At 37.4% G+C, this 144179-nt stretch overlaps 1 protein-coding gene across 1 annotated transcript; it reads left to right on the forward strand.

Moving 5' to 3' along the window:
• The first annotated feature begins 18987 nt into the window (after window positions 1-18987).
• Window positions 18988-94996, forward strand: LOC133756637 (amine sulfotransferase-like). The gene is made up of 9 exons (XM_062187252.1): window positions 18988-19200; window positions 22493-22547; window positions 29201-29343; window positions 44267-44417; window positions 85129-85337; window positions 89105-89231; window positions 89673-89767; window positions 91911-92097; window positions 94878-94996. The coding sequence occupies exons 1-9, from the start codon at window positions 18988-18990 to the stop codon at window positions 94994-94996; spliced, it is 1299 nt and encodes a 432-aa protein (XP_062043236.1).
• Window positions 94997-144179: the final 49183 nt, after the last annotated feature.

Genomic DNA, 144179 nt, shown 5'->3' on the forward strand with positions numbered 1-144179 from the left:
CATAGAATGGCAGATGTCCTAAACAGCACTCTGGCCTCAGAATCAGCCCATAAGGCATTCAGATCCTGCTAAAAAGCCTATGAGAGTTTTGCAGGCATGGAAAGCCAAGACACTGTGGCAAAAAAATGTCCTAAATGAAAGATCTCTGCGAGTGAGATCCCAGCGGAAAGGACAGGCTATCAAAGAAGGAGGTACCTTTCTCTGAAGGGAAGAGAGAACTTCCACTTTGAATACAGCCTTGTCTAAATAAGATCGGAGTTTGTGAACTCAAGATGCTTCCATAGCCTTGGCATGACAATAGCCTCAGGCGATTACTGACATCATAAACAAGAGTATCAATTGTAAAATCAACAACAGGAGTCACTATGCACCTACTCCCCATGTAGGACCTCTGTCCTTAATGTGTTATACTATGCGAATTAATTGTGAAACTACTACTCAGACAGTACTTTATACTTTGTTTAATTGTGTGGGTGCAAACTGTTGAAATGTTTATTTAGTAAATACTAAGTTGATCTTCTGTATCTTAAAATAATTGAAAATGAATCTTGATGAAGAATAGGATGGGAGAGGGAGTTTGAGATGGGATAGTTGTGGGTGGGAAGGAGGTTATGGGGGAAAAGCCGCTATAATCCAAAAATTGCGTTTTAGAAATTTATATTTATTAAATAAAAGTTAAAAAAACTTTGAAATCTTCCATTGGCACAGTGAATCTTTCTTTAGAAGAAACAATCCAGATAAGTGTAGAAATCAGGATTGTACAAGTAATTACCTGATATGGGCACAATCTTCCCAACTTATATCTGCAGGCTCTCCATACCATGAAACGTGCAAGAAGTTATTTTTTATAGAATAAAATGCATACTGTTATCTTCTAATTGCCAAAATTTAGTAACTGTGATTGTTTATGTTTGGCATCTTAAATTTTTTTATATTTCTCCAACAACAAGATGTAGCTTTCCTAATGTCAACAAAATTTTACTCAAATTTTCAAAGCTGAGAAGCCAGTTCACGTTCTAGAACCTTACACATTGGCCAAAACAAACTCTTCAAGGAGTATTTATTTAATAGCAACATTTTAAGCTCTATCATCTCTAAAATTGTGTCAGAGGTGACTTACTTCATCAGCTGATCTACAACGGTGAGTCGGAAATAATAGACAAAAGTCTCTTTTTCAAATCCCACCTTTTATACTCTGAGTAACAGTGGTTTTTCTACTTACTACTTGTTGAATTCTTTATTTAGTGCAGGATTAAGCTTGTGATTATAAAGTGAATTGAACATATATCATTGTAGAAACTAAGGGAAAAATAAGAAAAGAAAGTAGAGGGAATGTGGGAGGGCCGGATAGGTTGTAGCATTATGTTCTTATACGGTTTTTTTTTGAAATATATGAACTATATTCCCTTAAATAAAATTATTTTTAAAAATGAGAATAAAAATATATCCTTCTTTCTGCATGCCATATGTATTTCCTTTTTTCTCCCCAATTTTCTATTTTTTCTTGTTTCCTTTCAGACCTCAGTTAAAGAATATGAGGGAGACTCAGACATTCTTTCCATTTATATAATTGCTTTCTCCTATACTTATTGAATAAATGCAAACAATGTATAAAGATCCCAAATGAATTCCCCTCAAACTCTGTCCCTACTCCATTATCTTTGTGACATAACAGCTCTTATAATTTTCTCTACTGAGACTATAAAAGACACATCAGCTAAGTGACTAACCCTATTAAATGACATAAACAAATAATGTTCATTAAGAAAGCATGTGGTGTCTTCCGGACACCCTTTCTTCTTTACTCAGCATATGTTGTTTTTTTTTTCCCCCCCTGGAGTTTAGCTGGTTTTTTTGGAGTGTGAGGGATTTGTGGGCTGCTAAGAAGGATGTGATAGTGACTGTCACTACATTTTTACATTACATTTCAACTATGGTTTCTACATATGTATTTCTACACTAGTCCATCTCCTACATTATAAATTGCCCCTTGCCACATTCCAAAGGCTGAGTTCTCAAAGGATTTTCCTCAGAAGTCTAGTATGTCAATGTTAAAATAGCTCAACTACCTCTATTGAAACTATTCTTGTAATCCTGATATTCTAACCCCAGTTTTCAAGAGTTCAAGTTGCATAGATTTCAGCATGTAGGGAGATAATTTGAAAGTACCTTAGTAGATAATAAATTGACTCAGCATTTTTAATAGTCTATATTCTCATGCATTAAGTAGGTGTTATCATATTTTTAAATAATTATATATTTAAGTTGATTCTGAAACCACAATTCTGTTAATATACTTACTGTTTATTTTGTCAAGACCATCACATTTTAAATTCTAAAAGATCTCCTGAACTCTCATAAATGAACTGGTTAGAATTTTATGTAGTGTTACTTTACAATTAATAATAACTTATTAATAATTAATATTATTAATAATTACTAATATTTTGACAACCATTATAAATATATTCTTGGATTTCAGAAATAACTTTATGCTGTTTCTCATTTATTTGTGATTTCTTTAAGATAATTTAACAAAGACTCGTGGTTTTTATGAAAGCTCTTTTCACTTCCTAAGTTTATTCCTAAATATTTATAGCTTTAGTAACTAAAGTGAGATGATATTTTAAAATATTTGCTTTCTTATTTATTTTATAGGCAGAAAGATGGGAGAAAGAGCGAGAAAGACACACACCCACCCCCCACCCCCACCCCCACACACAGACGAGACTCAAACCGGTGCTCACATGGGATGTTGGCACTGCAGGTGGCAATTTTACCTGCTATGCCATGGTGTCAGCCGCACATATTTGTTTTTTTATTGCCAGACTTGCTATGTTCTAACTTCAAGGATATTGTGAGGAAGATATTATGTTTTATTATAGGTATGGCATCCAATGTTTTGGTTGTCAAACTCTGGTAGTCTGAATTTGTCCATCATGACACTAAAAAGTTAGCCAAGAGAGTTTCCAAGATGGTGGTAGTTCAGGGACTTCCAGGTTCAGAATTCATGGATTTTATTACTCATGACACATGACGTAATAGAGACAGAGTGATACGTTTTCAGGGGTTTCCTTTGAAGAGCAGTTATCCAACAATGATAACCATCTTTAAGGATCTTCATGCTTTAAAAACGTCTCGTGTTATTTTCAGATATCACAATTTTTTTCATGCATTTATCTATTGAATGAATGATGAATAACTTAGCTGTTTCTGAACTTTGTAAATTATGTATAAAATTGTGTAGACCTCAAAAAAATTAGTCCAAGAAGACCTATAGTTTGCTTGGTGTGTGACCATACTAAGATTCCAACAATTACAGCACTATGTGTGGTCACTGCTTGTTTTCTGGAGATAAGAAATCAATTGTGTTTCTTGATGTATGTTCACCAATTCTGATTGCATAGCTATAGTCCATATTCCAGGTAATGATTTGGCAACGACAGGAGAGTGTACAGTGATTGTCTCCATGAAATTACTCAACTGGTATAGGCACCAATGGACTCAATAGTCAACAATAAATTGCCAGTTGCTCTTGGAGGGCCTGTGCCATGATTGAGTGGTTGATAAATGCTCATGATGCACTATAGAACTTATTGGCAACTCGTCATTACTGGTACTGGAGCCTGTGATCTTTGTTATCTTCATTAGAAACACCATTGTGTCATTTTGGAATAATGAAGCAAAATTTGACAAAGTACAATATTTGCAGCAAATCATACACATGGTCATTTCTGTCTTTTCAGGTTTTTGATTTTTCTTTAAATTTTAGCATGCTGAAATCCACATTTCAACTGATAAATAATTCAGACTAAACATTTTTTGTAACTATGGCCAAACCTTATTATTGTTCTATTTCATCACATCAAGTCCATTCTAACAGAAATGGATAATTTCTCATACTTATCCATGGCCAGTGACAAGATTTGACTGGTCAAGAAATAAAAAAATGAGCGAAAGCACTGAAATTTTTGGTCTCTTAATAACAAGGGGTCTTGCATGAAGTATAGGAAACGTAAAGAAGCAGTTCCTAAAGTGACCTGAATCACCTCTATTACAAAATCAGAACCACCACAGGTCTGGAAGTGAAAAAAAAAAAAAAACAGTAAGAATCTTTGATTATGCCATTACTAATTATAATATAAAATACAGAAAAAGGCAAACAAAAAAGTAGAAAATATCATGAATACATTTGGAATATTTAAAAGAAAAAAAACCTTCAACTGTAATGGTGTTGACATTTATAGATTGTACGTTGGAATTGAAAACAATCATTTCTATTTTTACAGGTGCCTTTTGGACTCAGCAGTTACTAGGCTTGATTTATTTTGAAGGACATCATAACAGAACTGAAAACTTGGACACAATGCATAGTCTCCTTTGAATACAGTTGTTACCTAATGGGCTATGACAAAAGACCATCCCCTTGCCTCTTCCCTTCCCACCTGCCATATTATTTGGTTCCCAAGGGTTTGAAGAACAAAAAAGCTATAGTGAGTCATAGAACTAGCTTGGGACTTTTGCACAGCCTCACACCTTTTCTATCACTTATTGTGCCCTAGCCATGCTCACGCATATTCTTCAAAATGTGATCATTTTATCTTTATGCTGTCATCTCGCATATCAAGATATATTTGGGATTTTAAGTATATACATGTACTCAATATCATGCATGTTTTTTGCAATATAGTTAAATAGCACATGGAAAAAGTTCTTGCACATCAGAACATAATTTTCTATTTTTTCATATTTTAATAGGATTTTGTTGTATGTCTATGCAATATTTATTATATTTTTCATGTACAGGTAGGTTGCTGCAATGCACTTATTATGTTTCAATAAACATTCCTGGAGATGTTTTCGCTTTTTTCTTCTAGTAAAAAATTTTTATAGTGTCCAAATACATTAAGTGTAAGTACATACTACTTGTCTCCTGTATTTATGTTAAGAATACTTCTTCCTCACTTGTTCACCGATTGTGGGACATATTGAAGTTATATTTATATTCATGCCAGTCTCTGATGTGATCAAACCAAAGACTTCCTAACATTGTGAGAGAAGTTAAGTTTCAAGATCAATTCATTTCTAACATTTGCAGCAAATCTATTGTAACATTTCTGTTATGGAATCTTCAGAAATAAAAATGAAACTCTTGCAGGTGGCCATCTATAACACCATTTTAAAATGATTGGTGCTTTGGGGAATATTTACATGATTTTCACAGAAATCTGCATCAGCAGTTGTACTGTATTTATGTATGAAAATATCACTGCAGAAATTAGTCCAGCCATCTGTGTTTGAAGATTTCTTTAGAGTAAGTCCCTTCATTGTCTACCATCTGCACTTGAAAATATACATCTCCATTCCTCCTCTTATTTTCTAAGGTCTCTGCTGAAAATATTTGTTGTCTACCTTGTGATTCAACATCTGACAATCTTCTTGTAAAAATGTATCCTAGTACTAGAATGAAATTGTCCTTAGTTGTCATATAAGGCCTATCACAGTTTCATGATGGAGCTACAAGTGAATATATGACTCTAGCTAGTGTGCATTGCAAAAACAATTGTGGCTCTTTAGTTATCTGGTCAAAACATCTTCTAAATAGAATATATTTGCAAACTTCATTATCCCCAAATAATCCTGGAAGGGACAGAAAATCCATTGGCTTGAAGACTGAATTACTATCCAATTGTATCACTTCCATGTATTCCACTCTCATTGCAAAGTTCCCTCTCTCTAAAATAAGTTCCTTAAATTCAAGAATGTTGGTAATGACAGCATCATCTCATATACATATTGTTTGATACATGATCATAATTACCTTTTCCACCTAGAAATTTTACCATAAAATGTTCTACAGTATCTATAGGTTCATGTATGCTTAAGCATTTACTTGAAAAATAAAAATATGAGACCAAAACTTTCTTAGAATTTCTGTAGCTGTAAATAATCTGCAGAGAGAATTATGAAATAATATAACAGTTCTTGGTTATACTTATGGACTTTATCTAACAGCCCCATAATATTTAGTTACATGAATTCATAATAATTGATTTTAGTCAATCTACTAGCAAAGGAAATTTATATATTTTTTTACTTTTATTTAATGAATATAAATTTCCAGTGTACAGCTTATGGATTACAATGGCTTCCCCCTCCCATAACTTCCCTCCCACCTGCAACCCTCCCCTCTCCTGCTCCCTCTCCCCTTCCATTTGCATCAAGATTCATTTTCAATTCTCTTTATATACAGAAGATCAATTTAGTATAAAGATTTCAACAGTTTGCATAGAAACACAAAGTGAAACATACTGTTTGAGTACTAGTTATAGCATTAAATCACAATGTACAGCACATTAAGGACAGAGATCCCACATGAGGAGCAAGTGCACAGTGGCTCCTGTTGTTGACCCAACAAATTGACACTCTAGTTTATGGCGCCAGTAACCATCCTAGGCTGTCGTCATGAGTTGCCAAGGCTATGGAAGCCTTCCAAGTTTGCCGACTCTGATCATATTTAGACAAGGTCATAAAAGACAGAGTGAGGATAGTAACCAATGATCCTAAGAGTGGCATTTACCAGGTCTGAACAATTATACAGCATTAAGTGGGGAAGAGGACCATCAGTACACACAGGTTGGGAGTAGAGCCATTGGTGGTAGAGTAGAGGTTATGATTACAAAGGAATGAGGCCCAAGTACGCTAGACTGGGTCTAGAACAAAGGACAGAGTCATTATTAGAGGAGCTAAGAAAGGTGCTGTCTAAGCTACAATTAAGTTTTCTGATTGAGAGGCAAATAGAACCTCACAGAAGGGGCTTGATAATAATCTGGTGGGCTTTAGGCCTTGTAAGTTAAGAGGCCCAGACCTATCTATCTCTTCATGTGGGGTACATCCTGAGGGAGGTGTGAACCTCCTAGGGGAAGGCACTCTGTTGACTTTCATTACTTGGCTGGCCTAGGAGGAGAGCTGGCCAGGTAAAGGCAGGTGGCATCTCTAACAAGAAATTTACAGTTCTGCCTGCAATGTTGCTGACCCTACTTGGCTGTCCACTCAGCTACAGTGGTCACTTTGGAAGTTGGGCTGAGTGAAGGGCTTTTCAGCTTAGAGCCAATAAGATCTGTGGCTCTGACCTGGGCATCCTTCAACTCCAGGGCAGGTCCACTTCCAGTGATCCAACTCTTGGCAGAGCTGCCAGGGCTCTTCACACGCTGACTTCTGCTGAAGCCCAGTCTTACCACATTGAAAGCCACTGCAGTGGACTGGCCTGTTGGGTCTCCTTGAGGGCAGATCACTGTACAGATCAGCCATTAATAGGCCTGCCACCCATTGCTTCTGATGCCGAGCTTTCTTTTCCTCCTGGTTTGTGTTAAAGCAGACCAGAGGATGCAAGTCAAGGGAGTGCCCAAGTCCCATCTCTAATCTTCGGTGGCCTGAACTACAAGTCTATAGTCACAGGCATGTTCTGTAGTAGTTTTTCTAAGGTAGACAATGCCCATGAGGAAAATTATATTCTCACTTGAAAACTTTCTTTCCCTTTGGTCTGAAAGGGAGGTTTTTTCTGCTTACTGTATACTTCGCTGATGCCGAAGTGAATCTAGCTATGAGATTATTATTTAAGTTCTTATTTTGGCTATGCTATTACAGAAAAATGTTAGCCATCTCTTTTATAAGGTCTAAAGATTAAATTGTGCATCCTACAGATTCCTTCATAATAGAATTAGTTTCCTACCTTGAAGAGCATAGAGAAATGAAAGAACAAGTTGGGCTTAGAATAGAGAAATGAGGGAGCAAGTCCTAGATTGCTTGCTGACATTAGCAATATCACATGAGTACTTAGCAAACCGTTTCAACCATTAGATAACAACTTAAGAAAACATTTACCAGAAGGTCCAATGCCTTCTATAAATTTTAAGAATCATGTATTTGAAAACACCTCTTAAATATCTAAGATGGTGTATTCTGTTTAACCAGTAAACTTAAGCACAACCATATAAAATGTTTTTAGTTTCTTTCTACCAACAAGTTTAAAACATATGATACACAGATTCAGGTCCCACAAATTAAAATGTATCTTTGATTGATTTTAGCAGCTTAAATTTATGGACAATCTTATCTATAAGCCATTTAAAATAAAACTCTTAATAAAATTTCCCCATGTGGACATACAATATGTACACACATATAACATAGCATAGTAGACCAATATAGCAATTTTAATAATAGCTTTTAAAATCTTTAACTCTTTTTCTAGATTGCCAATTGATTTGAATTAATTGCTTTTTGTTTTTAGTAACCTCAGTTAATCATACTTTCTCTCAGTTGGTACTGTTCATACATTATTGGCTTCATCTGTTTACAGAGCCATCCCAAAGTACTGAATACAATAGAAGTGGCTGGAAAAAGTCCATAGGAACCTATAGGAGGACAGCTAAACACAGAACCAACAACGTTTTAGTTTTATGAGCAGCAAATCATATATAACTGTGGATGACAAAAGACTTTAAGTCGCCATGTTTAAAATTATAAACTCATCAACCAACAAGAGGCATTTTCTTACTTCACAGTATTTTTGAAAGTACCTGTAGGATTTTACAATTATTTAACCCTTTAGGCCTCTGGGACTTTCTCATTAAGATAACTATCATGTCTAGTAACGCAAGATCATTAGACTTTTTAATTCTCAAACATTTGTATTAATAGCATTTTCCATTATAGAAACTTAAAGTTTGGTACCACATCACATCTTGACAGTCCTTCTAATATAATCCAAATAGCCTGATTAGTTGGTGTCTCTATAAGATGAGAGACATAGGTCTTCGATTTTTTCAGTTGGGCCCAAACTGGAAAAACCAAAGTCCAGGATTTACTGGAAATTTTAGAGACCAGATTGTTTGAAACTTTGATTTTTTGAATGCCTGTCAAGAATGCCAAGAAGGCTCAAAATCCAAAATATCTGGTTGAAATAAGATTCCTTAAAATCATGACATAACATAGACCAAATTTGATCCTTGTTACAGGTGATTCTTCAAATCTTTGAAAATAAGCACATATTTAAATAACCCATAACTCTTAATAAAAATGCAGCTGTTTTTGAACAATTAGAATTTAACAGACATCAAGAGAACATAATAGATTACTTTAACACATTGCTTTAACAGAGCATCAGAGTTTAATTCTATGTCAAAGAGAAATTGAGCTTCCTGTGATCTTTTGCTGTGAGGTTTCCTTCCTTTACCTTCTTTCATATTGGTGACCATGTTTCTGTGTATCTGTGTGTAACACATCTTTAAGCATCTTTTGCAGGGCAGGATGAGTGGCAACAAATTCTTTCAGTTTCTGTTTGCTATGAAAAGTCTTAATTTCACCTTCATTCACAAATGAGAGCTTTGCCGGATATAATATTCTGGGCTGGCAGTTTTTCTCTCTTAGTACCTGGGCTATGTCTCGCCATTCCCTTCTAGCTTGTCGGGTTTCTGATGAGAAGTGTGCTATGAGTCTAATTGGAGATCCTCTGAGAGTAATCTGACGTTTCTCTCTTGCACATTTTAGGATCTTTTCTTTCTGTTTCACTGTGGTGAGTTTGATTACAACATGTCGTGGTGAGGATCTCTTTTGGTCATGTTTATTAGGGGTTCTATAAGCTTCCTGTACTAGCATGCCTCTGTCCTTCTCCAAACCTGGGAAATTTTCTGCTAGTATGTCACTGAAAATGCCTTCTAATCCTTTCTCCCTCTCCATGCCTTCAGGAACTCCTAGAACCCGAATGTTGGGTTTTTTAATAGTATCCTGTAGATTCAAGACAATATTTTTTAGATTTCTGATTTCTTCTTCTTTTCTTTGGTTTGCCTGTTTCCTTTCCTGTTCTCTGTCTTCTAAGTCTAATATTCTCTCTTCTGCTTTGCCCATTCTGTTTTCAAGGCTCTCTAATGTGTTTGTCATTTGATCTATTGAATTCTTCATTTCATTATGATTTCTCGTCACTATCACAGTTTCTTGTTCTACTAGTTGTTTAATTTCATTTTGATTCCTCCTTAATATTTCATTTTCATGAAAGAGATTTTCTATCTTGTCCATTAAGGATTTCTGTAGTTCAGGAATTTGTTTTTGAGAACTTCTTAATGTTCTTATCAATTTTTTGAGATCCGCTTCTTGCATTTCTTCGATCTCATCATCTTCATAATCTTGAATTGGGGTGTCTTTTTCATTTGGGGGTGTCATAGTGTCTTCCTTGTTCTTGTTACCTCGGTTTTTGCGTTTGTTGTTTGGCATGTTGGAGATATTTGGTTTCTTCACTGTGGTGTTTTTTCTTGTTACACTATGGCTCTATATTAAGTGGACTGTCTGCTTTGGGTGGAGCCTTAGAGGCTTGAAATGAGTGTGGCCAGAGAGCTGTGTTTGGTTCCTCAGGGTTGAGGGTGTGTCAAAGATGACACTCCCAGGTTAGGTGTGGTAAATCTCTCTTTATTTCTTTCTCTTTTTGATTCAAAAGGGAAGTAATTCCGCACAGCTGAACGTAATTGGAGGTAGTTAGCAGGTGAATGATATACCCACAGGAGCCAGAGATTGGAAGCTCTTTCCCAAGGACCACACAGGGAATCTCTGCTGCCCTCAGTGTGGGCTCCAATTCTCCTGCAGTCTCCCACTGGGTTGCCAAGTTAGATGCTAATCTCCTGTTATTTCACCCCTCCCCCCAGAGTCAGGTTTTTCTGCTAGGCTCAGGGCTGGTGCAGACCTGAGGTCGACCTGCTTATGACGTATGTCCAAAATGGCGCCTGCTCTTTGTCTTGCTTGCCTTTGAGGGGTGAGCAGAGAGAGAGAAACTCGTGTCCGTATCAGTCACTTTTTTTTTTCCTCTCTCTCTTCTAGTTAGCCTGGTGAACTTTTCCCCACAGAGTTTCAAGCCTCATTCCCTCTAGTCTCCTCTTTTCACTTGCCCGCTGGTGTTTCGGGCTATTGAGGTTCGGCTCACCTCGCGTTCCAGTGCTGGTGTGTTGAGTCTGCCACTGGTGTCCCGAACTTGGGCTCCCACGCTCTCCACGCAGGTCCATAGTGAATCACTAGTTCCAGAAGAGTTTCCTCTGCTGTTTCTTCCCCTACTCTTCCTTGACCCTGCAGTATCTCCACTTTTATTAACCTGTCTCTCGCCCAGACTAATAGTGTGCTCCCTTCCTATTCCGCCATCTTGCCGCTCTCCCCTGGAGTTTTATATTTATATATATATCATTGAATATATTATATATACTGTAATATATATAGTACATTTCAGTATAGCTAATGAGTGGGTTTGGATGCCATGTTATAGATCTGTGTTAATCCAGTATGTCTCTGTGGACAATTTCATTCCATACCTTAGGAGGATACAATGACACAAGAAGCTTGTGGATTAAGTTTGGGTTTTGCCTTCTAATGAATAGCAAATATTGCTACCTAAATATTTGATAATAAGAGGAGAAATAGAGATATGTGTTTTTTCAGGCGGAAAAGACAGGAAATTAAAGGGACTTATCCTTCATTCTGTACACGTGGTATATTGTGTTGATTAATTTTCATATTTTGAGTCAATTCAACATTCAATGGAAAAATATATAAGAGCACAGTGTATGTTAGACTGCAACTCATGCAATCCTCATGAGCTAAATAATTTTTTCACATCCATTACAATTTCAGGATCTCAGAAGATCAGTGCTTAAAATCAGCAGATTTCTTTTTTTATTTTATTTTTATTTTTATTTTTTTATTATTTTTTGACAGGCAGAGTGGACAGTGAGAGAGAGACAGAGAAAGGTCTTCCTTTTGCCGTTGGTTCATCCTCCAATGGCCGCTGCGGTAACTCGCTGTGGCTGGCGCACCGCGCCTATCCGATGGCAGGATCCAGGTGCTTCTCCTGGTCTCCCATGGGGTGCAGGGCCCAAGCACTTGGGCCATCCTCCACTGCACTCCCTGGCCACAGCAGAGAGCTGGCCTGGAAGAGGGGCAACCGGGATAGGATCCGTGCTCCGACCGGGACTAGAACCCCGTGTTTCGGCGCCGCATGGCGGAGGATTAGCCCAGTGAGCCGCGGCGCCGGCCCAAAATCAGCAGATTTCTTAAGAAAGAACTGAGTGAAGAGGTTGTGGATACTGTTGTGAATAAGGCTACATTTGAGAACATGAAGTCTATTTCACAAGCAAGCTATACTAATGGTGTGGAAGGTCAACTCGGGCTCAGACACAAGGAAGGACTGTACATGTGCAAAGGTGATGTTCAGTTGTGTATAGTGGCAAAAATGCTGTGATTTGGTCCATGGGTGAACTCATCAGGTTTTCAATACATTTCTCCAGGTTATACGAACACTTAGGACTGAACAAGTATCAAAGCTCCAAACTAGAAGCAGCTTTATATAGTTTCTTAGGAAAACAAAAAATGTTCTAGTGCACACCATGACCATTGACCTTTGCTTTATAAATAGTATAATCCTTCCTTTTAGACCAAGTGTTTCTTCTTTTGAAAATAGCTTAGCATGGCTGGCGCCGCGGCTCACTAGGCTAATCCCCAACCTGCGGTGCCGGCACTCTGGGTTCTAGCCCTGGTCAAGGCGCCGGTTCTGTTCTGGTTGCTCCTTTTCCAGTCCAGCTCTCTGCTGTGGCCGAGGAATGCAGTGGAGGATGGCCCAAGTGCTTGGGCCCTGCACCTGCATGGGAGACCAGGAGGAAGCACCTGGCTCCTGGCTTCAGCTCGGTACAGTGCTGGTTGTAGTGCCATTGGGGGTTGAACCAACGGAAGGAAGACCTTTCTCTCTGTCTTTCTCTCTCACTGTCTAAATCTGCCTGTCAAAAAAAAAAATAGTTTAGCAAGCCCTGCCTGAAGGAGGCAGATAGTTTATATCAAGACAATTCTTTTTCTTGTTTTTCTTTATTTTTTACAGAATACTCTAGGATGGAAACTCAATATGTGTTTTTAAAATGTGGAAATAAGGATATTGATTAGTATTTCTTCATGTGTCAGATTTCTTCCTAAAAAAAAGAGTGATCTGCCATTAACTTAATTTTCTATAAAATTGATTATTCTAAAACTTTATTAGTTTTCTGTGATTGTTTTTTATACCAACAGTTATTGTTAAGATGAATATACTTTTCTACTCAACAATACCCCATAAGTTCAAAATTTTAATATATAAACATTCTGTATGATCAATCTAAAATATAGTTTGAAATTATCTGTAATATTTTATTCTATAATTGAATAATAACTTGCTATTATAAGGATGGACATTCATTTATAAATAATTGTGTAAAATTCTTACTGAAACTTCTCTTGGTATTCATATGTAAAATATTTCTATTCCTTATTTAGTGCCATTTGTTATCAACTCCTGCTTGTCATTCCTCAGCTGGATCAGTTTTAATGCAATTCTCACATCCATAATAGTTTGATATCTGTTACTAATGCTAGTACTAATGTTTATACAAGACCATGATAGTTGAAGGTATCAAATCATTATGGTTTCTTTTTCAAATTTTGTAATGATTATTCCAAAATTCTACCCAGTGGCAAAATCTATGGCAGTCTTGGAACGTTAACTTCATTAGTTGAAACTTTGGGAGTCTCATCTTTGCATTTAAAATGGAAGCTATGTAGGTATCATATGTAAGGTTGTACTGTGAACTACATTATATGATATAAGAAGTTTACTTAGTATTATGGTTTTCAATAGTAAATTAAATTGTTAAAATGCTCACATAGGAGCAGGCGTTTTACTCTAGTGCCAAGATGACCATGTTCTGCAATGGAGAACCTGGGTTCAATTCCAGGCACCAGCTGCAGATTCCCACTTGCTGTTAATGCAGACCTGACAGCAATGGTGGCTCAAGTAATTGAGCTTCTGTCAACCACATGGCAGACCTGGATTGTGTTCCTTTAACTAATGTTAATCCTCCTTTTCATAGTGAGCATTTGAGAGTGAAAGAGTAGTGGAAGCCTTTTCTCTCTCCATCTCTCCCTCTGTCCCCTTTATCTGTCTTTGTTAGCTTCTCAAATAATCTTTTAAATTTCACAGAAAATTGAATTTAATAATATACTTATTTTAGTGTAAATATTTTTGGAGCTCCCTGAATAGTTCTTTCATGAAATGTATTTTCCATTAACTTTTTAAAGATCCCTCCTAATTATTACTACTGCATTCCTATGAGCATTTCTTAGCTCATCTCAATATGTGGAAAGGTGACACATCAAAACCTTTGTAGACTTAGCAGATATTTAGTGTGGCTTACAGAAGAGGTTATAATGGATTGGGGTAACCTTTGCTGACAATATTACCTTTCTGTGCTTATCATTAGGTGCCATTAGAGATTGAAAACATCACTTGACTGTGGAGCAGAATGAGATTTGACAGGATATTCCAGAGAAAGATGAAAGATTTTCCATGGAAAATCATCTGGGATATAAATGAGTAAAATTTTAATGATACTGAAAATTTATCATAACCTGTCACTTTCATTTAATTTTAATTATAAAAATATATGAATTGGCCAGTGCCGCGGCTCACTAGACTAATCCTCCACCTGCGGCGCCGGCACCCCAGGTTCTAGTCCCGGTTGGGGTGCTGGATTCTGTCCCAGTTGCTCCTCTTCCAGTCCAGCTCTCTGCTGTGGCCTGGGAGTGCAGTGGTGGATGGCGCCTTGGGTCCTGCACCCACGTGGGAGACCAGGAGGAGGCACCTGGCTCCTGGCTTCAGATCGGCACGGTGTGCCAGCTACTTGGGGGGTGAACCAATGGAAAAAGGAAGACCTTTCTCTCTGTCTCTCTCTCTCTCTCTGTCTAACTCTGCCTGTCAAAAAAAATTATAAATGAATAAAATGAGTAACATATGTTTAAAATAGTTGCAATGGGTCCCATGAAAATACTTTTTGAAAAAAAAAAATTGATTCTTATTCAAGCAGCCAAACTGAAAGCTTAACCTTAGAAATAGCCAGTCATGAAAATTTTCAAAATTAAAATTAAATTGATTTCACATATAGAATTACTACTCTGCATGATAATGCGACACACAAAGCACAACTCAAGATTTATAAATGTTCTGTGGTGCATATTTTTTCTTTTTATCTACATTGAAAATTGGAATCAATAAAACATTTAAACTTCTTTTAATCTTATAATTAATCTCTGGTTTCAGAATAAATGAGGAAGTAGAAATATGTTGTAAATGGAATATATAGAAAAATATATAAATATATTGCTTCTTAATAATTTAACTTCACAATTTGCACTAGATATCAAATATCAAAGAAGGATTAATCATCTATTGTTCAATAGAATAGGAAGGATCATTATGCTCTCTAAACTGTATACATGAAAAACATGAAATTTTTCCCTTAATATAAATAAAATATAAAATAAATCTTAAAGTGTAATTAAATAAGGAATACAATAGTTCTCTGCACCATATATCACTCCTTAAAAAACTTTGCATATATATAATATCTAAATACTTAAAAGAAAAGCATTTTATAAACTAGGGAAACAGTATACATCTGTAATTGGGTCCTTATATATTTATTATAGGCACATCTTCCTGTTGAATTGATCCCTTAATCATTACATAGCATCCTTCTTCATCTCTTTTAACAGTTTTTGTGTTAAAGTCTATTTGGCCTGATATTAGGATAACTACTGCCCTTTTTTGCTTTCCATCAGCATGGTGTATCTTTTTTTTTATTTAGGAGTTCTATGTGTTTCTTCTACTTGGACATCCCTTTCTTTCTCTAAATTGGGGAAGTTTTATGTAATTATTTCACTAAATGAGCCTTCTATTCCATTTTCTTTTTCCACAACTTCAAGAACTCCTAAGACCTGTATGTTGGGTCATTTGATAGTTACCATAAATTTCCAACACTGTGTTTGAGTTTTCTAATTTCTTCTCTCCCTCTCTCTCTCTTTTTGGTTTGTCTGAAAAATTTCCAAAGATTTGTCTTCCAGCTCATAAATTCTTTCTTCTGCCTCATTCAGTCTATTGTTAAAACTTTCCACTGCATTTTTTACTTGATCTATTGAATTCTTCATTTCTAATATTTCATTTTGATTTCTCTTTAAACTCTCAATTTTGTTGGAAAATTTTTCATTCATGTATGGATTTCTTTAATTCATGGATTTGCTTCTGATTTCTTTTGAGTAATCCTATAATTAGTCTTTTTATTCTGTTTTCCACTTTTATGAAACTCTTCATCTTCATATTCTAATATTGCAACGTTGTTGTGTTCCTTTGTTTTTGTTGGAAACAGTTATGATGTCTTCTTTATGCTTGTTTCTTGGATATCTGCTTTTATTTTTAGGCGCTTGTGAAGATATTTGTTGTTGTTTTCCTCTGATGGCTTTTATCTTTGCAGTATGCCTTTGTGGCTTGTGGAATATCTGCACTTTCAGTGAATATCAAGAGATGTGTGCTAGGTGTGGACAAGGAGCTCTGGTCAGCACTCCAGGCTGTGGACAGTATGGAGTGCAATGCCCACATTGGGCATGGTACATTTCTTGTTGTTAACATAAAGTAGAGAATGGCCACTTCTGTTGGTGTGGTCATATCCTCACCTCCTCTCTCCACCAAGGTAATCAATGCCTGGGTGTTAGCCCCCAGTGGGTTCAACACTCATCCACATCACCATATGAACCATAAAAATGGTCTGTGCAGCCCTCACTCCAAGAACAGATCCCATGGCAGTGACTCACCACAGCAAACAGGGAGCTCTGAGTGTGTGGAGCTGCATACAGTGATTGCCCAGAGACTCAGTTACACCTGCACCCTCTTGTTGCAGTTACTGATTCCCCACAGTCTCAGCACACAATGCTCTCATAGCCACTGGGTTCAAAAGTTCCTTTTTGCCCTGTCAGCCTTTTTAGTCCATAGTGAAGTAGACATTCCCTGAGGCTTTGTCTGTGGGTGCTCCATGTAGACTCCTTGAGTCCCAGAGGTTGTGGAATGTTGGGAGACTGGGGGTGCCTCAGAGTCTTGCTTGGGTATCTAGCCCTCTGTCAGTCCCCCCAGCAGGGTTAAAAGTCAGTGGGCCCATGGATTTTTCCCTCCACTAGAATCTCTGGATCTCACAAGTACATAAGTACATATTGCCCTCTCACTTCCACTATAGCCATTACTGCCAATAAGATGGCACTCTGTCTCCTATAACAAATCTTGAAACACAGACTATGCCTCAAGTTCATAAAACGTAGGGATGGGGAGAAAACCTAGAGGTCTCCATATCATTCTCTTAGGGAGCAGGAATCCTCTGTGCAACAGCCTAAATGAAGACCATGCTACTTCTAAGTTCAAGTATGCCAAGGGGCACATCACTCACACAAGGCAGTCAATCCAGTTCAACTTCCAGAAAAGTGGTCATCTAATAAGTCAAAATTAAGGAGTGAAATGTTTTGAAGTCTCTAAACAAATAGTCCTTTTTGATCATGATAGGACAAGAGCTATGTAGAGTGTACCATATGTGGAGGGCAGTCTGTACATATCATTCAATAAACATTCACATGATATGAATATATACCAGATATAGGTATATGCATTTTACAGAAGGAATGTGGCTCCTAGACTTGCATTTTGATGAAGTTTATACATTTAACAAGTGGCAGAATTGAGATTTTGCCATAGCTTGATTCCAAAATTCAGAATTTCTTCTCCTATGAATTGGCCACTTCACATTAACAAGGCACACACTTACCTACTGATTAGTTGCGTGTGCTGCTAAATGAGAGGAAGAGAAGAAAATCCATGGAGAAATAGCTATCATACAATTTAATGAAACAAATGTACTCCATCTAAAACAGTTTCAGTGATAGAGGAATCTAAGTGTTTAATGCAAGTGACCTAAGAAAAAATAGTAGAGACAAATAAAATAAGAGCTAATATAACATCAGGTTTCTACCAAAAAATCACAACACTGCTTGGTTGAAAAAAAGAAGGTGACAGGGACCGAAATACTTGTGAAATCACCTGCTGCCTCACTGAACATATCTTAGCAGGAAGTAGGATCCTAGCACTCTCGCATGAGATGTGGGTGTCCCAAGTAGTGACTTAACCATTTTGTCACACTGCTCCCAAAAATCAGTTATTTTTTTAAAAAGTGATATCCTTTATCCTAGAAAACACTACAAATTTATCAGTTTTTACCTTTCATCTATACTCTATGTACAGTGACACTTTTAACTTCAGACATCAAATATTCAATCCTGTTTCCATAGCTTGCATTTATTTATTTATTTTTATTTACATTTATTTTACCAGGTGCATGCTTCCAATGAAGCTAATGCTTCAGGGCCTTGCCCTTGATATATAGTCATAATTTTGCATATTATCTTAAGAGATATTTCTTAATTTTATGAGACCCATTCACTACAAATCCGGGATATGCCCTCCTCCAATGCAAATCAAAGCAGTGCAATTTCCTGATTTAAACTGCCATTGGACATTCTAAATATTAGTGGCATAATTCTCTTAGGTGGCCAAATTTCCTAGGTTGGGATGAAGGGAATATTACAGTTAATTTTATATACAGTCTTCCCTACAGGTCCAAAATACAGTGAGGAATAACACTTTTGTGAACACCTATGTGACATGTTGTTGAAGTCAAGGACTTTATTTGACCCTTACTGAGTTCCTAAAGAGTGGGGATTATGTTATCCTAATAATAATGCAACCCTCTAAGAGTATTAGTCATGTGTTTAAGGTCATATGACCTTATGTGCTATGCAAATCAATTTTGCCTCCACACAATAACCTGTAGTTCTTCCTCTGCTCACAGACATTGATGTTTGATTTTACTAAGATCATCTTTGTATACCTGGGGCTTAGAGCCCATGAAAAGTAGATCCACATTCTGACAGGTCAGGAAAAAACCTGTAGCTGTTTGTGGGTTTATATCTTCTTCCTCACAGTGGTGGTGAGGAAAGCACAAGGAATAGCCACATGCCCCCAGTGGTGGTGGGGTTGCAGGAAATACCATCTTTGTGCCCATGGCGACAATTGGACACACACAGACATCTACACATATCCATCCATCGGCAGCTCATCTACATGTGCCTCAGTTGCTTTTATGTGTTTACAGACAAAACTGGTCCAGAGCCAAATGGTTACATAACAGACTTGTGGGTAGCTATTCAACAGGTGTACCTGCTAGTTACCATGACAGCAGTTACCACATAGAGACAGAGATTAGGAACACAGAGGTAAAAGTGCACATAATCCTCACTCTTTAGGACTCTAATATTGAGGATGGGAACAGCCTGTTCAGCCCCCACATGTCTAAGGTGGCTTGCCCAGTAAGCAGTCCATGATAACTAGAAAGTACTTGGTGGCGCTGTCAGATGGCCTTCCGAAGAATCTTGATGGGACTTTGTTAAACTTCAGTAAGTGAGGTTTCACAATACCCAGATATCTTTTTGAGTCAAAGCTAATTTCAGCAGGTAAGTGTGTGTCCCAGATTCAGCTCTGGGATTCTGGGTTTGTTCTGCCCTTGTCCTGGCTAATGCAGTCATTCAGGAATGAGTCAGCAGATGGAAGATTTCTCTCTCTCTCTCCCTCTCTCATTTGAAAAATAATAAGTAAAAAGAGCAACACAACTTTAATATCAATAATAAAAACTGTAAGGACCTTAGATATGTACCCTTTTGGAGGCAAATTCAAATGTGAAATGTTAATTAAGGAATGTCAATTGAGGAATCAACAATGCAAATAACATCAATGTGTAAATGTTAAGCCACAGTAAACCTTGTAATAATGAGTAAATAATGATAAGAGTGTGAGAGAATGGTCATGCTAGTCAGATGACTGCAAATACTGACATTAGGGGTGGATGTTAAGCATAACATTTAAGCCTTACTTGAGTCACCTACATCTACATCAGAGTACCTAATTTAAGTCCACTTCTAATCCAATTTCCTGCTAATGCATACCCTTGAAGGCAGCAGATGATGTGTCACTTCCATTCAGGTTAGTGACTCAGACTGAGTTCTAGGCTCCTGATGTTGGTCTGCCCAAACTCTGGCTGTCGTGCCCCTTCAGAGATATCCAGTGGAAGCCAGGTCTCTCTGCTTGCTGTGTGTCTCAAAGCACTTCAAATAAAATAAAAATAAATAAACTAAAAATTTTTTTAAGAAATATTAGCATTGTTAATTATAGAGAAAGTTAGCTAACTCATATGGTGACTTCAGAATTTTAACCATGGCACCAATCTGATAATTCTTATGAATTATAAATTATAAATGTATGTATTTCTTTTATTTAATTTTTTTGACAACAGCTTTTGAAGCAATTAAATTTCCAAGCACTGGCTGAAAGCTGTTCAATCACAGTTAATTAATTCACCAAGGAAATACATCAGGCACAAGAGTGAAAGAAAACTTTAGCAAATCCCATCTACCTGACTGAAAAAATGTAACAAGAATCTTGATAGTGCACCTTATCCCTTATTTTGGCAAAAATATTAGTATCTTATTATCATCTTTTTTGTAGGAAGTGTTTTTTTTTTTTTCTCTGTGCTTCCAAGGATGTGGGCCAGAGAGTTGTAATTTGCTCTGAGATCCTTTTTTATGCTTTTAAAAGTAGTCTGTTTCACTAGAGATTCTTTACCTTTCTTGGTCAGCTGTTTTTCAAGATTTTTGCTGATTTTTACAGAATGTCTCTGAGGTCTTCAAATGGGATAACATGATCACACATCAGTTCCATGTGAAACAATGTGTATACCAGAATAAAGATCCACAATCAAACTTTATGTGTGAATAAGGATTCTTTAGGTAGATAGAGCTTGAAGATATACAAAGGGAATTTCAAAGTTTATGGGAAAATGCAACTAAGGATGTTTATTGGGTGGAAAAAATGAAATCCATGCAAGTTTTTGACACTACATATTTCCCATGAAATATTTGAAGGTTCACTGTAAGAATGTTTTTACCATAAATTAAAATTTATGAAGAAAACATTCAAAATTGATTATGTCTCTGAGGCCAACCTTGAGTGCTCTATCTGACAACGCTAATATCCCAAATCCTCCACCATGCCTTTCTGTGCACCAGTTCTCTACAGTCTATTTTTTTTATACCCGAATGTTTATCTCTTTACCCTCTATTAAAAAAGCTGCTTATTCGCTATGTTTGCTTTATAGCATTTTAGCTGCAGAAAAAGAAATATAATCTGTTTTGTTCAGTGCTTTGAACAATGCCCTGTAGGTGGCAGTCATTGGATAAATTTGATGGATGTAAGAATAAATCACTATTGCCTAACTGAGGGAATTAAAACAAGACAGTTTGGAATCTTGGCACATGAGTTAGCCAATAGAGTGCTGAATGACTGATCTGCTTGTACAGTTGCATTTAATTTCCAGCTTTAAATGACTCATTAGATGCAAAGGCACTCTATACAAGCAATAAATGACAAGAAAATTAAGGAAAAAATTGACAACAAATTAAGCAACAGGTTGTTGTTTTTGTTTGTTTGTTTTTTACAAGCAGAGTGGGCAGTGAAAGAGAGAGACAGAGAGAAAGGTCTTCCTTTACCGTTGGTTCACCCTCCAATGGCCACTGCAGCTGGCACACCACACTGACCCGAAGCCAGGAGCCAGGTGCTTCTCCTGGTCTTCCATGCAGGAGCAGGGCCCAAGCACTTGGGCCAACCTCCACTGCACTCCTGGGCCACAGCAGAGAGCTGGACTGGAAGAGGGGCAACCGAGACAGAATCTGGTGCCCCAACTGGGACTAGAACCCAGTGTGCTGGCGCCGCTAGGCAGAGGATTAGCCTGTTGAGCCGAGACACCAGCCTAAGCAACAGTTTTAAAGACAAAATCCTGAAATACGGTATTGTATTTTCCTCACATTTTCTTTATCATATAAAGGTAATTTAGACATAACTTTCTCAATATGCTTTGTAATGTATTTTGAATTTGTTAGTTTGCTACATGAAAATTTCACTGGAAAATGAGGCATTCATAAATATAATTTAACTGAAACCACTGTAAAATATTAAAATATTTCAGGCAAAATATTACTAAGCCAACAACCTTAACTGAAATCTTTAATTAATAGATATGCATTTAAAATAACGCAATTATATATGTATTTGTCCTGGTCTAGTTTTTCTTTTTTACTTGATAAAAGGGAGTATAGGTACTTTGAATACAGTTTTTCATAAAAAAGGGCTCATATTAGCTACTGTTCTACAACATAATTTTTCTGCACATAAAAATTATTAAGCATCTACTTTAACTTTGTATACATATTTAAATCTGTATTAAGTCAATAAATCTAAGAATTACCATTAAGAAGATATCCCTATTTATTTAACCTTAATGACTGTTGCTTGGGACTTAGACTTCAATTTCTTAATTTTAGAATTATGTAACACTAAACAACATAGCACATTTTTGTTTGCATAGGTCTTAGTTTTCTTAACATGTGTATATATTTATATATAGATATAGATATGCAGATACTTTACTCATTTTGAAATGTTACTTTATATTAACAGATATCTGCAATGGTGATTGTATTTTGGAATATCTGTAACATCAGAACCGTGCCAGGTAAGGAGTCTTTAAGAAAATTATCACTGCTTATATAATTAGTAGGTGGAACTACACAATGGAATCCATGACTCCACATCTCCAGATCCTCTCAGTGGATACTGATGGGTTGGAACATATTCAGCAAGGAAAAGAAAACTCTGAATGGTGGCCAAGATCACCAGATGGCCAAGATCACCAGATATGTGCCAGAAAATTAAACAGAAGAGTAAACAACTTCTTGAACTTTTAGGGCTAGGTAACCTTTTCAGTTCACAGATTGGATTGATCCTGTGATTATATAAGTCCTCAAGACAATTTTATCTTGTGTACCAACACAAACTTTCCTGTTGCTCTTAATCTTTAGCATTGTAGGGATGCTCTAAAATAATATTGATGACATGAGTAGACAAGAAAGAACAAGTAAAAATCCTCAAAATAATGTATAATATCATTGATAAAAAGTATTTGTTCTGAAATCCCCCCCAAAATTAGGCATCACATAAGAAGTGGTTGGAAAGGATGACTACAAACATGTTGATGTTACTTATGCAAAAATCTATAACAGAACACATTCAAAACTCTTTGAAATATAAACTGGTATAGGTAAATGAGGTAAATATTTCTAAATGTAAACTTAAGTAGTCTTAGAATCTCAAATTATACAAAAAGTTCTGGGTTTGTTAACAAATATTTTCACAAAGTGTCTATATATGACAAATAACTTAAGATTGCTTGAAAATAACCAAAGTTAAAATTCGATGTGCTCTTTTATTTAGGAAATGTTGTCTTAATTTGGGGATTTTTTTAAAGGCTATTTCAATGTAAATCAAGGAAATCAGCAGATGGGAAAAAAAAAAAAGCTCGCAAGCATGAAAATGTGTTCTTGATGAGGAAGATTATGAAAGACAGAAATTTTTTGGATAAAGAAAGGGCATTGCTTGTGAAACATTTGTTGTCCTACAAGAGAATGGCTGCATTATATTAGCCTGAAAGGGAAAGATAGAATACTTGAGCATTTAAGTAAGTTGCAGAAAGTGTGAGGAAGTCACAGAAGTTTATTTATTTATTTATTTAAGATTTAATTATTTGAAATGCAGAGTTATAGAGAGGTAGAGGCAAGAGAGAGAGAGAGAGAGCGCGAGAGAGAAGGAGAGAGGAGAGAAGAAGTGCTCCATTGGTTGGTTCACTCCCCCGATGGTTGTAATGACCAGAACTTTGCTGATCTGAAGCCAGGAGCCAGGAGCTACTTCTGGGTCTCTCACGTGGGCGCAGGGGTCCAAGGACTTGGACTATCTTCCACTGCTTTCCCAGGCCGTAGCAAAGAGCTGAATCGTAAGTGGAGCAGCCAGAACTCAAACTGGCACCCATAAGGGATGCCGGTGCTGTAGACTGGGACTGTAACCCACTGAGCCACAGTGCTGACCCCCACAGAAGTTTTAACAGGAAAAAATCTCATAAGACTTTCATGTGAGAATAATTGACCATAATTCTTAAAATATTGCTTACAGTGCTTTTTAAGAATTTAACATTAATACCAAAGGTACATAGAATTAGAATCTGATCATCTGTTAATGCAACAAGGTTGTTGAAATGCATGTATATGTTAATAAATATTTTGAAATAATCTTGATATCTAATTTTGAAATCTTTTTAAAAACTGCAGCATCTCCTTCTAACTAGTTTCTGTTTAGTCAATTTTCTAGCCGACTCCAGTAAGCTCTCTTCTCTTTCCTAGTTCTGCCTCTATTAAATCATTCCAAGTTACAGGATTGTTGTGGGATATGTGAGGCCAACATTAATATCTCAGGCTCTTGCTTTTTACCTAGAGAAGGCTCAAACACAGCATTAGCATGGTAATGTCTAAGATTTATTTAGAAAGTGATAAGAATACGCAGGAACGTGAGGAATTTATTAAAGTCATCCAGAAGGTAAACAAGGACCTTCATAACAGTCTCCAGGGGCCCATCAAGAGGGAAAAAGGGAGCAAGCCAGAGCTGGACAAAAGGGAGTCCCTTCCCCTTCTGTTGTGTTCAGTATTTTGATACAGTGCTTTAAACAGATGGTGCTAACGTTTGACAATGGACTACAGGTTTCAACTGAGAAAAAGTATGATTAATTCAGGTTACTAAGAACAAAACTAATTCTAGTTGATTGATATTAATTTTTAAAAAGCAGTTAAAGATTTTAAGAAGCTGTTACCAAAACTGCTTTGTTGTTCTGGTCCTGAAATGTATATTACATGTTGTAATTGTATACATATTTTATGTCTACATAGGAAACTTTAAGAATTATGTTTTACTTGGTTTATAGATAAAAGAGTGCTCATAGAATTAAAACTACTAAATTGGCTTAAAATATCTTTTTGGTTCACGTGATTTAATAAATCTCTGATAGACAATTTACTTGAAGTTTGTTGGTAGAATGAAACTAAAAATTATTTTAAGTTGTTGGCATGTTTGTACTTGGTTTTTCTGGTCAAACAAGTTATATATGTGTTAGATGTTTACAGTCATAAAGGTACAATATTGACCTAAAAAGAAATAATATAGGTAAAGTTATGATGTAAGGCTCATTGCTACACATAAAGTCCAATTTAAGCTTTTAGAGACATGGAGCAAAAATCACAATTTGAGATAACAACCATGCTTATCTCAAATTTTAGTTTCTTAAGTAATTTAATTATAATTGTTGAAAAATAAAATGGTAAATGTAAAAGATAAAAGCTTCCAAATACATGTACTCTTGTTTTAAAATTTACAAAAGGCATTGGACATTTGGCCATTGTTTTTATAAGTTGCTGGTATTTGACAGTTAAAATTGTTTCATAACTTTTCACTTGATATCAAGTTACTGAGAGTAAGAGATCTGGGAGGACTACCTTGTTTTCTCATTTTTCTTATCATGTGCAAGATGGGAAACTGATTCTATTCTGAAGGACTGTCCATCCAGATGTATAATTTGATAAATCAGACCTTATCAAAGAGATAACTCACCTTTTTTTTTTTTCGGTAATAATCTGACCGCATATAGAAGACCGAATATCTTAGCCAAAAATAAGAGCTTAAATTATGATATGATCTCTGTGAGTGAGATCCCAGTAGAAAGAATGGGCCATCAAAGAAGGAGGTAACTTTCTCTGAAAGGAGAAGAAAACTTCCATTTTGACTATGACCTTGTCTAAATAAGATCGAAGTCGGCGAACTCAAAAGGCTTCCATAGCCTTGGAAACTCATGACTAGAGCCTAGGGAGATTTCTGACGCCATAAACAAGAGTGTCGAATTAAGTCAACAACAAGAGTCATTGTGTACTTACTCCTCATGTGGGATCTCTGTCCTTAATGTGCTGTGCAATGTGAAGTAATGTTTTGTATCTTGCAACTTTACTGAACTCTCTTATGAGTTCTAATGGTGTCATAATGGTGTCTTCTGCTTCTCCTATACATCAAACCAGTTCCATCTACAATAGCTACAAAAATTTAAATACCTTGTAGTAAATTTAGCAAAGGAGGTAAGGGTCTCTATAATGAAACATACAAATTTTTAAAGAAATATGAGACACAAAAAAATGGAAAAATCTTCCATGTTGGTAGATTAGAAGAATTAATATCAAAATGTCCATACCACTAAAGGCAATTATAGATTTAATGTATTCTCAACTAAATACCAGTCACATTATTCTCAGACCTAAAAATGATGCAAAAATTCATTGGAAACACCAGAGACTCCAAATAGCTAAAGCAATCCTAAACAAAAGCAAAGCCATAGACATCAAAAGACCAGACATACTGTAAGGCATTTATAATCACATATCTATAACCTACCAATCTTTGGCAAAAATGCTAAAATCAATCCCTATACCAAGGACGGTCTCTTTACAAATGGTGCTGGGAAAACTGGATCTCCTCATGGAGAAGATGGAGAAGTATGAAACAAAATCTCTTCCTCACACCTTATACGAAAAACAACTCAAAATGGATCAAGGAACTAAATCTATGAAGTGATACCATGAAATTACTAGAGAAGAACATTAGGGAAAATGTACAAAACATTGGAATAGGCAAAGATTTTGAAAAATGCTCAGGAGCATTTCTTCCTTTCTGCTCATGCTCCAATATTTCTTCCTCCTCCCTATTCCATTCTCACTCTTAATTTTTACTTAATGATCATAAGGTTAACCCTACACTAAGTAAAATTGATCAACAAATGATATGAAGAAAAGAACACTTCTGCCTCAACAGAAGAGATAAGGGCTGTAAACAATCATCAATTCTCAAAACGTCCTTTTCATTCCAATGCATTACATTTTTTACCAATGCATTACATTTTACATACTCTTTTAATTACTCCAGATCAGAGAAAACAAATGGTATCCATCTTTTTGGTAATGACTTATTTCACTAAGTATAATAGTTTCCAGTTGCATCCATTTTGTTGCAGAAGATAAGATTTCAGCTTTTTTAAATAACTGATTAGTATTCCATAGTACGTAAAATACCACGATTTCTTTATCTAGTCTTCAGTTGGTGGATTTCTTTTGGTTTGGGTAAATTCCCAGGACTGGGATGATTGGATATGGTAGATCTATATTCAGCTTTCTGAGGCATCACCATACTCTCTTCCACAGTGGTTGTACCAGTTTACATTCCCACCAAGAATAAATCATGGTAGCTTTTTTCCCAAATCCTCACCAACATTTGTTGTTTGTTGATTTCTATATGAGAGCTATTTTAATGGAGTGAGGTGAAACATCAATTTTCCTGCTGGCTAATGATCCTGAACACCTTTTCAAGTGTCTATTGGCTATCTGAATTTCCTCTCTTGAAAAATGAATGTTGAAGTCATTTGACCATTTCTTAACTGGATTGTTTGTTTTGTTGTGGTTGAATTTCTGGAAACCTAACAGATTTTGGATATTACCCCTTTATCAGTTGTATAGTTTGCAAATATTTTCTCCCATCAATCAATTTGCTGAGTGTTTCTTTGGCAATGCAGAAGCCTTTCAACCTGATGTAATCCTCATTTATATATTTTAATTCATGGGTTTATATAAATACATGTATTTTTAAATGGTAAATAAAAATCTATAGTATCCCATATTTATATAGGGTAAGATAGATGAGGAATGATAAAGTAAGCACTCATTCACAACTGTGTTTGAAGACATAATGCAGTCAGATGGCTGCCCTCACTATTAATAAATAATTTTGCAATTAAAATCATGCATTTTATTAGGCTTTTTTATTCACTCAATGGGAATAAGAGTGTAGAATGTGCTGACTTTATTTTTCAGTGATCAAGGAGCTCATTTTCAGGGAATGAGCAAATTTACCTTACCGTTGCTTGAAGATAGTAGAAAGTATAGAAAATAGATGATATTGGTGGAAAACATGTAACTAAAACTGAGGTGTTCTTACAGAGGAAGATGGCTCATATTCTGTGGTGGTAATATATAGGAAGGACAAAAACCCATCTTGAGAGAGAAAACAGCCACTGTGAGAAAGTTACAGAGGAAAGTATGATTTTCATAGTGAAGAGTGAAGTTTGTTTGATGAATAAGGTGAAGACCAGAATTATAGATTACAGAGTGCAGGCTTTACCTCTGAGACCCCTGCACTGCTGAGATGGTAGGGCAACAGTGTTCTTCAGCAAGAAGCACTGGAGACAAGTTTCAGCAAACATGTCCACTTCATGAATGACTATGAACACCTTTTACAGGGCAGACATATCTGTTCTGTTTTGGTATCAAAGTATATTGGAAAAACTTACTAATCTTTTTGTAAGGAATCTTCCCTGGATTTGAAGGATGGAAATCTGCAATGCCTCTAAGGAATCCTAGATCTTTTGGTATACCCATCAAGGTCATTGACAGAACAAGGACGTAGGTCTCAGAGTGATCTGGGTTCTGAACTGAGAGCAGGCATTGTCCTAACTCTTGTCAGCAGCCAGATTTCCACAACAGGAGGAAGGAATGAGGAAGCCCATGACTAGAAGCTGGGCAGACTAACTTCATCCCACAGGTCCTTGCCAGCATGTTCATGCTAAAAAAAGCAGGATTATTGTTTCTCTGCCATACCAGCAGGACATCTGAATTCCCACTGACTGCACAGGGACTTGTACTCTTGCTTTCCTGTTTCTCCCTTTGTACTATACTTTAGACCAATCTATATTTTGCATCCCTCTAATCCACCACATCAAGAGGGATTTTTGCCTCACCCCCTTGTCTCAGTGGGTGTCCTGGCAGGAAATGGGACAGGAGGGGCAAGACCAGCAATATCAGCAGACAAGGCAAATATGAAGATATAAACAACCTAGTGCAGCAACTGTCTCATGTCTTGGATGAAGAGGATGCCTTGGTGGATGTGATCCTTCAAAACTACTAAGACTAGATGTGTTCACTGTCAAAAAGGACTTTGCCTCTCTTTCTGAGTGAAGAATGCTGCTTTTACTCCCATACATCAGGTGTGGCAAGAGAAGGATTCGAACCCATAAAAAGCATACTAACAAAATAGTCCCCCAAAACAATCCAGCCATATTTTGACCATTTTTTCCACCATGGCAATGTCTTTGTTGTCTCCTTTTATCCTCATGATCATTGTACACCTACTGGCATGTATAAATGCTGTATTTCAAAAGTTCTTATAGGAACCAGTGACTATTATATCCCAACTTAGTGCATGAACATCACAAGACTGCTCTTCAATCATCCAATCAAGAGAATAGATATCTCACCCCGCATCAACATCTCATATCAGCAGCAAGTAGCCAGAGCAAAAAGGGTGCCTCATTTAATACTCAGAGAGTCTGGACTGATGGAGTAAGGACAGAGGTCTCAGAGCCACTTTGGCTCCTCACCTGAGAGCAGATCCTACCTCCCAGGGGACACTTTAGCCCCTCAATTCTTAGGCTGGCTTGGTTACGTGTCCTGTATTCTTCTATATCCCAGATTCTGGATTTTTTTTCCCAACTAACCTGCCTGCAGTGAGGAAGGCCCATTGAGTTTGAAAAGACTGAGAGCAGTTAATTCACTCTACCATCCCACTCCCCTCATGGCACTGACCTTGCTTATGCTATATAAAGTCAGCCTGTCCACATTTATGCATTCTGCAATGTTTTCACGCTGCATGTGTGCCTCTCTGAAAATATTTCCCTTGAATAAATTTGTTTTGGCATTCAATTTGTGTCTTGTGTCCTCTGTTTTGGTCCCTTTCCATTCATTTGGTGGTCTGTGGGGAAGCTGCAGATCAGCTTCTTGCCCACAGTGATCTCTTGGAAACTGGCTGCTCCTTCATGGTCTAGGTAAAAACTGTGACCCCCACCACCTCTGAATTTTCTTCTACTTACTGTGATAAACTGCCTTGTTCACTATCTCCTCAACCCCAGCTTGCACTTTATCATTTGCTGATGGAATCAGAGCTAGAGACCTTTGCCAGATCTCACCACTGCATGCAACACAGGACCTGATTAAAATCCCATTTGGATTGGCAAGAGAGGCCTCTGTCACCCCAGATGCACTGGGGTGGATGTTCCTGGCAGGTATGCCTTCCTTTGTAGTGCCTGTTGGTTTCCACTTTCATTACCTCTGGGAGGTACCTGTCAGGTCGCTATCAGGAGATCAGCCCCCAAGTGCATTTCTCATCTCCTCTCGTTCTTTGAACACTAAAATCCTAAAACCTAACATTCAACCCTCTGAAAGTCCCACTCCCCTCTTCCTTCACTATAGTCCATGAGAGAGGCAGTCTTTTTGGCTTTGTTTTATGGTATGTTAACACCAACCCTTTGCTGGGAGCAGGAAAGAGAAAAGCCGGTTGTCTCTCATCCCTGGGGCGGTGACACTCAGAAATATCCAGGATGTAAGCCAACAACATCCAGTGTGCTCATCACCCATGGCACACCAGCCCCTGGCAAAAGTCACTCTTGGAACATGTGGCGGCTACCTGAACATGAGTTTATTTTAGATAGAATCCCAAATAACTGACGGTTGACCCAGGGTTGTTGGCCTAAGGTGTTTGTTGAGTGAGAAAAAAAAAAAAGGCTCAGATATCTAAAGTCTAAAGAGGTAAATTTGATAAATATCAATCTCATGCATGAAAATGCCAGGGTAATGGCTCTCAGCCTACTTTGATTCAGCTGTACCTAGCCCTCTATGGTAGATTTTACAAAGTTCAAATTTTGGTTTAAAATCTTAAAAAAGAGAAAAGATGGTGTCTTACAGCAACACTGCTTGGTTTCAGTACTCTGTGAGACCGAATGACAAATGTCTGCTTCATAGAACTGTGGTTTATGTCACTGATTTCCAGCTAGAGTTGTTTCATTAAAAGGAATAAAATTTCAAATAAATGTAATTTTGACCTTGATTCAGATAATATCTCAGTGTCCTCCATCATCCAGGTGTAATTGCTAAATGTAAACTGGGTAAAGGTAAATGAGATAAATATTTCTAAATGTAAACTTAAGTATTCATAGCATCTTAAATTATATAAAAACTGGGTTTGCTAACAAATATTTTTATTCATTATCGGAATATGAGAATAATTAAAGACTGCCTGAAAGCAACTGACGTTGAATTTGATGTGTTCTTTTATATAGAAAATGCTGTGTTAATTTGGAGAATTTTAAAGGATTATTGAAGTAAGCCAAGGAAATCAGCAGACAGGCGAAAAAAGTCGCAAGCATGAAAATGTGTTCTTGGTGAGGAAGGTTATGAAAGACAGAGATTATTTTTAGATACAGGAAGGGCATTGCTTATGAAAATGTGTCTTCCTAAAGTAGAATGCCTGCATATTCTAGACTGGAAAGGGAAAGCTAGAACAGAATACTAAAACATTTAAGTAAGTTCTAAAAGGTATGAGAAAGCCACAGAGGTTTTGACGGAAATAAATCTCATAAGACTTGTGTGTGATAAAAATTGATCATAATTATTAAAATACTGCTTTTAAAAATTTGTTCTTCAAAAATTTGACATTAATACCAAAGGCATAGTGATATAGAATTAAAATCTGATCCTGTGCTAAAGCAACAAAGTTGTTAAAATGCATATATGTTAGTAAATATTTTGAAATAATCTTGATCTGTAATTTTGAAATCTGTATAAAAACTGTATCATCTCCTTCTAAATAGTTTTTTTAGTCAATTTTATAGCCAGCTCCAGTAAGCTCTCTTCTCTTTCCTAATTCTGACTTGCTTAAATTGTTCCAAGTTATGAGATAATTCCATGTGCTGACACTTATAGTCGTTTTTGTGACAGACAAAAGAGACATAGATATTGCATCCTGTTGAGGTAAGTTTTGAATTCTGTGTTTCTAAGTTCAGATTGTTTAAAAAAAGACAGCTGAGTTTTAATGTTATGGTTTGTTTAAATGTGTACTAATTTAAAAGTATTTGAGTACTACTTTATGATATTGATTAAATCTGCTCTATATTATGTCATGATGTTAAGGGATCCTATTTTCAACAAGATATTTAAAGCCGTCTTGACATCTTTGACAGGTATTCAAAAAATCAAAGTTCCAAATTTTTTGGACTTTGTTATTTCCAATTGGACCCCTGGAAATGTCACAAGGATCTATCTCTCATCTTTCAGAGACACCAACTACTTATGCCACTTGGATTATAAGTACCGTCAAGATGTGAAGTGGTGCCAAACTTTAAGTCATGACACAAATGTCCTAAAGTTATGAGTCCAATGATCTTGTGTTGTTATCAGTCATGATTGTATTTTAATGAAAATGAACAGAGGCCTAAAAGGGAGAAGTGGTCATAAAATCCTACAGGTGCTTTCAAAAAATACTGTTTGGAGAAAACAGGAACCTCTAATTGTCAGCTAATGAGTTTTATAATTTAACAATGGCTGTTTAAAATCTTTTGTCATCCACAGTTTTATGTTCTCCTCTAAAAACACAATCAGATATATAAAAAAGAATCTAACAAATGTTCTTAAAGGCAGACTTTCTGTCAACTTTAAAATCAATGGACTAGGTAAGAGTTTCCATAATTCTAAAAATGAAAAATATGGGGGATGGCACTTTGGAACAGAGGGTTAAAGCCCCAGCCTGCAAGGCAGGCATATCATATGGGTGCTGGGTCAAGTCTCAGCTCTCTACTTTCATTCTAGATCCCTGCTATTGTACCTGGGAAAGCAGTGCAGGATGGCCCAGATCCTGGGCCCTTGCATTCACATGGGAGACGCAGAAGAAGCTCCTGGCTCCTGGTTTCAGATAGGCTCAACTCTAGCCTTTGAAACCATTTGGGGAATGAACCAACCAATGAAGACCTCTCTCTCTCTCTCTCTCTCTCTCTCTCTCTTTGTAACTCTACTTCTCAAATATATAAAATAAATCTTAAAAAACAAAAATACAAAAACAAAGTGTTCATAGAAATTAAAACACTGTTGGGTTTGTGTTTAAATGTTTCCTCTTCTAAGTTCCAAGGACTTTTTCCTTGATCTCTGTGGTATTCATTACTTTGGCACAGCCCTGTAAACAGATAAAGCTAAAGTTTAACAACGGACTACAGGTGCCAACTGAGAAAAACTAAGGTTAATTCTTATTACTAAGAACAAGAAGTAATTCTAGTTGATTTATGGTAATTTTTAAAAAGCAGTTAAAGATGATGACAATCTTTGTTATAATCTGCTTTGTTGTTCTGTCCTGTTATGCATTTATGTATTATATGTATGTAAAAATTTTATGCCTATGTTGGAATATATATTAAGACCTCTGTTTTACTTGGTTTACAGATCAGAGACTCCATAAAAATTAACCTGATAAATTAACCCAAAATATCTTTTTGGTTCATCTGACTTGAATAAATTTCTGATAGATAGGTTGTTTTAAGAAACTAAAAATGTTATTAAATCATTGGTATATTTGTGTCTGGTTTTTGCTGGTCAAACAAGTTACACTTGTGTTAGATATTTGCAATCATAAAGGTAAATATTGACATAAAAGGAAATAATATAAGCAAAGGCATGATGTAATGCTTATTGCTCCCCATAGACTCCAGTTTAAGCTTCTAGAGCTGCTTGGCAAAAATTGTGACTTAGATAATAATCATGTTTATCTCATATTTTATTTTCTTAGATAATTTAAATAAAATTGCTAAAAATAAAATTGATAAATGTAAAATATAAATGTTTCTAAATATATGTACTCTTTTTTTTCTTTTTTTTTAACTTTTATTTAATGAATATAAATTTTCAGTGTACAGCTTATGGATTACAATGGCTTATTTTATTTACTTATTTGAGAGGTATATTTACAGACAGTGAGAAAGAGAGACAGAAAAATCTTCCTTCCATGGGTTCACTCCCCAGACGGCCACAATGGCTGGAGCTGTGCTGATCCAAAGCCAAGATCCCGGCGCTTCTTTCTGGTCTCCCATGTGGGTGCAGGGTCTCATACACTTGAGCCATTTTCTACTGCTTTCCCAGGCCACAGAAGAGAGCAGGATTGGAAAAGGAGCAGCACCAGGGAATAAAACCATGCCCATATGGGATGCTGGCACCACAGGCGGAGGATTAACATACTGTACCATGGCGCCAGCCCCCAAATATATGTACTTTTGTCTTACAATTTACAGAAGGCATTGGGCCTTTAGGTAAATGTCTTTTATGATGCTGATATTTGACTGCTAAAATTGCTTGCTAATTTTCACATGATACTAAGTTACTGAGAGTAAGCAATCTTTCTCTTGTTATCTTCAAGATGGAAAACTGATTCTATTCAGAAGGACTATCCATCAGGATGTATAGTTTGATACCCCAGACCTTATAAAAGGTATAGCTAACCTTTTTTTCAGTAACAACCTGACCATATATAGAAGACTGAATAGTATATTCAAAAGTTAGAACTTAAATTATATGATTTCACAGCTAGATTTATTTTGCCATAGGCACAATAAACAGGCAATCCCTCCACCCTTTTCAAACCAAACTAAGGGAGAGACAAAATTATACTAATGACTTCAAATCTTGAAAGGAAAGGTGATCATTATGCTTTGAGCTCATCTAGAAAGGCAGACCTCTCCTTATGGGTATTATCTTATCTTACAGGAAATACACTGTCAGAACATGCATGTCACTACAGAAGTCAAACTCAGAACACAAAAGATTAGGGACTGGACTGAGCACTTGGCTGCATTAAAGGCTGCCCTTGTGGCTGTGGTCTACTTTAACAGAGACAAAGAGGAACAGGCGTGAGTGGGGCAGCAGGATCAATGTAAAGATTGATGGCAGGACAACTGATTGTTTCACAGGGTGCCCTGTCATCACCAAGACCCAATGAGACCAGTCCACTCCCAAAGATGACCTGTTTTTGTTGTTGTTGCTGTTGTGTTCCTTATGTGGGAAGCCAGGACATTGGGCAAACAGCTGTGTGACAGAAGCCAGCATCTGAAGAGTTCTGCCAGCTCTATCAACAGTTGGCCACTGGAAATGGCCTTGGGATCAAACAACTCCCGGTTCAGAGCTGCAAACTCTGTTGTCTCTCCATAAGATGAAAAAGCCCTTCATTTTGCTTGGCTTCAAAAAGTAACCAATGCTATTGAGAGCTAGAGTCAGTAAAATTGCAGGCACAAATGTAAATTTTCTTTTAGAGATTCCAACTGTTTCATACTAACCTCCTATTCAGGTCAGCTCTTTCTCTCAGGCCAGCGAGGTAATGGGAGATAACCAGGTGTCTTTTGTATGCCAGAGCCATTGAATAAGAAAAATAAACCAAAGGGATACAAATTGGGAAGGAGGAAATCAAAATATCCCTATTTAGAGATGATATGAATCTATATACATAGGGGATCCAAAAGACTCCCTTAAGAGACTATTGGAGCTCATAAAAGAGGTTGGTAAAGTTGCAGTATAAAATTATCACACAAAAAATCAATAGTCTTTGTATACAAGGGTAATGTCATGGCTTAGAAAGAATGTCTAAGAACAATCCTATTCACAGTAGCTAAAAAAAAAATTAAATACTTTGGAACAAATTTAACCAAGGACGTCAAAGATCTCTATGAGGAAAATTACAAAACACTAAAGAAAAAAAATAAAAAAAGACACCAAAAGGCAAAAATCTTACGTGTTCATGGGTTGCAAGATTCAGCAGCATCAAAATGTCCATACTAGTAAAAGCAATGTACAGATTCAATGCGATTACAATCAAAATACCAAGGACATTCTTCTTTGATCTAGAATGACAATGTTGAAATTCATATTAAGCACAGGAGACCCCAAATATCTAAAGAAACCTCATACAACAGAACAAATCTGGAGGCAGCACAATAGGGGATTTTAAGACATACTACAGGCCAGTTATAAACAAAACAGCCTGGTATTTGGAAAAAAAACAGATGTGTAGACCAATGGGACAGAATAGAAATCTGATTTCTTCAGAAATCAATCCATGCATCTACAACAAACTTATCTTGACAGAGGAGCTCAAATGAATCCCTGGCGAAAAGACAGTCTCTTCAATAAATGATCCTGGGAAAACTGGATTTTTGTATGCATAAATATGAAGCAAGGCCCCAACCTAACATAAAAATGTTCTTATAATGGATTGAAGACCTAAATATAAATATCAGATTATTAGAAAGCATAGGGAAACATTATCAGGCATTGGCTTAGACAAAGACTTCTTGAAAGACCCCAGAAACACAAGCTATCAAAGCCATATTGACAACTGGGATTACATCAAGCTGAGAAGCTTCTACATTGCAAAAGAAACATCAAAGTGAAGGCAACCAATGGAATGGGACCACATGGTGCTCTCTCGGGCAATATCACCAGCAACATTGGCTTCTGCAGTCTCCTATCATTTATCTTTGTGAAGATGGCTTATCCTCCTGATGCTGATTCTGATATTGGCAGGAATGGAACAGAGAAGCACTGCCTGACTTTTCACTTCTGAGTGTGGTGCTCCATATGACTAGGGGAGGGAAGAAGTAGGTTGAATTCCCTGCTCCAAACCTGGCAGTTCCTCAGATCCCAGTCAGCTCCCCATGCTGAAGCAAGAGTCAGTGGATGACTGGAATTCCTTCTAAGCTAAAATTCAGTCAACTGATTTTTGGCAAAGATGCCATGAACATACACTGGAAGAAGGATAGTATTTTCAGTAAATGATGCTAACAAAGCTGGATGTATTTATACAATGGCAGAATGACATTAAATCCTTACCTCCCACATTATACAAAAATAGGGTGGAGACCTCCCTGTAATACCTGAAACTATCAAATGACTAGAAGAAAACATGGGAAAATGCTTCGAGACATTGCAGCAGGCAAAAATTTAGTGATAATACCCAAAAGTTCATGAAACAAAGGCAAAACTAGACAAATGGGGTTATAACAAACTGAGAAGATTCTGTACAGCAAAAGAAACAATCAACAGAATGACAGATCTGAAATATTGAGTAAGAATATTTGCAAACTACTTATATTTCTTTTTCTTTCTTTCTTTCTTTCTTTCTTTCTTTCTTTCTTTCTTTTTTTTTTTTTTTTTTTTGACAGGCAGAGTGGACGGTGAAAGAGAGAGACAGAGAGAAAGGTCTTCCTTTTGCCATTGGTTCACCCTCCAATGGCCGCCGCGGCTGGCGCGCTGCAGCAGGCACACCAGGCTGATCCGAAGGCAGGAGCCAGGTGCTTATCCTGGTCTCCCATGCGGGTGAAGGGCCCAAGGACTTGGGCCATCCTCCACTGCACTCCCGGGCCATAGCAGAGAGCTGGCCTGGAAGAGGGGCAACCGGGACAGAATCCGGTGCCCCGACCGGGAATAGAACCCAGTGTGCTGGCGCCGCAGCCAGAGGATTAGCCTATTGAGCCGCGGCACTGGCCACAAACTACTTATATTTCAAAGGATAATATTCCTGAATATATAAGAAAGTCACTCAACAACAGAAAAGCAAGCCATTTAAGAAATAGAAAAAGTTCATACATTTCATAAATATGAATTAAGAAATATAGTATACCTTAAATAAGAGGATTCTAGGTAAAAAAAAAAAAATTGACAAAGGACCTGAGTAGACAGTTCTCAAAGGAATAATTATGTAAGACCAACAAATATAAGAAAAAATGCTGAGTATCATACATTTCAGGAAAGTCACATGAAATCTGCAGTGAGATATCACCTCAGCCCTTAAATGCCCTTAAAATAGAATTAGAGTTGCTTTACCATCCAGCAATGCCACTATAGGGTATATATCCAAAATTCACAAAATCCACCTAGCTAAGAGATAGCTGTATTCGAGCTCTATTCAAAATAGCCAAACTATGAAATCAATCAGTATGTCCATCACTGGATAAATTTACACAGGTATAGAAATTGATATAATGTAATATTATTCAGACATAAAAATGAAATCCTGTCATTTTCATCTAAACAGATAGAATAGAGAACATTATATTAAATGAAATAGCCACACATAGAAAAATCAACAACACACATCTCGCTCATATGTGGAAGCTAAGAAAAACCAAAATACAAAATATTGAGAAACAATAATCTATGGAAGAGTGTTATGTTCTTCTTATATAAGAGAAATAAAATTAAAATATGGTAACATTCTTTATATATTTATAAATACACAAAAACAATTCCAATCCCAAAAAGCTTTAAAAAACTAAATTTAAAGTAAATGTAAAAATGGGACTGGTGTTGTGACACAGTAGGTTAATACTTTGCCTGTGGTACCAGCAACCCATATGGGCTCTGATAGTCTGGAATTATGTACTGAAAGTTAATACAAATTTTGTTCTATGTATAAAGGAAAGGAAATCTAGAGATGAGGATTTGAAAACTAAAATTGAAAATAGATAAATCTGTTGTGATAGTTCTTCTAGAAGTACATGATAGTAGTACTTTTAGAGGAGCACAATTCAGATTACAGCTTCTGAAATTAGCAAGTTTCAGTGTTAAACCAGCTCTATGTGATACTTGTGTAAAACTAGGTTAATTATTTAATTTCTCTTGAAACTTCTGTGTTAATGATGATACTGGCAACATCTAACCAACTGTTTTTTGGGGGGCTTAGTATCCTAATGAGTCTTAGCTTTTTTTTTTTTTTTATCACTGCACAACAAATTACTATACAATTAGCAGTCAAAATCACACCTGCTTCTTATCTCAAAGTTCAGAAGATCTGTGGCCATTGCTCATTAGTTGTTGAGGATCTCACATGGTCAAAATCCTGATTTTGGCAGTAATGTGATCCTTTATGAGAGCTGTGGGAAAGATGTACTTGTAAGTACACTCAGGTTGTTAGAAGATTTTAGTTCTTTGTTGCTGCTATGACTGAGGTCTTCATTTTCCTTTTGTGCGGCATCCTTTCATCATTGAGCTGGTGATGGCCTGTTGAACCCTTTTTGTGTTTCACTTCGTTCTGCCAGTAGTTTCTGCCTCCTTTCCAGGGCCAACATGCACAAAAGATTACACTAGACTTGGGATAATGTTCAGCATTATCCCAACACTAACAAATGGTTGGTAACCTTAACTACATCTCTACATAGTTGCATAGGGTATGGGAGCTTCTTAAGGGAACTGATAATCTACCTCTAACATAATTCACTTTTAAGCCATGTGTCTAACAAATGTCCTGTATTTATCACTTTATGTGAGGCACTAATCTAGTCTTTCCTTGGCTTTTGTCCATCTCTTCTGAAGTTTAAAAATCTCCCATAGAAAAATTTTCTATTTAATAGAAATCTGAAAATCACTATCAAGAGCAAAACATTTGAACAACAGAAGAGTAAAGGACAGGATATAAGTCTAAGAGTGATATTTAGATAGAACTGAGGCAAGTATAAATTATTTTAGAATATAAAAAGTCAATCTTAGTCATTGATAATAGCAGCCTTTAAAAAATTACAGAACTGAAAGAGCATCACTTAAAAAGAACAACACTGGAAAATGAATTTATATAATATATGGGTATATAAGGATCTAGAATCTTTTATCGGTGCAATTTTTCAATACTTGAAATGAATCAGATGAGAGTAAGAGTACTAAAGCAAGTGGAATAGTATAAAGAAAGTCCTGAGTTGGATACCAACCTCCTGTCTTATGTCTACAGCAATAATTTTACCATAAAACATGTGCAAAGAAGTTGTTCTTCTAAAATGCAAGACATAGTGTTTGTTTCATATCTGCCAAAACTTAGTGGTGATGATTTGTGTTTAAGCATGGTTCTCTTTAGTATCTCTTAAGGTTTGGGTCTTTTATTGTTTCAATACGATGTCATTTGCCTAACGTCAACAAAATCTTCGTTAACTTTTCCAAGCTGAGCTGCTTGCTCATTTTCTACAACTTCAATCATTGGCCAAAACAAACTCTTCAGGGAATATTTATTTCTGAGCAATGCATCAGTCCCTATCATCCCTAAAATCCTACCAGAGGTGATTTTACTTGTTCAGTTGATCTACAACGGTGAGTAGGAAAGTATAGACTTAAAGCACCTTGCAAATCTCATCTTCCTTCTGCATAACATGCATATTTACTATTTTTCTCCTTGATTTTCTATTTTTCCTCTTTTCTTGATGACCACATTGAAAGAGGGAATATCAGATATTCCTTATATTTAAGTAATCAGTTCAAACAATATATACCTTGAGAATGTTGAGAACCTACATGATTTCCCTGCGTACTCCATTCCTATTCCACTATATCTGAGATACAACAGTTCCTATAACTTTCTCTCCTGAGACTGTGTGTGACAGATCAGTTGAATGACTAACCTTAATAAATGACAGAAAGAATTATACTCATTCAGAAAGCCTGTGCAGTCTGACAGTCTTTCCTCCACTGATAGCATCCAGAGTGTTAGGGTTGTAGATAATAAAAGGAGTCAACTTCATTTGTTTAAATAGTACATTTTCTTACTTTTAAACATCTTCAGATACTTACCTGTATGTAAGTTGATTCTTATACCTATTGTTTATTTTGTCAGATGACAATATTTTAATTTCTAAAATACAGACTCAATCTCTCTTAATATAACTTAGAATTTTGTTTAGTATTGCTATACATTAAAAAAAAACAATTGACAACTGGCATAATTGTGAATAGATGCTTTCCCTTCAGAAATATTTATATGGTAAACTCCATATCTACTTGTGTTTTTTTAAGGTAACTTAACAAAGACACATATTTCTTATAAAAATGTTTCTTAAATCCTAAGCTTATTTTCAAGCACATATAGAATTAGTAGGTAATGTAGAATGATACTTAAAATATTTTTATTTATTACTTTAGAGGCAGAGAGTCAGAGAGTGGGGGAAGGGAGAGTTAGGAAGACAGGAGGGGAGGGGAGAAGAAGGAGAAGGAGAGGAAGAGGAGGAGAAGGAGGAAGAAGGAGAGGGAGAGGGAGGGGAAGGGGAAGAGGAAGAGGTAGAGGAAGGGGGAGAGGGAGAAGAAGAGGAAGAAGGAGAGGGAAGGGAAGGATAAGGGGCTAACGGAAGGGGGAAGGGAGGGGAGGGGAGAGGGAGCAGAAGAATAAGGAGGAGGAGGAGAAGGAGAAAGAGAGGGAGAGAGCAAGAGCAAGAGAGAGAGAGAGAGAGACGGATCTCATAATGTGTTCAATTTTCAAATGGTCATATACAGGGAGTTTAGAGTCGGAAATTCAATCCAGGTATCCTATTTGGGTAGCAGGGACTCAGCTATCCCCTGCTCCTTCTCAGGGTGCTCATTAGCAGCAACCTGGAATTGGGAGCAGAAATGGGACTCAAACCCAGGCACTTCAATATAAGATGTTGGCATCTTAACTTGGTGACAATGCTAAGCCTCCAGGTATTTAGTTGATGAAATGTTAGCTCCCAGTGAGTTTGAATAGACACAATCTTTCTGTAAGGCAATACTGAAATGTCATCAGTGTTTGCATTGGCTTTAACTCAAAGCTTCTGCTTTCAGGAAAAAAATATTGGAATTGGAATATTTAAAGATACATGGCCATCAGTGCTTTTCTTGATTCTGTTTGTAATGATAAATGAAATGGTATTGTCTAAGAATAGTGGGTTGATTAAATACCAGATGATACATTCAAACAGTTGAAAAATAAATGGAATAAAATAAAACAAAATATCAAATTCCAAACCCTCAGAAGCTTCTTTCATAGATAAGTTATTCAATTTTAGGAGAAATAAAGCAGAAATAAAAATATATTCATTAAAAACTTTCTTATTTCTATAACAATAAGAAAAGTAAGAAATAAATACATAAAATTCTAAGAATCTCTAGAATAGAATCTTGCACTCTTTGACAAAATTGTTTGATATGAAATCTTCCCAGCTCTACTCAAACTAGCAGGGTAATCATGAGTAATGTACTTGACTTGACTTCTCTGTGCCTCAACGTCTTCATCTGTCACATTGGAATCATGATAATCATCCCGTGTAATATTTTTTTTTAACTTTTATTTAATGAATATAAATTTCCAGTATACAGCTTATGGATTACAATGGCTTCCCCTTCCCATAATTTCCCTCCCACCCGCAACCCTCCCCTCTCCCGCTCCCTCTCCCTTTCCATTCACATCAAGATTCATTTTCAATTCTATTTATATACAGAAGATCAATTTAGTATAAATACTTCAACAGTTTGCACCCACATAGAAACACAAAGTGAAACATACTGTTTGAGTACTAGTTATAGCATTAAATCAGAATGTACAGTACATTAAGGACAGAGATCCCACATCAGGAGCAAGCGCACAGTGGCTCCTGTTGTTGACCCAACAAATTGACACTCTAGTTTATGGCGCCAGTAACCACCCTAGGCTGTCGTCATGAGTTGCCAAGGCTATGGAAGCCTTCCAAGTTCGCCGACTCTGATCATATTTAGACAAGGTCATAAAAGACAGAGTGAGGATAGTAACCAATGATCCTAAGAGTGGCCTTAACCAGGTCTGAACAATTATACAGCATTAAGTGGGGAAGAGGACCATCAGTACACACAGGTTGGGAGTAGAGCCATTGGTGGTAGAGTAGAGGTTATGATTACAAAGGAATGAGGCCCAAGTGGACTAGACAGGGTCTAGAACAAAGGACAGAGTCATTATTAGAGGAGCTAAGAAAGGTGCTGTCTAAGCTACAAGTAATTTTTCTGATTGAGAGGCAAATAGAACCTGATAGAAGGGGCTTGATAATAATCTGTTGGGCTTTAGGCCTTGTAAGTTAAGAGGCCCAGACCTATCTATCTCTTCACATGGGGTATATCCTAAGGGAGGTGTGAACCTCCTAGGGGAAGGCACTCTGTTGACTTTCATTACTTGGCTGGCCTGGGAGGAGAGCTGGCCAGGTAAAGGCAGGGGGCATCTCTAACAAGAAATTTACAGTTCTGCCTGCAATGTTGCTGACCCTACTTGGCTGTCCCCTCAACTGCAGTGGTCACTTTGGAAGTTGGGCTGAGTGAAGGGCTTTTCAGCTTAGAGCCAATAAGATCTGTGGCTCTGACCTGGGCATCCTTCGATTCCAGGGCAGGTCCATTTCCAGTGATCCAACTCTTGGCAGAGCTGCCAGGGCTCTTCACACGCTGACTTCTGCTGAAGCCCAGGCTTACCACATTGAAAGCCACTGCAGTGGACTGGCCTGTTGGGTCTCCTTGAGGGCAGATCACTGTGCAGATCAGCCATTAATAGGCCTGCCACCCATATTGGTCTATTATGCTATGTTATATGTGCGTACATATTGTATGTCCACATGGGGAAATTTTATTAAGAGTTTTATTTTAAATGGCTTTTAGATAAGATTGTCCATAAATTTAAGCTGCTAAAATCAATCAAAGATACATTTTAATTTGTATGACCTGAATCTGTGTATCATATATTTTAAACTTGTTGGTAGAAAGAAACTAAAAACATTTTATATGGTTGTGCTTAAGTTTACTGGTTAAACAAACTACACCATGTTAGATATTTAAGACGTGTTTTCAAATACATGATTCTTAAAATGTATAGAAGGCATTGGACCTTCCGGTAAATGTTTTATTAAGTTCTTATCTAAGGGTTGAAACGGTTTGCTAAGTATTCATGTAATATTGCTATTGTCAGCAAGTGATCTAGGACTTGCTCCCTCATTTCTCTATTCTAAGCCCAACTTGTTCTTTCACTTCTCTATTCTCTTCAAGGTAGGGAACTAATTCTATTATGAAGGAATCTGTAGGATGCACAATTTAATCTTTAGACCTTATAAGAGATGGCTAACATTTTTCTGTAATAGCATAGCCAAAATAAGAACTTAACTAATAATCTCATAGCTAGATTCACATCGCCATCAGCGAAGTATACAGTAAGTAAAAAAAAAAAACCTACCTTTCAGACCAAAGGGAAAGAAAGTTTTAAAGTGAGAATATAATTTTCCTCATGGGCATTGTCTACCTTAGAAAAACTACTACAGAACATGCCTGTGACTATAGACTTGTAGTTCAGGCCACCGAAGATTAGAGATGGGACACGGGCACTCCCTTGACTTGCATCGTCTGGTCTGCTTTAACACAAACCCGTGTAATATTTTAAAGAAAACTGTTTAAATCACAGAATCTTAGTTTGCTCATCCCTAAAATAGTGATAAAAACAGTAAAGCAACATTGGATAACTGTGAAGCTTAAATGATGTAATATATTTAATATTAATATTATTTGGCAAATGAGTTGGTGCAATAAGACATTTTAATGGTACTTGGCATATACTGAACACTCACGTAGCATTAGTCACTGTTATTAAATGTTCAGAATTTTTAGAGACACTTATCTATTTTACTTCTAGGTAAAACAAAATATGGACAATCCAGGTACAAATGTAGTCCATTTTAAAGGCTTTAATTTTGAATCTACTCTGGATATGGACCTACTAGAAAATGTAGACAACTTTGAAATTAGAGATGATGATGTTTTCATAATCACATATCCTAAATCAGGTATGTTGAAGGTGTGGCTCATCTGATACCAGTCTACACTTAGATTTGGTAGAACATGTGTACTAATATGCATTTTTCCAATATCAACAGCAGCAAAACTCACATTTAAACCACTACTTACGATCAGAAACAAAATTGCATGAAGTCTCAATGGTCTAAAGCCATTTGCGATGCAAATATTGTCTTTTCCTGGGAAATATGAAGAAATCAAAATTTGGGCCAAGAGAGGTACTACATAATAATCAACCTGTTCATGTTGTCTGAAATAAATTATAAATAATTTAATAAAATTGTATATGTTATGCATATAATTTTATATAGTGTTGATGAAATTATATCTATTAAGTAAATATATAAAGACCCAGCATCAATGATGTGATAAAGGAAAACAAATAATCAAGTAGTGTCATTACACCTGGAAATTTTACTCTTAAGGGCCATATAAATAGATGAGGGATAGACTCAAGAGTAAGTGTTCTCAGTAGGGGAACAACAGCTATTATGAATGTAAGAAACACATTTTGTTGCTGTCATATCCTTTCTGTTGCTGGTGGATTTTTTCCAGGCAATTATGTGTTCTTTATGAGATGATTCTTTACCTGAAGCAGCCTATGAACTTGGTGTGACTGCTGGGGTGGAGTTGTTCAGAATTTGGGGTTGTCATCCATGAATCTATTTCTTCAGTGCTTTACCATGTATAATTGGAACTGGTTGATTCTATAGCAAACATGGGTGGACCCTGTATGTAAATATATCAACTTCAACCAATTATTGAGATCAATAAACAGAGAAGGAGGATAGAATGTTGTGTTCTGATACTACAGAGATACATGTGTCTTAAAGCACATTTTTCAACTGTCAGTATATTTCAGTTAAAAATCAATGATTGTTTCACTATTTGAACTGTAATTCTTTGATGAGTATGTAGGTGATCTGAAGTAATGAGAAAAACAAGTAACTTTGTTATATGTTTGGCCAAATCTAGGTGAATTATGAACACACAGACACACACAAATAAAATACATTAGCCTACTTTGCCTTCAAAGATGACAAACAGTTTCCATACAATATCTACAGTAAAGTAGAAGAATATGCTGCAATTTGCTAATAGAAGTTATGTTTGAGAGTAGATTCAGTTTAAGATTCAGATGAGATATTTCTGTTGTCTAAATAATGTTAAATAACTTTTTTTCTCAAGAAAAAATTTGTTACACTTTTGTGTCTTGTTTTTAATATTTATTTGGAAGAAGTAATACCCATTCATGTTTCAAAATATAAATAATTTTTAATATTTATTTAATGTTTTGATTAACATATGATACTTGTACATTTTCATGGAGCCCAGGGGTACACTTCAATACACACATAGCATAAACCAATGAAACCAGGCAACTAGGTTTTCACTCTCTTTTATTTTTCTCTGTTTGGAGAATATTTTACAAATTCTTAAAATTTCTTTATGAGACAACATGTTATTTATAACTTAAAAAATAATAATAGAAATATATTTTAGATAGGTTGTAAGAAATACCAGGAGATTGTATCATCGTAATGGAAACATTGAAGTAGGGACAGCTGGTACCTCTGCAGAGTTTGTATGTGTGAGACTTTATGATTAGTTTGAACAAACATGTAATGGGCAGGAAGAAAAAGGAGGATAGCCCTCTTGTGATAGGAGACAACATGGAGTTTCATCACTGCTATGGAATCATGTGGCTCTAGGTTATTATCCATAGAGAATTTCTTGCTGATGGTATCATTTTTGGTTCCTTTATGATTTTGAAATGTGACAGGTCCATAACAAATTTTGTGAAAATAAACCACTATAGGCATTTATTAAATTTGAAAACAAGTTTTTCTCCGAGAAACATATTGTTAACAGGTCATAGACAACATAAAATCTTTCATCTCAAAATTGTCAATGCCTTTCTATTTAGAGACTTAACCTTCCAAAATGGTTAATTTTCCAACAAGTTTTGTTTTCTTCATAAGTATTTCATGACAACTAGATTCTGCTTTAGTTTTCCCAAAGGCCTTGACCTTTGGGTTTCCTGGAAAGATTCTGTCTGTCTGTCTATCTAGCTATCTATCAATCTATCAATCATTTGTCATCTATTAGCTATCTGTCATCTATTAACTCCATACACATTTCTCTATCTGAAGACATTTAGTATGATAAAGTGGAGAAATAAAGTCCTTTTGGACACAGTAGTCCTTAAAATACTGCTTTTGTCAAAAAAGTAATTTTTTTAACATATTTGAGATTCAGTGAGATGAAAGCAAGAAAGCAAGAAAGCAAGAAAAAGGAAGGAAGGAAGGAAGGAAGGAAAGAAGGAAGGAGAAATATGGGAAGGAAAAAAAGGGGGAAGGAGGAAGGAAGGAAATGGAAAGAAAGGAGGAAGAAAATGAGTTCAGAATGGAGGAAGTGAGAGAGGAAGAAAAGAAAAAACTCATCCACGGGTTCACTCTAACAACGCAAATATCAACCAGTTGGGCATAGACCCGATCCAAAAGCAGAAAAAAATAGTCTTGGTCTCCCGTTTGGATGTCTGGAGACATATGAGTGCTGGTGGTTAGATTCTAGATGCTCCACTTCTGATCCAGCTCCCTGCTAATTTTCCTGCAAAAACAGCAGACGATGGTCCAAGTACTTGAGTCCCTGCACCAATGTAGGAGACCAGGAATATGCTCCTGGCTTTGGCCTGGCCTAGGCCTGGCCATTGTGGCAATTTCAGGAGTGAACCAGTGGATGAAAGATCACTCTCTCTGTGTCTCTCTCGCTCTTTCTCTGTAAATCTGCCTTTCAAATAAAGAAAATAAATCTTTTTAAAAAAGAAATAAAAAGAAATCAAGACACAACAAAACACTGAAGTTGCTCCTTTTTCCTCCTTTTGCTCAACTGCAAAGCCTTGCAGTTAGGCAGAAAAATATTTCATAATTTGGAGACCTTAAAACTGAACACGCTCCAATTTCATTTTGAGGACACATCTATGCCATAAGGTCTTAATTTGTCAATTCTATTAAAAAATAAAATATCAAGGAAGGAGTTTATGGATGGAGAAATAAAAGTATGCACAAAAGATAGTAATAAGCAACCCTATATAATGTGCATGAAACACAGAGAGGGAGCTTCTGCAATAATATGAATCACCTCAGTCATAAAGCCAGAACAAACCAAGTCTTGAAATGAAGAGTCTTTGATTTTATCTTTACTAATTTTAATGTAAAATACAGAAAAAAAACAAAAACAGAAAAATATGTGATTTCAAAAGTGTATTTGGAATGTTTAAAAGAAAGCTCAAAATCAATTTATTTTACATTATTAAAAACTATGACAGAGTTAAAAACATGATTATCTATTTTGACAGGTACCATCTGGGCTCAGCAGATACTAAGCTTGCTTTATTTTGAGGGGCATCGTAATGGAAACAGCTTACAGAGTCCCTTTCTTTGAATACAGAAATCGTCCAATAGACATTGAAAACAGACCATCCCCACGCCTCTTTACTTCCCACATTCTATATTATTTAGCACCTGAGGGTCTGAAGAACAAAAAGGCTAAAGTAAGTCATAAAAATATCTTATGTGGGCCGGCGCCGTGGTCCAACAGGCTAATCCTCCGCCTAGCGGCGCCAGCGCACCAGGTTCTAGTCCCGGTCAGGGCGCCGGATTCTGTCCCGGTTGCCCCTCTTCCAGGCCAGCTCTCTGTTGTGGCCAGGGAGTGCAGTGGAGGATGGCCCAAGTCCTTGGGCCCTGCATCCGCATGGGAGACCAGGAGAAGCAACTGGCTCTTGCCTTTGGAACAGCGCAGTGTGCCGGCCACAGCGCGCCAGCCTCGACGGCCATTGGAGGGTGAACCAACGGCAAAAGGAAGACCTTTCTCTCTGTCTCTCTCTCTCTCACTGTCCACTCTGCCTGTCAAAAAGTTAAAAAAAAAAAAAATCTTATGGACATTTTGCACAGGCAGTACACCTTTTCTAACTATTTTCCCCAGCCTAGTCATTCTTATTCTTCCAAACGTTTCTATTGCATCTTTAGGATATTATTTTTGCACACTAATAATATATATGAAATTATATATGTGCATGTCCACAGCCATCTTCCTCGTTACTTATAATGCAATTATATAGCACATAGAAAAATTTCTTGCACATCAGTACACAAAATTCAGCCAGATCAAGAAGATTTAAGGGTTCATTCTGAGGTCAGAGTGTTATTTAAAGTGAATGTCTAGGAGTCTGCTGTGTGGACTGCTTCCCATATTGGGTATTCCCTTCTTTTTAATTTTGTCTATTATTATTACAAGGCACTTGATGTTATTTATGTGATCACTTATACACTTAAACCTATCTAAATGCTGTCTTTAACATTTAATATGATCACCTAAGCAATTAAGATGGCATTTATACCACTGATTTTAATGGGCTTGGATTCCCATGGCATGTTTTTAGGCTGTACCCTTAGAAGTAAGTCTGTAGGACTGTATGCAGAACTATACAGCTTTACAGTTATAGACTACATCCTACCTCTCTTAATATCCCTCTTATTTTTTTATTGGGATCTTCTTTCAATTGACTTTATATACATATGATTAGTTATGTTATTTAAAGAGTTCAACATATAATATGAATAAGAGAAAAGAAAAAATAAATGCAAAATAAAAGGTAACAATAAAAAAAATCACTCCATAGTCAGGACAAGGGCTATTCAAGTAATTGTTTCTAGAAGGGTCAATTTTGCTTCTATAGCTTTCATTTTAGGAGCACTATTAATTCTCAGATCAGGGAGAACATATTGTATTTGTCTCTTTGGGACTGGATTATTTCACTAAGTAAGAAGTTTTACAGCTTGATCCATTTTGTTGCAAATGACCAGATTTCATCATTTTTTACTGATGTGTAGTATTCCATAGTGTACATATCCCATAATTTCTTTATTCAGTCTTGGGTTGATGGGCATTTAGGTTGATTGCATGTCTTAGTTATTGTGAATCGAGCTGCAATAAACATGGACATGCAGACAGCTCTTTTGATTACTGATTTCATTGCCCTTGGATAAATTCCCCAGTGTGGGATAGCTGGGTTGTATAGTAGGTCTATATTCTGTGGTATGTGTGGGTAAGAAAAAAGTGTCAAAAATGAGCATATATGTATAATAAGAATATGTAATATCTGAAGTAGATATGATGTAGTCAAGTGACATTGTCATCATTTTCTTAAAAATACCCTAGGGGCAGCAAGGAATAAATAATAATTAATAAAATAAGAATTGGAAAAGAATGTGCATAATGTCAGAAACAATAAAGTGTGTGACACCATTTACAACTGAAGGAAGAATGTAAAGACCAAGGGTTTGTAAGTGTCAGACTATACAATATCAGTAGAGTGTGTTAATGGCAGTGACATCTTTAATCCTTAAAAAAATAAGGAGTCATTTCAGAGTTATAACAAGGTTAGCAGTGGTATAGAATCAGTGTTTTCAGAATACCCTTCCTATTAGTGCATTATAAAGTAAAAACAGTGCTTATAAGCAGGCCAGGTGACTTAGAGATGAATGTTATCAATTCATTGAATATCAATCATGTCTTAGATAAACTGGAATCATTGGGAAAGGAAAGCATGTATCACTTCAAGACAGATTTAGGATGGAAAAATGAAATAGACTAGAGAGAAAATGAGAGATGTGTCTAAAATGTTTCCTATAACCCTAATCCATATACCTGTTTGGATATTTATGCCATTCACATAAATGTTTAGAGTAAGAACACAAAGTTTATATTTACTTAATGATATTAAAATGATTAGACTGAGAAAGAAGGGGAAATACAAATTTAAAACTCAGAAACAGATTGGGATGAAAATATCAATGATATTAATTTGGACATCATCACTTAAGAATGTAAGAGAAATAATGAGAGTGGTTAAAACAGAGAGCAGCATGAGATGAAGGGAGGAATTCTAAGGGATTAAGGCAGAAAGGAAAGAAGCAGCAAGAAATGATAGGCAGTATGGAAGAAGAATGGAAGATATAGAGGAGAATAAAGGGGAAGCTAAAACCAATTATAAATGACATTACCACGGAAGTTTGGGTAGTAAGAATGAGCACTCCACGGAAACAGAACAGGAGAGGTCAAAGGGAAAGAGAATATATGGACTGTCTAATGACACAGAAGCTAAGCATCCGTGTCAACAAAGATCTTTATGATCTTTAAAAAAAAAACTTTAAGATTGTCAATAAATCAAGGAAAAAAATAAGAGCTTAAAACATCAATACCACAAAATCAGGTACATACATGTTGTTCTACATACTTATTTATATCACAGTTATATCATATTACTGGAATTCATGTAAATCATGTTCAAAGTAGAATTTATCTCCTCTCCCGCATAAGCTGACTCTTCTATGAATTGCTGTATAATTCAAGTGTCCAAAATCAGAAACAAGACTATGTATTTATGTGCTTCACTCTCAACGTCTTTGTGTAACTAATTAATCAGTGCCATCTGTCTTTGTATTCTCCGTGGAGGACACAAACATTTCTCAACCTATGTTGCCTTTGCTGTGGAACAGTCACCAATATCTCTAGCTTAGTCTCTATACCATCCATCCTAAATTGAAAAGCAAGACAATTTTGACAGAAAAATTTTCAGGTTTCTCCTGATTGGAGGTGACAGCCTCAGGATGATAGAGACTGTACAGAGTTGTTTTCTACTTCTCTGTCTTAAGTGTCCAGGAGTTAATAATTGGCATATAGTCATGATAAAAGAGACATTCAAATTGTCATATTTAGGTGGTTAAATTTTAAAAAGTATTTGTTAAGATAAAAAGAAAATATGGCTACCTTTTGAGAGTAATGACAACATTTATAAGAACAAAACTCTGTGATGTGATTGTGGAATAAATATATTGTTCAGGTTTTTGAAGTGTATGTTGAAATCATGAAAGTTCATTTCATAGTTCAACAATTTGCATATTTGTCTATGTCTCTTCTAAAGGTAAGATATTTCAAAATGTAACAAAAGTTGAAAAAATTTGTTCTTAAAATGAGCCAGAATATGGCAACGTACCTTGGGGATAATCTAATGGAGATATTTCATTCTTCCTATGCTATGCTATTTCTTCTCATATGGCTGAAGTTTTCACAGAAGAAATTCATAATGCTTGTATGCTTAGACACAGTAGACTTAGAGACAGAAGTTGTTAAAAGACGTGTTCACTGTGCTCCACCAAAATACAAAAAATATAAACAGCTCAGTAGTTTGTAGAATATTACTCATATTTATGGACCATGTTATCTCAAAGAATTAGAAAAGAATTAACATAAGAGAAGAAATTTAAGGAGTTGCAAGAAAGAAGTTTAAGAGTTGTCTTACAAGCAATAATTCTGTATGCAGGTAACCAACTTTTTTTTTTAATATCCGCATGATGCATCAATATCAATTTTTCTTTCTTCCCCTTGCTCCAAGTTCAATCTTGGCTGTATTCATTTGTGTTTCATCTGCTATAAAATTTGCTCAGCTTGATTTTCTTTTCTGTTCAGTAAGGGAATCTATATTTAATCATCTATGCCACTTACAATACTAGTTTGGTGCCCTTTTTTATACTGTCTTTCAGCTTCCTGAGTATAATAGCAGTAGTTATTTTAAAAAACATTCTTGGAGGCGGGCATTGTGGTATAGCAGGTTAAACTCATGCTTGCAATGCCAGCATCCCATAGGTGGGCTGGTTTGAGTATAGGCTATTCCACTTCTGATCCAAGTTTCTAACATTTTTTTTTTCACTTGGACTGACTTAAGTCATTCAACATGAAATTTTTGATGTGTGTCACTGTTGCAACATATATCTGAATTACTTTCCTTTAAAGTCTGAATAATATTCCATATATGTATACAAAATAATATTCCATATATATACAAAATTCACTTTATATTCATTATATACACTTGGTTGCCTCCATATTTTAGTGACTGTGAATAATATTATGAACATAAATGTACAAATATGAAGGCACAACCATAAGCTTGTGAAAAGTTGAATTAATAGATCTTGTTTCAGTCAACCTGTTTTTGAAATCCATGCACAATTTTTTCACTGAATATAATTTCCATGTTCCTTTGAAATCTCATTTTTAAGACACTGATGTGAACAATTTGGTGTATATTCCCAGAAGCAGATATACTGAATCATATGGTAACTCTATTTTTAATGTTTCTGAAGAAGCACCATACCATTTTAAATTACAATTGTATCCATTTACATTTCTGCAAATAATTTAAAAGGATTCCAATTTTTCATATGATTACCACGTCTTCTTTTCTGGTCTTTTTATTAAATAATAGCTATCTTAAAGGTATGCTGCATCTCTTTGTGATTTGTTCAAATTTCCCTAATATTTATGTTGTTGATCATGTTTTCTTGTGATTTACAGATATTTTAATATCTTCTTTGAAGAAATGTAAATTCCTTTAACAATTATTTAATTGGCTAGTGTTGTTCTTATGTTTTGAATTATTTATGTATTCTAATTATCAGTCCTTTCTCAGATATATGATTTGCACACATTTTTCTCATTGTAAGTGACTTTTTCACTCTATTGATTGGTGACATAGAGAAGCATTAAATTTTAGCGTGACTCCTTTGATCTATGTTTTCTGTCATCATCGGTGTCTTCTGGGCCTATTATTGTCAAATTCAATGTTGTAAAATATTTCCCCCATGTCTATTGAAGTTCAGAGATTTAATGTACATATTTATTTCACATATTTTAAAAATAGTTTTTATATGTGATGTAGGCTAAGGGTATAATTTTATTATTTACATGTAGACATACAATTTTCCCAATAATATTTTGGTCTTCCCCATTGAATGTTTTTGTACTAGTGAAATATTATTTATAAACATATGTGACAGTTGATTTCTGTGATCTCTGTTCCTTTCAATTGGTCTGTGTTTCTCTTCCATTGCTGCATAAGTCACTTTTTAAGCCAATAATGTTGCATTAATAAAAGAGAACAGAGGGGGCCCATGCAGTAGTGCAGTGGGCTAAGCTTCTGCCTGCGGTGCCAGAATCCCATATGGGTGCCCATTTGAGTCCTGGATGCTCCTGTTCACATCCAGCTCTCTGCTATGGCCTGGGAAAACAGTAGAAGATGGCCCAAGTCTTGGGCCCCTGCACCCGTGTGGGAGACCCAGAAGAAACTCCTGGCTCCTGGCTTCTGATCGACCCAGCTATGGCCAGTGCAGCTATTTGGAGAGTGAACCAGTGGATGGAAGACCTCTCTCTCTCTCACTTCCTCCCACTCTGCCTTTCAAATAAATAAATAAGTCTTTAAAAATAAAGAAGATAGAACAGATTTCATTCATTCCATTTGTACAGTTTCAACAAAAAACTGCACTTTTCTCCTCTCACTAAACCTCCCTCCTCTTTTCCTTTCTGCAGGTTTTGCAATAACATAATTTTAATCCACTCTGTATTCACAGGGTTAATTCACCACTAACCATAATATTCAACATCTAAAATGTAGGTAGATCACAGTTGCACTGCAGAATAAACAATGACTAAAATAGAAAACATACCACAAAGTGTCCATTTCATTCCTATACCCTTTTTTGTATCTGATGTTACTGATACATATCAGAAAAAACATATGATATTTTTCTTTCTGAGACTGACTTATTTCACTAAGCATAATGGTTTCCAGTTGCATCCATTTTGTTGCAAAAAAACCCTAGGATTTCATTCTTTTTTTGTGGCTGAGTAGTATTCCATAGTGTATCTATACCACATTTTCTTTATGCACTCATCAGTTGCTGGACATCTGGGTTGATTTCATATCTTATATATTATAAATAAACCCAGAGTAAATGTGGGGGTACAAATAGCTCTTTCATATAATGATTTCATGTCTTTTGGGAAATTGGCAGTAATGGAATTACTGGATCATATGGTAGATTTTTGAGGACTCTCCATACTTTCTTCCAAAATGGTTGTACTAGTTTATATTTCCACCATGAGGGGATTAGGGTCCTTTTTCCTCACATTCTCACCTGAATTTATTGTTTATTGATTTCTGTATGATCGTCATTCTAACTGGGGTAAGGTAAAACTTCATATTGGTTTAGATTTGCATTTCCCTGATGGCTAGTGATTCTGAGCATTTTTTCATGTGTTGTTGACAATTTGAATTCTGTCCTTTGAGAAATGCCTTTTCATGTCCTTTGCCTATTTCTTAACTGGATTCCTTGTTTTGTTGCAGTTGAGTTCCTGAATTTATAGAATCTGGATATTAATACCTTATCAGTTGCATATATTACAAATACCATGTCATTGTTTTGTTTGTGGTGACACTGCAGCAATTTATCAAACCTTGAATTTATGATTCCTTCTCAAACTTGTTTGTGTATTCAGATTCCATGGGACTCCACATAAATTTTAAGATGGATTTTTTTTATCTCCACAGAATATATCATTTTTACATTAGTTAGAGCTGCTTTGAATCTGTGGCTCACCGGTGAAGTTTTGGGATCCTAAAATTATGTTTTTCAATTCATGAACTTATATATTGCTTCAGTTGTTTCTGTTATATTTAATTTCCTTCAACAATGATTTGTAGTGTTCAATAGATAAGTCATTTACTTTTGTGCTAAATTTTATTACTAAAAATCTTAATTATTGTAGTTTAAATTGTTTTCTTTCTTTCTTTCTTCTTTTTTTTTTTTTTTTTTTTTTTGACAGGCAGAGTGGACAGTGAGAGAGAGAGAGACAGAGAGAAAGGTCTTCCTTTGCCGTTGGTTCACCCTCCAATGGCCGCACCGCGCTGATCCGATGGCAGGAGCCAGGGGCTTCTCCTGGTCTCCCATGGGGTGCACGGCCCAAGAACTTGGGCCATCCTCCACTGCACTCCTGGGCCACAGCAGAGAGCTGGCCTGGAAGAGGAGCAACCGGGACAGAATCCGGCGCCCCGACTGGGACTAGAACCTGGTGTGCCGGCACCGCAAGGCGGAGGATTAGCCTAGTGAGCTGCGGCGCTGGCTAAATTGTTTTCTTAATACCATTTTATGCTTGATACTTATTAGTCTTTAGAAATTATTCAGATTTTCTACTGATTTAGTATCTTGCAATGTTGCTATTTTTTTGTAGGGAGTATCACTAGCTTTTTTTGTATATAATCTTGATGTCTATTAACGGAGATAATTTTACTTCTTTCTTTCCAATGTTGATGCCTTTTTCCTAATTTCCAATTGCTAGGACTGTTATTTCAACTATCATAATAAGTAGAAGATATAAAGTTTTGATTGTTTCACAAGTTACATTAAAATATTCCAAGATTTCTTCTATGAATGCAATGTGAATTATAGGTGTTTTTATGTTGATTTAGATTAAATTTATTCCTGATTTTTGAATGCTTTTATCATAATATATAATTAGATTCCATGAAATGCTTTTCCTGCATCAGATGAGATAATCATGTTTTTCTTCTTTCCATACATGTGGTATATTGCAATGATTAATTTTCATGTTTTGAATCAAATTAGCATTCACTGAAAAAATATATTCGATCACAGTGTATGTTGGGCTGTAACTCATGTATTCTTCATGAGCTCAGTAATTTTTTCACCACCATTACTGTTTCAGGATCTCAGAAGCTCAGTGCTTAAAATCAGCAGATTTCTTGAGAAAGAACTGAGTGAAGAAGATATGGATGCTATTGTGAATCAGGCTGCATTTGAGAACATGAAGTCTATTCCACAAGCAAACTATACTAATATTATAAAAAGTCGGGTTGGGATGAGGCACCAGGAAGGACAGTTCATGCGCAAAGGTGAGGTTAAGTTGTGTACCAATGAAAAAGTGTTGTGATTTGATCCCTGGGTGAGCTTATTAGTGTTTCCAATATATCTCCAAGTTATACTGATACTTACGGGTGAACAGGTAGCAAATCTCCTAACTGAAAGCAAATCTGAACAGTTTCTGAGGCAAACAGAAAGTGTTTTAGTACACACCATGACCACTGACCTTTGCTTAATAAATAGTATAATCCTTCCTTCTTGACCACGTGCTCTTTCTCTTGAAAATAGCTTAACAATCTCTGCCTGAAGGAGGCAGATTTTTTTTTATTAGGACAATTTCTTTTCCTGTCTTTCTTTATTTTTCATAGAATACCCTAGCACGGAAACTCAATATTTATTTTTAAACTGTGGAAAAAGACATTGATTAGTATTTCTCCAGGTGTCAGATTTCTTCCTCATAAATGTAAGAGTGATATGTCATTAATTAATTTTCTTTGAATTCAATTATTCTAAAACTTTATTATCAGTGCTTCTGTTACGTATCATCATTTATTGTTAGAATGAATATACTTTTCCACTGAGCAATAACCCATAAGTTCAAAATTTTAGTATTTAAGAGGGCAATATATATAATATCTAAAATATAAATAATATCTAAAATATAATATTTAACAAAAATTAATAATGCTTTGCCATTATGATGATGGATGTTTATTTACAGATAATTGTATAAACTTCTTACTAAAATTTCTCTTGATATTCATACAGAAAGCATTTCTATTCCTTCTTTAGTGCCATTTATTATCAACTCCTGCTAATCATTCCTCAACTAGATCAGGTGTAATATAATTCTCACATCCATAATAGCTTGATTTATGTTCTGAATGTAATGCTAATGTTTACACAAGATTATGATAGCTGAACATGTCAAATTATTATGGTTTCCTTTCTAAACTTCATAATGATGATGTCAAAGTTATACCCAATAAATAAATCTATGGCACCTTTGGCACTCTAATTTAATTTGTTGAAACTTTGGGAGTCTCATCTTTCCATTTAAAATTGAGAAACACTCACATGTAAAGTTGTATTCTGAACTATACTATGTGATATAAGTAGTTTACTTAGTATGATGCCTTTCACGTAGTAAAATAAATTCTTAAAATGCTCGCATAAGAGGAATAGGCATTTACTATAGTGGCCAAGATGACCATGTTCTACAGTGGAGAAACTGAGTTCAATTCCAAGTACCAGCTTCCGATTCCCATTTGTTGTTAATGCAGACCTGGTAGCAATGGTAGTTCAACCAACTGACAGTCCAGGATTGTGTTTCTTTCTCTAGCATTAGACCTCCTTGTGATAGAGAGCATTTGGGAGTGAGAGAGTAGATGGAAGCCTTTTCTCTCCCCAACTCTCTCTCTCTCTCTTTCTCTCTCTCTCCTGTTTTTTGGCTCTCAAATAAACTCCTAAAATTCACAGAAAATTGAATTCAATAATATTTTTATTGTGGCAAATATTTTTGGAGTTTCCTGAATAATTCTTCTATTAATGTATTTTCCAAGACCCCCCCCTAATTACTGTTGCTGCATTCCTATGATCCTTTCTTAGCTCAGCTCATTATGTGGGAAGGTGATACATCAAAACCTCGGTAGACCTATCAGATATTTAGTGTGGTTCAGAGAAGGGAGGGTTGGGGTAGCCTTTATTCTGACAATGTTACCTCTTTCTGTGCTTTTCCCATTAGGCACAATTGGAGACTGGAAACATCATTTGACTGTGGAGCAGAATGAAAGATTTGACAGAATATTCCAGAGTAAGATGAAAGATTTTCCCTTGAAATTCATCTGGGATCTAAATGAGTAGAATTGTAATTACATTAAAAATTAATCATAATTTGTCACTTTGATTCAGTTCTTAATTATACAAATATATTAATAAATAAAATGAATAAAATCTTTTTAGTAGTAGTAGTTGTCATCAGTTCCATGGGAAAATTTTTGAAAAAAAATGTGACTCACATTCAAATATTCAAACTGAGGATTTAAACTCAGAATCAGTCAGTCATGGACATTTTCAAAATTAAAAAATTAAATTGATTTCACAGATAGCATTACCACTCTGCATAATATTCATAGAAAAAAACATAATGGCATTGTTACTCTTCATAATAATGCAAAAAACACAAAGCATTATTCAAGAATTGTAAATGTCTGCAAAAAGTGTTCTATGTTGTATATTTTTCTTTTTAATCCATATTAAAATAAGAATCAAAAACAAAAATTTCCGTTATTCTTGTAATTCAACTTTAATCTCTGGTTTCAGAATAAATGTGAAAGTAGAAGTATGATATAAGTGGAATAAATAATGTATAAACATACACCTTTAATAATTTAATTTACAGTTTTCACTAATATAAGATATCAAAGAAGAAATAATTACCTAGGTTATAAGGGGGGATTTCATTATGCTCTTAAAACTGTATATGTGAATACATAAAAATAGTTCACTTCATATAAATAAAAGCAAAATAAATCTTTAAAATAATTAAATAATTTTAATAAAAACAGTTTTTCCCATCATATATCACCAATTAAATTAATTTTGCATACATTTAATATTTAAATATTTAGTCATTTTAATTAACTAGGAAAATACAGGTGAAATTGTATATAATTCTCAAATGGAAGAAAAACTGCTGCATGAAAGCAATGGAAGGAACTTACAAAGTTTAATGAATTGAGGCTAGCATTTTGGTGTAGTAATTAAGTCAGCACTTATGATGCCAGCATCCATATTGAGTGCCAGTTCAAGTCCGAGTTGCTCTGCTTCCAACCCCGATCCTTGCTATTGTGCCTGGGAAAGGAGTGGGTGATAAAACAAATGGGAGAATAGTTTGGAATTCTTGGCTCCTTGTTTTAATCTGGGCCATTTCCAGCTGTTGTAGCCATTTGGGGAGTGAAATAAAGGAGGGGTTATCTCTCTCTAATAGTATAATTTATAATAGTCTTCAAATGGAATAATCCAAATTTCAATGGCTATTGATGTAATTAAGTAACTTATGATATTAATATAATGGAACACTGAATAGCATAGTAAGGAATAGTAAAAATAAGAGTATAAGACCAGCACAGTGGTGTAGTAGGTTAAGCATCTGTATGCAGTGCTGGCATTGCATATAGGCACCGGTTTGAGTCCCGGCTACTCCACTTCTGATCCAACTTCCTGCTGATGGCCTGGGAACACAGTAAAAGAAAGTCCAAGTGCTTGGGCTCCTGCACCCTTGTGGGAGGTCTGGAAGAAGCTCCCGGCTCCTGGCTCAGAATAGGCACAGCTCTGAGCATTGCAGCCATTTAGGGATTGAATCAGTGGATGGAAGACCTCTCTCTGTCTCACGCTTTCTCTGTCTATAATCTGATTCTCAAGTAAACAAATAAATCTTTTAAAAGATCAATAATAAAATAAGAGTGAAATGTATAATGAAACAAGGATAAATTCTAATATTTAAGGACTTTGGAATTATTCTTAGGCATAATGTGCCTTATTGATCTTGGTATTAATTCACTATGGGCACACATTTTCTCTTTCTGTTGAAGGAATTAGACATTAAGCAAAAAGAAAAATTACTTTATCAATGCATTCAGTGGAAAGATGAATGTAATAGGTGATAAATTTCAAGATGAATATAAACTACTAAGAAAGTGCAGATTAGTAAGAAAAAGACTAGAACACAGAAGGGGAAAATAAATATCTTCAAAATGTGGAAAAGTGGAATTAAATATTCTTTTGTTGCACAATTTTTTACAATCTATGCACAGTTTCTTCATAATACAAAATTTATTTGAAATTGCTGAAGAACTCCTATAAATTTGTTTCATAACAAATCTTGAGGCAGAAGCTATGTCCCAAGTTCATAAAATCTAGGGGTTGAGAGAAAACTTAAAGGTCTCCATATTATTCACTCAGGAAGTAGAAATCCCTTCTGCAGTAGTCTAAGTAAAGAAGACCATGCTACTTCTGACTAAGCTCAAGCATGCCAAAGGGCATATCACTCACACAAGGCAGCCAGTCCAGATCAACTTCCAGAATAGTATTGACATATAAGTCAATACTAGTAAGTGAAATGCTTTGAAATCTTTAAACAAATAGTCCTTTGTGATCCTGTCAGGACCAGAGCTCTGCAGAGTGTACCATATGTGGAGGGCAGTAGGTACATATCATTCAGTAAATATACATGTGGTATGAATACATACCAGACATTGGTATGTGTATGCTACAGAAGGAACGTGCTTCTAGACATGAATGCTATGAATCTTACACAGTTAACAAGTTGCAGATTTGATCTTCCACACCGTGGTTCCAAAATTCACAATCTTATCCTGTGAATTGGCCACTCGATTAATTGTGTGTGCTGCATGTTAGATGAAAGGAAGAGAAGATAATCCATGGGAAAATGGATATCATATAATTTATTGAAATAAATTTGCTGCACCTAAACAGTTTCAGTGATAAAGGATTCTAAGGCTTTACTGCCAGTGGCCTAAGCAAAATAACAGAGACAGTGACTGGTGCAGTGCCGCAGTGGGTTAATGCCCTGGTCTGAAGTGCTGGCTTCCCACAAGGGCTCCAGTTCAAGACCTGGCTGCTCCACTTTAAATCCAGTTCTCTTCTATGGCCTGGGAAAGCAGTAGAAGGTGGCTCAAGTCCTTGGGTCCCTGCACATGTTTAGGAGACCTGGAAGAAGCTCCGGGCTTCTGATTGGCTCGGCTCTGGTCGGTGTGGCCACTTGGGGAGTGAACCAGCAGATGGAAGACCTCTCTTTCTCTCTCTTTCTCTGTGTGTGTGTGTAACTCTTTCAAATAAATAAATAAATCTTTTAAAAAAAGAAAAATAACAGAGACAAATAAAATACAAGGGTAATATAACAACATCAGGCTATGTATAAAAAAATCACAACTTTGCTTGATTAAAAAAGTTTGTTATATAAACAGTATAAATATTATATACAATTATAAATGTTGCCTTTACTGAATCAGAAATTTCTATAATGCATCCTCTCTTGTCACTTTATTATTGATGTCATGATTCTCATGCTATGTGACATTAATATCCTTGTTTTCAAGTATGTATGTATATAATATATACAAATGCATTGACTATAGCAAAATGCTGAAAATTATTGTCTTAAAAATAACTGATTTAAAAAGAGATGGAGGAAGAAAAGAAGGAGTAATGAGAAGGGGTGGAGAGAGGGAAGAAGAAAGGGAGGGGGATTAGGAGAAGAAGAAAGAAAAAGGAAAGGGAGAAAGGAAAGAAGGAAGGAAGACAGAGAGGAAGACAGGAAATGAGAAAGGAAAGGAAATACCGGTTTCTAGGAACAGTTAGTTACTTTAGGGTAGAAGGAAAAAGTGATTCCATGGCAAAATCTCATTCAGGGTGAGGATAGCCCCTTGGGTGAGTGTTCCAGCTGCCCATGAGACCTCTGACCACTGTGTGGCAGTAATAAAGACCCTTCCAACAAAGAAAAGCATAGGAGCAGATGACTTCACTGCTGAATTCTATCAGACATTTCAAGAAGAATTAATTCCAATACTTCTCAAGCTATTCAAAACAATAGAAAGGGAGGGAATCCTCCCAAATTCTTTCTATGAAGCCTTAATTCCTAAACCTGAAAAAGATGCACCAGAGAAAGAGAATTACAGTCCAATTTCCCTGATGAACATAGATGCAAAAATCCTCAAAATTCTAGCCAATTGAATCAAAAAACACATCAGAAAGATCACCACCCAGACAAAGTGGGATTTATTCTTCATATGCTGAGATGGTTCAATATTTGCAAATCAATCAATGTGATACATCACATTAACAAACTGCAGAACAAAAACCATATAATTATCTCAATAGATGCAGAGTAAGCATTTAATAAAATACAACACCCTTTCATGAAGAAAACTCTAAGCAAGTTGAGTATAGAAGGAACATTCCTCAACACAATAAAGGCAATTTATGAGAAACTCACAGCTGGCATCCTATTTTTTGTTTTTGAATTTTTATTTTAAGAAATACAAATTTCATAAGCAGAATTTTTGGAATATACTTATATGTCTCAACAATCAGCCCTTCCACCTGCATTTGCATCCCTTTCCCCTCTCCCTCTCCTCTTGCCATTCCCATTCTCCATTTAGATTCATTATCAATTAACTTTGTACACAAAAGACCAACTCTATACTAAGTACAGATTTCAGCCATTTGCACACACACACACATACACACAGTTTCAGAACTGGTTTTACTGTTAACTCTCAATACAACTCATTGAGGACAGACATCTTTCATGGAGAATACGTGCACGGTGACTCCTGTTGTTAATTTAGCAATTAATACTCAAGTATCACATCAGTGACCACCTGAGGCTCTTGAAATGAGCTGCGGAAGCCTCTTGAGTACACAAACTCCATCAGTATTTGGACAAGACCATAAACAAAGTGAAAGTTCTCTCTTCGTTTTTGAGAAAAGTACATCCTTCTCTGATGGGCACTTCTTTCCAATGGGTTCTCCTTCAGAGAGATCCTTCATGTAGAATATTTTTGCTATAGTGTCTCGTCTCTTCATGCCTGAAATGCTGGCACAGGCTTTTCAGCCAGACAAGGAAGCTCTAAGTCAGTCTCTTCAACAAATGGTGCTGGGAAAACTGGATTTCTACATGCAGAAGTATGAATCAAGATCCATATCTTACACCTTACACAAAAATCCACTCAAAATGGATAAAAATCTAAATCTAAGACACAACACCATCAAATTATTAGAGAACATTGAGGAAATCCTGCAAGGCATTGGCACAGGCAAAGAGTTCTTGGAAAAGACCCCAGAGGTACAGGCAGTCAATGTGGGAGGCTCCACATGATCAGGGCTTCCTGGTTACCTGGAGAAGGACATTGCTGGGAAATCTGAACTTACATTGAGGACTGCACAGATAACTTTGTGTGGTCCTTGTGGCAGAGCGGATAAATAATGGGCTGGCACCCAGGCACTGATCTTCTTTGAGGAGAGGAGCTCAGCTGAGTCTATGCCAATGGACAAGAGGAAACATTCCCTCTGCTTTAAAAAAGGAAAAGGAGATTTACCACACCAAACTTGGATGTGTCACCTCAGACATGCCCTCTACCCCGAGCACTGCACAGAGATCCTTTGCCACACCCACCACACACCTCTAGGCATTCCCCGAAAGCAGATCCTCCACTAATGTGCTTAGACATAGTCCAAAGATAGAAGCTGCCACAGTGAAAACACAAAGAAACCCATGAGTATCTCCACAAATGCCAAATAAGAAACACACCAATTCAAGAACCATGAATAAGGAAGACCACAAGACACCCCCAAAAGAACAAAACACCTCAATACTAGATTGTAAAGATGATGAGATTGAGGAAAAGACATAAATGCAATTCAAAAAATTGATCATAGGATTACATAGAAGTAATCAGAAGCAAATGCATAAAATAATGAACTCCGTACATGACAAGAAAGAAAACTTCTCCCACAAAATTGAGTTCTTAAAGAGAAATCAAAATGAAATATTGGAAATGAAAAATTCAATAGAACAAATTAAAAAAATACAATGGAAAGCCTTACCAACAGAAGATGTAACTATTATAAATATATATGCACATAATTACAGGGGACCTAGTTATCTAAAAGAAATGTTAAGGGATCTAAAGGGAGACATAGAATCAAATATAACAGCAATGGGAGATTTCAATACCCTTCTACCTAAAATTTGCAAGAGAGAAGTGTTGGGTGAGTTTTAAAGGAATTCCCATCAGATTGACAAAGCTTTCGCAACAAAAATGTAACAGGCCAGTGGAGGACAGTGGAGAGATAGAGACCAGATTATATAAGAAAAACTGCCATCTCAGAATACTTTACACAGTGAGTCCCTCAATTGTAAATGAGGTGAAATAAAAGCCTTCCAAGATAAGCAAATATATAATTTGTCAATACATGTCCACATTATAAATGGTATTTGAAGATGTATTACACATCTTTAAAATACAGACAATGAACTAGATGAAAAAATGTGAAAATGGAAAACTTTTTAGTAAAATAGTAGAGGAGATTCAAAACAAGCAAAAGAATATTATTGGAAAATGACCTGACTATATCGTTAATTATCAGTAGTAACCTTGAATGTAAATGATATATACTTTGTTTTTTTTTAAACTTTTATTTAATGAATATAAATTTCCAAAGTACAGCTTATGGATTACAATGGCTTCCCCCCTTCATAACTTCCCTCCCACCCGCAAACCTCCCCTTTTCCACTCCCTCTCCCCTTCCATTCACATCAAGATTCATTTTCAATTCTCTTTATATACATAAGATCAGTTTAGTATATATTAAGTAACAATTTCAACAGTTTGCCCTCACATAGCAACACCAAATGAAAAATACTGTTGGAGTACTAGTTATAACATTAAATCACAATGTACAGCACATTAAGGACAGAGATCCTACATGAAGAATTGATTAATTTTCTATGCAATGTACAATTTAAAACCAAGTTTTTTTTTCATTTTCAATTATCTTTATATACAGAAGATCAATTCAGTATATACTAAGTAAAGATTTCATCAGTTTGCACCTGCACAGAAACACAAGGTATAGAAATACTGTTTCAGTACTAGTTATAGCATTACTTCACATTGGACAACACATTAAGGACAGATCCCACATGAGACGTAAGTACACAGTGACTCCTGTTGTTGACTTAACAATTTGACACTCTTGTTTATGGCATCAGTAATCTCCCTAGGCTCTAGTCATGAGTTGCCAAGGCTATGGAAGCCTTTAGGGTTTGCCGACTTTGATCTTATTCCGACAGGGTCATAGTCAAAGTGGAAGTTCTCTCCTCCCTTCAGAGAAAGGTACCTCCTTCTTTGATGTCCCCGTTCTTTCCACTGGGATCTCACTCAAGGAGATCTTTCATTTAAGTCTTCTTTTTTTTTTCCAAAGTGTCTTGGCTTTCCATGCCTAAAATACTCTCATGGGCTCTTGAGCCAGATCGGAATGCCTTAAGGGCTGATTCTGAGGCCAGAGTGTTGTTTAGGACATCTGCCATTCTATGAGTCTGCTGTGTCTCCCACTTCTCATGTTGACTTGATCAGCTCTTGTCCTGACTGTTGATGTACAATGTAAATCTTTATCCATTTTAGTATTTTTTTTGTTCTAGTACTAGTGGTTGAACTCTGTAATTAACACACAATTATTCTTAGGTGTTTAAATTTTAACTTAAAAGTGATCCCTGTTAAATATAAGAGTGGGAAAAAGAGAGGGAGGAGATGCACAATTTGGGACATGCTCAATCGGACTTGCCCCAAGTGGTGGAGTTAGAAACGTGCCAGGGGATTCCAATACAATCCCATCAAATTGGCATGTACCAATGCCATCCCACTAGTCCAAGTGATCATCTCCAGTTCACAATTGATCACACTGATAGGTCTAAGAGGCAAAGGGATCACACAAACAAGACTAACTGATAGAACCAAAAAGGGGAGAGAGCGATCCAACATGAGAAGTGGGAGACACAGCAGACTCATAGAATGGCAGATGTCCTAAATAACACTCTGGCCTCAGAAATGATATATACTTTGAATGGACAAGAAGCACGACAAATAGATATGTTATTTACAAGAAACACACTTCATGAATAAAGATACACACAAACTAAAGATGAAAGTATGGGAAAAATATATTCCATGTAAATAAAAATCAAAAGCCAGTAGGAGTAACTATACTATATCAGACAAACTGGACTTTAAGACAGAATTTCTTCAAAGAGACAAAAATGTCATTATGTAATGACTAAGAGATCAACAGGCAAAAAGATATGACTACAGTAAATGATATGTGCCCAATCATAGGACATCAAATTTATTTCAGAATTTAATCAATCTAATATTTGACATAAACATTTTTATTCCTATTTGAACCTTCTTTAATTTTTGGTCTCAGAAATTCATATCAGTTCGGTTGAGATTATACATTCAATTGTCCCAAAGACATAAGAACATTCTCTTATTTTACTCTCTAGGAATAGAACATGGCCTTAAAAGTTTGGAATAAATATTTCTTTTTACAAAATATAATAAATACAAAATATAATCAAACTTATGTCTTTCCCCTCAGTTCTTTGGTAACCAAGCAATGAAACAGGCAGCTCCAAAAGACTTCCAGGAATAATGACTTCTAGTAATAATATGCACTGCATATATTGTGTCCAAACCAGAACTCACTGTTTCCTGAATTTTATGTTCTATTCTGCTGGCTTTCATATAAAATAAATTCCATACACACCAAGAACAAACAGTATCTTGAAAAGAAGCAGCAGAAAATATAATCTACAGAAACTGTCTTTATTTTTCAACTTTTTATTTTTTATTTTTTTAAAGATTTTATTTATTTCACTTGAGAGTTAGAGTTTCAGACAGTGAGAGTGAGAGACAGAGAGGAAGGTCTTCCTTCCGTTGGTTTACTCCCCTAATGGCTGCAACGGCCAGAGCTGTGCTGATCCAAAGCCAGGAGCCAGGTGCTTCTTCCTGGTCTCCCATATGGGTGCAGGGACCCAAGGACCTGGGCCATCCTCTACTGCTTTCCCAGGCCATAGCAGAGAGCTGGACTGGAAGAGGGGCAGCTGGGATTAGAACCAGTGCCCACATGGGATGCGGGCACCTCAGGCAGAGGATTAACCTGCTGCACCATGGCGCCAGCCCTCAACTCTTAATATTAGGATGAAGATGGGGCAGATATTTGGTGCAGGGATTAAGGTGCTGCCTAGCAAAACTGCATCCCTTATCAGAGAGTCTGGTTCCAGTATTGGCTACTCTGTCTCCAACCCAGCTTCCTGTTAAAGAACACCTTGATAGGCAACACATGATGGTTTTAATACTTGGAACACTGCCACACACAAGGAGACCTGGATTGAAATCTGGGCTCCTGGCTTCAGCTTGGCTAGTGAACCAATAGATGGAAAATATCTCTCCATCTCTCTCTCTCTGCTCTCTCCCCCCTTTCAAATAAAATGAATATAAATATAAATAATTTTTAAAAATGAAACAAGACTGAAGAATTAAATATGCCTCCACCTTCGAGTGCTGTGTAGAGTGAGTTTATTTGTATTGCAAGTAACGGAAAATAAATCTTGTTACCAATTTAAAGAAAAGAAAGATGTTACAAAATTCACGGGAAAGCCCAAACACTAGAAAAGAGAGGGAAAGGAGGGGAGAGAGAGAGAGAAAGAGTGAAAGATAGAGAGAGAGACAGAGACAGAGAAAGCGAGAGAGAGAGAGAGAACCACTCCACACCAGGAGTCGCCTAGAGTGAATAAAACAAGCTTTTCTCACTCTGTTGAATTTTTAAATTTGAAATCTTGTATCAATCAGTTATGAACCACAAGAGGGCAGAGGAAAAAACAGATATAGTCAGTGAAGACCATCATTTAATACAAGGAAACATCCCAATGCTTGCCTCAGATAAGCCCCTTTATAGCAACAGCAGAACTATAGTACAAGTTGGATTTGGAACTAGCATTCTGTACTTATTGCTAACTACTGAAAAGATCACGTTTAAATAGCGACAATAAAAGAAAGCATTGTACCTGTGTAAAATGAGATATGTAATGGAGAAACTAAAGGGAAATGGCTCTGTCTTGGACACTAGAAATATCCCAATACAAATTGTATTACCTGTGGGAGCCTCACAGATCTAGATCCATGATACACCATGAACAGCAGAGATGATGATGAGGAAACAGTATTCCACAGACCTGAATTCAAGGCAGCCAAAGAAGATATTTCCATCCCAGAGTAGATCTGGCCACAATGAAGATCTTTCAAGTTAATAATCAATGATTGGGAATTCTTAGGCTCCATCAACGCTAAGGAAGAACTGTGGTTTGTGCTTTTACAAATGGAGTTAGAAATTACTGACCAGGAGAGACACATTAAAATACTTCCAGAGGTCAGCACTGTGGTATAGCGGGTAAAGCCACTGCCTGAAGTGCTGGCATCCCATTTGGGTGCCGGTTTGAGTCCCAGCAGCTCCACTTCCAATCCAGCTCTCTGCTATGACCTGGGAAAGCAGTGGAAGATGGCCCAAGTGCTTGTGTCCTTGTACTGGCGTGGGAGACCTGGAGGAAGCTCCTGGTTCCTGACTTTGGATTGGAGTAGCTCCAGCCATTGTGGACAATGGGGGGATGAACCAACGGATGGAAGACCTCTCTCTCTCTCTCTCTCTCTCTCTCTCTCTCTGCCTCTCCTTCTCTCTGTGTAACTCTGGTTTTCAAATAAATAAAAAAAAATCCTTTAAAATATATTTCCAATCTAGGATTTCCTAGTGGAAATATTTTTATCATAGTGATTGTAAAACTACTAGATTTGGGGCCGGCGCTGCGGCTCAGTAGGCTAATCCTCTGCCTGCGGCACCAGCACACCGGGTTCTAGTCCCGGTAGGGGCACAAGATTCTGTCCCAGTTGCTCCTCTTCCAGTCCACCTCTCTGCTGTGGCCCGGGAGTGCAGTGGAGGATGGCCCAAGTGCTTGGGCCCTGCACCCGCATGGGAGACCAGGAGAAGCATCTGGCTCCTGGCTTCGGATCAGTGCTGTGTGCCGGTCGCAGCACACTGGCCACGGCGGCCACTGGGGGGTGAACCAACGGAAAAGGAAGACCTTTCTCTCTTTCTCTCTCACTGTCCACTCCACCTGTCAAAAAATAAAAATAAAAAATAAAATAAAAAAACTGCTAGATTTTGGATAAAATAATGAAGATATTTATCTTACGTTTCTAATTCTTCCATCACATTTAGGCAACTTGTATCAATAAACAAGCATGCAAAGTTATAGTTTTCAAAGTGTAGTAACTAACAATAAACTTCCTTTTATGTTCTGTCACTATTTGGTGATCTGCTATCAAATCATGACAGAATTCATTGTGCAAGATAGCACCAGACAGTATGGAATCTTGGCACAGTGATTAGCCAATAGTGTGCTGAATGTTTGATCTGCTTATACAGTTACATTTAATTTCCAGTTTTTAAGGACTCATCAGATATATAGGTACTCTATACAAGCACTAAATGATAAGAAGTAATCATATGGCATATATAAATTATGCAACAGTTTTAAAGACAAAATCCTGTAATATGGTCTCTGTATTTTCTTTGTGATATCAAGGTAATTTTGAGATATCTTCTCAATACAGTTTGCAATATATTTTGAATTTGTTGGTTTGCTGCTTTGTAATATAAAAATTTCATTGAAAAATGAAGCATTCATAAATGTAATTTAACTGAAACTGCGAAGTATTAAAATATTGCAGGCAAAATATCACTTAGCCAACAATCTTAAAAATATATTTAATTAATACCTGTGCATCTGAAATGATGCATTATAACACAAGTTCTGATGTTACAGACATCCCAAAAATATAATCACTGTTATAGATTATCTATTCATATAAAGCAAAATTTTAAAATGAGTAAATTATCTGTGTGCTTTAAGAATGGAAGACCTAAGAATCCATGATGGTAGAGTCTTAAGCACAATTTTTTTGGGGGGTGACAAAACAACCTCTAAAAAGTGGTCAGAGGATGGAGACAAAACCCAAAACAAGGCCAGAATTGTAATACTGTCTAGCTTGCTCATGATAAAATGAAAATGGCATCAGAAGGGTGTAATTAGTTACTTCATCTTTCTATTCTCAGGATAAACTAAGAAGTTAGAAGGGTGAAATCACTATATCCTTGCTAGTCTCATGATAAAACTGGGAAGTCAGAAGAGTGGATTGTCACTTTTATCTTGTGAAAGGAAGCTTCTGTGGAGAAGCATGCATTTTGTACCATCTTAAAGAGATTTTCCCTTTCCTCATTCCAACCTGGATGACCTAATTGCCTATTAGTCAGTCTACCTCCTCAGATCATTGCTACTAGAAAAGCTTACTAATCTTTTCGTAAGGAATCTTCCCTGGATTTGAAGGATGGATATCTGCAATGCCTCTAAGGAAACCCAGATCTTTTGGTATACCCATCATGGTCATTGACAGAGCAAGGACATAGGTCTCAGAGTGATTTGGGTTCTCAGCTGAGACCAGTCATTGCCTAACCCTTGTCAGAAGCCAGGTTTTCCACAATAGAAGAAAGGAATGAGGGAGCCCATGACTAGAAGCTGGGCAGACTAACTCCATCCCATTAGTCCTTGCCAGCATGTTCACACTAAACAAAACAGGAGTGTTCTTTCTCTGACACCACGGGAAGGAATCTGAATTCCCACTCACTGCATAGGGACTTGTACTCTTGCTTTCCTGCTTCCCATTTTGTGCTATACTTTACACCAATCTCTATTTTACACCCCTCTAACCCACTACATCAAGAGGGTTTTTGGACTCAACCCCTTCCTAATCTCATTGTGTGTGCTGGTAGGGACAGGAGTGGCCAGACCAGCAACTTCAGCAGACAAGGCATATAACATCAGACTTATCCCTCACTCGCAAAGAAGATATAAACCACCTAGTGCAACAATTGTCTCATGTCTTGGATATGGAGGATTCCTTGGGGGATGTGATCCTTCAAAACCACCAAGACTAAACATACCTACTGTCAAAAAAGAACCTTGCCTCTCTTTTCAAGTGAAAAATGCTGTTTTTACACTAATACGTTGGGTGTGGCAAGAGAAGAAATTGAATGCATAAAAACATACTAACAAAATAGTCCCCCAAAACAATCCAGCCATACTTTGACCATTTTTTCCACCATGACAAGGTCTCAGTTGTCTCCTTTTATCCTCATGATCATTTTATGTCTAATAGCATGTATAAATGCTGTACTTCAAAAGTTCTTACAGGAACCACTAACTGCTAGATCCCATATTCATGCACGAACATCATAAAACTGCTCTTCAATCAATCCAATCAGGAGAATAGATACCCCACCCCGCATCAACATCCCGTATCAGCAGGAAGTAGCCAGAGAAAAACTGGTGCTTCATTTAATACTCAGTCAGGATTGATGGAGTAAGGACATAGGACTCAGAGCCACTTTGGCTCCTTGCCTGAGAGCACATCCTGTATCCCAGGGGACACTTTAGCCCCTCTATTCTTAGGCTGGGTTGGTCCCATGCCCTGTATTTTTCTAGATCCCACAGTCTGCATTTTTTTCCAACTAACCTGCTTGCAGAGAGGAAGGCCCACTTAGTTTGAAAAGACTTAGCAAAGCTGGTTCATTCTGCCACCTGCTGCTCACCCTCCCCACACACCATGGCACTGACCTAGCTTATGCTATATAAAGCCAGCCTGTAACTATTTTCTTGCACTCTGTAGTGTAGTTCACTCTGTGTGCTTGCTGGCAGTTAGCAACCTCTGTGAACCTCCTCTCCCTTGAATTAATTTGTTTTGCCTTTGAGTTCATATCCTGTGTCCTCTGTTTTGCTCCCTTTCCATGCATTTGGTTGCCCATAGCTCAACCCCCTGCAAGTCCCAATCCCCTCTGCCTTAACTGCAGTCTAAGAGAAAGGCAATTTAAACCTTTTAGGTTGTTTTGGTTTGTGGTATGTTAACACCAACCCTTTGCTGGGAGCAGGGAAGAGAAAAGTCAGTTGTCTCTCATCCCTGGGGCAGTGACACTCAGAAGCCTCCTGGATGTAAGCTAACAATATCCAATGGGCTCATCACCCATGGCACAGCAGCCTTTGGCAAAAATCTTGGAATATCTGGTAGCTACGTGAACATGGGTTTGTTTTAGACAGAATCCCAAGTAACTGACGGTTGACCCAGGATTGTTGGTTTAAGGTGTTTGTTGAGTGAAAAAAAAAAAAAAGGCTCCATCTAAAATTTAAAGAGGTACGTTTGATAAATAGCAATCTCATGCATGAAAATGCCAGGGTAATGGCTCTCAGTATAATTTGATTCAGCTGTAGCTAGACATTGGGTTTAAAGGAACTTTATCTTTTGATTCTAGGAAGAACATTGCCTTGAGAAAATTGCTTTGTAACTTGCCAAGTTTGCTTTGTAACTTGGTTTAGTAGATCTGGCCAAAATAGCAATGAGTAATCAGCTGTATTTTATAGCCTTCTATGGCAGATTTCGCAAAGTTAGATATCTTGGCTTAAATTTAAAAAAAGAGAAAAGATGCTGTCTTACAGCAACATGGCTTGGTCAGTACTCCCTGAAACTGAATGACAAATGTTCACTTAATACATGGCTGTTTTATTTCCCTGATTTTCAGGTACAGTTGTTTCTCTAAAAGGAGTAAAATTGCAAATAAGTGTAATTTTGATCTTTATTCAGATATCTGTGTTTTATTATATCTCAGTGTCTTCAATCCTTCAATCATCCAGGTGTGATTGCTAACTGTAAACTGGGTAAAAGTAAATGAGATAAATGTTTCTAAATGTAAATTTAAGATTTCTTAGCATCTTAAATTATATAAAAAGATGCATTTGTTAACAAATATTTTCATAAAATGTCTATATATGAAAAATAATTCAAGACTTCTTGAAAGTAACTAAGATTGAAATTTAATGTGCTCTTTTATTTAGAAAATGCTATCTTAATTTGGAAATATTTAAAGGATTATTTCAATGAAAATCAAGAAAATCAACAAATGGAGAAAAAGTCACAAGCATGAAAATGTGTTCTTGGTGAGGAAGGTTATGAATGACAGAGAATTTTTCTGGATAAAGAAAGGCCATTGCTTGTGAAAATTTGTTGGCCTAAGGGAGGATGGCTGCATTATCCTAGACTAGAAAGGGAATGATAGAATGGAATACTAAAACATTTAAGTAAGTTACAACAGATGTGAGGAAGTCACAAAAGTTTGACAGGAATAAATCTTATAAGACTTGTGTGTGAAAAAATTGACTATATTATTAAAATATTGCTTACAGTGCTTTCTAAAAAATTGACATTAATACAAAAGGTAGAGTGATAGAGAATTAGAATCTGATTCTCTGTTAAAGCAACAATGTTGTTGAAATGCATAGAAATGCTAGTAAATATTTTAAAATATTCTTCATCTCTAATTTTGAAATCTGTTTAAAAACTGCAGAATAGGGGCTGGCACTATGGCATAGCAGATAAAGCCACTGCCTGCAGTGCCAATATCCTGCATGAGTGCCAGTTCGAGGCCCAGCTGCTCCACTTCCAATCCAGCATTCTGGTATGGCCTGGGGAAGCAGTAGAGATGGCCCAAGTCCTCGGACTCCTGCACCCAGGGGGGAGACCAGAAGAGGCTCCTGGCTCTCCTCCGAGGCCAGCCAGGTAAGGGGGATAACCGTGTGTCTTTCTGTACCCTGTGTGAAGAGATAGGAGGGTCTTGGCCTCATATATACCTGGCCAGGCCTTCACACATGCCAAATTATTATTAAATCCTTCCTGTCAGTTTCTATTTGCTTCTCAATGGTAAATTCCTTCCTGGTTTGAATAGCATCTTTGCTAGTTCCTCCAATAATGATCTGCCTATTGTTTTGGATCCCGTGTATTTAATCTGATTCATAGGTCTATTTTCAGCACACTTGAAATGGTGAAATTCTAGATGGCCATTCACATGCAACTTTGGATGGAAGCAGTTTCTGTGAGCTGGCACTGCAACCACCACAAGAGGCCACCTACTGTTGAAACACTGTCTTGATCACAGATCCCTACTTCTCCCCTATTCTGCTTGAACAAACAAAATCAGTCATTGCACCACACCTAACTCCTGTCAGCAGGCAGGGTTTCTGTAAGCAGAGGAAAGGAATGTGGGAGCCCAGGACCAGAAGCAAGCCACACTAACTCCATCCCACAGCTCCTTGCCAGCCTGCTGACATTAACAGGAATATTGTTTCTCTGTCAAAATCAGATATGCATCACAGTCCCTACTAAATGGACAAGGACATATACTCTTGCGTTCCTGTTTACCCCTCTGTGTTATATTTAGATCAATCTCTGTTTTGCATCCCTTTAACCCACCATGTCAGAGGGGTTTTGGACTCATGCCTTTGGTGATGTCATTGGCTGTCATGGCAAGAATTGGGACAGGAGTAGACAGACTGGCAACTGCCGCAGACAAGGCAAATAGTTTCAAAGATTCCTCCCTCGCTCTGAAAGAAGTTTAAATGGCATAGCTCAGCAACTGTCTCATCTCCAGGATCAGGTGTATTCCTTGGTGGAAGTGGTCCTTCAAAACCTATAAGGACTCTTTGTCCTCACCACTGAAAGGGGAGGATTTGCCTTCTCTTTTAGGGCGAAGAATGCTGCTTTTACACCAGTAAATTGGGTGTTGCAAGAGAAGGAATTCATAAAAAAAAAAAAAGCTAGCAAAATAGAAACTAAAAATAACTGCCTCACCTTTATCATTTTTTCCACCATGACAATGTCTTTTACCTTCTTTTTTTTCCTCATAATCATAGTGCTATTAATCATAGCATATGCAACTAATATATTTATATTGGAGCCGTTGCTGTGGTGCAGTAGGTTAATCCTGTGCCTGCAGTAACAGCATCCCATATGGGAGCTGGTTCTAGTCCTGGTTGTTCCTCTTCTGATCCAGCTCTCTGCTGTGGCCTGGGAAAGCAGTAGAGGATAGCCCAAGCACTTGGGCCCCTGCACCAGTGTGTGAGACTGGAAGAAGTTCCTGAACCCTGGCTAGGATTGGCCTAGCTCCAGCCATTGTGGCCATTTGGGGAGTGAACCAGCGGATGGAAGACCTTTCTCTCTATCTCTCCCTCTCACTGTCTGTAACTCTACCTCTCAAATAAATAAATAAAATCTTAAAATATTAATGTATTTATAAACTTCTTACAGGAAAAAGTGACTGCTATATCTCAAGCTGTCATTCAGGAACATCACAAGATTTCTTTTCTTCCATCAATCTGATCTAGAGTATAGATACCCCACCCTGCATCAACACTCCATAACAGCAGGAAGTATATTGTTCTCTTTCTTTTTTTGACAGGCAGAGTTAGACAGAGAGAGAGAGGGAGAGAGAAAGAGAGAAAGGTCTTCCTTTTACCATTGGTTTACTCCCAAAATGGCCGCTACGGCAGGCGCGCTGTGCCAATCCGAAGCCAGGAGCCAGGTGCTTCTCCTGGTCTTCCATGCAGGTGCAGGGCCCAAGCACTTGGGCCATCCTCCACTGCCTTCCCAGGACACAGCAGAGAGCTGGACTGGAAGGAGCAACCAGGACAGAATCTGGCGCCCCAACCGGGACTAGAACCCGGGGTGCCGGCGCCACAGTTGGAGGATTAGCCTAGTGAGCTAGGATGCCGGCCCAGTATATTCTTATACTAAGAATCAGGATCGATAGGGCAAGGACATAGATCTCAGATCCATTTTAGTGCCTTATCTGAGAGCACATCCAGTTTCCCTAGAGACTCCCTAGCCCTTGTATTCTTAAGTTGGTTTGGTTCAAAGCCCTGTATTCTTCTCCACCTCATTCTTTACATTTTTTTCCAACTAACCTGCCTGTAGAGAGAAAGTCACAAGGAATTTGAAAAGACTGAAAGTCTAGCTCAGCTTTCTGTGTCCTCTTCATCCCCACAGCCCTTACCATTTTTTTTTAAATAAAGCTTGTGCTGTATAAAACCAGCCTGTAATTACTTTCTTGCACTCTGCCATGTGCTCGCTCTGTGTGCATGCCAGCAGCTAGCCACCTCTCTGAACTTATTTTCCCCTTTATAAATTCATTTTAACTGTAGTTCTTATTCTGGGCCGGGGCCTGGAGCTGGCGCCCTTTGAGTGGCAGCCGGAGGGGACCTCTGCCGCTCCTGCCATGCCGGGGTGGGGCAGCCAGGCGCGCAGGGCTGGCATCTATAAGCGGGGCGGTGGGGGCTGCGGGCACGGGCTGGCGGTGCAGGATGGGCCGGGGCGCGCTGCCACTACTGCTGCTGCTCCTCCTGCTGCTGTGGCCGGTGCCGTGTTCAGGCCGAGTGGCCACCGCACCTGGTTTTCGTGCTGGCCGATGACCTGGGCTGGAACGACGTGAGCTTCCATGGCTCATCTATCCGCATGCCGCACCTCGGTGTGCTGGCGGCCGGTGGCCTGCTGCTGCAGAACTACCACACGCAGCCACTGTGCACGCTATGGTGGAGCCAGCTGCTCAGTGGCTGCTACCAGATCCGCACAGGGCCGCAGCACGAGATCATCTGGCCCTGCCAGCCCAGCTGCCTTCCTCTGGATGAGAAGCTCCTGCCCCAGGTGCTCAAGGACTCCATCTACGACAAGAAGATGGCACCGGGAGGAAGTTAGATGGGTGGAGTCCGAGTTGTTTACAAGGAAGTTTGATTGGGCACAGGCATCAGGAGAGATGATGTCAGCGCATGGACTCTGTGGAAACTGAGTGCATGATAGGGTAACCTTTGAAATGACTGGTTGGTTTCTCTTCCCCTCCCCTATATCTTTGTGGTTTTTTGCTTTAAAAGAGGCTAATTGCGCAATAATAAATGAGTTCCTGCTTGACTCCACTCCCCACTGCATCTGATTGTCTCCGGGATCAAGGGAGGCTGGGGAACGGTCGAGTGGCACACTTACCTTTCCTCGGACCCAGTCCATCCTCATTCGGGTGGATTAAGACCCTGCGCCCTTCCCCTACTCCAACTCCCTATCTCTGTGCCCTTTAAAGTACATGGTAGTTATCAGAAAATACTTTGTAATCTCAACCTCATCTACAAATCTGGCTTTCAACTTACTATTCTAGCAAACCTGTGTCTTCCCTGTGAAAATAATCTTTGCTCTGCAACTTTCTTATAGAGGGTGTGTTCTCTCAAATGTTGGGTTTGGTTTTACTTTCTTCTTATTTTTACCATCAGGTTATAAGTCCATCCATCCTCCTGAAAAAAAACAAAAAACAAAAAACAAAACAAAACAAAAAAACAGTTTTCCACTTCATGTTATCAATGTCATACATTATCCATCTTTATTATCCTTCTAAACCAAATTTTAGGGCAATCTTATTATTTGAAAATTTGAGCTCCTTGATCACTGAAAGATAATGTCGCATGTTCTACATGATTATTTCCATTCAGTACTTCTAAAAACTATGTAAAGATACAAAAGAAGGACAACTGGTCAGAAACACAAGACTTCAAGGATGTTCTAATCATGATTTCTCTTTTTGACTCCCTCAGATAAATGTAAAACTGGGTTCTAGAACAGTCTACACTTAGAAATTTCAATGAGTGTTGTTTTCCACAATGTCTATAAAAGTTCACATTCCCATCAACACTGTATTAGAGTATCTCTTTCCCCAAATCATTACCAGGATTTTTTATTCCTTGATTTCTCTATGACAGTCACTCTAACTGGGTCAGGTGAACCTCATTGTGGTTTTGATTTGATTTCCCTGATGTCTACTGTTCCTGAGCATTTTTTCATGTGTCTGTTGTACATTTGCATTTCAGCTTTTGTTTGTTTGACTGTATATTTTCCTCAACTCTTTATAGATCCTGGATATGAACCCTTTATCTGTTGCAAAGTTGACAAATATTTTCTCCTATTCTGTTGGTTGCCTTTTCATTTTGTTGAATATATCCTTTGCAGTGCAAAAGTGTCTTAACTTGATGTAATCCCATTTATCTTTTGGGTTTGATTGCCTGTGGTTCTGGGGTCTTTTCAAAGAAGTCTTTGCCTATACCAAAGTCCACCATTTGGGGCAAGACCAATTGAGCATGTCCCAAATTGTACATCTCCTCCCTCTCTTTTTCCCACTCTTATATTTAACAGAGATCACTTTTAAGTTAAATTTAAACACCTAAGAATAATTGTGTGTTAATTACAGAGTTCAACCATTAGTACTAAAACAAAAAAAAATACTAAAAGGGATAAAGTATTACATTGTACATCAACAATCAGCACAAGAACTGATCAAGTCACTGTTTCTTATAGTGTTCATTTCACTTCAACTGGTTTCCCCTTTGGTGCTTAGTTAGTTGTCACTGATCAGGGAAAACAAATGAAATTTGTCTCTTTGGGACTGGCTTATTTCACTCAGTATGATGTTTTCCAGATTGCTCCATCTTGTTGCCAATGACTAGGTTTCATTGTTTTTGACTGCTGCATAGTATTCTATAGAGTACATGTCCCATAATTTCTTTATCCAGTCTACTGTTGATAGGCATTTGGGTTGGTTCCAGGTCTTAGCTATTGTGAATTGAGCTGCAATAAACATTAATGTGCAGATGGCTTTTTTATTTGCCAGTTTAATTTCCTTTGGGTAAATTCCAAGGAGTAGGATGGCTGGGTTGAATGGTAGGGTTATATTCAGGTTTCTGAGGAATCTCCAGACTGACTTCCATAGTGGCTTAACCAGTTTGCATTCCCACCAACAGTGAGTTAGTGTCCCTTTTCCCCCACATCCTCTCCAGCATCTGTTGTTGGTAGATTTCTGAATGTGAGCCATTCTCCTGGGGGTGAGGTGAAACCTTATTGTGGTTTTGATTTGCATTTCTCTGATGGCTAGTGATCTTGAACATTTTTTCATGTGTCTTTGGCCATTTGGATTTCCTCTTTTGAAAAATGTCTGTTGAGGACCTTGGCCCATCTCTTAAGTGGGTTGTTTCTTTTGATGTTGTGGAGTTTCTTGATTTCTTTGTAGATTCCGGTTATCAACCCTTTATCTGTTGCATAGTTTGCAAATATGTTTTCCCATTCTATCGGTTGCCTCTTCACTTTCCTGACTGTTTCTTTTGCAGTACAGAAACTTCTCAATTTGATGCAATCCCAAATGTTAATTTTGGCTTTGACTGCCTGTGCCTCCAGGGTCTTTTCTAGGAAGTCTTTGCCAGTACCTATCTTGCAGGGTTTCTCCAATGCTCTCTAATAATTTGATGATGTCAGGTCATAGATTTAAGTCTTTAATCCATGTTGAGTGAATTTTTATATAAGGTGAAAGTTAGGGGTCTTGCTTCAGGCTTCTACACGTGGAAATCCAATTTTCCCAGCACCATTTATTGAATAGACTGTCCTTACTCCAGGGATTGGTTTTGGATCTTTGATCAAATATAAGTTGGCTGTAGATGTTTGGGTTGATTTCTGGTGTTTCCATTCTGTTCCATTGGTCTATCCATCTGTTTCTATACCAGCACCATGCTGTTTTGATAACAACTCCCCTGTAGTATGTCCTGAAATCTGGTATTGTGATGCTTATGGCTTTGTTTTTGTTTTACAAGATTGCTTTAGCTATTCGAGGTCTTCTGTGTCTCCATATGAATTTCAGCATCATTTTTTCTAGATCTGAGAAGAATGTCTTCAGTATCTTGATTGGTAATGCATTGAATCTATAAATTTCTTTTGGGAGAATGGACATTTTGATGATATTGAATCTTCCAATCCATGAGCATGGAATGTTTTTCCATTGTTTGGTATCCTCTTCTATTTTTTTCTTAAAGCTTTTTAAATTTTCAACATACATTTTTAACATCCTTGATTAAGTTTATTCCAAGGTATTTGATTGTTTTTGTAGCCATTGTGAATGGGATTGATCTTAGAAGTTCTTCCTCAGCCGTGGCATTGCCTGTATATACAAAGGCTGTTGATTTTTGTGCATTGATTTTATATCCTGCTACTTTGCCAAACTCTTTGATGAGTTCCAATAGTCTCTTAGTAGAGTTCTTTGGGTACTCTAAATAAAGAATCATATCATCTGCAAAGAGGGATAGTTTGAGTTCTTCCTTCCCAATTTGTATCCCTTTAATTTCTTTTTCTTGCCTAATAGCTCTGACTAAAATTTCCAGAACTATATTGAAGAGCAGTGGTGAGAGTGGGCCTCCCTGTCTGGTACCAGATCTCAGTGGAACTACTTCCAACGTTTCCCCCATTCAATAGGATGTTGGCCATGGGTTTTTCATGAATTGCTTCGATTGTATTGAGGAATGTTCCTTGCATACCCTGTCCTGTTGATCTGTCTATCTCTGAGAGTGGAGTATTGAAATCCTCCAATACTATTGTATTGGAGTCTAAGTCTCCCTTTAATTCCCTTAACATATCATTTAAATAAACCGGTGCCCTGTAATTAGGTGCATATACATTGATATTCATTATATCTTCCTGTTGAATTGATCCCTTAATCATTATATAGTGCCCCTCTTTGTCTCTTTTAACAGTTTTTGTGTTAAAGTTTATTTTGTCTGATATTAAGATGGCTACGCCTGCTCTTTTTTCATTTCTGTTGGCATTGTATATCTTTTGCTAGCCTTTCACTTTCTGTCTGTATGCATCTTTGTTGGAAAGATGTGTTTCTTGTAAGCAGCAAATAGATGGGTTTTGTTCCTTAATCCAGCAGTCACTGTGAAACAGTTTATAGAGTCCCTTTCTTTGAATACTCTAGACGTCTAATGGACATTGAAAACAGATGATCCATATATCTCTTTGCTTCCATTGTTCCATATCATTAACCACCCAATGGTCTGAAGAACAAAAAAGCTAAATAAAGTCATAAAAATATCTAATGGACTTTTTGCACAGGCAGTACACCTTCTCTAACTATTGTCCCCTCCCTATTCATCGATATTCTTCTAAATGTTGTGGTTATTAAATTTTACCATATTATTTTGCATGCTAATAATATATATGGAATTATAGTTATGTTACATGTACACAGCCATATGCCTAGCTGTTTACAATGTAATTATACAGAACTTAGAAAAAGTTCTTGCAGACCAGCACAGAAAATTTCATTCACTTATTGTTTAACAGGACTTTATTGTGTGAGTATGCAATAAGAATGTGTTTTCATGGACAAATTGGTTTCTGAAATGTACATATGTTATGATAAATATTCCATGAGATGTTTTTTTTTCTTTGGATAAATATTTCTCTAAAATGAATTTTTCAGATTAAAATGTCCATGTATTGTAACTATTGGAAAAGATTGTTTACTTGTCTTCTGTACTGTGTTAACCAAACCTTCATCAGATGTTGTACAAGAATGTGTCACGTGCACAGAAATGATGAGACATTTTTATGTTCACTAATATTCTGAATAAAAATATTCTCAATCTTAAGTAATTGGCAACCCTTTGACATTAATTAGATTGACCATCTTTCTATATTTTTGTAGACTTTTAATATATTCTTTCCATTCCTTGCCTATTTTTGAGTGTCTTTTATTTTGTCTTGAAGAGGCATTTATAAGGGGAAAATCTTTTCCTTACCCAAATTAATAAGAACTTTTAAAAACTATTCATTTATTTAATCCAATTTACTTGAAGGGCAGAAGGTCAGAGAGCAAGAGGAAAGAGAGAGAGAGAGGGAGGGAGGGAGAGAGGGAGAAAGAGATTTTTCATGCATCCACTGGCTCACTCCCTAAATGCCCATAACCAGTGCTCGGAGATGCCACAGCCAGGATCCTGGAATTCTATCCAGCTCTACCATATGTGTGGCAGAAGCCCAGTTATTTGAATCATCACTCACTGACTTCCCAGGAACCAGCAGGCAGCTGCATCAGAACCTTAGTAGCCAGGACTCAAACTGACATTCTGATACAGCTTTCAGACATCCCAATCAACAGCTTAACCCCCTTTTCTACAATACTCACTCCAAGAACAGTTAATTTAATGTAATCAATCTGTTAAAATTAAATGCTTCCAGCTCTGGTGACTTATTAAGTAATCATTCTTCCACCACAAAGATGAAGTAAATACTCTCCAGGTTTATGTCCACCTAATTTTAATACCTTTTTCACTTTTTCACTTTATTTTTTTCACGATAATGGGCTATTAATGCAAAGAGCATAAATTTAATATAGTTCATTGGTAAAATTCTAAGAATATAATGATATATTCTCTTCTTCCCTCCTCCCTCTTCCTCCCTCCCTCTGTGGTATGCAGGGATGGGTCAACATTCGTCAATCAATCAATGTGATACACCACATTAACAAACTGCTGAACAAAAACCATATGATTATCTAAATAGATGCAGAGAAAGCATTTGATAAAATACAACAGACTTTCATGATGAAAACTCTAAGCAAATTGGGTATAGAAGGAACATTCCTCAACACAGTCAAGGCAATTTACGACAAACACACGGCTGTGTCCTATTGAATGGGGAAAGATTGAAAGCATTTCTCTGGAGATCCAGAACCAGACAAGGATGTCTACACTCACTATTGTTATTCAATATAGTCCTGAAAGTTTTAGCCAGAGCCATTAGGGAGAAATAAATCAAAGGGATACAAATTGGGAAGGAGAAGTCAAACTATTCCTATTTGTAGATGACATGATTATATATATAAGGGACCCAAAAGACTCCACCAACAGACTACTGGAACTCATAAAATGTTCAGGATAACTAGCCATCAGGGAAATTCAATTCAAAATTACAATGAGGTTTCACCTCACCCTAGTTAGAATGGCTTTCATACAGATATCAACAAACACAAATGCCAGAGAAGATGTGGTGAAAATTGTATCCTGTTGGTGAGATTTTAGACTGGTAAAGCCACTATGGAGGACATTATTGAATTATCTCAGAAATCTGAATATAGACTTACCATATGACCCAGCCATCCCACTCCTGGGAATTTACCCAAGGAAAATGAAATCAGCAAATAAAAGAGTTATGTGAGGCTTCTCTCACACTCCCCTTGTTCCTCTCCCTCACTCCTTCTCTCTCTCTCTCTCTCTGCTCTCTCTCTCTTCCCTCCTCGCTAGTTCCTCTCCTCTCTGTCTCTCTCTCATTTACACTCTCCTTCTCCCTCTTTTTCCTTCCTCGCCCCTTCCCTCCAGTCTGCTGGTTTTGCCAATAAACCCTTTCTCTTAAAAAAAGTTATCTGCACCTCCATGTTTATTGCAGCTCAATTCACAATAGCTAAGACATGGAACCAACCTAAATGCCCATCAACCAAAGACTGGATAAACAAACTATGGGATATGTGCACTAGGAATAATACACAGTGATTAACAAATGAAATCTGGTCAGTTGCAACAAAATGGATGAATTTGGAAAACATCATACTTAGTTAAATTAGCCAGTCCCAAATGGACAAATACCATATGTTCTCCTTTACCTGTGAGATTGAATAGAGCACCTAAAACGAAACCTGCAGAAGTGAAATTGACACTTTGAAAAGAGATGACTTGGGGACTGGTGCTGTGGCTTAGTGGGTAAAACTGCCACCTCCAGTGCCAAAATCACATATGGGCGCTGACTTGAGTCCCAGCTGCTCCACTTCTGATCCAGCTCTCTGCTATGGCCTGGGAAAGCAGTAGAAGATGGCCCAATTCCTTGTGCCCCTGCACCCATGTGGGAGACCTGGAGGAACCTCCTGCCTCCTGGCTTTGGTTGGTGTACCTCCGGCCACTGTGGCCATCTGGAATGTGAACCAGCAAATGGAAGACCTCTCTCTCTCTCTCACTCTACCTCTGCCTCTCTGTGACTCTGCCTTTTAAATAAATAAATAAATATTTTAAAAAAAGAGAAAAGGGGTGACTTGAACAGTTTTATTGATTGTTGTGGAACAGTTTTGTTTTTTGTCTTTTTTTTGTCTTTTTCTCTTCACACTATTTGTTGATCTCTTAACATAGAGTCAATCATATGTTTATAAAGTTAATTGAGGATGGATCTTAAGAAATAAGAGTAGGAATAGGAGAGAAACAAGGAACTGTAAAGCTCTATAGATCTGCATACATTCCTAAGGGCTAACTTCTTCTTCTTTTTTTATTTTATTTTTATTTTTTAATATTTTTTAATCTTTTATTTAATGAATATAAATTTCCAAAGTACAGCTTATGGATTACAATGGCTTTCCCCCCCCATAACTTCCCTCCAATCCGCAACCCTCCCCTTTCCCACTCGCTCTCCCCTTCCATTCACATCAAGATTCATTTTCAATTCTCTTTATATACAGAAAATCAGTTTAGTATATATAAAGATTTCAACAGTTTGAAGGGTTAAGTTCTAAGAGTACAGTTTACAACTTGTCATGGGACCCACAAATCCCATTAAGCAGGGTGGTAAAAATGTCATCTTAAGTGTTAAAGTGATCATATTAAGTGTCAAAATGAACATATAGATAGAATTAAGTGTTAAAATGATTACAAAAATAGGATAAACTTCTGAGTAATTATAATAGATAGAATTTAAAAGGACAGAATATTCCAACATGGAAGCAGTCAACACAGAAGACTCATAGAATGACAACAGGTTTAAGTGACACTCTAACCTCAGAATCAGCCTTTAAGGTTTCCTTGTCTGGCAGAAAAGCCCATGAGAGCATTTCAGACATGGAAAGCCAAAATACTGTGATAAAAATATTCTACATGAAGAATCTCTTCCAGTGAATTCCAACGGAAAGAAATGGCCATCAAAGAAGGATGTACTTTTCTCTAAAGTGAAGAGAGAACTTCTACTTTGCTTATGGCCTTGTCCAAATACTGTTGGAGTTTGTGGATTCAGAAGGCTTTCATAGCCTATCCAGCTCATGTCAAGAGCCTCAGGTGGTCACTGATGGCATACATAATAGTGCTAATTGTTAAATTTACAACAGAAGTCACTGTACACTAGCTCCTGGTACAGAACCTCTGCCCTCATTGAGTTGTATTATGAGAATTAACTATGATACTTGTTCTCAGTTTTTTTGTGTGTGTGCATGTGTGTGCAAATTGTTGAAATCTTTACTTAGTATAGAGTTGGTCTTCTTTGTATGAAGTTAATTGAAGATGAATCTTAATGGACAATGGACTGGGAATGAGAGAGGAGGTAGGAGATGCTGTGAGAGTGGGGTTGGGAGGGCAGATATGGTGGGAAGAATCACCATATTCTAATAGTTGTGCTTATGAAATTTGTACTCATTAAATAAAATATTCTTTGGGAAAAAAGAAAAGTAGCTCAAAATCAATTTAATATAGCTGATAATACTTTTCCATAATAAAAACAGTTGAAAACGTGATTATCTATTTTGACAGGTACCATCTGGGCTCAGCAGATACTAAGTTTGATTTATTTTGAGGGACATCGTAACAGAATGGAAAACTTGGAAACAGCTTTTAGAGTCCCTTTCTTTGAATACTCTAGACGTCTAATGGACATTGAAAACAGACCATCTCCACGACTCTTCACTTCCCATCTTCCATATTATTTAGCACCCAAAGGTCTGAAGAACAAAAAAGCTAAAGTAAGTCATGAAAATATCTAATGGACTTTTTGCACAGGCAGTACACCTTCTCTAACTATTGTCCCCTCCCTATTCATCGATATTCTTCTAAATGTTGTGGTTATTAAATTTTACCATATTATTTTGCATGCTAATAATATATATGGAATTACAGTCATATGCCATCCACAGCCATATGCCTCAGTGTTAACCATGTAATTATACAGAACATAGAAAAAGTTCTTGCACATCAGCACAAAAAAATTATTTACTTATTTATTGTTTAAAAGGACTTTATTGTGTGAGTATGCAATAGGGATGTGTTTTTCATGGACAAGTTGGTTTCTGAAATGTACATAGAATTTTGCTTTTGACCTATTATGCTATGTTCTCCTATACAAGCAATTTCTATTCTATTGGTTATTACAAACTGATTATATTGTCCTGTCAGACCATTTGGATTTAAATTTATATACATATTGACAATTGTTTCTTGATGCTGGAATTTTCCCATGTATTTTTATTAGTGCTTCATTTTTTTTTTTGACAAACAGAGTTAGTGAGAAAGAGAGACAGAGAGAGAGAGAGAGTTATAGGCAGTGAGAGATAGAGAGAAAGGTCTTCCTTCCATTGGTTCACTTCCCTAATTGCCACTATGGCCGGCGCTGCACCAATCCAAAGCCAGGAGCTGGGTGCTTCTTTCTGGTCTCCCTTGTGGGTGCAGGGACCCAAGCACTTGGGCCATCCTTGGCTGCCTTCTTGGGCCACAGCAGAGAGCTGGACTGGAAGAGGAGCAACTGGGACCAGTGCCTGGTGCCCCAACCAGGACTAGAACCTGGAGTACTGGTGCCACAGGCAGAGGATTAGCCAAGTGAGCCACGGCGCCGGCCTAGTGATTCATTTTCAATACTATTTTCACTTCTGTGTAATTTTACAATTTTTGTAATTAATTATATTATATCTCTGCTTACCCTTCTTTGAATGTTTATTATTTCCTCTACTTTGCTGCTATAAGAAATATTGCTATGGACATTCATCAGGATGTTGTTTGGACACGTGCACACCACTTTCCTAGGACCTACTTCCAGGAATAGAATCATAATGTCACAAGTACAGGAATACTCAAATTTATAGGATGGTCAACATTTTCTCAACATCAGGTGTACCAGCTTAAAATAAAGCCAGTAATGCATCAGTTCTTAATTTTTCTCTAGAAAATTTTTCCCAGATAAATTTCCATAATGAACTTTTTCATATTTTTCAAAGTTGTACATGCAATAATGAATCAAACTGATCTTCATTTGAATACTCATAATCATCAATTTTATGTACTACTTCCTGCTATGCTCTTCAGCTATAATTGTTTTTTTTTCTGTGAGGTGACAGTGTTTTTGCCCAACTTTTGATACTTGTTAATGTTCTCCTAAATTTGTTTTATATATACATATTATATATATATATATATACACATAATATATTTATATTTTGGATACTCATACACTGTTTCTATTGTTTTTTCTCTAAAATTTTGAAACTCTATTTGTGTTTTGGTAAGAATCACAATTAATGTATGAAAATATTCTTTTTTTATTTTAAATGAGTGTTTTCTTCTTTAAGAAATTCTTTCAATTCAAAGACCACAAATTTTTTTGTTAGTGTGGATGCCAATGATTTAGTGCATATTTAAATCACTCATTTAGTAATTAATGTTTTGTATGATGTGAGTTTAAAAAGAAACTTGCTTTTCATATAGACAATTATTTGTTCCATTGTAAATAGTTCATTTTTTCAGTAATTTTGAATGTTACCTTCTCTATACATCAACTACAACATGATACTTATAAAAAGTAGTTAATACAGGTTTTATGCAATCTAAAATGTATTATTTATGAAGTCTACAATCCATACACTTGTAGATATTTATCTTAAAATTTTAAGCACATGTGCAAAGTCATGGGAATAATTTCCCTTTAAACTTTTATTTAATAAATATAAATTTCTGAAGTATGGCTTAGGATTACAGTGGCTTCCCCCCCATAACTTCCCTCCTACCTGCAACCTCCCCATATCCCGCTCCCTCTCCCATTCCATTCACATCAAGATTCATTTTCAATTATCTTCAAATATAGAAGATCAATTTAGTATATATTAAAGATTTCAACAGTTTGCACCCACACAGAAACACAAAGTGTAAAGTGCTGTTTGAGTACTAGTTATAACATTAATTCACATTGTATAACACATTAAGTACAGAGATCCTACATGAGGAGTAAGTGCACAGTGACGCCTGTTGTTGACTTAATAATTTGACACTCTTGTTTATGGCATCAGTAATCTTCCTAGGCTCTAGTCATGAGTTGCCAAGGCTATGGAAGCCTTTTGAGTTCACTGACTCTGATCTTATTTAGACAAGGTCATAGTCAAAGTGGAAGTTCTCTCCTCCCTTCAGAGAAAGGTACCTCCTTCTTTGATGGCCAGTTCTTTCCACTGGGATCTCACTCACAGAGATCTTTCATTTAGGTCTTTTTTTTTTTTTTCCAGAGTGTCTTGGCTTTCCATGCCTAAAATACTTTCATGGGCTCTTGAGCCAGATCCGAATGACTTAAGGGCTGATTCTGAGGCCAGAGTGCTATTTAGGACATCTGTCATTCTATGAGTCTGCTGTGTATCCCGCTTCCCATGTTGTATTGTTCTCTCCTTTTAGTTAGTATTAGCAGGTGCTAGTCTTGTTTATGTGATCCCTTTGACTCTTAGACCTGTCATTATGATCAATTGTGAACAGAAATTGATCATTTGGACTAGTGAGATGGCATTGGTACATGCCACCTTGATGGGATTGAATTGTAATCCCCTGGCATGTTTCTAACTCTACCGTTTGGGGCAAGGGCAATTGAGCATACCCTCAGTTGTACTTCCCCTCCCTCCCTTATTCCCACTCTTATATTTAACCAGGATCACTTTTCAGTTAAATTTAAACACCTAAGAATAATTGTGTGTTAATTACAGAATTCAACCAATAGTATTAAGTAGAGCAAAAAGGTTACTAAAAGTGATAAAATATTAAGTTGTTTATCAACATTCAGGACAAGGGCTGATCAAGTCATTGTTTCTCATAGTGTCCATTTCACTTAACAGGTTTCCCCTTTGGTGCTCAGTCAGTTGTCACCGATCAGGGAGAACATATGATATTTGTCTCTTTGGGACTGGCTTAATTCACTCATCATGATGTTTTCCAGATTCCTCCATCTTGTTGCAAATGACCGGGTTTCGTTGTTTCTTACTGCTGTATAGTATTCTATAGAGTACATGTCCCATAATTTCTTTATCCAGTCTACTGTTGATGGGCATTTGGGTTGATTCCAGGTCTTAGCTATTGTGAATTGAGCTGCAATAAACATTAAAGTGCAGATGGCTTTTTTATTTGCCAAATTAATTTCCTTTGGGTAAATTCCAAGGAGTAGGATGGCTGGGTTGAATGGTAGGGTTATATTCAAGTTTCTGAGGAATCTCCAGACTGACTTCCATAGTGGCTTTACCAGTTTATATTCCCACCAACAGTGGGTTAGTGTCCCTTTTTCCCCCACATCCTCGCCAGCATGTATTGTTTCATTTATTTGAACACTCTTTGTAATGGCAAACTAAATTGATAATAGCATAACTTTCCATCACTAATATATGAATGAAATAAATTACTATGCATTCATGTGATGAGTAATGATGCAATTATTAGGTAAAGTCTAAAAGAATAAGTAAGAACTCTTAAAATTTTTTCTTAATTCTATCGGCAGGTTATTTATGTCTACAGAAATCCAAAGGATGTATTGGTCTCTTATTTTTATTTTTCAAATTGGTTAGAGACACACGAACCTACAGACACCATAGGACATTTCATGGAAAAGTTTCTAGTTGGAGAAGGTAATTGATCATTTATCAAGCAATATGTTTAGGAGATAAAACTATCATTTGGCAAAATTCTACAGCAAAAGGTTTATCTTCATATTCATAGCAAATATTGTAATCCTAGATCTCAGAAAATAATAGAAAAAAATAGAGACATGTGTTTGCAGCTTGAGAATGTGAGAAAATAAAGGAACTTGCCAGAAATGTATATTCAAAATCAGATGTTTAACTAATTTCTTGTGATTATTTGCTACATATATGGAGTAGCAATGTTGAGGGAGGTTAGTATGAAAATCATGGAAATGTTCCCCCAGAGCACTAACCATTTTATAGATTTAGATGAGCAGTAACAGGAGCATAGTTTTGATTTCTGAAGTTCCAAAGGAGTAAATAAATAATAGAGTGTTCTAAAAATGAGTGCAATATAATGACTTTGTAAATCAATCTTTCTCATAGTGGTTGGAAGCCTTTGGTTTGATCATATCAGAGGCTGGTATGAACACAAACATGATTTCAATATTCTGTTCATGATGTATGAAGATATGAAGAAGGTAAGGTGAGAAGGTTATTTTCTGAAATCAGTTCACTCAAATATTTGTTTTCTTTTAGTTTCAGAAAGCTACATTCTTGGAGACATTCTCACACCTAATCTTGCTTAGCCTTCTTTCTAGGTTTCTAATGTCTTCCCCCTCCCTTGATTACTGGTCCTCTATAGATCCCTCTTCCACTGAGCAGTCACCTTTGTGATCCCTTCCTATGTAATCACCTACAGCAAGAAAGGCAACTTCCTGACCTGTATAAGTTAATAAAGTTTAAAGGAACACTGGGCAAGAAATGACTATCAACATATAGTTAATTATTGCCATATATAAGTGTACCCTCTGATGCAAGTTCTCTTGTGTTTTAAACAAATTGTGAACCACAGCTTTCATGTGAAATCACAGAAAGACTAAATGCTGGCAGACAACTCAAAATGCTCTCAAAAAAACACTGTGTAAGTCAAATTAAACTCAGTTGAAGGTCACTGCATTGTAATCAAAGAGGATGTATTGATTGACTCATTACATAATAAATTCATTGATTGACTCAGAAATAGTCAATGTAATGGACACTGAATAAAGAGGAAAAAAGGGGATTGAGTTTTTTATTCATGAAGCTCATAATCTTTCAGAAAAGACAGGTAATCACCAACCAAGGATAAATATATTCAAATTGTGGTATGTGTGGATAAGAGAAAAGATCTGACATAGCAAACACAATACTAACTAGGTAAATCCTCTTGAATATCTCCATGTTCTACCTTTAATACCTTGTCATCTGATATGATTTTCCTCTCAACTTCCATAGTGCAGCCTGTTTTGAAAGTATATTTGATCGATGTGTTTGGCTAGCCTGACAAAAGAAAAACACTGTATAATAGAATGAGAATCTTAAGATAGAGCTTGTTCAATTCAAGTTTTTCAGTTTTTAAATCTCTTTCTATAACATGCTCCCAATTTTCTCAAGCAATTAGATGGCCATAATAGTTGGAATAGCTTTTGATCTTCCCTTTTCTGTTGCTTCCATTGTAAATATCTTGGTAATTTTGCTAATACTGTCTTTACCTCCTTCTCCAAAGATAAAGTCATCATGGCACTGAAATTCAAGGCAATTTTGGCAGAGAAGTTTCCAGGTTTCTCCTGATTGGAGGTGATAGCGTGAGGACCACAGAGATTGTACAGAGTTGTTTTCTACTTCTCGGTCTCAAATGTCCAGGAGTCAGTAATTGTAATGGAGTCATTGATAAGTGCAACATTCAAATTTTCATATTTATATGGTTTTATGATAAAAAGGTAATTTTTAATGTAAGTGAAGATAGGGCTAATGTTAGGAAAACACTTGCAAATTGGTGCCTCCTTACACAGGGCACCAAAATGTTAGGAAAAGAGGCACAGAATGGAGAGGAGGCAATGTGCAATTTTACAGTTAGACCGAATTTATTCAGAGAAAATAAATTCGTAGAGGTGGGTGACCAACTTCCCACATGCACATTGATAGAACACTTGGCAGAAGTCCTTGAACCCCAGGGGCTGGACCTTTTTATATTCAGTTTAATGTGATGTTTTCTTAATTTTTTCTGCTTGATCACTATTAGTTTATAGAAAATAATCTGATTTTGGTGCAGATTTAAAATCCTGCAATGTTTCTGTTTCTTTCAGGGGATATCATTAACTTCTATTTACACATAAGATTGTTACCTATTACACAGATACTTTTACCTCTTTCTTTACAATTTAAGTGCCTTTCTAATTCCCAATTGCTAGGACTAGTATTTCCAGTATTATGTTAAATAGAAGTGATAAAATTGTGCTAGTTCCAGAATTTAGATAAAAATATTCCATAACCTTTCTATTGAGTATAATGTTAGCTGTAGAAATTTTTACATTGATGAAGATTACTTCTGTCTCTAATTTATTGAGTTTCTTGTTCATAATATATAATTAGAAACTGTGATATGCTTTTCCTGCATCATTTCAGATAATCACATTTCTCCTTCATTCTGTACATGTGGAATATTAACTTGATTAGGCTTTTCATATTTTGAATCAATTTAGCACTCAGTGGAAAAAATACATTAGAGCACAGGGCATGTTAGGCTGTAACTCATGCTTTCTTCATAACCTAAATAATTTTTCACACCCATTACTGTTTCAGGATTTCAGAAGCTCTGTGCTTGAAATCAGCAAATTCCTTTCGAAAAATCTGAGTGAACAGGATGTGGATGCTATGGTTAATCAGGCTACATTTGAAAACATGAAGTCTCTTCCACAAGCAAACTATACTAATACTATAGAAAGATATGCTGGGATGAGATTCCAGGAAGGACAGTTCATGCGCAAAGGTGATGTTCAGTTGTGTATCAATATAAATCTGTGATTTGTCCTCTAGGAGAACTCATCAGGGTTTCCCATATGTCTGTCCAAGTTATGCTGACACTTAAGACTGAACAAGTAGCAAATCTCCTAATCAAAAGCGGCTCAGAGGAGTTTCTCAGGAAAACTAAATGTTTTAGTACACACCATGACCATTGACCCTTGCTCAATAAATAGTATATTCTTTCTTTCTTGGCCACATACATGTTCCTTCTCTTGAAAATTACTTAGCAAATGCTGTCTAAAGGAGGTAGACATTTTGCACTAGGATAATTCCTTTTCCTGTTTTTATTTATTTTTAATGGAATACTCCAGGATGAAAACTCACTATGTTATTTTACGTTGGAGAAAAATCTTGAATAGTAATTCTTTTTTTATTTTTTTTATTTTTTATTTATTTTTTTGACAGGCAGAGTGGACAGTGAGAGAGAGAGAGACAGAGAGAAAGGTCTTCCTTTGCCGTTGGTTCACCCTCCAATGGCCGCCGCGGCCGGCGCACCACGCTGATCCGAAGGCAGGAGCCAGGTGCTTCTCCTGGTCTCCCATGGGGTGCAGGGCCCAAGCACTTGGGCCATCCTCCACTGCCTTCCCGGGCCATAGCAGGGAGCTGGCCTAGAAGAGGGGCAACCGGGACAGAATCTGGCGCCCCGACCAGGACTAGAACCCTGTGTGCCGGCACCGCAAGGCGGAGGATTAGCCTATTGAGCCACGGCACTGGCCGTAATTCTTTTTTATTTATTTATTTATTTTTTATTTGACAGGTAGAGTTATAGACAGTGAGAGCGAGACAGAAAGAAAGGTCTTCCTTCCATTGGTTCATCTCCCAAATGGTGCTATGGCTGGCGCTGCACCGATCTGAAGCCAGGAGCCAGGTGCTTCCTCCCAGACTCCCTTGTGGGTGCAGGGACCTAAGCACCTGGGCCATCCTCTGCTGCCCTCCTGGTCCATAGTAGAGAGCTGGACTGGAAGAGGAGCAACTGGGACTAGTTCCCGGTGCCCCAACTGGGACTAGAACCTGGGTGCTGGCGCCGCTGGCAGAGGATTAGCCAAGTGAGCCACCTCGCCAGCCCAAATAGTAATTCTTTAGGTGTCAGATTTCTCCCCCATAAAATTTGGAATGATATTCAATTAACTTAATTCTTTGAATTCTATTATTTCAAAAATGTGTTTTTCTGTGCTCCTGTTATGTGCCAGTAGTTATTGTTAAGGAGAATAGACTTCTAGTGGCCGGCACTGTGGCATAGTGGGTAAAGTCACCACCTGTAGTGCCAGCATCCCATATGGGCACTGGTTCAAATCTCAGCTGCTTCACTTCCCATCCAGCTCTCTGCTATGGCCTGAGAAATCAGTAGAACATGGCCCAAGTCCTTGGGCCCCTGCACTCATGTGGGAAGACCTGGAGGAAGCTCCTGGATCCTGGCTTCAAATTGGCACTGCTCCAGCCATTCTAGCCAATTGAGGAGTGAACCAGAGGATAGAAGACCTCTCTCTCTCTCTGTCTCTCCTTTTCTCTCTCTCACTTTCAAATAAATACATAAATCTTTAAAAAAAGATGAATAGACTTCTTTACACAGCAATATCCCAGAAGTTTAAAATTTTAATATTTAAGAATTTAATGTATAGCAATTTAAATATAATTTGAAATTGTTATATTATATTCTTTAATTAAATAAGAACTTGCCATTATCATGATTTATATTACTTTATAAGTAACTATGCAAATTTCCTAATGAAACTTTCCTTGATATTCATACTTAAAATATTTCTACTCCTTCTTCAGTGCCATTTATTATCAACTTCTCCCTATCATTCCCCAGCTCGATCAGAGGTAATGCATTTCTCATACCCATAATAGCTTGATATCTGTCCATAATGTAAATGCTAATATTAACACAAGAATATGAGAATTGATTGTGTCTAGTTGTTATGATTTCCTTTTTAAATTTCATAATGATTATTTCAAAGTTCTACCTAAAAAAATCTATGGCAGATTTTACACATTAACCTAAATAGTTGAAAGCTTTGGGAGTCTCATCTTTACATTTAAAACTGAACAAATACTCATATGTATTATGAACTATATTATATAAGTAGTTTACTTAGTATGATGCTTTTCAAATAGTAAATTTAATTGTTAAATTGCTCATATTGGAGCAGGCATTTACTCTAGTGGCCCAGATGACCATATTCCACAGTGGAAAACCTGGGTTCTATTCCAGGCACCAGTTCCTGATTCCCACTTGCTGTTAATGCAGACCTGGCATCAAAGGTAGCTCAAGTAATTGAGCTTCTGTTAGCCACATGGCAGACCTGGTCTGTGTTCATTTCTCTAATGTTATTCCACCTTGTCATAGAGAGCATTTGGGAGTGAAGGAGTATTTGGAAGTTTTTCTCTCTCCAACTCTCTGCCCGCCCCCTGCTCTCTCTTTTTGTCTCTTAAATTAAAAAAAAATTCTAAATTTCACAGAAAATTGAATTTAATAGTATTTTTTATTGTGACAAGTATTATTGGAGCTTCCTGAACAGTTTTTCATGAAATAAATTTTCCAAGAAATTTTTGAAAATCCATCATAATTACTGTTGTTGCATTCCTATGATCCTTTCTTAGCTTATCTCATTATGTGGAAAGGTGATACATCAAAACCTAGGTAGATCTAGCAGATATTAGTATGGCTTAGAGAAGAGATTATAATAGCATGGGGTAATGTTTATGCTGACATTGTTACTTCTTTCTGTTCTTAATTCTTAGGTACAATTGGAGATTGGAAGCATCATTTGACTGTGAAGCAGAATGAAAGATTTGACAAAATATTCCAGACAAAGATGAAAGATTTTCCTTTGAAATCTATCTGGGATATAGATGAGTAGAATTATACTCACATTGAAAAGTAATCATAACGTGTCACTTTCTTTCAATTCTTAATTATACAAATATACTCATAAATAAACTGAGTAAAATATTCTTAGTAATAGTAGTTGCCATGAGTTCTATGGGAAAAAAATTGAGAAAAAAGTTTACTTATATTCAACTAGTCAAACTGAGGATTTAAACTCAGATTCAGTCAATCATGGAAATTTTCAAAATTAATAAATTAAATTGATTTCAGAGATAGCATTATCACTCTGCATAATAATAGATAGAAAAAAGCATTATGGCATTGTTAATCTCTTAAGAGTGCAAAAATGTAAAGCATAATTCAAGAATTGAAAATGTCTGCAGGAAGTGTTTTGTGGTATATATTTTTATTTTTCATCTATATTAAAGTAAGGATCAATAAATCATAAAAATTTTCTTTATCCTTTTACTTCAATTACAACCTCTTTTTTCAGAATATATGTGAAAATAGAAATATGATTTAAGTGGAATAAATCAATAATCTATAAATATATATGTTTTTAATAATTTAACTTTTCAATTTGCACTAAATATCACACGTATTTTTCTATGGTATAAGAGGGAGGAAAGTTTCATTATACTCTTAAAATTGTGTATATGAACACATGAATTAGTTCTCTTTATATAAGTAAAAAGCAAAATAAATCTTTAAAAGATTTAAATAACTTTAATAAAAAAAAGTTTTCTCTAGCATATATCACCAATTAAATTAGTTTTACATATATTTAATATTTTAATATTTAGATAGTCATTTTTAATTAACTGGGAAAATAAAGCAAAATTACATAAAATTCTCAGATGGAAGAAAAAGTATAGCATGAAAGCAGTGGAAGAAACTTACAAGGTTCAATGGATTGAGGCTAGTATTGTGGTGTAATATATGAGAATAGCTTGGAAGTCCTGGCTCCTGGCTTTATCTGCTATTTCCAGCTGTTGCAGTCATTCCATTCAGGGAGTGAAACAAAGGAAGGAATATCTCTCTAATAATATAATTTATAATAGTCTTCAAATGCAATAAGCCAAATTTCCATGTATACTTATGTAAATAAGTAAGTTATGTCATTAATATGATGAAACACAAAACAGCACAGTAAGTAAAAGTATAAATAAGTAAAAGTTGTCTACGAAACTAGAATAAATAAAAATTAACTACTAAGTAAGAAAAAGTGAAGAAATAATAGCAATTAGAGCAGAAAATTGAAATGGAAATTGGATATTAATGATCAAATCAATGAAACAAATAGCTGGTTCTTTGAAAGAATGCATAGAACTGGTAAACCTGTGTAAGGTCTAAGAAGAAAAAAGAAAGACACAAATTAATAACACAGAAACTTTTTCTTTTATTTTACAGGTAGAGTTATAGACAGTGAGAAAGAGAGACAGAGAGAAAGGTCTTCCTTCCGTTGGTTCACACCCCAGATGGCCGCCACTGCCGGTACTGCGCTGATCTGAAGCCAGGAGCCAGGTGCTTCTTCCTGGTCTCCCATGTGGGTGCAGGGGCCCAAGCACTTGGCCATCCTCCACTGCACTCCCAGGCCACAGCAGAGAGCTGGACTGGAAGAGGAGCAACCGGGACTAGAACCCGGCACCCATATGGAATGCTGGCACTGCAGACGGAGGATTAACTAAGTGAGCCATGGCGCCAGCCCTAATAACACAGAAACATTTAGAGATTGCCATTGTAAGTTCCCTGAATATTAAAAGAATAATAAAGGAACATGAGTAGCTCTATGCTGACAACTATGCTAAGAAGATGAAATGGAACAACTCCTTGAAAAATACAACTTACCCAATATCATACAAAGGGACATAGCTCTGACTAAATAAGGAGCAATTAAAGATATAGATTACTAATTAATAATTCTTAAAAAACAACACATTTTTTCTGATAGAGTTTCACAAGCAAACTATACAAAATAGAAGTAGGAACATATCATAAGCCATGCTATGAAGCCAACATTACAATAGTAACAAAACATACAAGGAAATTACAAGAAAGAAATACTACAGAATATGAACATAGAGAAATTCTCAACAAAATAGTGTCAAATTTAATCCAGCAATTCATAAAAAGAACTGTGCAGTGCAGATAGACCAGATTGTTTGATATTTGAAAATTAATTAAGGTAATCATCATATTAATAGGATAAAGAACAGTGATCATATGATTATACCAATGCATACACAAAAGTATTTGAGAAAAACTATTCATGATAAAACGTCAGCAAACTATGAATAGAAGGGAAATTCAGTGGTGATGCAAGATGGCTGAATAGGATAACTTCAGCTGCTTTGGCATACAAAGGAAGGAACATATGTCAGGTAGTCTGATGGAAATTTTTTATGAAAACCTGAAAAATCAATGATGATTCCATGGGAAAAGAGAAGAGAAGATAGAGACACAATGGCAACAAGGCATATGGCACAGCCAGTGGCTGGCTATGAGCTGCAATCTTATCACTTCAAGGTAGGAAGAAATCACCACTTACCCCACCACTGGCAGTTTTAGCTGAGAGAATTCCACAGTCAACAAAAGACTTTTACTTCAATTGGGGTCTGAGTAATAGTGGGCCCTGGAGCAGGAAAGTTTCATTGTTCCCTCCCCTCCTCCACTCCCACAGAGTGCCATATTGGGCACTGAAAAGTCATGCAGCATGTCCCTGTCCTGCTCCTACCAGAATCAGAATCAGGGCAGCACATGACTGGGGCAAAGGACAAATGCCCTGCATCCTACAACTGTCGGAGTTTTGGGTTGTTAGTCCCAGAGCTATGCTTGTGTACTCGATTTTACAGGAGAACTCAACTTAGCTTCTGGGGGCTAACACCAGAAGCAGTCCATAACAATTTCTGTCCTGCCCTGGGACATCTGGATAATATCCATTATACCCTGCAACACCAGGACAGTAACAATTAGTTTTAAATATCTGGATGTCCCTGGAATCTACACTGCGGGCCCAGGGAAGAGCTTACCTGCATTTCACCTCTCTGGACTCACATCTTCCAGAGCAAAATCTCCTGTATAACTTGAAGTCACTCTGGGACTGGAGCAGGGATCAGTTCACATCCCCCAGTGTCAGGATTAGGGGTGTTGGTGTTATAAGTCACAGCATCAGTTATACTCTCCAAGCAGGACTTAAGGAAATGTCTATAGCATCACACAGTCCTAAAGCCTCAGCAATAAGCTTCCCCAATTTAAGGGAGATATGAGCATCCATATATTCATAAGTGCACAGTACTGCAAATACATATGATCAGAAAAGAACCTCACCACACACATTATAAATTCCAAAAGTAAAACATAAGAGTGTCCTAAAATTTGCAAGAGAAAAATGTCAAGTGAACTTTAAAGTAACTCCCATAAGATTGACAGCAAATTTCTCAAGAGAAATAACAGTCCAGGAGACAATGGAGAAAGAGATCATTCAAGAAAAAACTGCCATCCTATAATACTTCACACAGTAAATCTCATTCATAAATGAAGGTGAAATAAAGGCCTTCCAAGACAAGCAGATATAAAAGAATTTGTCAATACATGCCCACATTACAAATGATACTTGAAGATGTATTATACATTTTTAAATTAGAGGCAATCATCAAGGTGAAACAGTATGAAGGCAGAAAACTTCTTAGGAAAATAGCAGAGGAGAACAAAGCAAACAATAGAGGGCCCGCGCCTTCGCTCACTTCTTTAATCCTCTGCCTGTGGAGCCAGCATCCCATATGGGTGCAGGGTTCTAATCCCCGTTGCTCCTCTTCCAGTCCAGCTCTCTGCTGTGGCCCTGGGGAAGGAAGTGGAGGATGGCCCAAGTGCTTGGATCCCTGCACCCGCATGGGAGACCAGGAAGAAACATCTGGTTCCTGGCCGCCTCGGATCGGCGCAGCATCGGCTGTGGCGGCCATTTGGGGAGTGAACCAGCAGAAGGAAGACCTTTCTCTCTGTCTCTCTTTCTCACTGTCTATAACTCTACCTGTCAAATAATTAAATTTAAAAAAACAATAGAATATTTGTGGGAAAATGCCCTATTTTGTTACTTATCAATAATAACTTTGAATGTAAATGGACTAAATTATACAAGGAAAAGATACATACTCTGAATGAATAAGAAGCACAATGTATCAATATGCTGTCTACAAAAAAATAGGACACCAATTTTATAATGCAAATTTAATGTATCTAATGGTTGACATAAAATCTTTTTTCCTATTTCGATCTTGCTTCTTCAATTTTTAGTCTCAGGAATCCTTATCTGTTCAGCTGATTATACATTCTACTGGCTTTCACAAACAAATGTCTTAAAATTCTATTATTTTGTTCTCTAGAAACACAATGTGGCTTTAAAAGTTTGGAACAAATTTATCTCTTCATACAGAATATAAAACACTTACGCCTTTTCCCATCAGTTCTTAGGTAGGTAACTAAGCAATGAAGCAGGCAGCTCACAAAGCAGTAAGACAATGACTTCCAGTAATACTCAGTGCATATATTGTGTCTAAACAGAACTCATGCTAAACTTTTTGTTCTATTCTGATGGCTGTCATCAGTGAAACCAGTCTCTTGGAAAGAGGAAAAAGAAAGTATAATCTACAGATATTGCCTTTATTTTGCAACTCTTAATGTAAGACTGAAGATGGTTCAGGTATTTGGCACAGTGATTAAGATACTGCCTAGGACAACTACATCCCATATCAGAGAGTCTGTTTCCAGTATTGGCTACTCTGCCTCCAATCCAGCTTCCTGTTAAAGAACACCTTGAGAAACAGTGGATTTAATACTTGGAACACTGCAACCCACTTGGGAGACTGAGATTGAAATCTGGGCTCCTGGGCCATGTACTCACTGTTGTAAGCATTTAGGGAGTGAAACAATAGATGTAAAATATCTCTCTATATACCTTTCTCTCTCTCTTTCTCTCTCTCTCTTTCACTCTCACTCTCCCAATCCCCCTTTCAACCAGAATGATTATAAATATTTTTAAAAAAAATAAAATAAGACAATAATTAAATATGCCTCCCTATTCAAAGCATGATTTTCTTTTTATTGCGAGTAACAGAAAAGAAATCTGATGACCAACTTAGAGAAAAGGAACATGTACCAAAACTCCTGAGGAACCTCAAGACTGGAATAGAAAGAGAGAGAGAGAGAGAGAGAGAGAGAGAGAGAGGTGAACCAATGGAAGGAAGACTTTCCTCTCTGTCTGTCTCTCTCACTGACTAACTCTGCCTGTCAAAAAAAATGGAGTAATATGTTACTGACCAGAACATTCGCATTAAAAATATTTCCACTTTGGGAAATTCTGCGGAAATATTTTTATTGTAGTGACTATAAAACTTACTTTATAGATTTTGGATAAAAGTAATAAAGATACTTATATTTCAAATTCTTCTAGTAGAGGAATTTGAAAACTTGGATCAATAAGGAAACATGCAAAGTTATAGTCTTTAAAGTACAGCAATTAACAATCAACTTCCTTTTTTATATTCTGTCACTGCTCAGTGATGTGCTATCAAACCATGTCAATATTTATTCTTAAATTAGATGTCTGATTTTTTTTTCATTATTCATTGTGCAAGATAGTAGCTGATGGGGAATTAAAACAAGACAGTTTGGAATCTTGGCACAGCTACTAGCCAATAAGGTGATGAAGGTTTGATCTGCTTGTACAGCTATCTTTAATTTCCAGTTTTAAAGGAGTTATCACTAAATGATAAGAAGGGGTAAGAATGGATCATATGACATATATAAAACACACAACTGCTTTAAAAGACAAAAATCCTGAATAATGACCTTTGTATTTTCTCCACATTTCCTTTGTGATATCAAAGTAATTTAGACATAACTTCTCAATAAAGTTTGCAATATACTTTAAATTTGTTGGTTTGCTTCTTTGCTGTATGAAAAGTTCACTGGAAAGTGAAGCATTCATAAAATAATTTACTAAAACCACAGCTAACTAATTTGTAAGTATTAGCATAAATCTTCAATTACTATTTATGCATCTGAAATATATAATTTGATTATAACACAGACTCTAATGTTAGAGACATCCCAAAATATAATCACTATTGCAGAATGTCTACTTTATTTGCATAAATTAAAATCGGTAATTAATATATTCCTTAAATATGTACATCTATATATCTGCACATGTGTTATGTAAACTCTGAGACTATGCAAACATAAATGTGGTAAATTATTTAGTGTTACTTAATTTTAAAGGTAAGAAATTGAAATCTAAGTCTCAACCAATAGTCATTATTGTGACTATTTCTTTTTCTTTTTCTAGCTAGATTTTTTTTTTAAATTTAAATAACTAAAGCAACAGCCTTGGCACAGCAGAGGGAAACTGGGTTGGGGTGTATGGGAAGTGGCAACAGTGTGGCCTGAAGGGGCAGGGTGGAGAGTGACCAGGTCACAGTGGACTCCCAAACCCCTGAGTCAGGTTCAGCAGTCATGGCTGAGGGAGAACCAAAAAGGAAACCTGTTGAAGTGAAATGGACACTATGAGAAACAGTGACTTGATAAACCCTTGTCCTGAATGTTGATGAACAACTTAATATTTTATCCCTTTAGTATTTTTTGTTCTACTTAATATTATTGGTTGAAATCTGTAATTAACACACATTTATTCTTAGGTGTTTAAATTTAACTGAAAAGTGATCCCTGTTAAATATAAGAGTGGGAATAAGAGAGGGAGTAGATGTACAATTTGGGACATGCTCAATCTGACTTGCCCCAAATGGTAGAGTTAGAAACATGCCAGGGGATTCCAATTCAATCCCATCAAGGTGGCATGTACCAATGCCATCTCACTAGTCAAAGTGATCAGTTTCAGTTTACAATTGATCATAATGATAGGTCTAAGAGTCAAAGGGGTCACAAACAAGACTAGTATCTGCTAATACTAACTACTAGAATTAAAAAAGTAAGAACAATCCAATATGGGAAGCAGGATACACAGCAGACTCATAGAATGGCAGATGTCCTAAACAGCACTCTGGCCTCAGAATCAGCCCTTAAGGCATTTGGATCTGGCTAGAGAGCCCATGAGAGTATCTTAGGCATGGAAAGTCAAGACACTCTGGCAAAAAATAAATAAATAAATAAATAAACACCCTAAATGAAAGATCTCCGTGAGTGAGATCCCAACGGAAAGAATGAGCCATGAAAGAAGGAGGTACCTTTCTCTGAAGGGAGGAGAGAACTTCCACTTTGACTATGACCTTGTTTAAATAAGATCAGAGTCGGGGAATTCAAAAGGCTTCCATAGGCTTGACAACTCATGACAAGAGCCTAGGGTGATTACTGATGCCATAAACAAGAGTGTCAAATTGTTAAATCAACAACAGGAGTCACTGTGCAGTTACTCCTCATGTAGTATCTCTGTCCTTAATGTGTTGTACAATGTGAATTAATGCTATAACTAGTGCTTAAACAGTATTTTACACTTTATGTTTCTGTGTGGGTGCAAACTGTGGAAACCTTACTTAATATATACTAAATCGATCTTCTGTATATAAAGATAATTGAAAATGAATAGTGATGTAAATGGGATTGGAGAGGGAGCAGGAGATGCGAGGGAAAAGTCACTGTGATCCAAAAGCTGTACTTTGGAAATTTATGTTTATTAAATAAATGTTAAAAAAAATAAAAAAACTGGCCAGCGCCGTGGCTCAACAGGCTAATCCTCCGCCTTGCGGCGCCGGCACACCGGGTTCTAGTCCCGGTTGGGGCACCGATCCTGTCCCGGTTGCCCCTCTTCCAGGCCAGCTCTCTGCTGTGGCCAGGGAGTGCAGTGGAAGATGGCCCAAGTGTTTGGGCTCTGCACCCCATGGGAGACCAGGAGAAGCACCTGGCTCCTGCCATTGGAACAGTGTGGTGCACCGGCCGCAGCGCGCTACCGCGGCGGCCATTGGAGGGTGAACCAATGGCAAAAAAGGAAGACCTTTCTCTCTGTCTCTCTCTCACTGTCCACTCTGCCTGTCAAAAATAAAAAAAAATAAATAAAAATAAAAAAATTAAAAATTAAAAAATAATAAAAATAAAAAAACTATATTCCTAATATATGTACTCTGTCTTATCTTACTGAAAAAAGATAAGTTAAACCAGGGCAAAGCAATTTTTTCTAGAGAGAAAAAGGCCATATATTTTGTCAGTTGACTTAAAAATATGTGTAATTGTAACTATCCAACCTGGGTAATGATTTCCAAAGTGTATATGCATGTATTTTTCTCATATCATAACTGTAGTGTTCAAATGTTTATTATGAGAATACATTATTCTTATACTTTACAACCACATTTAAGTTCTGTGAATGATCAAACTGTCTGCATCATAAAATGTTACTTTTACAACATATGTAAGAGAAAGAAAAGTGAAAATGTTGGAATAATAGCATTTTATATCATTTAAGTACTCAGGCATAAGAAGGCTGAAGAATGTATCCAAATACAAAATGCAAAATGAGGTTAATATCTAAGTATATTGACAAAAATACTAATAAAAATAAATAAAGGTCTGTAAGTTTATGATGTCATGCCATTCTTATCATGGACTTTCATAGATACTGTGAAATAATACCATTTTTCACATAAATTCTGAGACAAAGAGACTTTATGGAAATTATCACTGCTCACATAACTAGTAAGTGCAAGGACACAATGGAATCCATGACTCCACATCTCCAGATCCTCTCAATGGACACTGATGGGTTGGATCATATTCAGCAAGGAAAAGAAAACTCATAATAGTGCTGTAGATGTAGCCAAGATCTTCAGACATGTGCCAGAAAATTAAACATAAGGGTGAGCAACTTCTTGAGTTTTTTAGGGCTAGCAACATTTTTCAGTTCACAGGTTGGATTGATCCTGTGATTAAGGAAGTCCTCAAGGGTATTTTTACCTGTGTAAAAACACAAATGTTACTGTTGCTCTTAATCTTGAGCATTGTTGGGATTCTCAAAAGTAATAGTAATGTCATGGGTAGACAAGAAAGAATAGGCAAGTTTCTTTAATATAATGCATAGTATCATTGATAATGAAGTGCTAGTGAGCTATGGCCTGAACAGAGTTACTCCATGTTTCCCTGAGTGTACTCTATTTTTTTTTCTAACCAAACGACTGCTGTCTACTCAAAAACTAATCTTGTAAGAACGCTGTCTCTAACATTGGTTTACATTAAGTGCTGGAAAACCCCCCAAGATAAGTGTAATTTGCTTGCTGTAGCTTCTGCAACAAATAATTGGCTTTGTAATTAACTTGCAACAAGATGTGATTTGATCCTTTATAAACTCACCCCTGAGCTCAATTCGGGCTACCTAATTTGGAGAGCGCATGCTCCAGTGCAGCTGCTTTCTGAAATAGATTCCATAATTTGGCACTGACCTTTACCATCTTCTGTAACTTGTTTCTGAATATAACATTTGGAGACCCCTCAAGATCGTGCCCACAGGCACTCTGTTCAGATGCCTAAGGGTGAGTGGCCTCTGTCTGGCTGCCAGGCTCAGAGAAATCTCTAGGGTAAGTGCCCCCTGAGATGTCCCAGGGTCCTGGAGATGTCTTTGGAAACCTCTGACAGCTGGACTACAGACTCTGCCAACCGGCTTCATTTTCCAGTGTTGATTAGTCCTGAAGTAAGTCTCACTTTCCTGTTGTCCTGGCAATTGGTTCATCTGGGAGAGTGGAGCACTGGACGCAGTCTGAACTCCCTTCCACGGACCCCCTAAGATATTAGCGGGAGTCCACTATTTCAGCTCTGGTTAATGGGCCGTTTCTGGTTTGTCCTGTCATTTTTGTCTCTTCCTCTGCTGACTTCTGGAGGACATTGCATAGTTCTTTCCAGCCATGTTGTCCTTTGACGTCAGTCACTGACCTTTGTTACCAAGGGACACTCTAGGAATTTATTCTTGTGAGGTGTCCTTTATATCTTTTTTTTTTTTTTTTGCTTTTCTTTTTTTTTTATTTTTGACAGGCAGAGTGGACAGTGAGAGAGAGACAGAGAGAAAGGTCTTCCTTTTCCATTGGTTCACCCCCCAACGGCCGCTGCGGCTGGCGCACCACACTGATCCGAAGCCGGGAGCCAGGTGCTTCTCCTGGTCTCCCATGTGGGTACAGGACCCAAGCACTTGGGCCATCCTCCACTGCACTCCTGGGCCACAGCAGAGAGCTGGACTGGAAGAGGAGTGACCGGGACAGAATCCAGTGCCCCGACCGGGTCTAGAATCCGATGTGCTGGCGCCACAGGCAGAGGATTAGCCTATTGAGTCGCGGCGCTGGACGTTTTTTGACTTTTCTTATCTGCCTGTTGTTCCTGTTTCTAGGCCGCTTTTATATGTCCATTATATATTACAATTAACCCTTTCAGTATATTTCTTTTTTTAAAAAAAACAAAGAGATTTATTTATTTGAAAGGCAGAGTTACAGAGAGGCAAATGCAGAGAGAGAAAGAGATATTCAATTCGCTGGTTCACTCACCAAATGACCGCAACAGCCAGAACTGGACTGATCCAAAGCCAGGATCCAGGACCTTCTTCTGGGTCTCTGATGTGGGTGCAGTGTCTCAAAGACTTGGGCCATCTTCTACTGCTTTCCTAGGCCATAGCAGAGAGCTGATTCGGAAGTGGAGCAGCCAGAAGCCAAACAGGCACCCATATTCTTGTTCCTTGTCCTGCCTGTTTGTCTGCGGAGTCTCTCTGACCCGTCCATTAAATATAGGTTCTGCTTAGTCTAAGCCTCTTCAGGATATTTTCAAGGATTTCTCTTTGAGTTTTTCAGATGACTGTGGGGTCTGCCTCATTGGAGGCAAACCCCAAAACTCTCTGTGAGGATGACAGTCTGCCTGAGGGTCATTTGATCACAAGATTGTTTGGGTGGTGTCATTAAAAGTTGTGGAACCTCTGGGCCACACAGATCAATTCCCTTACTTTAGTCAGTGGCTCCCTCTGACTCAAACTCCACCTCCTTGGTTAAAGGCAAGTGCTCTAAAAACTAGAGCATACATTCTTGTGACTTGACCCAAACTTGTCACTAAAGGGACCCCACAAATGAGACCCTGGTCCTGCAACCAAGCCTGGTTGAGAAAGATCTTCCACTCCCATATAACCCCAGGGACACTGCGGAGGAGTGGCTTAGCATAGGTATGTGTCTCTCTTCCTACCTCGCTGTGAGCTGAGTGACACGAGGCTCCCACAGCCCAGGGATTAAATGATATTGCCAGTAGGAAAATGGCATTCAGAGCAAGCCTCCAGAACATTTATGCCTTTCCTTTCACACTCAGACCTTGATCAAAAATCAAACCAGGAAGACCCTAGGAAAATTGAGCCATAAGAAAATTACTCTCTATAATGTTAAAAGGACTGTCTTAATTCTGAACTGAGTCTCTGGCCTTGAGAATTCCAGCTGGATCCCTGTAACTCTCAAATGATGAAACTCAAACATAGCATGGCATTGGCATCATTTTTCATGACCTAGGATCCATCATCAGGTTGTAAAACCAAACTTTTGTTGTGCTTATACAAGAGCCTAAAAGGTTAAATCCCACTCCCCTCCTTTCTGCCTGTAGTTTCTTTGAGAGAGAGAGAGAGAGAGAGAGAGAGAGAGAGAGAGAGAGACCTAGAAAGAGAACCAGTGTAGATTTTTTTTTTCTCTCTTTGGTTTGTGGTGTGTTAACTCCAGTACTTTGCTGAGAGTGGGGAGGAGAAATGTCTCCCATCTCTCAGCCTGGGACAATGATACTTAGAAGTTTCCCAAATGCAAGTTGGCCATCTCCAGTGGAGTTCTGGCCCAAGACACACTGCCCCAGGCTCACAAACACCCTCAGGACTTATCTTGCATCTTCCTGAACACATGTTTGTTTCAGAGACAGTCCCTGGCTGTTCTCTAAGTGTTAGCCTAAGGTGTTTGTTAGGTAAAAAACTAGGTTCAAATTCAGTCTAAAATCTAAAGAGATATACTTGATAAGTAAAAAGGGAATTTGGTTCAACTGCAAATGTAACTTATTTTAAAGGAATTTCTCTCTTCTGAATCTAGGAAGATCACTGCTTTTAAAAAATACTACTTTGTGGCCAGCGCCGCAGCTCACTTGGCTAATCCTCAACCTGTGGCGCCTGCACCCTGTATTCTAGTCCCCTAGGGCCACCGGATCTTGTCCCAGTTGCTCCTCTTCCAGTCCAGCTCTCTGCTGTGGCCCAGGAAGGCAGTGGAGGATGGCCCAGGTGTTTGGGCCCTGCATCTGCATGGGAGATCAGGAGGAAGCACCTGGCTCCTGGCTTTGGATCGGTGCAGCACGCCAGTCGTAGCAGCCATTTGGGGGGTGAACCAACGGAAGGAAGACCTTCTCTGTCTCTCTCTCTCTCTCTTACTGTCTAACTCTGCTGTCAAAAAAAAATATTGCTTTGTATCCCGCCTAACTTGTTTTTCAACTTAGTTTAACAGGTTTCTAATCCAATAGCAGTGGATAATCAGTGCTTGTTATAGCCTGCAAAGGTGGATTTTTAAATCTCTAAGTTAATGCACTGATATGTAGCTAGAGTTTTCTAAAAAGGAAAAGATTTCCATATAAATGTAATTTTGACCTTAATTCATTTAAAGGTATAATATCAGCATCTTAAGTCATATAGGTGTAATTGCTATCTAAATTGAGTAAAGGTAAATGAGATAAATGTGTCTAAATGTAAACTTTGGTACTCTTATACCTTATATTCTGCAGAAAAAGCTATTTGGGTTAGTTAACAAATGTTTTCATAAACTATTTTTTTTTTGACAGGAAGAGTTAGAAAGTGTGAGAGAGAGACAGAAAGGTCTTCCTTCCATTGGTTCACCCCACAAATGGCCACTATGGCTGGCGTGCTGCACCAATCTGAAGCAGGAGCTTCCTTCTGGTCTCCCATTGGGGTGCAGGGCCCAAGCACTTGGGCCATCCTCCACTGCCTTCCTGGGCCACAACAGAGAGCTGGACTGGAAGAGGAGTAACCGGGACACAATCTGGTGCCCAACCGGGTCAAGAACCCGGAGTGCCTGTGCCGCAGGCAGAGGATTAGCCTAGTGAGCCATGGCACAAGCCTATAAACTATGAAAATAGTTCAACACTGAAAATAACTAAGGGTGAAATTAATGTGTTAATTATTTAGGAAGTACTGTCTTAATGTGGAGACTTTTAAAATGTAAATCAAAGAAATCAGCAGATGGAAAAAGGTTGAAATTAGAGATGACTCCCTAAAATTTATACAAAAATGTGGCCATTTATAGTTCCCCAGAAGTGCCATCTGGGGTGCCACATATGCTACCGGAATTTGGGGTGCCATGTGATATCACCATATGCTTATTAATGAATCCCCAATATTAATAAGCCAAAGAGGATGCTTGCCTAATAGTTAGAGAAGAATTCTAAATACTGGCATCCATAAATGAGGCAGCATGGTAGATTTTAGGCTTTTATTTAGTGTGAAAGATGCATAGGAGAGTAAGAGCTTTATTTAAGAGAGAGAGGTAAATCTGGGTTCATACCAAGCACCAGGAACCAACAACGTGGAGGTTTAACTGTATAATTTCCTGTGCTCTGCCTCCTAAGTCTCACATTCTCTCTTCTACCTGACTGATTCAGTTTTTAAGGCTCTCAAATGTGTTTTACATTTGTTCTATTGAATTCTTCATTCCATTTTGGTTTCTCTTCAATATCTCAATTTCATGTTCTATTAAATTCCTCATTTCATTTTGATTTCATCTTAAGATTTCATTTTCATGAGAGAGATTTTCTGCCCTGTCCTATATGGATTTCAGTGGTTCATCCATTTGTTTTTGAGAACTTATAAATGTTCTTATCATTTCATTTTCATAATCTTGTATTGGAGTGTAATGTTCATTTGGTGCCCTGTAATTAGGTGCATATACATTTATAATAGTTACATCTTCCTGTTGAATTGATCCCTTAATCATTATATAGTGCCCCTCTTTGTCTCTCTTAAAAGTTTTTGTGTTAAAGTTTACTTTGTCTGATAGTAAGATAGCTACGCTGAATTTTTTTTGGTTTCTGTTGGCATGGAATATCTTTTTCCAACCTTTCACTTTCAGTCTGCATGCATCTTTGTTGGAAAACTGTGTTTCTTGTAAGCATCAAATACATGGGTTCTGTTCCTTAATCCATTCAGCGAGTTTGTGTCTTTTAACTGAGAGTTGAGACGATTAACGTTCAATGTGACTATTGATAAGTAGTAACTTTGTCCTGCCATTCGCCAAAGATATTTTCTATCATATGCTTTGAACTTCCCGTGATCTTTTACTGGGAGGTTTTCTTCCATTACTTTCTTTCATATTGATGGCTGTGTTTCTGTGTTTCTGTGTGTAACATGTCTTTAAGCATCTTTTGCAGGGCTGGACGAGTGGCGACAAATTCTTTCAATTTCTGTTTGCTATGAAAGGTCTTTATTTCATCTCCATTCACAAATGAGAGCTTTACAGGATATAATATTCTGGGCTGGTAGTTTTTCTCTCTTAGTACCTGGGCTATATCTCACCATTCCCTCCTAGCCTGTAAGGATTCTGATGAGAAGTCTGCTGTGAGTCTAATTGGAGATCGTCTGAGAGTAATCTGACCTTTCTCTCCTGCACATTTTAGAATGTTTTCTTTATGTTTCACTGTGGTGAGTTTGATTACAATGTGTCATGGTGAGGATCTCTTTTGGTCATGTTTACACGGGGTTCTATGAGCTTCCTGTACTTGAATGTCTTTGTCCTCCAAACCTGGGAAATTTTCTGCTAGTATCTCACTGTAAAGTCTTCTAATCCTTTCTCTCTCCCCATGCCTTTAGGAACTCCTAGAACCCAAATATTGGGTTTTTTTTTTAATAGTATCCTGTAGATTCCCAACAATATTTTTTAGATTTATAATTTCCTCTTCTTTTCTTTGTTTTGACTGTATATTTTCCTGTGCTCTGTCTTCTAAGTCTGATATTCTCTCTTTTGCTTCACTTATTCTGTTTTAAAGGCTCTCTAATGAGTTTGTCATTTGATCTATTGAATTATTTATATCATTTTGGTTTCTCTTCACTATCACAATTTCATGTTCTACTAGATTTTTCATTTCATTTTGATTCCTCCTTAAGAATTCATTTTCATGAGAGAGCTTTTCTATCCTGTCCAGTAAGGATTTCTGTAGTTCATGCATTTGTTTTTGAGAACTTCTAAATATTCTTATCATAAATGTTTGGAATTCCATATCTTGCATTTCTTCTATATCGTCATCTTCATAATCTTGAATTGGAGTGTCATGTTTTTTTGTGGGTGTCATAATGTCTTCCTTATTCTTGTTTCCTCAGTTTCTGCACTTGTTGTTTGGCATTGTGAAGATATTCTTTGGTTTCTTCTTTTTTTCTCTCTCTCTGTGGTGACTTTTCTCATTATACTATGACTCTAGATTAAGTGGACTGTCTGCTTTTGGTGAATCTCTAGAGGCTTGTGTTGGGTGTGGCCAGAGAGCTCTGTTCAGTTCTGTTCTTCAGGGTTAAGGGTGTGCCAAAGGTGACACACCCAGGTTTGATGTGATAAATCTTCTCTCTTTTTTTTTTATTCAGAAGGGAAGTAATTCCACACAGCTAGCTATTCTCCTTGAAGGCAATCATTGTCTGAGCACTAGACACTGTGGGTATAATATCCATCTGCTCTGTCCCAAGGACCACACAAGGGATCTGTGGAGTCCTCTGTGTAACCTAGGATTCCCCTGCAATCTCCCACCGAGTTGCCAAGGTTAGCAAGTGGCATCTCCTGACGAGTACTCACGTCTCAGGCACTCCGTGAGTTCTCTCACACAGCCTCAGTTTTTTTTTTTTTTTTTCACAGTCCCAGCTCATAAGCTCCACACATTCACTAGGTCTTAACCTCCTGTTTTTTCTCCCCACCAGAGTCAGGTTTTTCTGCTTGGTTGAGGGTGGGCACAGCCCTGAGCTGGTGCAGCTGTTACATGTGTCCAAAATGGCTCCTGTGCTTTGTCTTGCTCACCTTTGTAAGGTGAGTGGAGAGCAAGAATTGTGTCTGTATCGATCTCTCTTATTTTTTTTTTCTCTCCTCTACTTAGGCTGGTGTACTTTCCCCCACAGGGCTTGGAGCTCGTTCTTTCTGGGCTCTTCCTGCTGCTTTCTCACCAGTGTCTCAGGCTAATGAGGTTTCACCTCACCTCCCTTTCCAGTGCTGGTGTGTAGACTCAGCAGCTGGGGTTCCAAGCCATGGGCGCCTGTGCCCTCCACATAGGTCTGCGATGTCCCACTAGTTCTGGAAGGGTTTCCTCTGCAGTTTTTTCCCTAACTCTTCCCTGAAACCACAGTATCTCCACTTTTACTAAACTATCTTTTCCCGCACTATCAGTGCATTCCCTCCCTATCCCACCATCTTGTCTAAATAAGGTCAGAGTTTGTAAACTCAAGAGGCTTCCATAGCCTTGACAGCTCATGACAAGAGCCTTGGGTAATTACTGATATCATAAATAAGAGTGTCAATTGTTAAATCAACAACAGGAGTCACTGTACACTTACTCTCCATGTAGATCTCTGTCCTTAATGTGTTGTGCTATGAGAATTAACAGTAAAACTAGTACTCAAACAGTACTTTATACTTTGTGTATCTATGTGGGTGCAAACTATTGAAATCTTTACTTAGTATATACTAAGTTGATCTTCTGTCTATAAAGATAACTGAAAATGAATCTTGATGAAGAGTGGGATGGGAGAGGGAGAGGGGGATGGGATGGTTGCTGGATGGAGGAGGGTTATGGGGGAAAAAGCTGCTATGATACAAAAGTTGTACTTTGGAAATTTATATTTATTAAACAAAAGTTTTAAAAAATTGCTTTGTAACATGCCAAACTTGTTTTATAACTTGGTTTAATAGATCTGGCCAAATACAGCAATGTGTAGTCAAATATATTATCATATTCCTCTCTGGTAGACTTTGGAAAATAAAAAAAAAAATTGCTTTGAATCTATAAAAGGGATATGATGGTGTTTTACAGCAACACTGCTTGGTCTTGGACTCCCTGAGCCTGAATGACAAATGGCCTCTTGATAGATGCTGGCTTATGTCACTGATTTCCAGCTAAAGTTGTTTCATTAGGGGTAAAGTTCCACATAAGTGTAATTTTGACCTTGATTCAAATAAAGATATGATATAATATCTCACTGTCTTAATCATCCAGTTACAGTAGCTAAATGTAAACTAGGTAAAGGTAAATGAGATGTTTCTAAATATAAGCTTAAGTAGTCTTAGCATCTCAAATTATATGAAAACAACTGGGTTGGTTAAGAAATATTTTCATGTGTCTGTTGGCCATTTGGATTTCCTCTTTTGAAAAATGTCTATTGAGGTCCTTGGTCCATCTCTTAAGTGGGTTGTTTGTTTTGATGTTGTGGAGTTTCTTGATTTCTTTGTAGATTCTGGTTATTAATCCTTTATCTGTTGCATAGTTTGCAAATATTTTTTCCCATTCTGTCGGTTGCCTCTACACTTTCCTGACTGTTTCTTTTGAAGTACAGAAACTTCTCAATCTGATGCAATCCCAAATGTTAATTTTGGCTTTGACTGCCTGTGCTTCTGGGGTCTTTTCCAAGATGATTTTGCAAGTACTTATCTTGCAGGGTTTCTCCAATGCTCTCTAATAATTTGATGGTGTTGGGTCATAGATTTAAGCCTTTAATGCATGTTGAGTGAATTTTTGTGTAAGGTGAAAGGTAGGGGACTCGCTTCAGGCTTCTGCATGTGGAAATATCAGACAAAATAAACTTTAACACTAAAACTGTTAAGAGAGACAAAGAGGGGCACTATATAATTATTAAGGGATAACATAACAGGAAGATGTATCTATTATAAACGTATACGCACCTTATTACAGGGCATGGGGTTATTTAAGATATGTTAAAGAACTTAAGGGGAGACTTACATCCAATACAATAGCACTGGGGGACTTAATTACTCCACTTTCAGCAATAGACAGATCAACCAGACAAAAGATCAACAAGGAAATAGCACATTTAATCAACACTGTAGTTCAAATGGATCTAACAAATATCTACAGAACTTTTCATCATACACTTAAAGAATACACATTCTTCTCAGAAGTACATGGAACCTACTCTAGGATTGATCACATACTAGGCCATAAAGCAAGTCTCAGCAAATTCAAAAGAATTGAAATCATACCATGCATCTTCTCAGTACACAGTGGAATGAAGTTGGAAATTAGCAACTCAGGAATCCCTAGAGCATATGCAAACACATGGAGACTGAACAACATGCTCCTGAATGAACACTGGGTCATAGAAGAAATCAAAGAGAAATCAAAAACTTTCTGGAAGTAAATGAGGATAACAACACAACATATCAAAACTTATGGGATATAGCAAAAGCAGTGTTAAGAGGAAAGTTTAGAGCAATAGGTGCTATATCAAGAAATTGAAAAGACACCAAATAGATGAGCTATCAATGCACCTCAAGGATCTAGAAAACTGCAGCAAACCAGAGCCAAATCTAGTAGGAGAAGAGAAATAATTAAACTTAGAGAAGAAATTAACAGAATTGATTCCAAAAAAACCCACATTACTATAGATCAGCCAAATGAACATCTGTATTTTTGAAAAAATATATAAAATTGACACTCCATTGGCCCAACTACATAATAAAACAAAAGACTCAAATCAGTAAAATCAGAGATGAAAAACAGAATGTAACAACAGGCACTAAAGAAATAAAAAGTTATTGGAAATTACTACAAAGAGTTGTAGGCCAGCAAACAGGGAAATCTATCAGAAATGGACAGATTCCTGGACACATACAATCTACCATGAAGACATGGAAAACATAAACAGACCCATAACTGACACAGAAATTGAAACAGTAATAAAGGCCCTCCCAACAAAGAAAAGCCCAGGACCAGATGGAGTCACCGCTGAATTCTACCAGACATTTAAAGAAGAACTAACTCCAATTCTTCTCAAACTATTCAGAACAATTGAAAAAGAGGGAATCCTACCAAATTCTTTCTATGAAGCCAGCATCACCTAAATTCCTAAACCTGAAAAAGATGCAGCATTGAAACAGAATTACAGACCAATATCCCTGATGAACATAGACGCAAAAATCCTCAACAAAATTCTGGCCAATAGAATGCAAAAACACATCAGAAAGATCATCCACCCAGACCAAGTGGGATTTATCCCTGGTATGCAGGGATGCTTCAATTTTCATATATCAATCAACGTGATACACCACATTTACAAAGTGCAGAAACAACCATATGATTCTCTCAATAGACGCAGAGAAAGCATTTGATAAAATACAACACCCTTTCATCATGAAAACTCTAAGAAAATTGGGTATAGAAAGAACATTCATCAATACAATCAAAGCAATTTATGAAAAACCCACGTCCAGCATCCTATTGAATGGGGAAAAGTTGGAAGCATTTCCACTGAGGTCTGGTACCAGACAGGGATGTCCACTCTCACCACTGCTGTTCAATATAGTTCTGGAAGTTTTAGCCAAAGCCATTAGGCAAGAAAAAGAAATTAAAGAATACAGATTGGGAAGGAAGAATTCAAACTATCCCTCTTTGCAGATGATATGATTCCTTATTTAGGGTATCGAAAGAACTCTACTAAGGGACTGTTGGAACTCATAGAAGAGTTTGGCTAAGTAGCAGGATATAAAATCCATGCACAAAAATCAACAACCTTTGTATACACAGGCAATGCCATGGCTGAGAAAGAACTTCTAAGATCAATCCCATTCACAATAGCCTCGAAAACAATCAAATACTTTGGAATAAACTTAACCAAGGAAATTAAATATCTCTACGATGAGAATTACAAAATCTTAAAGAAAGAAATAGAAGAGGATACCAAAAAATGGAAAAATCTTCCATGCTCATAGATTGGAAGAATCAATATCATCAAAATGTCCATTCTCACACAAGCAATTCATAGATTCAATGTGACACCAATCAAAATACCAAAGACATTCTTCTCACATCTGCAAAAAATGATGCTGAAATTCATATGGAGGCACAGGAGACCTCAAATAGCCAAAGCAATCTTGTACAACAAAAACAAAGCTGGTGGCATCACAATATCAGATTTCAGGACATACGTCAGGGTAGGTATAATCAAAACAGCATGGTACCGGTACAGAAACAGATGGATAGACCAATGGAACAGAATAGAAACACCAGAAATCAATCCAAGCATCTATAGCCAACTTACATGTGATCAAGGATCTAAAACCAATCGATCAAATACAGTCTATTCAACAAATGATGCTTGGAAAACTGGATCTCCACATGCAGAAGCATAAAGCAAGACCCCTACCTTACACCTTACACAAAAATCCACTCAACATGTTTTAAAGATCTAAATCTACGACCTGACACTATCAAATTATTAGAGAACATTGGAGAAACCGTGCAGGATATCGGCGCAGGCAAAGACTTCTGGGAAATGACCCCAGAGGCACAGGCAATCAAGCCAAAATTAACAATTGGGATTACATCAAATTGAGAAGTTTCTGTACTTCAAAAGAAACAGTCAGGAAATTGAAGAGGCAACTGATAGAATGGGAAAACATATTTGCATATGCAACCAGTGTCAAATTGTGAAGTCAACAAAAGGAGTCACTGTGTACTTATTTACTCCTCATGTGGGATCTCTGTCCTTAATGTGTTGTCCAATGTGAATTAATGCTATAACTAGTACTCAAACAGTATTTTACACTTATGTTCTGTGTGTGTGCAAACTGATGAAATCTTTACTTAATATTTACTAAATCAATCTTCTGTATGTAAAGAGAATTGAAAATGAATCTTGATGTGAATGGAACTGGAGAGGGAGTGGGAGATGGGAGGGGTGCAAGTGGGAGGGAAGTTATGGGGGGGGGGGTAAAGCCATTGTCATCCATAAACTGTACTTTGGAAATTTATATTTACTAAATAAAAGTTTTTTAAAAAAAGAGGCTTTCTTACAAATTAGGGAAGGAGGTGACTAAAGGATAGCAACCCCACAGTATAAGTACTTTGACAGGAAAGCACATGTTGCTAAGGAGGCTGAAAGGGAAACTGTTTTCTGCTCACTGACATCCCATGGTGTTGTAATAGGAGAAGGGAAATTGAACTGCCTCAGGGGAGGTTTACAGAAAGGAAAGGAGAAAATCAGGACACTTACAGAGAAAATGAACCTCAGGAAGTGGACATTCCTGTAGATTTCTGAGGTCAGAATTGTCCAAAAAATGTACGGAAGGGAAACCTTGGGTATGTGGAGGATGCTCTGAAAGAATGCAGAGCACCTTTATCTTGCGACACTCATGGTCGTACACCTGGGACATTTGATCTCCACAGCCAAATTGTCTGAGCTGAGTTTCTACACATATAGTCCCCATTCTTTTTCTCTGTTTTTTCAATGCTTTGGGTTTGGCATTGTAACAGCATGTCAAGGTCTGAGCTCTTCTTTTAATGAACTCATATTTTATCTGTGTAGAAAAAACTAGAGAATAATACTCAAAGTGATCCATGTTTCAGTGGATCAGGAATATGATGAGGAAACCCAGAGGAAGAACTTGGCATTAGAAATATTACAATTATGGGCCAGCGCTGTGACGCAGTGGGTTGACGCCCTGGCCTGAAGTGCCGGCATACCATATGGGCACCAGTTGGAGACCCGGCTGTTCCACTTCCAATCCAGCTCTATACTATGGTCTGGGATAGCAGTAAAAGGTGGCCCAAGTCCTTGAACCCCTACACAAAAGTGGGATTCCCGAAAGAAGCTCCTGGCTCCTGACTTCAGATTGGCACAGCTCCAGCCATTGTGGCCATCTGGGGAGTGAACCAGTGGATAGAAGACCTCTCTCTGTCTCTCTCTCTTCCTCTCCCCTCTCTGTGTAACTCTGACTTGCCAATAAATAAATATATCTTTTTTAAAAAACAAATATTACAATTAAGAAGAGACATGAGACATAGGTTCCAAAGGAAGCGGAAGAAGAGAGATTCTTAAATCCATGGGGTAGCATGGCATGAAGTTTTTTTTTTGCTTAAATTTCTTTTTTTAACATTTATTTAATGAATATAAATTTCCAAAGTACAACTTATGGATTACAATGGCTTCCCCCACCCCAAACTTCCCTCCCACCCGCAACCCTCCCCTTTCCTGCTCCCTCTCCCCTTCCATTCACATCAAGATTCATTTTCAATTATCTTTATATACAGAAGATCAGTTTAGTATATATTAACTAACGATTTCAACAGTTTGCCCCCACATAGCAACACAAAGTGAAAAAATACTTTTGGAGTACTAGTTATAGCATTAAATAACAGCATATTAAAGACAGAGATCCTACATGATATTTTTTAAAAATTAATTAATTTTCCTATGCAATTTCCAATTTAACACCAGGTTTTTTTTTTCATTTTCAATTATCTTTATATACAGAAGATCGATTCAGTATATACTAAGTAAAGATTTCATCAGTTTGCACCCACACAGAAACACAAAGTGTAAAAAAACTGTTTTAGTACTAGTTATAGCATCACTTCACATTGGACAACACATTAAGGACAGATCCCACATGAGATGTAAGTACACAGTGACTCCTGTTGTTGATTTAACAATTTGACACTCTTGATGATGGTACAGTAATCTCCCTAGGTGTTGGAGGCCACCCAACAACCACACGGAGACGCAGCACTCAGTCAATTAATCACCACGTTTATTGCCTCATCGCGTTCCAGGCCAAGGTAGGGGGCTCGGCAATGAGGGACTGGAGGCCGTCTCCCTGGGGAAACTCTAAAACCTCCAGCAGCGAGCACCAAGAAAAACAAGGATATATACCCCAGGCCCCATAAAGATAACATTCATTATGTGCAATCATGCATAGCACAGGAACAAAACAAGTTTACAAGGTAGCAAAGATCAGGGTACAAGCTCTGCTGATAGAGCAAAGAACATCATAAACCTTCATCAGAAGTCACATCCTGCCTGCAGCAATGTGGGAAGAAGAGTCTTGTGCCTACAGAACAACAAGCACAGGAAACAATATTAGAAAAGGGACAGCCTCAGCCTGCTGCATCTCATATTAGGCCAGGGCCATTAGCCCCGACACCTAGGCTCTAGTCATGAGTTGCCAAGGCTATGGAAGCCTTTAGGGTTCGCCGACTTTGATCTTATTCTGACAGGGTCAGAGTCAAAGTGGAAGTTCTCTCCTCCCTTCAGAGAAAGGTACCTCCTTCTTTGATGGCCCCGTTCTTTCCACTGGATCTCACTCACAGAGATCTTTCATTTAGGTCTTCTTTTTTTTTTTAAATCCAGAGTGTCTTGGCTTTCCAAGCATACAATAATCTCATTGGCCCTTGAGCAGGATCTGAATGACTTAAGGGCTGATTCTGAGGCCAGAGTGCTATTTAGGACATCTGCCATTCTATGAGTCTGCTGTGTATCCTGCTTCCCATGTTGGATTGTTCTCTCCCTTTTTAATTCTATCAGTTAGTATTAGCAGACACTACTCTTGTTTGTGTGATCCCTTTGACTCTTAGACCTATCAGAGTCATCAATTGTGAACTGAAATTGATCATTTGGACTAGTGAGATGGCATTGGTACATGCCACCTTGATGGGATTGTATTGGAATCCCTGGCACATTTCTTTTTTTTTATTAAACTTTTATTTAATGAATATAAATTTCCAAAGTATAGCTTATGGGTTACAATGGCTTCCCCCCTCCCATAACTTCCCTCCCACCCGCAACCCTCCCCTTTCCCGCTCCCTTTCCCCTTCCATTCATGTAAAGATTCATTTTCAATTCCCTTTGTATACAGAAGATCAGTTTAGTATATATTAGGTAAAGATTTCAACATTTTGCCCATATAGCAACATCAAGTGAAAAAACTACATTGGATTACTAATTATAGCATTAAATAGCAATGTACAGCACATTAAAGACAGAGATCCTACATAATTTTTTTTCAAATTAATTAATTTTCTATGCCATTTCCATTTTAACACCAGGTTGATTTTTTCATTTCCAATTCTCTTTATATACAGAAGATCACTTCAGTATGTAATTAGTAAAGACCTCATCAGTTTGTGCCCACACAGAAACGCAAAGTATAAAAATACTGTTTCAGTACTAGTTATAGCATCACTTCGCTTTAGACGACACATTAGGGACAGATCCCACATGGGGTGTAAGTACACAGTGACTCCTGTTGCTGATTTAACAATTTGACACTCCTGTTCATGGCGTCAGTAATCTCCCTAGGCTCTAGTCATGGGTTGCCAGGGCTATGGAAGCCTTTAGAGTTCGCCGACTTTGATCTTTTTCCGATAGGGTTATAGTCAAAGTGGAAGTTCTCTCCTCCCTTCGGAGAAGGGTACCTCCTTCTTTGATGGCCCCGTTCTTTCCACTGGGATCTCACTCACAGAGATCATTCATTTAGGTCTTTTTTTTTTCCATGATATCTTGGCTTTCCATACCTGCTATACTCTCATGGGCTCTTCTGCCAGATCCGAATGCCTTGAGGGCTGATTCTGAGGCCAGAGTGTTGTTTAGGACATCTGCCATTCTATGAGTCTGCTGTGTATCCCACTTCCCATGTTGGATCTTTCTCTCCCTTTTTGGGAATCCCTGGCACATTTCTAACTCCACCATTTGCTGCAAGTCCGATTGAGCATGTCCCAAATTGCACATCTCCTCCCTATCTTTTTCCCACTCTTATATTTAACAGGGATCACTTTTCAGTTAAAATTTAAACATATAAGAATAAATGGGTGTTAATTACAGAGTTCAAACACTAGTACTAGAACAACAACAACAACAAAATACTAAAAAGGATAAAATATTATATTGTACATTAACAGTCAGGACAAGAGCTGATCAGGGAAAACAAATGATATTTGTCTCTTTGGGACTGACTTAATTCACTCAGCATGATATTTTCCAGATTTCTCCATCTTGTTGCAAATGACTGGGTTTCATTGTTTTTGACTGCTGTATAGTATTCTATAGAGTACATGTCCCATAATTTCTTTATCCAGTCTACTGTTGATGGGCATTTGGGTTGGTTCCAGGTCTTAGCTACTGTGAATTGAGCTGCAATAAACATTAATGTGCAGATGGCTTTTTTATTTGCCAAATTAATTTCCTTTGGGTAAATTCCAAGGAGTGGGATGGCTGGGTTGTATGGTAGGGTTATATTCAGGTTTCTGAGGAATCTCCAGACTGACTTCTATAGTGGCTTAACCAGTTTGCATTCCCACCAACAGTGAGTTAGTGTCCCTTTTCCCCCACATCCTCTCCAGCATCTGTTGTTGGTAGATTTCTGAATGTGAGCCATTCTAACCAGGGTGAGGTGAAACCTCATTGTGGTTTTGATTTGCATTTCCCTGATTGCTAGTGATCTTGAACATTTTTTCATGTGTCTGTAGGCCATTTGGATTTCCTCTTTTGAAAAATATCTCTTGAGGTCCTTGGCCCATCTCTTAAGTGGGTTGTTTGTTCTGTTGTTGTGGATTTTCTTGATTACTTTGTAGATTCTGGTTATCAACCCTTTATCTGTAGCATAGTTTGCAAATATTTTTCCCATTCTGTCAGTTGCCTATTCAATTTCCTGACTGTTTATTTTGAAGTACAGAAACTTCTCAATTTGATGCAATCTCAAATGTTAATTCTGACTTTGACTGCGTGGGCTTCTGGGGTGTTTTCCAAGAGTCTTTGCCTGTGCCTATATCTTGCAGGGTTTCTCCAATGCTCTCTAATAATAATGATGGTTTTGAGTTGTAGATTTAAGCCTTTAATCCATATTGAATGTATTTTTGTGTAAGGTGAAAAGTAGGGGTCTTGCTTCAAGCTTCTGCACGTGGAAATCGAATTTTCCCAGCATCATTTATTGAATAGACTATCCTTATTCCAGGCATTGGTTTTGGATCTTTGATCAAATATAAGTTGGCTGTAGATGTTTGGATTGATTTCTGGTGTTTCTATTCTGTTCCATTGGTCTATCCATCTGTTTCTGTACCAGTACCATGCTGTTTTGTTAAATACTGCCCTGTAGTATGTCCAAAATTTTGGTATTGTGATGCCTCTGGCTTTGTTTTTATTGAAGCCAAAGATTGCTTTGGCTTCAAGGTCTTCTGTTTCTCCATATGAATTACAGCATAATTTCTTCTAGATCTGAGAAGAATGTCTTCGGTATCTTGATTGGTAATACATTGAATGTATAAAATGCTTGTGTGAGAATGGACATTTTGATGATATTGATTCTTCCAATCCATTAGCATGGAAGATTTTTCCATTTTTTGGTATCCTCTTCTATTTCTTTCTTTAAGGTTTTGTAGTTTTCATGGTTAAGATCTTTAATGTCGTTGGTTAAGTTTATTCCAAGGTATTTGATTGTTTTTGAGGCTATTGTGAATGGGATTGATCTTAGAAGTTCTTTCTCAGCCATGGCATTGCCTGTGTATACAAAGGCTGTTGATTTTTGTGCATTTATTTTATATCCTGCTACTTTGCCAAACTCTTCTATGAGTTCCAGTAGTCTCTTAGTAGAGTTCTTTGCGTCCCCTAAATCAACAATCATATCATCTGCAAAGAGGGGTAGTTTGAGTTCTTCCTTCCCAATTTGTATCCCTTTAATTTCTTTTTCTTGCCTAATGGCTCTGGCTAAAACTTCCAGAACTATATTGAATAGCAGTGGTGAGAATGGGCATCCCTGTCTGGTACCAGATCTCAGCGGAAATGCTTCCAACTTTTCCCCATTCAATAGGATGCTGGACGTGGGTTTTTCATAAATTGCTTCGATTGTATTGAGGAATGTTCCTTCCATATCTAGTTTGCTTAGAGTTTTCATCATTAAAAGGTGTTGTATTTTATCAAATGCTTTCTCTGCGTCTATTGAGAGAATCATATGGTTTTCCTTCTGCAGTCTGTTAATGTGGTGTATCACGTTGATGGTTTTGCGAACGTTGAACCCTCCCTGCATACCAGGGATAAATCCCACTTGGTCTGGGTGGATGATCTTTCTGATGTGTTTTTGCATTCTATTGGCCAGAATTTTATTGAGGATTTTTGCGTCTATGTTCATCAGGGATATTGGTCTGTAATTCTGTTTCAATGCTGCATCTTTTTCAGGTTTAGGAATTTAGGTGATGCTGGCTTCATAGAAAGAATTTGGGAGGATTCCCTCTTTTTCGATTGTTCTGAATAGTTTGAGAAGAATTGGAGTTAGTTCTTCTTTAAATGTCTGGTAGAATTCAGCAGTGAATCCATCTGGTCCTGGGCTTTTCTTTGTTGGGAGGGCCTTTATTACTGTTTCAATTTCTGTGTCAGTTATGGGTCTGTTTAGGTTTTCTATGTCTTCCTGGCTCTATTTAGGTAGGTTGTATGTGTCCAAGAATCTGTCCATTTCTGTTAGATTTCCCTGTTTGCTGGCATACAAGCCCTTGTAGTAATTTCTGATGATTCTTTTTATTTCTGTGGCGTCTGTTGTTACATTTCCATTTTCATCTCTGATCCTATTGATTTGGGTCTTTTCTCTTCTTTTTTTAGTTAGTTGGGCCAATTGGGTGTCAACTTTGTTTATTTTTTCAAAAAACCAGCTCCTCATTTGGCTTATTTTTTGTAATTTTTTTTTTTTTGGATTCAATCCTGTTGATTTTTTCTTTGATTTTAATTATTTCTCTTCTCCTACTGGGTTTGGGTTTGGTTTGCTGCAGATTTTCTAGATCCTTGAGATGACTTGAAAGCTCATTTATTTGGTGCCCTTACAATTTCTTGATGTAGACACCTATTGCTATAAACTCTCCTCTTAGCACTTCTTTTGTTGTATCCCATAGGTTTTGGTATGTTGTGCTGTTATCCTCATTTACTTCCAGAAAATTTTTTGGTTTATCTTTTAATTTCTTCTATGACCCATTGTTCATTCAGCATTATGTTGTTCAATCTCCATGTGTTTGCATTTGCTCTAGGGATTCCCGAGTTGCTAATTCCAACTTCATTCCTTTGTGGTCTGAGAAGCTGCATTGTATGATTCTAATTCTTTTGAATTTGCTGAGACTTGCTTTATGGCCTAGTATGTGGTCAATCCTAGAGAAGGTTCCATGTACTGCTGAGAAGAATATAAATGCTTTATGTGTAGGATGAAAAGTTCTTTAGATATCTGTTAGATCCATTGGGCTATAGTGTCATTTAAATCTACGGTCTCCTTGTTGATCTTCTGTCCTATTGATCTGTCTATCTCTGAGAGAGGAGTATTTAAGTCCCCCAGTACTATTGTATTGGGGTCTAAGTCTCCCTTTAAGTCCCTTAACAAGTCTTTTAAAAAAACCGGTGCCCTTAATTAGGTGCATATACATTGATACTCGTTATATCTTCCTGTTGAATGGATCTCTTAATCATTATATAGTGCCCCTCTTTGTCTCTCCTAATAGTTTTTGTGGTAAAGTTTATGTTGTCTGATATTAAGATGGCTACGCCTGCTCTTTTTTTCATTTCTGTTGGCATGGTATATCTTTTTCCAGCCTTTCCCTTTCAGTCTGTATGCATCATTGTTGGAAAGATGTGTTTCTTGTAAGCAGCAAATAGATAGGTTTTGTTCCTTAACCCAATCAGGCAATCGGTGTCTTTTAACTGGACAGTTCAGGCCATTAACATTCAATGTGACTATTGAGAAGGAGTAACTTTGTCCAGCCATTTGCCAAAGATATTTCCTAATATATGCTTTGAGATTCCTGTGATCTTTTGCTGGGAGGTTTCCTTCTTTTATCTTCTTTAATATTTGTGACCATGTTTCTGTGTTCCTGTGTGTAACACATCTTTAAGCATCTTTTGCAGGGCTGGACGAGTGGCGACAAATTCTTTCAATTTCTGTTTTCTATGAAAGGTCTTTTTTTCACCTTCATTCACAAATGAGAGCTTTGCAGGATATAATATTCTGGGCTGGTAGTTTTTTTCTCTTAGTACCTGGGCTATATCTCACCATTCCCTCCTAGCCTGTAAAGATTCTGATGAGAAGTCTGCTGTGAGTCTAATTGGAGATCGTCTGAGAGTAATCTGACGTTTCTCTCTTGCCCATTTTAGGATCTTTTCTTTATGTTTCACTGTGGTGATTTTAATTATGATGTGTTGTGGTGAGGATCTCTTTTGGTCATGTTTATTAGGGGTTCTATGAGCTTCCTGTACTAGGATGTCTCTGTCCTTCTCCAAACCTGGGAAATTTTCTGCTAGTATCTCACTAAAAAGATCTTTTTTTTTTTTTTTGTGGGAGGTAAAATAGTAAGGTTTGTTAGGGAAGGGACATCCGTAAGGCAGATGGGCACCTCTCCAGACAGAGCCTGAGAGACTGGGGTTGTTGGGGGGGGACGAAGGAGCGAGGTTACACGTTGAGTAGAGTGATTACACCTGACCAGGCCAGGCGGGTGGTCAGCAGAGAGGCAGAGGGCTGAGCGCGCAGTCTGATTGAGGCTGAGGGTTTTTAAGGAGATGGATCTTGCTTCCCTACCTCTGCTCCTCTTTGAACAAAGGGCTTTTTGGATGTAAATAGAAAAACTTCTCTCTTGAAAGTCTGAAACAAAGGACTTTATGGATGCAAATGTTATCAGACATGAGGAAGGGAGCAGGGTGTTTGAGATGTAGATACTGGGCTGCACCTGGGAGATTGTGGAAGATTGTCAGGCAGAAGGGGTGGGGACCTCCACCTGGCAGGTTATCGGGTAGAAGGGGGCAGGGCAGGATGCGAGGGCCAGGGTGCCCCTGAAACATTATCGGGATGACTTTGAGATGCAGATGTATATGCTGGACATAGATGTCATCTCTTTAGGCATGTTACACACACATAAGCTCATAACTGACTTCCTACCTAACATTCCCCCCTCAAGAGGTAATACCCAAAATTCCTCTTTGGGATTATGGATGGAGTTCCGTTTTCTGTAACTTCTTCGAAACTGATATGTGTGCGTCGAGGAGGATTTGGGTATTTCCTCTTGCTATCTGTCTTATGGTGTGCGACAGTGGCCTTGGAAAGACTGTGCTGCTCGGTCCAGAGGGCTGCTCAGGTCATCCAATGGAATGGACTGGAAGCCTTGTCTGACGACCATTTGGAGTTTGACAACTTTTAGTCTGTTAGAGACAAAACAAACAAGGGCATTAAAAACACACAGTCCAAAGAGAAGCAGCAAGATTACAGACATTATTAGGCATTGCTCTACTCTAAACCCAGCTACTTTAATGCCAGTTCCAGGGGAAAGTGGTCCCCTCCACTCCTGTACTGAGACTATAGATTTGATCTACGCCAGCAGAAGGGACCTAAAAGACAGCCCCCTGACTAACACAGATGAGGTTTGGTTCACAGACAGAAACAGTTTTGTCAGACAGGACCTGCTTCTCAGGGTATTCAACAGTTACAGCATGGCACATTATTGAAGCATACTCTGCCCCCAGGAACTTTTGCTCAGTTAGCAGAACTGATTGCCTTAACCAGAGCTCTAGATCACACAAGGGATTTGTAAGGCATCTTCACTCTGCATGGAGACCTCAGTCTTCTGGTAAGGTAGAAAGAGCCAACCAGGCTCTATGGAAAACATCAAGTATAGAAATGTGTGCTTGGTAAGAAAGGTCTAGAAGGAAAGAGTGTTGTTGGTAAGAAGGGTTATAAAGGAAAGAGCTTTTTAAATAAGGAGGACATGGTTTGTAAGAATGACTTTATCCGATGGCTAGTTTACTCTAGACTGGAATGGAAATGCTGAAATGTTTAAAGTAAGTTAAAGAGGGTGTGTGGAAGTCACAAAAGGTCATAAAAAAATATTGGACATGCTAACTGCTGCTCCAACAGGTATCTGTGCCATGCTCCAGGAAGAATGTTGTCTCTGGATCAATCAGACTGGACAGGTACAAACCCAAATTTGTACTTTTCCTGGACAATTCCAAACAGCTCCAGGACCAGGCCAAGCAGGGCTGGGATTTCTGGCCTGACATCTGGTCATGGAAATCCTGACTATTTCCTCTCCTTGGCCCAATAACGTCTGTAATCTTGCTGCTTCTCTTTGGACTAAAAAGATCTTCTAATACTTTCTCCCTCTCCATGCCTTCAGGAACTCCTAGAACCCAAATGTTGGGTTTTTTAATAGTATCCTGTAGATTCCCAACAATAGTTTTTAGATTTCTGATTTCCTCTTCTTTTCTTTGGTTTGACTGTTTCCTTTCCTGTTCTCTGTCTTCTAAGTCCGATATTCTCTCTTTTGCTTCACCCATTCTGTTTTTAAGGCTCTCTAATGTGTTTATCATTTGATCTATTGAGTTCTTCATTTCATTATGATTTCTCATCACTATCACAGTTTCATGTTCTACTAGTTGTTTCATTTCATTTTGATTCCTCCTTAATATTTCATTTTCGCGCAAGAGATTTTCTATCTTGTCCATTAAGGATTTCTGTAGTTCAAGAATTTGTTTTTGAGAACTTCTTAATGTTCTTATCAATTTTTTGAGATCTGCTTCTTGCGTTTCCTCTATCTCTTCATCTTCATAATCTTGAATTGGGGTGTCTTTTTCATTTGGGGGCATCATAGTGACTTCCTTGCTCTTGTTACCTCAGTTTCTGTGTTTGTTGTTTGGCATTTTGGAGACACTTTATGGTTTTTTTGCTGTAGTGTTTTTTCTCGTTATACTATGCCTCTAGATTAAGTGGACTGTCTGCTTTTGATGGATCCTTAGAGGCTGTGATGGGTGTGGCCAGAGAGCTCTGTTTGATTCTTCAGGTTTAAGGATGTGCTAAAGGTGACTCACCCAGATTGTTCTCTCCCTTGCTGGCTCTCTATTTTTTTTTTCTTTTTCTTTCTTTTTTTTTTTTTTTGACTCAGTTGGAAAGTAATTTCGCACAGCTGAGTGGAATTGAGGGTAGTTGAAATCTGGCCTCTGTGGGTATTCGTTTGATCTACCCCTGGGACCACACAAAGAGTTTATGCAGCCCTCAGTGTGGTCTCAAATTTCTCCACAGTCCCAAGGTTACCGAGTTTGTGTACTCGGTGAGATTGCTCGCCCCCCCTCGGATTTTCACAGTCTCAGATCGTTAGCTCCACCTACTTTCACTAGATTCTAACCTCCTGTTATTTCTCCTGACCAGAGTCAAGTTTTTCTGCTTTACATATGTAAAATGGCGCCTGCTCTTTGTCTTGCTTGGCTTTGTAAGGTGAGTGGAAAGAGAGGCTAGTGTCCATGCCGGTTCCCCTTATTTATTCATTTTTTTTTCTCTCCTCCAGTCAGCCTGGTGAACTTACCCCAGTGGGGCCTCAGGCCTCGTTCTGCCTTCCCCCGCCAATGTCTAGGGTTTCTGAGGTTTTTGTCTTAGCTCCCGTTCCCGTGCTGTTGAGATTCTGTGGCTCGGCTCCAGTGGCTGGGCTTCCACACGGTGGGCTCCCCGTAGGTCCTCTGTGTCACATCCACTAGATCTGGAAGTGTTTCCTCTGCAGTTTTTTTCTGGAGTCTTTTCCTGAGGCTACAGTAACTCCACTTTTATTAAACTATCTTTTCCTGGACTATCAGTGTGCGCCCTCACTATCCGCCATCTTGGCTCCGCTCCCTGGCATGCAGTTTGAAACTTCAATGAGGACTGGAGTTGATTTAAAGCAGATAAGCCATTGCTTAGTAGATGTGTAGAATGGAAGGAGTGATATTGAGCATCAGACCATGAATAGATTGAGAAGGTCCAAATCAAGCCACTTTGACCTCATTGTTGGGTACTAACATGATAGCCATTTATGATTTTAAATTGAGAGTAACTAGTTTAGATATATGGTTTTGAAGTTGTCCTGGGGAAAGGAAGTCCTTAGCTGAATATCCTTATTGAGTTTCAAAGGACTATAAAACATGAAGGTACTTTTAATTAATTGAAAATAGAATTAAAATGTTTATTTTGATTAAAATTTTTGTTTTCCATGCACAAGAGTAGTCTTCAATAATTCCTTGCAATTTGGTAATATGGAAAATTTATGATAGACTTAACTTGGTTTTGAGCCCTCATAAACTTACCTTTTCATGCTATTTTATCACAAACTTTTTGAAGTACACTTGTATATGATAGTCCTTACCTCAACCCAACTACACTGCACAAGAAATGTGTGTTTGCGAAAACTCTTGGTCTAAATTCAAAGTATTTATAATGTGGTAATAGTTAATGAAATGTTCGACACAGAACTGATATTCAATATACATTTATAGAGTGAGGGATTCCTGATATAATAAAATTTTTTTTGTGGATAACAAGTGTTCATCCTTTGTTCCATGTGTATACCCAGCCATCCTCCCAGTCATCCTATCTTCCATCCACCCACCCCTTTACTCAGTCCCTGAGCAAGCAGCCACTGCATACTTCTTGAGAAGGTTTTGCTACCCGTTGTTTAGGTAAAGAATCCTCTGTGCTTGTTATTTTCAGGAAAGCGAGTGTGTGTGGGAGAGGCCCTGGCCCACATGGAGCTGTTTTTATTCCTGACTACTATTTTGCAGAACTTTACCCCGAAGCCTCTGGTTGACCCAAAGGACATTGACACCACCCCACTTGTCAGTGAACTAGGTCGTGTGCCACCCTTGTACCAGCTTAGCTTCATTCCTGCCTGAAGAAGGGCAGCCCATGTGGCTGTTGCTAAGCTGTCATCTACAACTGCTCTCTTCCAGAGGAGCATCCAACTTCTTCACCTATCATGGGTCCCTTCTCTGTCATGTCCTCTGACATTTATTCATTTTCAAGGTCTAGCCTGCATTAGGAAACATTTTCTGGGTCCCTTCAAAAATATGTGTCTGCCACTCCTTACAGTCTGTAATTCTTGGATTAACTACCTTCGTGGGTTAATACCTGTCTAATGCTGAATTGCTATTATGTTATCACTGTGAAATTGAGCAAGATGATTGGCATTTGATAATTCAGACATGTTTCTCCTCTATATATTCAAAATAAAAGCACTATTGAATGCTGGAAAAAAAAAAACTCCACAACAACTAAACAAACAACCCACTTAAGAGATGGGCCAAGGACCTCAAGAGATATTTTTCAAAAGAGGAAATCCAAATGGCCTACAGACACATGAAAAAATGTTCAAGATCACTAGCAATCAGGGAAATGCAAATCAAAACCACAATGAGGTTTCACCTCACCCTGGTTAGAATGGCTCACATTCAGAAATCTACCAACAATAGATGCTGGCCAGGATGTGGGGAGAAAGGGACACTAACCCACTGTTGGTGGGAATGCAAACTGGTTAAGCCACTATGGAAGTCAGTCTGGAGGTTCCTCAGAAACCTGAATATAACCCTACCATACAACCCAGCCATCCCACTCCTTGGAATTTACCCAAAGGAAATTAATTTGGCAAATAAAAAAGTCATCTGCACATTAATGTTTATTGCAGCTCAATTCACAGTAGCTAAGACCTGGAACCAACCCAAATGCCCATCAACAGTAGACTGGATAAAGAAATTATGGGACATGTACTCCATAGAATACTATACAGCAGTAAGAAACAACGAAACCCAGTCATTTGCAACAAGATGGAGGAATCTGCAAAATATCATGCTGAGTGAATTAAGTCAGTCCCAAAGAAACAAATATCATTTGTTTTCCCTGATCGGTGACAACTGAGCACCAAAGGGGAAACCTGTTAAGTGAAATGGACACTATAAGAAACAATGAACTGATCAGCTCTTGTCCTGACTCCAGATGTACAATGTAATATTTTATTTTATTTTTTTAAACTTTTAACTGAGCACCCAAAAGGAAACCTGTTGAAGTGAAAGGGACACTATGAGATACAGTGACTTGATCAGCCCTTGTCCTGTATGTTGACGAACAACTTAATACTTTATCTCTTTTAGTATTTTTTGTTCTAGTTAATACTATTGTTTGAACTCTGTAATTAACACACAATTATTCTTGGGTGTTTAAATTTAACTGAAAAGTGATCCCTGTTAAATATAAGAGTGGGAATAAGAGAGGGAGGAGATGTACAATTTTGGACATGCTCACCCAGACTTACCCATAATGATAGAGCTAGAAACATATCAGGGAATTCCAATTCAATCCCATCAAGGTGGCATGTACCAATGCCATCTTACTTGCTAAAGTGATCAGTTTAAGATCATAATTGATCAAAAAGATAGGATTAAGTGTCAAAGGGATTGCATAAATAAGACCAGTGTCTGCAAATAATTGATAGAATTAAAAAGGAGAAAATGATCCTACAAGGGATGCAGGATACACAGCAGACTCATAGAATGACAAAAACCCTAAACATCACTCTGGCCTCAGAATCAATTCTCAAGTCATTTGGATCTGGCTTAAAAGCCCATGAGAGTTTCGCAGGCTTGGAAAGTCAAGACATTGTGGCAAAAAAAAGACCTAACTGAAAGATCTTGTGAGTGAGATCTCAGCAGAAAGAATGGGCCATCACAGACAGCAGTACCTTTCTCTGAAGGGAGGAGAGAACTTCCACTTTGAAGATGGGCTTGTCTAAATAGATCGGAGCTGGTGAACTCAAGAGGCTTCCATAGCCTTGGCGGCTCATGACAAGAGACTCAGATGATTACTGACGTCATAAATAAGAGTGTCAAATTTTAAATCAACAATAGGAGTCACTGTGCACCTGCTCCCCAGGTAGGACCTCTGTCCTTAATGTTTTGTATTATGCGAATATATGATAAAGTTACTTCTCAAACAGCACTCTATACTTTGTGTGTCTTTATTGGTGCAGTCTGTTGATATCTTTACTTAGTATATACTAAATTGATCTTTTGTATATAAATATAATTGAAAATGAATAGTGATGAAGAATGGGATAGGAGAGGGTGTGGGAGATGTGATGGTTGTGGGTAGGAGAGAGGTTATGGGGGAAAAAGCTGCTATAATCCAAAAGTTGTACTTTGGAAATTTATATTTATTAAGTAAAAGTTGAAAAGAAAAAAAATAAAGATAGCAGACCACATGATGCAATCAGAGTAAAATATTACAAGTGTTATTGGTTTTTGATTTCTGTTAAACCCATACTTGACCCCAAATTCTTGTTCCTTAGTTATTTTGTTTTGGAGTAACTTTGCTCTTCGAACTGTAAGTCTTCCTTAACAGTGATTTGATCTTTTATTTGGTCATCAAATATTACTCCCTCTACTAGAAAAGAATCACCTCCCTTAGGAAAACTTGCTGCAAATGCAAATGGACACCTGCTCATAGTTTACATCATGCCAAAACATTCATGAGATGCTCTCCTGATTTAGCATTAAAGTGACGACATTTAACTTTTCTTGCTTTGCTTAGTTTTTTAAGAAAAATTTATTTGAGATGCACACAAACAGAGATGGAGCCCATCTGCTGGTTCACCACCAGCGCACTCACAATAGGAGATTGAAGGCAGGAAACAAGAAAAAAAAACAGGGCTGCTACATGATTGGCGGTAACCCAATTACTTGAATCATTACCACTGCCTCCCAGGAAGCTAAAGTCATGAGCCATTCTTGGGATTTAAAACCAGTCACATATACATGAAATGCAAGTGGCTTAGCTAGTAGGGCAAACACACACTCCAGTTGTTCTTTCTATATCAAATGAGAAGCATGTATGTGTGTTTGTGTGTGTGTTTAAGATTTATTTAAATAGTTTCCTTGTTACACAGCAGATTCTTGTCTATTTAGGAGTTAAGTTTTAGAATTTCTATTTGGGTTTCAGAAATTTATAATTTACCTGCATGGATAAAACAGTTATGAAATGTCATTGCAGGCCTTCATTCCAACATTTGGCCTGGAGCATATGCTTTTTCCAAAGGCAACTAAGCATCTGGTCACTTATAATGTGATTAATTTGGCTAAGCACTGGAAAATGTATTTTATCACTGAAATATTAACTTATCTTGTTTTAACTCATCTTTGGAATATTGATATACATGGCATAAGTTCTGTTAAAATAACTTCTTCTTATACTGTAAATCATGAAAATCATGACATTACAGCAATTCAGACTTCTGTCCTTTCTTTTTGATTGTCAATTGGTTTGAACAAAATATGGTGTTTAATTATTAGAGAATGTATTTATTCACTCAATTAGTAAATAAATGAGATCCTTTTAAGCAGTGTTTTAATTACATTAAATCTCATTTTGTTGGACATCTTAATAACATATAATTTTAAAATGTGCTTTATTTGAGCTACTACTTTAGATGGTATAATAATCAAAATATGATAAAGATCATTTTATTCTTCATCTGGAACATACATTTTCTGTTGTTTGTATTTATTTTCTATTAACCCAGTTTCAGAAGTTCAGCTGAGCTGGAGAGGTGAATAGCTAGATGTCAGAGTGGTCATTGATGCAATAACAAATGAAAAACAAATTAAGCATTTATTATTTCTTGTGATAGAATAATAAGAGAAAGAGTTCACTTCCCCTATTCCATCCCCAGGGCCTCCACTTGCTCTTATATAATGGAAACCAGGTGAATTTCAAATGGATCAGCACAAATGTCCATGCCAGAAATGTAGGGATCTTGCATGATCATACACTAATTCTGGTATGGGAAGGGTAGCTTTTCCCCTGGAAGCCAGTTGGGTAAAACTGTTATATTGTTGTTTTTTGTTTTTTTTGTTTTTTTTTTGTTTTTTTTTTTTTTTTTTTTTTTTTTTTGACAGGCAGAGCTAGACAGTGTGAGAGAGAGACAGAGAGAAAGGTCTTCCTTCTGTTGGTTCACCCCCAAAATGGCCACTACGTCTGGCGCACTGCACCAATCTGAAGCCAGGATCCAGGTGTTTCCTCCTGGTCTCCCATGCGGGTGCATGGCCCAAGCACTTGGGTCATCCTCCGCTGCCTTCTTGGGCCACAGCAGAGAGCTGGACCGGAAGAGGAGCAACAGGACAGAATCCAGCACCCCAACCGGGACTAGAACCCGGGGTGCCAGCGCCGCAGGTGGAAGATTAGCCTAGTGAGCCACAGCCAGCCCAAAACTGTTATATTGTAAGTTCAGGCCTAAAAAATAATGCAAAGTTTATAAACACAGGTTCAGATCTTCATCCAGCCAAGAGTTTCATGAGCTAGCAACTTTGTAAATCTTCCTAACACTGTGGCAAGTAGTAACTATTTCCTTTCAGGAAAAATTTGCATCACCACAGAACTTTCCTGTGGTGTAGGTATAAGTTAATATTTGCCAGGGGCTAGCCCTGAGGCTTGCTTATGTACTTTAAGCAATTTTTCCCAAAAATTTCCTTGTGGTAGAAGAATCATTAAAGGGGGGGGGGGAATATTTAGCCTACCAGTTAAAATGTCTGAAGTTTCCCACATCTCACCTGTTGAGTACATGAGTTCAATTCTCACCTCTGCCCAATGACTTCAGCTTCCTGCTAAGAAATATGCTTGGAGGCACCAATGGTGGACCAAGTATATATTTCTGCATACATTCTATATGTTTCTGCCTTAATATACAGCATGTTGACATTCCTGGATTTCCTAAAATGCAGGAGAAACCCAGAACTCCTTACTCCTATCTGGCTATAACTTAGTACTCATTAATCAATAGTCCCCATTTCCTATCCCCTGTGTCTTCCCCTATTTCTGGTGACCATCATTATAGTTTTAAGTTTTTTGAGAGCACCTTTTTTATTAGACTCCACATATGAGTTAACTGTGATTCTTTCTGTGCTTTCTTTATTTCACTTGTAACAATATCAGTTCCATCATGTTGCAATTTCATCCTTGTCATGAGTGATTTTTTTTCTTTTTAGGACTAGTAGTATTCCTTTGTATTACATTTACCATATTCTCTTTATTCATTCATTAGTGTATGGGAACATAGCTTGTTTCCATTTAGTGGATATCGTGCACAGTACTGTTATAAAAACATAGGAAAGATGTCGTTTTGACAGACTAATTCAATTTCCCCTTGATTTATATCTATTTGATAACATATAGTAGGATTGTTTGATCATATAGTACTCCTGCTTTTAGTTGTGATTTTTGAGGAATTTCCATATTAATTTTTATAATGGCTGTATTTATTTACAATTGCACTAAAGTGTGTGGTGTTCTCACTAAAACTTGTTATTTTTTGACTTAACCTAATGAGAATAAGCTAATACCACATTTTTGCTTTGATTTGCATTTCCCTGATGAAAAGTGATGAAAAAATTTATATACCTCTTGGTTATTTACATATATTCTGTTGAGAAATGTCTTTTAGATAAACTACTCATTTTTATATTAAATTATTTGGAAGTTTCTATTATCAAGATGTTTTAATCTCTTATTTTTATTTTTTAACCTGCATTTTATTTTATTTCCCCCCAAAAGAAACCTTTTAACTAGAGAATACAGACTTCATATATTTCATAATACAACTTTAGTTATATAGTGATTCTTCCCACCATATCTGACCTCCCACCCACTCTCCCAAACCTTCACCTCCTCTCTCTCCCACTCCCAATAGCATTCTTCACTTTCATCCATTTTTGATTAACTTTATACACAGAAGACCAACTCTATATTAAGTAAAGTGTTCAACAATTTGCATAGTAAAAAAAAGAAATCAAAACAAAACAAAAAATTGTTCATCAACAGTTGAGACAAGGGTTGTTCAAAATCATTACATCTTGAATTAATTTCACTTTCCTTTTTTAAAATTTCAATTAACTTTAAGGAAGCATCCAAGAATGAAACATCTTTTAGGAGCACTTAGACATAGTTATAATACAACTCTTTGAGGACGAGGTCCTGCATGAGAAGTTAGTGCACAGTGATGCTTGTTGTTAATTTAACAATTAACACCCTTAAGTATGTCAGTGATCACCCAAGACACTTGACATGAGCTGCCTTGACTATGGAAGCCTTTTAAACCCACAAACTCCATCAGTATTAGACAAAGCCATTCACAAAGTAGAAGTTGTCTCCTCACTTCAGAGAAAAGTACCTATTTCTTTGATGACCAGCTCTTTCAAATTGGGGTCTCACTCTCTGAGATCCTCATGTAGGACATTTTTGCCTCGATGTTTTGGCTTTCCGTGCTTGAAGTTTTCTCATGGGCTTTTTAGCAAGACCAGAATGCCTTAGGGGCTGATTCTGGGGTCAGAGTGCTATTTAAAGTGATTGTCATTCTATGAGTCCGCTGTGAGAACTACTTCCCATGTTGGAGCATTCAATCCTTTTTAATTCTATCTATTATTATTACCACTTAATCCTATCAAAATGATCACTTTAACACTTAAGATGGTATTTTTACCACCCTGCTTAAGGGGATTTGGGATCCCATGACAAGATTTTAAATTAAACACTTAGAAGTAAATCCATAGGAATGTATGCAAAACTGTACAGTTTTATATTTAAAGCTTGATACATTTCATTATTATATCTTTATTATTAATTCAATTTTTGTCTTGGTTATGGGTCTGTTTGGGTTTTCTATGTCTTCATGGTTCAATTTAGGTAGGTTGTATTTGTCCAGGAAACTCCATTTCTTCTGTTTCCTAATTTGTGGCATATAGCTCTTTGCAGTAATTTCTAATGATTCTTTTTACTTCTGTGATGTCTGTTGTTACATTCTTTTTTCATCTGAATTTTATGTTTTGGGTGTTCTCTCTCCTTTTCCTGATTAGTTGGGCCAATGGTGTGTCATTTTGTTTATTTAAAAAAAAAAAACAGCTCTTCATTTTCCAGATCTTTTGTCTTGTTTTTTTGGGTTTTAATTTTGTTGATTTCTTCTCTAATTTTAAATATTTATTTTCTCCTGCTAATTTTAGTTTGGTTTGCTGTAGTTTTTCTAGATCCTTGAGGTGCATTGATAGCTCATTTATTTGGTGCCTCTCCAATTTCTTGATGTAGGCACCAATTGTTATACAGTTGCCTCATAACACTGCTTTTGTTGTATCCCACAAGTTTTGATATGTTGTATTGCTATCTTCATATGTTTCTAGAAATTTTTTTATTTCTCTTTTAATTTCTTCAGTGATGCACTGTTTATTAAAGAGCATGTTGTTCAGTCTCCATGTGTTTGTATATGTTCTTGATACTCCTGCATTGCTGATATCCAGCTTTATGCATTGTGGTCAGAGAAGTTATATGATATGATTTTATTTTTTTTAATTTTCTAATACTTGCTTTATGGCCCAGCATGTGGTCCATCCTAGAAAAAGTTCAATGCACTGCTGAGAAGAATGTGTATTCTGAAACTGTAGGATGGAAAGTTCTGTAGATATCTTTTAGGTCCATTTGGTCTATAGTGTTGATTAACTCTGTTCTTTCCTTGCTGATTTTCTGTCTAGTTTATCAGTCCATTGCTGAAAGTGTGTTTGCGAAGTCCCCCATTACTGCTGTATTTTATTCTGTCTTCCTTTAAATCTCTTAACATTTCTTTTAAATAGCTCAGTGCCCTGTAATTAGATGCAAATACATTTATAATAGTTACATCTTTCTTTTGACTTGATAGTTTAATCATTACGTAGTGCCCTTCTTTGTCTCTCTTAACAGATTTTGTGTTAAAGTCTATTTTGTCTAATATTAGGAAGGCTATACCAGCTCTTTTTTGGTTTCTGTTAGGGTGGAATATCTTTTTCCAACCTTTTCACTATCAGTCTGCATGTTTTTTTGTTTCTGTGATGTGTTTCTGGTAGGCAGCAAATAGATGGGTTTTGTTTTTTAATCCAGACTGCTGGTCTATGTCTTTTAACCAGAGTTGAGGCCATTTGTATTCAAGGTAACTATCGATAAGTAACCATTTTCTTTGCCATTTTTCCATAAACATTAATTGTTTACTTTGGATTTCCTTTGTACTTTTCCTGGGTGATCTTCTGCCTTCACCTCCTTTCATAGTGATGACCATGTGTCTGTGTTTCTCTGTGTAGCACATCCTTAAATATCTTCTGCAGGGTTGAACAGGTGATGACAAATTCTTTCAATTCTTATTTGTTATGGAAGGTCTTTATCTCATCTTCATTTTTAAATGAGAGTTTTGTAGGGTACATATTCTCGGTTGAGTTTTTTCCTCTTAAGACTTGGGATATATCTCACCATGCTCTCCTAGCCTGTTGGGTTTCTGATGAGAAATCCACTGTGAGTTCAATTGGATATCTTCTGTAAGTAATCCGGCATTAATCTCATGCACATTTTAGAATCTTTTCTTTCTGTTTTACTGTGGATAGTTTAATTACAATGTGTCATGCTGAAGATCTTTTCTGGTCATGTATGTTAGGAGTTCTATGTGCTTCCTGTACTTGGATGTCCCTTTCTTTCTCCAGTTATGGAAGTTTTCTGTTATTATTTCACTAAAAATACCTTTGAATCCTTTCTCTCTTTCCATGCCTTCAGGAACTCCTAGAACCCATATGTTAGGATGTTTGTTAGTATCCTGTAGATTCCCCATAGTGTTTTTTAGTTTTCTAATTTCTTCTTATTTTTTTTGTCTGTATAATTTTCTCTGTTTGTCTTTTTATTTAGATATTCTTTCTTATGCTTCACCAATTCTGTTGTTAAGACTTGGCTGCATTTTTTATTTGTTCTATTGAATTCCTTATTTCCAAGATTTCATTTTGCTTTCTCCTTAAAAAAAAATTTATTTATTTATTTGATAGAGTTACACAGAGAGAGGAGACGCAGAGAGAGAGAGAGAGAGAGAGAGAGAGGTCTTCCATCTGCTGGTTCACTCCCCAATTGGCCACAATCAATGGTTAGAGCTGCGCAAATCCAAAGCCAGGAGTTTCCTCTGAGTCTCCCATGCAGGTGGAGGGACCCAAGCACTTGGACCATCTTCTACTGCTTTCGTAGGCTATAGCAGAGAGCTGGATAGGAAGTGGAACAGCCAGGTCTTGAACTGGTGCTCATATGGGATGCTGGTGCTTAAGGCCAGGGTGTTAACCCATGTGCCACAGTGCCAGCCCCTTGCTTTATCTTTAAGATCTCAATTTCATGGAAGAAATTTTCCTTCATGTTGTACCAATTACATTAGCACATGAATTTGCCTTTTATTATTTCTATGTAATATTATGAGCACTTATTTGAATTCCATTTCTTGTATTTCTTAAAACTTCATCTCCATAATCAAGTATTAAAGTGTTATATTCTTTTGGGGTGTCATGTTGTATTCCTTATTCTTGTTTCTTGACTTGGTGTGTTTATTACTCAGCATTTGTGGATATACTCATTGGTTTGTTTTTTTGTTTTGGTGGCTTTTATCTTGGAACTATACATGTTTGGATTAGTAGAGTATCTGCATTCAGCAAATACCTACAGGCATGTGGTGGGTCTGGCCAGGGAGCTCTGTTCAGTGCTCCAGGGTAAAGCAAGTGTCCAGGTTGAGCATGGTAAGCCTCCTCTTTTTTTTTTTTCCAGAGGGGAGGTTTTTCTTCTGTTGGATTAGACTCAGTTTATTTCCTCTTCTCAAAGGACACCCTTTCCTGGGCACTAGCCACAGTGGGTGCAATATTCATCCACACTTCCACAAAGACCACTCAAAGTATCTGTGCAGTCCTTGTTGTAAGCAGATTCCCCAGCAATTTCCCTGACCAGGGAACCAGGGAACCCTGAGTATGTGGAGACTTCCACAGAGACTGCCCCAAGTACCAACCACACCCTGAGCCTTCCCACATAGCTTCATTGTTTTCAGAGCCATGCAGTCTCAATGTTTTCACAGTCCTGGCACACAAGCCTCCCACATTCATGAGCACCCAGCTCCCCATCACTTCTCCCCACCAGACTCATGAGTCTCCGCTATGCAGGATGCTAGGTGCAAAAATGAGCTGGTGCAGCTGTTATGTATGTCCAAAATGGTGCTCACTCTGTATCAGGTAGTTATAGGATACCACTGCAAGTTGACCCCCATTTTTTTTCTACTCTAGTTTGGCAGGTACAGTATCCCCAACAGGGGCTCCAAGTCATATTCCCTCCTGACTTTACTTGCAGCTTTATTGCCAGGGATTCGGCTGCTGAAGTCTGGTCTCACCTCTCTCCAAAGCTGATGCGTAGGTTCTCAGCTGCTGGGTTCCTGATTTGTGCATGGCCACACCCTCCACATAGGTCCACTGTGTCCCTCTAACTTGCATGGTGTTTCCTCTGCCATTTTCCCCCTAACTTTTCCCTGGGACTGTACTCTCACCACTTTTTTAAAAGTATCTTCTCCTGGACTGGAGTGGTAAATTCACTACCTACTCTACCATCTTATTCCAATCCAAGATATTTTATTCTCTTAAATTTAAGAATATCCCTAAATTTAAGAAACTCCTTGTCAAGGTGTAGTTGGCAAATATTTTCTTTCATAATGTAGGTTGTCTCTTTACTGTTTTTGGTTTCCTTAGCTGTGAAGAAATTAATTTGAAGAAAACCCTTTTGTCTATTTTTGCCTTTGTTTCCTGTGCTTTGGAGGTCTGAGCCGTGAAATCTTTCCTTGCTCCAGAGCATTTGAATGTTTAATTCATTTTTATTAAACTTTTATTTAATGAATATAAATTTCCAAAGTACAGCTTATGGGTTACAATGGCTTCCCCCTCCCAAAATTTCCCTCCCACCCACAACCCTCCCCTTTCCCGCTCCCTCTCCCGTTCCAATCACATCATGATTCATTTTCAATTCTCTTTATATACAGAAGATTAGTTTAGTATATATTAGGTAACGATTTCACTAGTTTGCCCCAATATAGCAACACAAAGTGAAAAAAATACTGTTGGAGTACTAGTTATAGCATTAAATAAGAGAGTACAGCACATTAAAGACAGAGATCCTACATAATATTTTTTTAAAAAATTAATTAATTTTCTATGTCATTTCCAATTTAACACCAGGTTTTTTTTTTTCATTTACAATTCTCTTTATATACAGAAGATCGATTCAGTATATAATTAGTAAAGATCTCATCAGTTTGTACCCACCCAGAAACACAAAGTGTAAAAATACTGTTTCAGTACTAGTTATAGCATCACTTCACATTAGACAACACATTAAGGACAGATCCCACATGAGATGTAAGTACACAGTGACTTCTGCTGCTGACTTAACAATTTGACACTCCTGTTCATGGCATCAGTAATCTCCCTAGGCTCTAGTCATGAGTTGCCAGGACTATGGAAGCCTTTAGAGTTCACTGACTTTGATCTTATTCCGATAGGGTCATAGTCAAAGTGGAAGTTCTCTCCTCCCTTCAGAGAAAGGTACCTCCTTCTTTGATGGCCCCATTCTTTCCACTGGGATCTCACTCACAGAGATCTTTCATTTAGGTCTTCTTTTTTTTTTTTTTCTTTTCCATGGTATCTTGGCCTTTATTACATGGTGAGGGATGAAGACTAGTATCATTCTTGTGTATGTGGATTTCTAATTTTCCCACCATTTATTTAAGACTGTCCTTGTTTCAGTGTGTTAACTAACCTTTTTCAAATATCAGTAGACAGCAGATATGCATGTTTATTTCTAGGTTTTCTATTCGGTTCCACTAGTCTCTGGATGTTTCTATGCCAATAACATGTTTTAATTACTAGAGTTTTGTAACATATTTTAAAGTTAGATCCTGCAAGGCCTTCTACTTGATACTTGTGTTCTCAGGATGACTTTGTCTATTTGTTGCCTTTTTTGGTTCCATTTCAGCTGTTAGTTATGTATTGGGGTGTGTTAGCAAACAAAAAGAGAGAACACAGGAACTCTTCCTCTGAAGAGTGCCACAACAATGCCAATTGCTGCCCCAGTATGCTTTTTTTAATGAAAAGGATTACATCATCCATTTGTACAGCACACATGCATGCTCTAAGATTACTTGTAAAATTACTTGATAGGCCGGCGCCGTGGCTTAACAGGCTAATCCTCCGCCTTGCGGCACCGGTACACCGGGTTCTAGTCCCGGTCAGGGCATCGGATTCTGTCCTGGTTGCCCTCTTCCAGGCCAGCTCTCTGCTATGGCCCGGGAAGGCAGTGGAGAATGGCCCAAGTGCTTGGGCCCTGCACCCGCAAGGGAGACCAGGAGAAGCACCTGGCTCCTGGCTTCGGATCAGCGCGATGCGCCAGCCGCAGCGGCCATTGGAGGGTGAACCAACGGCAAAAAGGAAGACCTTCCTCTCTGTCTCTCTCTCTCACTATCCACTCTGCCTGTCAAAAAAAAAAAAAGAAAAAAAAGATTTTGACCCTTTTGTTTAATACATTTACATCATTTTTGTGAGTGAAAAATCTTTTCATGAATTCCACTATTGTTTGTAATGCCAAATATTTTATCATTAGTTTCTAAAATGGATATAGTCACATATTGAGGGGTTCTTTAGATATACAGCATGTAAAAGTTACAAGAGGCAATAAAGATGTCTAAAATGGGCACTCAAAATTCTAATTTTCATTAAACATGGAATATTTTATTACAACTTGTAAAAGTTTTTAATTACTAAAACAGAAGTTGAGAATTTGCCATGACAGTTAAAATGCCTGGTTTTCAACCCCAGCTTCATTCCTAATTTCAGCTTCCTAGAAATATGCAACCCGGGAGTTAAAAGACAATGACTCAAGTACTTGGGTTCCAGTCCCAACATGGGGACCTGGATTAAGATTCTGCTTTCTGACTTAAATGTAGCTGAGCCTGAGCCATTGCACGCATTGGGAGAGTGAACTACTACTGATTATCTCTCTCTCACTCTCTCTCTATTAACTTTCTCTCTACCAAATCAATAAAATAAATTAATTAAAATCTAAATAGAAGATATTCAGCTGTTTTTTTTATTATCATCAACCAATTAGAATTACTTCTGTTCTTAGTAATTTGAGTTAACTTTCTCTAAGATGGAACCTGTAAGTACATTATTTTTTTTACCTGTTTACAAACTCTCCCAAGAGTATTGAACACAATAGAGATCAGGGAAAAAGAGATAGTTTGAATCTGAAAGGACACCTTTAAACACAGAACCAACAATGTTTTAACTTTATGAGTGGTGAATCTGATTTTTAAGGTTTAGAGAATACAAAACTGTGGGTGACAAAGGTTTAAATAGCCATGTTGAAAATTATGAATTCATTAACCAACAAGAATAGGCATTTGCTTATGCCATGCAGTATTCTGCAGGATTTTATCAAACATTTAACCTTTTTATGCCTCTGTGCCTTTTTCATTAAGATAATCATCATATCTGATAACAACACTAGATTATTAGAGTATTGGACATTTGTATCAGTAACATTTCACATTATCATACCAAAATTTAGCACTATTTCACATCTTGACAGTAACTTTGCTATAGTCCAAATAGCCTTATTAGTTGGTATCTCTACAAGATGAGAGATCTATCCTTTGATATTTCCAGGGGCCCAACTGGAACTCTAAAATTTTGAGAATTTGGAACTTTGATTTTTGTTGTTATTGTTGTTGTTTTGAATGCTTGTCAAGGATGCCAAGAATAGGATCCCTTACATCATGACAAATGTAAACCAAATTTGATCATTCATACAAAATGATTATGCAAATGCTTTAAAATAAGCAAATATTTAAACAACCCATTGCTCTTAATATTAAAAAAAAAACTCAGCTGTTTTTATACAATTAGAACTCTTACAGTTTAAGTTCTTTTTTTTTTTTTTTTTTTGACAGGCAGAGTGGACAATGAGAAGAGAGAGACAGAGAGAAAGGTCTTCTTTTTCCGTTGGTCCACCCCCCAATGGCCACTGCAGCTGGTGTGCCACGCCTATCTGAAGCCAGGAGCCAGGTGCTTCTCCTGGTCTCCCATGCGGGTGCAGGGCCCAAGCACTTGGGCCATCCTCCACTGCACTCCTGGGCTACAGCAGAGATCTGGACTGGAAGAGGAGCAACCAGGACAGAACTGGTGCCCCAACCAGGACTAGAACCTGGGGTGCCAGCCCACAGGTGGAGGATTAGCCTATTGAGCTGTGGAGCCAGCTACAGTTAAGTTCTAAACCGAGTCTTCCAACTTTGAGGCTTCCAGTAGGATCCCTGGAACTCTCAAAGGATGAAACTCTGAATTTGTTAAAATTATAGCTGTTTGAGTCAATTCAGATTATGTAAAGTACACTAAAAGGTTAAAAGCTATGTAAGACCTATGATGTATTCATGTTATTGCTTTCCAGGTAAAGTGGTTTTATAAAAATAAGACTAAATTCTGTATATGCAAGCCTTTATATTGATTAACTAAAGTAAGCCAACATGAATTGGTTCAAAATTGGGTTAATCCAAATGCCCTTTGGATTGCTTGATTCACTTGGTTTACCTGTGTTTTTAATATGCTTTAAACTTGTATTTTTTTTTAAAGATGAAGATCTTCATATTGATAGGTCTAAGAGTCAAAGAGATCACATAAACAAGATTAGTGTCTGCTAATACTATACGATAGAATAAAAAAGGGAGAAAATAATCCAACATGGGAAGCGGGATACACTGCATACTCATAGAATGGCGGATGTCCTAAACAGCACTCTGGCCTCAGAATCAGCCCTTAAGGCATTTGGATCTGGCTCAAGAGCCCATGAGAGTATTTTAGGCATGGAAAGCCAAGACACTCTGGCAAAAAAAAAAAAAAAAACATAAATGAAATGTCTGCGAGTGAGATCCCAGTGGAAAGAACGGGCCATCAAAGAAGGAGGTACCTTTCTCTGAAGGGAGGAGAGAACTTCCACTTTGACTATGACCTTGTCTAAATAAGATTGAAGTCAGCATACTCAAAAGGCTTCCATAGCCTTGCCAACTCTTGACAGGATCCTAGGGTGATTATTGATGCCATAAACAAGAGTGTCAATTTGTTAAGTCAACAACAGGTGTCACTGTGCACTTACTCCTCATGTAGGATCTCTGTCCTTAATGTGTTGTTCAATGTGAATTAATGCTATAACTAGTACTCAAACTGTACTTTACACTTTGTGTTTCTGTATGGGTGAAAACTGCTGAAATCTTTACTTGATATATACTAAACTGATCTTCTGTATATAAAGATAATTGAAAATGGATCTTCATGTAAATGGAATGCGAGAAGGAGCAAGAGATGTGAGGGTTGCACGTGGGAGGGAAGTTATGTGGGGGAAAAAGCCACTGTAATCCATAAGCTGTACTTTGGAATTTTTTTTCTTTTTTTTTTTTTTTCAGTTTTATTTACCTGCCCGAGTTAGGGAGGAGGACTGACAAGGTCTGGACCCCTCGCTGGACAGATACTCAGGAAGCCTTGAGCATCATGGACTGCA

Source organism: Lepus europaeus, chromosome 3 (assembly GCF_033115175.1).
Source record: "Lepus europaeus isolate LE1 chromosome 3, mLepTim1.pri, whole genome shotgun sequence".
Taxonomy (NCBI): Eukaryota; Metazoa; Chordata; class Mammalia; order Lagomorpha; family Leporidae; genus Lepus; species Lepus europaeus.

Bases quoted from the DNA above. Each gene is read 5' to 3' on its own strand.
- LOC133756637 (XM_062187252.1), top strand. From the start codon at position 18,988: ATGGCGACAATTGGACACACACAGACATCTACACATATCCATCCATCG. The intron at 22,548-29,200 runs GTAAGGAGTCTT...ATCCCAACTTAG, and splicing joins TAACATCAGAACCGTGCCAG to TGCATGAACATCACAAGACT. The intron at 29,344-44,266 runs GTAAGGACAGAG...TTTTACTTCTAG, and splicing joins AGAGAGTCTGGACTGATGGA to GTAAAACAAAATATGGACAA.